The 121,896-nt window shown below is 40.1% G+C and overlaps 1 protein-coding gene and 1 pseudogene across 1 annotated transcript; both read left to right on the top strand.

The window, feature by feature from the left end:
- The first annotated feature begins 891 nt into the window (after positions 1-891).
- Positions 892-66,945, top strand: Iqub (IQ motif and ubiquitin domain containing). Its single transcript, XM_075953658.1, has 13 exons — positions 892-978; positions 5,886-6,292; positions 8,096-8,230; positions 11,739-11,900; positions 11,987-12,159; positions 12,811-12,966; positions 27,744-27,954; positions 41,122-41,297; positions 50,176-50,346; positions 55,501-55,677; positions 60,779-61,027; positions 61,553-61,738; positions 66,165-66,945. The coding sequence occupies exons 2-13, from the start codon at positions 5,890-5,892 to the stop codon at positions 66,345-66,347; spliced, it is 2,382 nt and encodes a 793-aa protein (XP_075809773.1). The 5' UTR covers positions 892-978; positions 5,886-5,889; the 3' UTR covers positions 66,348-66,945.
- LOC142838478 (RNA-binding protein EWS-like) lies at positions 56,775-60,361 on the top strand (annotated as a pseudogene).
- Positions 66,946-121,896: the final 54,951 nt, after the last annotated feature.

Raw genomic sequence — 121,896 nt, 5'->3', positions numbered from 1 at the left:
AACAACAACAACAACAACAACAAAAAACCAAAACAAACCAAAACAAAAAAGTGGGGTTGTAGCAACAAGGTATAAAGACATGAAGACAATGGCCAGTGTGACTGAGGGAAAGGACTGTATACAAAGTTTTTAGTTTTATTAATCTCTTTAGGTATCAAAGGATGTTAAACACAGTAGCACATAATAGGGACTTAAAGTCTGGGCTGCGTTTAATCCTGCCTCTCATTAAATCTTCGTGTGTTTTATTTTTCTCAATAGCACAATAGTGCCAATCGTGCCTCAATAGAGTCCTTGCCTTGACTCCTGGGCATACAGACACGGTGCTTAACGACAACACTTGCTAAACATTGGCTGCTGTGAGGAGATAACCACAGGAAGCTTCTGCGGGGAACATATTTGATCTTTTCTCCAAAACGGTGCTTTTAAAACTTTAAAGAACTTGAAGACAGAAAAACAAAAGCTCAGCTTCTCCTGACTCATAAAGAGTATTTAATAGTCCTCCTTTTCCTGTTCTCTCTGGCTGCCAGGAAGTACAGCAAGGGTCGAAATTGGACAAAAGAAAGTAGGCACTCGCCATTGTGAATCTGGGTTTTCTCATCATCCCTGTCTTTCAGTGTTCGTATATTTCATTTTAAAAAGAAAATCACCTGTGGGTTCAGATGGCTACGGACTGCCTTTTCAAACTGTAAGCGCTCCCGGAGGAGAAAGGTTAACTTCGGATCATCTTAAGGTCTAGGTTTCTGACAGCTAACAGTGTTTACTTTTGTCTTCTCCCTTTTTGCTCTTGCTGGCTTTGCTACTGCGTAGGGGTGGGAGGGGGGGTGGCCGTGGCGGGGGTGGGTGGGAAAGCGGTGCCCTGGCGGAGGAAGCTGCCCGTTGCTAGGATACGCCGCCAGCAACAGAACACCTAAGCAGGAAAGGCTGCTTCTGAGGACAGGAGAAGCCTCTTGGTCTGTAATAGCTGTGTTTCTTGAGCAGGTAAGGGGATACATTTGGCGTCCCTCTTCTAGATGACTGCTCGTTCTAAGTGGGGGTGACTCTGGTATATGGACCTTCCGGGGGTGCCAGTCTCCCTTGGGCACCAGGACTGTCTGGTCAGGAGATAACATTTCTCAACTGAAGAACAAAAACCTTACAAAGCATCACACTTCTTTTTGCCCCTTCTCTAGCTACTTCCTCTCTTCCCCTGCCCCCGATTTGATATCTTCAGTCAACAGGGACAAGATGGGAGGCGTACATCATCCTTCCTCCTGGTTCTGATCATGGTGACCATGGTCATGCTAGAGGAGAAGAAGATGCCTCAATGGCCTTCTAGGGAGGCCATTTCTGGTTTGCAAGGCATTCAGGGCCTTTAGACTTCCCTCACCAGGCACACTGCTTTCCTCACTCCTCTCACCTCGTCATCTCATCTCCCAATGAAAGTTCAGTAGGCCTATTGCATAGACGGTGAGACAGGACCTCGGCCTTACTAGCAGTCCAGATGCAGCAGGTTTAAATGGCAAGAACTGAAATCACTAGAGGTGAAAGAGGCGGAGTTTTTTTTTAAAATATGCTATCTTAATAACTATTGTGTATTTATTTATTTATGTGTATTTATTTATTTATTTTTGGTTTTTCAAGACAGGGATTCTCTGTAGCTTTGGAACCTGTCCTGGAACTAGCTCTTGTAGACCAGGCTGCCCTCGAACTCACAGACATCCGCCTGCCTCTGTCTCCCTGAGTGCTGCGATTAAAGGCGTGCGTCACCGCCATCCGGCTCTGTGTTTTATTTTTAACATCAGGCTAAAACCTTTTTGAGTAGATAATATACAAAAATCAGGAGACTTCTTCATTCTGGAGGGTGCGTGCCTCTTAGCACTGGAGAGATGAGGCAAGGGATGGCAAGTTTACGGCCAGCCATCATTACATAACGCTATGCTGTGTCAAGAGGTCTGCACCCCCACCAAGCAGTGTGACAGCCTGTGTTATTCACTGTTCTACTATTGGGAAGAGAGACCATGACCGTGACAATTCTTATAAAAAGAAAGCATTTAATTGGGGGCTTGCTTACAGTTTCACAGGTTAGTCCATTATCACCATGACAGGGAGCATGGTGGCATGCAGGCAGGTGCTGAAGCAGTAGCTGAGATCTACATCCTGATCGAGAGAGAGAGAGAGAGAGAGAGAGAGAGAGAGAGAGAGAGAGACAGACAGAGAGACAGAGACACACACACACAGAGAGAGAGAGAGAGAGAGAGAGAGAGAGAGAGAGAGAGAGAGAGAGGAGAGAGAGGTATGAGAGAGAGAGGGAGAAGAGAACGTGGCATGAACTTTTGACACCTCAAAGCCCACCTCCCGTGACACCCTTTCTCTAATAAGGCCACACCTTGCAATCCTTTTAATTCTATCAGAGTTTCACTCCCTGATGACTAAGTTTTCGAGTATGTGAGTCTATAGGGGCCATTCTTATTCAAGTCACCACATGATCTAACAATGAAAAATTGGATCACAAACATCTTTCACCTCCCTATTTCCCTCCTCTCCACCCATTCATATTCCAGATGTGTTCAAGGTATATGTGCCATGTAGGTGAAGCTGACATGAGAGCACACTGGTCTGTGCACACACAGTAGATCTCAGAACAGCTTCCCATAGGCACCTGAATGCACACTGGTCTGTGTAAACACAGTAGATCTAAGAACAGCTTCCCATAGGCACACGAGTGCACACTGGTCTGTGTAAACACAGCAGATCTCAGAACAGCTTCCCATAGGCACACGAGTGCACACTGGTCTGTGTAAACACAGCAGATCTCAGAACAGCTTCCCATAGGCACACGAGTGCACACTGGTCTGTGTAAACACAGTAGATCTCAGAACAGCTTCCCATAGGCACACGAGTGCACACTGGTCTGTGTAAATACAGCATATCTCAGGATAGCTTCCCATAGGTATTTCCCACTCTGAAATATGTTTCATACATTTGTGTGGATGCATATAGGTGTGATGCTTTGTGCGAGGTAGGGTTTCTAAGCACATCATGAAACTTGGTAACTCATAAACAAAAAGATTCACAAATTTCACTACCAAAGAATCCAAAACTTAAGTCTAGTAAAAGAAAGTATAACAACAGGGCGGTGGTGGCGCACGCCTTTAATCCCAGCACTTGGGAGGCAGAGGCAGGAGGATCTTTATGAGTTTGAGGCCAGCCTGGCCTACAAGAGCTAGTTTCAAGACAGGCTCCAAAGTTACAGAGAAACCCTGTGTGGAAAAAAAAAAAGATGGTATAACATCAAGTTCACAATTGGTAATACAATTATAACATACAACAAAGGGATATTTAAATACAAAGATGAAAAGAAATATCAGTGGGGCAGCAATATGATACTTAATTTTAAGAAAATCATTTGATGGAACTTAATGGAGATCCGTATGTATTTTGACATTTTCCCCCAATTGTGGGAACTTCTTTTATAGAGTGTTTAACTTGTAAATGAAGATGATGTACCTTTGTTACATCCCTACTTTTTACTTGTATGAAATTGGAGACAGTTGAAATGTTCTTCAGTAGAGCAAGAAATGGAATATAATGTGTTTTTCTTAGCTCTGCAGTGAAGTTACTACACAATTGTTGAGAAAAATGAGGTAGAAATTAACGTTAAAAAATGTTAAGTATAGGCTAGATTGCGCACCTTTAACCCCAGCACTCAGCAATCAGGAGCTCCAGCGTGTGGAGCACTTGGATCTCGTAGCTTTTGGTTCCTGTCCTGGAACTAGCTCTTGTAGACTCGAACTCACAGAGATCCGCCTGCCTCTGCCTCCCGAGTGCTGGGATTAAAGGAGTGCACCACCACTGCCCGGCAACTGTCAGGGTTGTTATACAGAGAAATTCTGTTTCAAAGAAACTAAAACCAAACAAACAAATAAATAAACAAACAAGCAAACACATAAATAAATATCTGTTAAAGATATATAGAGTGAAAAACAAATAAAATTGTATCAATGTTTAAAATATGCAAAAGTTTATATATTTAAAGATATATGCTTCTAATTATAAATTCACCCATGAACAATTTGTGAAACTAGGTTGCTTGACACTGAGAAATAAAATTAAAGTATTAACAATAAAAACTTTCTTTTACTGTTTATTTTATCCCTTTCTGTTCTAGTAGCTTTATTTTTTCTTTTAAGAGTATTATAATTTTAAAATTAAATTTACTTGATAATAATTTTGTAACATTAATTTAAAAACTTGTAATTAAAAACACCATAGGTCCAAATTAACCAGATCCAAAGTTTATACAACTCAATGAACTTTTATATAGCTAGAATAGGCAATTGAGATGAAAGATGTGGAATTTACATTCAATTTTACACTTTAAATATCAAATACATTTTACGGACTTGTTTACCACCAAACCCAAAATAGTCCGTGACAAAAATTAGAATTAGGAAGGAGTTATCTTTATATTCTCTTTCATAACTTGTGTTATGAAATTATAACAAAACTTAGAAAGTTTGAAAATTATTTTAAAATCTTTCCAAATTGGAGCTGGGATGCATAGGTACCTCCTCCGGCTGGAGCTTCAGAGCCCTTCCCAGCTCATCCTGTGACGTGCATGCTTGGTCCTTGACACGTTCTATGTGCTGCAGTGAGTGTTTAAACATGTGTATGTTTCTGTATTTATGTATGTTGACAGGCGTATGGGGACTGATAGGAGTGGATATTTAATTAGCAGCTTATCCTAGCTGAGCGAAGACGAATGTGTACTCTCTACCCCAGTCGAAATCGTTGCCACGTTTTGACTTGCAAATACAGGACAGTCTCTGTAAAATTACTATTTATCATCTAGCACACAGTGGGCCAGATCTTTCCCCAAACCTTAGCTGGTTCACATGAATGGCACCGGCAGTCCCACGACCTTTCCTGCTACCATGGTGCCATCTGACGGGAGGTGGTACAGACAGAGAGGTTCCCTCGCCAGATTTGGCATCATCTTGCTTAGACTTTCACGCTTCAGGACTGTGAGTGAAACAAACCACGTTTCATTCTGAAAACATTAATCTCAGGATTCTAGCATAACCACCTCAACACCTTCTGAAGGGAGACCCCGGTGTCCTGGAGACTAGGTTCCGTCATTTAAACAAACTTGCAACCCACTGCCCCCTGGAGTTTCAAGTTTAAGCTCTTGGTCACTGCATCTTTGACTCCAATTGCCTTGCAGCACATCCTACATTCGATATCTTTTTCAGAATCAGAGGTCATTGAGGCCTCTGCTTCTGTTTGTGAGAGTGGAGCTAATCCAGTGTGTTTTGTTAATCCAGGGTACATTATCTAAGCTCTTTGTTTGAAAATTTTAATCCTCTCAATTGCTAGAGGCACTAATGCCACACTAGTTTTATATTCTGAAAAAAAAAAAGCCCCAAACCAAAACCAACCAGGTCCTTTCTTAAAGAGGCATGTTTCATTGATAAGAAAGAAATAAGATTTTCCCCCAAATGTTCTGAGAATATCATATTCCAAATTCTATTTTAAGGTTCTCTGTTCTTTTTAAATTTCAGTAATTTTAAAATTAAAAGCCCATATGTGCTTTAAGCTGATCCCTCTCACTAGTAAGAAAATAAACCTTAAAATATAAGGATCAGAATTTCAGGCGTCTGAGAGCTTTGTCTGCGTCTAGGTATGTGCACCGCATGTGCGTCTGGTATTCGTGGATTCCAGAAGAAGGTATCAGATCCCCCGCAGCTGAAGTTTCAGACCCCTGAGAAAACCACCCTGTGGTGCTGGGGAGCCAAACCCAGGTCCTCTGCACGATCAGCAAGTGCCTTTAACCACAGAGCCATCTGTCCAGGTGCCGCGAGAAACTTTTCTATGTGTAGTAACTTTAACTATTTGTCTTAATTCAGGAAAATGTCTGATCTAGAGGAGCACGTCGAGCCTCGGAATGTGGCAGCCTCCACAGCCTCCACAGCCTCCACAGCCTCCACGGCAGAGAGTGAACCTACGGCCGAGGTCATCAGCATCCCTCGGCCTTCAGAAGAAGCCGAAGAGTCAGATATTTCTGTGGAGCAAGATTCTGAAACCGAGGAAACCACAGAGGCAAGGAGTGAGCTCACCATCTCTACTGCAAAATCGTCTGAGGCCAAAACCAGGGAAGAGGTCGTGTCCGCTGAAACCGTGCCACAATCTTGGGAAGAAGAACGGGAAGGTCCAGAGAGTCAGAGTCCAGAAGAGGAACCCCCGCTGTTTCTGAATGAAATAAAATCTATCAAGGAGACTCTGCAGGCAACAATAAGAGAATCTTTAGCAACAGGTAGTAGCTGTAGGAGACCAGCCATTTTATTACTTGATTTCAAAGGGTAATTTTTGTTTAGCTTCAAATGAAAGGTTTAAATGTTCAGTTTAAAATTCATGTGTGTGTGTGTGTGTGTGTGTGTGTGTGTGTGTGTCTGTATTTCAAATAGAATAAAGTATTCAATATATTTAGGAACCTCGAAAAATGGGAACAGGTTCTGAGTAAATTTATTGTATTTTTGTTTGGCTTGAAGATTTGGAGTTAATTGTTGCTCATAGCTAGCAAGGGATAGTATGAACGTGGAATTCAGATAGATCCTCATTTGCATGGGGTATTCCCTTACATATCACACTGCTTTTACATGTTTGTTTGTTTTTTGGCTGGTACAAACCGTATATACAGTCCAGGAAAAGACATTTCGACTTTTTTTGTAGGTCAGCTTTAATGGCATACGTAGAACAACGTGGACGTCAGGCCGGTGTTGTCAGTACTTGGTAACAGAGCTGGGGGCAGCAACATAATGATTACGTCACTGCTCACTGCTCTGCTTCCTCTTTACCAGTGCATTTGGAGAATTTCCTCCCATAGCGAAAAGAACATGGGATCTGATTTAACAGCAGCAACAGCAATGAGGGGCAGAGACAGCTCCTACCGTCTTCCTCAGTGTCCAAAGAGCTCCCGCAATCTTTTTTTTTTTTTTTTGGATTTTTCGAGACAGGGTTTCTCCGTAGCTTTTTGGTTCCTGTCCTGGAACTAGCTCTTGTAGACCAGGCTGGCCTCGAACTCCCAGAGATCTGCCTGCCTCTGCCTCCCGAGTGCTGGGATTAAAGGCGTGCGCCACCACCGCCGGGCTCCCGCAATCTTTTAAGGACCTCAATCAATTTAAGGCAAACCAGGATCCATAACTTCAACACAGAAGGAATTTCAGAACAAGCCAAGATGGTTCAGAGTTGGGGACTTTATTAAAGATATTTCCCTGACGGCTTTAAGCATGAAGGCCAGGGCAAAGAGAGGTGCTCGGGGGTAAAATTAGCTGTCTGCCAGCAAGGGCACAGACTCGGGAGCAGAATCCTTACTGTCTTACCGTTTGCCACATATACCATTTTTTGTGGCTTTCAAGTTGCACTTCAAAAGGCTGCCAAGGAACACTTATTTCCTCTTCTCTCTCTTTTTAAGTGAGATTATAGGATGGCTTCAGAGATATATTGGGTGGAATTATAGTCTGATAAAAAAAGAACCACGAGCCAGTAGGATTGTGTAAAGGGGTTCATTCAGTGTGTGACCTTTCTCTATATACGGGTTTTCTCGCGAGATTCCTAGGCTTGGAGCTGGGCGGGCAGGCAGAAAGGCTGTAAGCAGTTTGAATTGTACTGGAATCCTTGCTTCTCACCCAGCAAGAGGCAGACAGCTGAGAGGCAAGGGGCTCCTTTTCCCTCTCATGCCCCTGCACTTCCGCTGCCTTTGTAGCCTACCTGAACAGCAGCAGCTGACTTGGGTTAAATGCAGCTCTAGGGCTCAAAAGAGGCAGCTCAGATGCGGCTGCATGCTGTGCCTGCAAGGTCGAAAAGGCAAGGAGCCGGCTGAGACCATAAAGTGAGCAATTCTCACCAGACAGAACCCAGTAGCTCTCAAATTAGTTACTCCATGTGAATATTTTGGTGCCATTCTGGATATTTCAGTAATTCCTGATGTTGTAACTTATACCACATGTATAGTGATTAAAGCCAAACCAAACCGTGTCCTGCTTTCCCCGTCTCTAGAGACAGGTCGCTGATGCCTGCTGTTTGACGATGGTCATTCTTTTTCTCTTTTTGCTTACAGTAAAAATCGTACTTGTTTCTGCAGCCCAGGAGATCATAATGCCTTTTAGAGTTGATGTTCCATTTAGACTCCTCAAGGAGCACTTTGCACGTCTATTACGTATCCCACATTATGTACTGCAGATAACTCATGCAGGTAGGTGTGAAGGCTAATACATTTACCAAGACTCGGCTGGTTTTAACACGGAAATTACCGAAGACCTTTGATTTTAAAACTATCTTACATTTACACAATGGAGTACTACACAGCAGAAAAAAATAACGACAGTTTGAATTTTGCAGGAAAATGGATGGAGCTAGAAAACATTATTTTGAGTAAGGTAACCCAGACCCAGAAAGACAATTATCACATGTACTCACTTATAAGTGGTTTTTAAACATAAAGCAAAGAAAACCAGCCCACAAATCACAATCCCAGAGAACCTAGACAACCATGAGGACCCTAAGAGAGACATTCATTGGTCTAATCTACATGAGAAGTAGAAAAAGACAAGATCTCCTGAGTAAATTGGGAGCATGGAGACCTTGGGAGAGGGCTGAAGGGGAGGAGAGAGGCAGGGAGGGGAGCAGAGAAAAGTGTAGAGCTCAACAAAACCAAACCAAACCAAAACAACAAAAAATTATCCTAAGTATTTACTATTTCAGTATTACAATGTGATTATACATTAGTTCATTCAACGCATTTCTGGAAATGTTTTAGTCTACATCCTGTGGATAAAACTGTACATCCTCAGAATCATGAAGCACGGTTCATGCCCTCAAGTCATTTACAGACCGGCAGGGAAGGATTGCACAGGGGTGGTTACCGCATACCACGGAGATGTTCTCAGGGCCTTATTCACTCAGACTTGAATATTACAGAAGAAGGAACCTGGGTGGCTATAGGATGTTTCAGTCGATTGAGCAATGAGTTCCAAATGGATGGGGACACTTGGTGAGCTTTTGAGCTAGTGGAGGGGAAATGAGACTGGATGAAAATGGGCGGTGAAGAAGACAGCGCAAATATAGTTTCTGAGGTTTCTGTACATTAAGGGAATTTTCACAATTTAAAATTTACATACATTTTGTGGATGTTGTCGAGACTCTCTACTTAAGTTATTCAGCCTCACGTGGTAATTAGATAAATTCTTTGTGACTGGTTAGTCTACCAGGTTAGCATAGCTGATATGTTTATATTGGACACATATAAACAAATCCTGTTTTCACTAAAATGGTTTTTTTGTATTGACTTATAAAGATGTTACAACAAGTTTCTAGAGAATAAATTTAGTTCTAAATTAAAATTTAAAAGCCTAGAGTGATTACCAACAAAAATGATGATGACGATCACAATGCCCGAGTCCTTAGCATGTGTTAGTACTTCTATAAAGTATTCTGCTTATTTCGTCGTTTAATTTACACAGCAACTCTTTGAGGGAGCTATATATTACTACTAACTATTTGGAAAGTAAACTCAGTGAACTCCTATAAAGTCGGTGTGCTAATAAGTGGCTGAGTTTGAAACGTACGATACCAAAGAGGGAAGTTTAAACTGCAGAATATTAACTCAAATGCAAAACGGGTGCTTTCTTTCAGCACAAGAACTGTAGCTCAAGCCTGAAGGGTCTGCGCCCACTCTAGAAAAGAACATAGGAACAAAGATTGCTCAGGAAACCTGTGCTAGTTTTCCATGGCTGCTGTAATGATTAATCATATAATTTAGAGTTACAAAGTAAACTTCCTTTACAGTTCCAGAGGGTAAAGGTCCCATGTCATTTTCAGTGGGACGGAGTTAAGGAGTCTGTGGGGTGCTCTCTAGCTGGGCTATCAGGAGGGAAATCTACTTGCCTGGCGTTCCTGCTTCTAGAGGTGCAGAGTTGCAGGCCTGGCGTTCTGTGTCTCCTTGATCGTTCATTCATCCCCAAAGGCACACACATTTAGACAGATCTGACTTAGCTCCCATCACATCGCCTTTCCCCTGAGTCAAGTCTTTCTTTCCCATTCTCTAACAAGGGCATATGTGCTGCAGGGCACAGCCAGCCGCACAGTGAGGATTAGCTCTCCGTTTCAAGCCCTTGCTCAAGTCTGCAGTCATTGTGGCTCTGTAAGATTAGGTCCTAAGGATGAGGACATGGGCTCCTCTTGATGCCACTGTTCAACCTGGCACAAGTAGATTCACTCAACCAGGAGTCCGCTGATTTGACTAGACCAACTAGGGAGCAAGACCCAGAATCCTCCTCGCCACTGCCGGCTTACAGATGCGAGTGCATTTTGAGGACGTGAAGCCAAATCCTCAGGCTGTGCAGTAAGCACGTTACCAACTGGACCGTTCTCAGTCCTTTGTTGTATTTTTATATCCCACAAACCAGGAAATTATTAGCTGCTTACCTGAGTACACCAGGGTTAGTGCCGAGCAGGGAGGAATGAGGACGAGTTGAAGCAATCTTAACAGGAGTGATGTCTGGTGAAGCCTGACTCCATCTGACATCCATTGCGTATGACTCTGTTGGAAGAGGAAGGAAGTGAATGATTCCTTGGAATTCTGAGCCCATGCTTTTCTACACTGGAGGGTGGATTGGCTAGTGCGGGGATCTGCTTGCTTGCTATTCCAGTTCCTGGAGTCACAGACCATGCTGCGCCCATTTGGACATGGCCTGTGTAGTCTTTTCTGTAAACAGAAAATGGTACGTGATTCGGCTCATACTAGAGGATGCTTTTATTTTCAAGTGTTTATAGAGTTTCATGGTTATTATCTATTTAAATATTTATATTTTATGTTTATTTATTTTGAAGGATTGGCAAGTAGCTCTATTTATAATACTGCATTACTTCTTAATAAATCCACTAACTGTCCCTATTATGGAGTTTTGCTTCTTTGCATTTTATTTATACCTACCTATGGGACACAGGATGATTATGGGGTGCATCAACACTGCGCAGAGTTAATCACGCAATTCGCATCTCCATCTCCTAGCCAGAGTCTCACATTGCAGCCCAGCCTAGAAGTCACTCTTTAGCTTAGGTTGTACTTGAACTTTTAGGTTGGCGATTCCTCTGCCTCAGCCTCTCCCTCGCTAAGATTACAACCATGGGTCACCAGGACTGGATTCATTTCTCATTGACATATAATCACATGCATGTTTATGTCATATTGGCATGATGCTTCAACAAGATGTAAAATATGAACCACTTAGAGCAAGACAATCAAAATATCCATCTCTTTATTTCTTTTCTAGTTACCTATACAAAATATTAAATTGTTTTGAACTACAGTCACTGTTTTGTGGACTTTTCTGTACTAACATTATAGCATGAGGTCGGAATCACTAGTACTGCTTCTAGTAATTTGCTGACATGTCTTCCTACAAGCATCTTTGATATTTTCCATTTCCTTAAAGTAGGAGTGCCTGACTGATAGCTGTATATTACGGTGACTATAGTTATCAGCAGGTATTATGTACTTGAAAATTACTAGGACAGTAAAATATGTGTGTGAGGTATTGGATTTATTCACTAGATTTAACCATTTCATAGGCTGGGCACATGTTGATTGAAATATCATGTGGTACAACTTAAACATACACAATTGTCTCAATTTAAAGTAAGTAGGAACAGGAACGACCATTTCTTTGCCATAAACCATCTCAACACTTTCATTTTCTCAGGAATAGTTGTTGGGAATAATGAGAGTCTAATACAATACGGAATTAAACCACGAGATATTGTCCAGTTGGAGATATTTTCCACACATCCTGATCAATATCCAATCAGAAGAGTGGAAGGCTTGAGTGAGGGCTCCAAGATCATCACTGTCACCGTCCAGACTGGTGAGTCCTCTGGTGTCTTTGCAGACAGTATTTCAGAGCATCCTTAGGTTGAACTTTCCATTCAGTCTTGGTTTTCATCTCCTCAGGCATCGATCGCTACGAGGAGGCAGCTGTTGAGATAGCAAAATCTGACTTCCACAAACCATTTCTTGGTGGATTTAGACATAAAATAACAGGAGTAGAATACCACAATGCCGGAACACAAACTGTACCCAAAAAGATTCCTGAGAAACCCTCTCTCATTTGTAGGGACACCCAGGTAATTTTTTTTGTCCTGTTTGTGTGGGTGACATTATATAATCAACAACTGTATACTGTATGACTCCCTCCAAATTTTCTAATTGTGTCACAACCTGAACAACTTTGGGATTGACCTTATTGGAGTGACAGGTAATGAAGAAAAGACAGGAAAGTGGGGTTCTGGTGGTGTATCATACGCTCTGATGGAGATTCATCAGATGCCTGGAAACTTGTTCGTTTACTGTATACCATGGACCATGGAATCTACTGTGGAAGGAGGATGTTATTTATTATATACGGCTGAAGAAGGAGTCAGCTAGTCTGTAGGGGTCTCCTGGGAAGCAGTGTCAGGCTGGGAAGAGGAAGCTGTGGTTGATGTTTTATGCCCACGTTGTGCAAATCATTACTTTGACCAAGTCTGCCCTGGAGAAGGTTTTGTCATTTCCATGGGTCTGAGGCCTTGGGTCCTTGGCATGCTATGCTCATGTGCAATACATCCTCACTCAGAACTTTATCCACGCCTGCATCACTATTTGTATGACAAGTAATGTAACAAAGAAAGAGTAATGTAAACATGTAGAAACACCCTTTTCACTTACAGATGTTTGTAAGATTTTCTTTACAATTGGAGTTATGTAGTAGGTGCTTATTTTGAATGCTTTTATTTTAGACAGTTTTTCAGAGGCAAAAGATGCAGCAGACCACAAATACAACATCCACTCAGATGAATAAAATTGGGGTGTATGTATCAAACATGACCGATAAACTTCTCAAGCCGGGAAGATACTTTACAGCAGCAGAGTTACACGCTCGCCGGCTGAATGCGGTAAATATAGTGTTCACTGGGGTCGCACGCGGAAAATTAGACGGATAAGCCTGTTCTTCTCTGTCCCTTACTGGTTCCCCTTATGCCAGTACAGTCAAATGGGGGTTTCTATGACGAATTGAAGTCATGCATGACATGGCAGTTTGACTTCTCTGATACTTATGTAATCTCTCCAGTATTTTAGTGTTTGGATGATTTATCTTTTTTTTTATCATTTAACTTCCAGCCTAATTGATCTCTTATAGATAACTTAGAAAAGTATCTATTATCTATCATCATTTGGGTATGAGCAAAATATCTCTATCTATCTATCTATCTATCTATCTATCTATCTATCTATCTATCTATCTATCTATCTATCATCTTTCCAGTACAAGACATGGTCTGTCTCTTGTTGGGCAAGTCTTAAATCCAATTAGAAGGCTCTTGTTGCTACCAATTTATGTGTGCTGTTATTGCACTCCTGGGGCTGTCATAGCATGTTTCTCATTGCCGGGATTCATAGGCATATCTGGGTAGGATTGTTACTTATTTCTCTTCTTTGGAAGCTTGTATGATGCCTTTTGGTACCATAAAAAGTAGGCTTCAGGAAGAGAGCATTCAGGTCAGTCCCAGCTCAGGGGTCTTTGGTTCTCGTTTCTGAAGTGTATAGTGTCTTCAGCAATAGGGGCGTACTGTATACCTCCGGGTGGCAACCAAGGGCAATAACAACCTGAAAAGATCATATTGAGTTAGGTAATTCACATCCAGAAAGACAAACGCGTGTTCTCTTTCATTGGAAACTCCTAGCCTTCAGGTGTGAGTACATTGCCTGCAGCGACTACAGAGAGTAAATGGGGACTGTTTGCAGTGCAGTGGGAATGGAGAACAATAGAGAGGGGCATACCAGGGTACAGCTTTTCTGATCAGGGAAATGGGAAAGGGGGGATCCTCTGGAGGGGATGACAGGTAAATACTGAAAGAGGTAGGAGGAGGCTAAAGAGGAATATACAGATGCAAGTGATCTGATAAGGGAAGAAGGGAGAGAGGAGGCTCCCTGGGTGTGGGGAGGTAAGAAATGGCTAAAATAACAATATGAACGTCTGAAAAAGCCACAAGGGATTGTCTTATTAACCATTTGCCTTTAAAAATACTATAATGCATGCCATTCTCTGTATAAATATAAATATATAGTTTTTTTTTTTTTTTTTTTTGGTTTTTCGAGACAGGGTTTCTCTGTGGTTTTGGAGCCTGTCCTGGAACTAGCTCTTGTAGACCAGGCTGGTCTCGAATTCACAGAGATCCGCCTGCCTCTGCCTCCCGAGTGCTGGGATTAAAGGTGTGTGCCACCATCGCCCAGCAAGTATATAGCTTTCATGAATTTTTCTCATCTGGTCTGATGGCACTCCATCTAAGAGCCAAAGACCACTGAACAACCCCTACCCAGTATGAGACAGGAGAAGCCCTCTGTTGAGTTGTTGCTGGCCAAGGCTGTCCAAGAGATTCCCTACTGATGTTGCCTGTTTTTTTACGTAAGAAGGGGAAAGTTTTTATATTATTTTAAAAGCTTCTTTTGGAGCCTTCGTGAGTTTAACAAGTTCAAAAGCAGCCCTTACTAATATATATCCTACATATTTATTTTTAATTTCAAAATGTACTTTCTTTTAATGTTGACTCTTTTAGCCTGGCATCTTTCCCTTTACTCTGAAGATATTATGTCTAGCGTCATCTTATTGTTATTGTGTTTATGTTAGTGAAAAGGTTCAGAAACTCTAGTTTTGGAATCCAATGAAGGGCATGTTGCTGTGTTGGACCTATGTTCCTCACCAGCTCACGGGTGGCACCTAGGAATGCATGCTGGTGGAAATTTCCAGAAACTACAAATGCTGTTAGTCTGAGCACTACTCTGTTAACTGTTTTTACAAGTGATTCTCTACACAAAAGTACATTGTTTTTGTTGTTCCATGAGAGGCCTTCTAGCTTTTTTTTTGAGGGGGGGGTTTAAAAAATGGACAATTATTCTTTGGCGTATACTCAAAAAGAAATTTGGATGTGGCCAGATGGATTAAAACAGAGAATAAAAGAATATTTTTCTCCTTGCTCTCCAAGGTTAATTATTCCAGGGGACAATTAATTTCACAGTGTCCTTAGCTGTGGGGAATCACCTGTGCTCATGTTCAGGAAGGCCATGAAGGCTCCACTGGGTAGACATTATCTAGTGCAAGTCTACATGAAGGTCTACACAGTGAAAAATTCTCCTCTGTGCTTCCAGATACAATAATGGTCCTGCCCAGTGCTTTTCAACCTTCCTAATGATGTGACCTTTTAATACAACTCCTCATGTTGCGGTTACCCCCACCATAAAATTATTTCATTGCTACTTTATAACTGTAATTTTGCTACTGTTTTGAATAATAGTGTAAATGTCTGATACGTGACCCAAGGGGTTAAAACCCACAGGTTGAGAACCATTAGCTCTAATCTGTTTTTCATTATATACACATGTACTTCTTTGCTATATATTCAGAAAATAGAATTTTGTTGTGAATATATGTATGAACTGGTAGCCACTCTTTACGCTAGGGACAATTAGCTTTTTTCTTAAACGGCTGTAATGTGTATTGAAATAGTCTTTGGCTAAGCACTTCCTATACCTACTGCTATTGTATAAAGAATGGTTAATTGCTTAACGGCAGACAGCAAGGAAATAGCAGAAGGAAGATTTACAATTACTTTCTAGAGTCTGTGCTCCTTTTGAAATTCAATTATTTATTTTACATCCCGACTGCAGCCTTCTCTCCCTCCTCTCCTCCCTCTTCCTCCTCTACTGACCCTCTGCTCCCACCCCAATCCACAACCCTTCTTATTCTCTCAGGAAAGGGCAGGCCTCCCATGAGCATCAGCAAAGCGTGGCATATCAAGATGCTACAAGACCGAGCACCTCCCTTGTATTCACACTGGGCAAGGCAATTCAGCATGAGGAGCAGGTTCCCAAGAGCCAGCCAAAGTATCAAGACAGCCCTGCTCTTTTTGCTAGGAGTTCCACAAGTAGACCAAGTTACACAACTGCCACATACATAAAGGGGGCCATGACAGTCTCCCCGTTGTTGATCCAGATACTGTGAGCTTCCACACGAGAGGTTATCTATGTATAAGGGTTTTCCTTCTCTGTCCTGGTTCCTACAATCCCTTCTTACTCTCCTCAGCACGACTCTCTGAGCTCAGCCCGGGGATCATGGATCTCTTAATCTGCCTCCACCAGTCACTGGATGAAGGCTCTCCACTGACAATGAGGGTAGTCACCAATCTGATCCCAGGGGATAGCCAGTTCAGGCTATGTGTCCACTGCTGTCAGGAGTCCATCTTTGTAGATTTGTGGGAGTTTTTTCTTTGTAGATTTGTGGGAGTTTCCCTTACATCAGACTTCTACCCAACACCATAAACAAAGCCCACCTTTCCAGTCATCTTTCTCAGCACTCTCCCGTTTCACCCATCCTCAACCTGATCCCTCAGGATCCCATGCCTGCCTGCCCCCAATCCTGCGAGGAGATCTCCTCTATTTCCCTTTCCTTTGGAGATCCATGCATCCCCCAATGGGCCCTCCTTGTTAACTAGCCTCTCTGGTCTGTGGATTGTAGCATGAATGTCTTTTACTTTACAGCTAATATCCACTTGGAAGTGAGGGCATACCATATTTGTCTCTCTGGGTATGGGTTACCTCACTCAAGATGTTTTTCTTCTTTCTAATTCCATCCATTTGATTTCAAATATCCTGATATTATTGTGTTTAACAGCTAAGTAATACCCTATTTTACAAATGTACAAAATGTACCACATTTCCTTTATCCATTCCTCATTTGAGGGACATTTAGGCTGTTTCCAGGTTCGGACTATTAAAACCAAACTGCTCTAAACATAGTTGAGCAATTGACTTTGTGGTGTGATTGAGCATCCTTTGGGTATGTGTCCAGGAGTGGTATATCTGGGTTTTGAGGTAGACCAATTCCCAATTTTCTGAGAAACTGTCATATTGCTTTCCAAGGTGGCTGTACAATTTTGCACTTCCACCAGAAATGGATGAGTATTTCTCTTGCTCTGCATTTTCACCAGCAAGAACTGTCATCTGTTTTTTTTTTTTAAATCTTAGATATTCTGACAAGTAAGATTCAATCTCAGAGTCATTTTGATTTGCATTTCCCTATTGGCTAAGGATGATGAAAATTTCTTTAAGTGTTTCTCTGCCATTTGAGATTCTCCTGTTGAGAATTCTCTGCTTAGGTCAGTACCTCATTTTTAAAATTAGCTTATTTGGTTTGTTGATGTCTAGTTTCTTGAGTTCTTCATATATATTGGAGATCAGTCCTCTATTGAAAGTGGGGTTGGTGAAGATCTTTTTCTATCTGTAGGTTGCCATTTTGTCCCACGGACAGTGTCTTTTGCCTTAGAGAAGTGTTTCAGTTTTATGAGGTCCCATTTATTAATTCTCAATCTTAGTATCTGTGCTATTGGTGGAAGTTGTCTCCTGTCCCAATGTGTTCAAGGTTATTCCCTGCTTTCTCTTTGATCAAGTTCAGTGTAACTGGATTTATGTTGAGGTCTTTGGTCCATTTGGACTCTTGAGTTTTGTGCAGAATGATAAATATGAATCAATTTGCATTCCTCTACATGCCTACATTCAGTTATGCCACTACCATTTGTTGAAGATGCTCTCTCTCTTTTTTCCATTGGATAGTATTCTGGTTTGTTTTCTGTAAAAAATCAAGTGTCTATAGGAGTGTGGATTTATGCCTGAATCTTTGATTTGATTCCACTTACCAGCGTGTCTGTTTCCTGCTGTTATCCTGTGTTTTTATCACTATAGCTCCGTAGTAGTGCTTGAGATCAGGGATGGGGATACTTCCAGCAGTTCTTTTATTGTACAGGTTAGTTTTAGCTAGGCTGGATTTTTTTGTTTTTCCATATGAAGTTGAGTATTGTTCTTTCAAGCTCTGTAAAGAATTGTGTTGGAATTTAGAAAGGGATTGCTTTTGGTAAGATGGCCATTTTTACTATGCTAATTCTAGTGTTCCATGTGCACAGGGGATCTTTGCATCTTGTGATATTTTACCCAATTTCTTTCTTTGAAGACTTGAAGTTCTTGTCTAACAGGCCCTTCACTTGCTTGGTTAGAGTTACCCCCAAGATATTTTATATTGACTGTGGCTATTGGGAAGGATTTTGTTTCTCTGATTTTTTCCCCAGCCCTTTTATCATTTGTGTATTGAGTTAATCTTATATTCAGCCACACTAAAGGTGTTTAGGAGCTATAGGAGTTCCTTGGTAGAATTTTTGGGGTCACTTATACATACTATCATATCACAGGCAAATAGTGGAAATATGACTTCTTTTCTATTTGTATCCCCTTGATCTTCTTTTGTTGTCTTATTGCTCTAGCTAGAACTTCAAGTACTATATTGAATAGATAAAGAGAGAGTGGACAGCTTTGTCTTGTTCCTGATTTTAGTGGAATCGCTTTGAGTTTCTCTCCATTTAACTTGATGTTGGCTGTAATCTTGCTGTATATTGCTTTTATTGTATTTAAATATGTTCCTTGTATTCCTGATCTCTCCAAGACTTTTATCATGAAGAGATGTTGGATTTTGTCAAAGGCTTTTTCAGCATCTAAGGGGATGATCTTGTGTTTTCTTTCTTTCAGTTTGTTAATATGGTAGATTTCACTGACAGATTTTCATATGTTGAACCATCCCTGCATCTCTGGAATGAAGCCCACTTAATCATGGCAGATGATCTTTTTGATGTGTTCTTGCCTTTGGTTTGCCAGTGTTTCATTGAGTATTTTTGCATTAAAGTTCATGAGGGAAATTGGTCTACAATTCTCTATCTTTGTTGAGTCCTTGTGTGGTTTGGGTGTCAGGCCTCATAGAATGAATTTGTCAGTGTTCCTTCTGTTTCTATTTTGTGGAATAATTTGAGGAATAGACAAATTTGGGAATAATTTTAGATATTAGCTCTTTTTTTGAAAGTCTGGTAGAATTTTGCACTGAAATCATCTGGCCCTGGGTTAATTTTGGTTGGGAGACATTTAATGACTGCTTCTATTTCCCTAGAGGTTAGCGGTCTGTTTAAATTGTTCATCTGATCTTGGTTTAATTTTGTTCTGTGGTATCTATCAAGAAATTTGTCCATTTCTTTTAGATTTTCCAATTTTGTGGAGTAAAAGCTTTTGAAGTATGATCTAGTGATTATCTGAATTTCCTTAGTGTCTGCTATTATGTTCCCCCTTTCATTTCTGATTTTGTTAATTTGTATATTCTCTCTGTGTCTTTTAGTTAGTTTGGATAAGGGTTTGTCTATTCTTTGATTATTTGTATTGTTCTCTTTGTTTTTATTTTACTGATTTTTTTAACCCTCAGATTGATTATTTTCTGCCATCTACTACTCTTGGCTGTGTTTGTTTCTTTTCGTCCTAGAGCTTTTAGGTGTTCTGTTAGCTAACATGAAATTTTTCCTAATTTTTTATGAAGGCACTTGGTGCTATGAACTTTCCTTTTAGCACTGTTCTCATTGTGTCTAATTAGTTTGGGTATGTGTGTATTCATTTTCATTGAATTCTAGAAAGTCTTTAATTTCATTATTTCTTTTTTGACCCAGTGGTAATCCAGTTGAGTTGTTCAGTTTCCATGAGTTGGGAGGCTTTCTGTAGCTTGTGTTGTTGTTGAACTCCAACTTTAATCCTGGTGATCTGATAAGATATAGGGGTTATTCCATTTTTTGTTACCTGTTAAGACTTGCTTTGTGACAGAATATGTGGTCAATTCTGGAGAAAGTTCCACGAGGTTCTGAGAAGGTATATGGTTTGGTATTTGGGTGAAATGTCCTATAAATAACTGTTATGTCCATTTGAGTCATAACTGTTATCTCCTTTATTTCTCTTTAAATTTCTATCTAACAGACATGTCCATTGGTGTGAGTAGGGTATTGAAGTCTTCCACAATTAATGTGTGGGGCTTGATAGTGATTTTAGCTTTAGTTTTGTGGGTGCCCTTGTATTTGGTGTCTAGATGTTCAGAACTGAGATACCATCTTGGAAGATTTTTCCTTTGATGAATATCAAACATCCTTCTCCATTTATTTGATTAATTTTGTGTTGAAGTCTATATGTAAGACATTAGGATAGCCACACCATCTTGCTTCTTAGGTCTATTTGATTGGAAAATCTTTTTCAAACCCTTTATTCTTAGGTAATGTCTGTCTTTGAGGCTGAGGTGTGTTTCTTGTATACAGCAGAAGGATGGATCCCGTTTTCATGTCCATTCTGTTACTCTGTATCTTTTTATTGGCAGATTGAGTCCATTGATATTGAGAGATTTCTCTTTCTTTAATTTTCATTTTTCCTCTACATTTCTCTCTGCTCCCCTCCCTGCCTCTCTCCTCCTGCTTTGACCCTCCCGCAAGGTCCTCATGCTCCCAATTTACTCAGGAGATCTTGTCTTTTTCTACTTCCCATGTAGATTAGATCTATGTATGTCTCTCTTAGGGTCCTCATCTTTGTCTAAGTTCTCTGGGATTGTGGTTTGTAGGCTGGTTTTCTTTGCTTTATGTTTAAAAACCACCTATGAGTGAGTACATGTGATAATTGTCTTTCTGGGTCTGGGTTACCTCACTCAAAGTAATGTTTTCTAGCTCCATCCATTTTACTGCAAAATTCAAGATGTCGTTATTTTTTTCTGCTGTGTAGTACTCCATTGTGTAAATTACCACATTTTCCTTATCCATTCTTCGGTCAAAGGGGCATTTAGGTTGTTTCCAGGTTCTGGCTATGACAAACAAAGCTGCTATGAACATAGTTGAACACATGTCCTTGTGGCACGATTGAGCATCCTTTGGATATATACCCAAAAGTGATATTACTGGGTCTTGAGGAGGGTTGTTTTATAATTTTCTGAAAAAATCACCACACTGACGTCCAAAGGGGCTGTACCTGCTTGCATTCCTACCAGCAATGCAGAAGTGTTCTCTTTTCCCCACAACCTTTCCAGCATAAGTTGTCATCAGTGTTTTTGATCTCGGCCATTCTTACAAGTAAGATGGAATCTCAAGAGTTGTTTTGATTTGCATTTCTCTGATGACTAAGGATGTTGAACATTTCCTTAAGTGTCTTTCAGCCATTTGAGATTCCTCTGTTGAGAGTTCTCTGTTTAGGTCTGTACTCCATTTTTTTTATTAGATTATTTGTTCTTTTGATGACCAATTTCTTGAATTCTTTGTATATTTCGGAGATCAGACCTTTGTCTGATGTGGGGTTGGTGAAGATATTTTCCCATTCTGTAGGCTGTCATTTTGTCTTGTTGATCATGTCCTTTGTTTTACAGAAGCTTTTCAGTTTCAGGAGGTCCTATTTATTAATTGTTTCTCTCAGTGTCTGTGCTGCAGGGGTTATATTTAGGAAGTAGTCTCTTGTGCCAATGCGTTCAAGTGTACTTCCCATTTTCTCTTCTATAAGGTTTAGTATGGCTGGTCTTTAATCCATTTGGACTTGAGTTTTGTGCATGGTGATAGATATGGGTCTATTTTCATTCTTTTACATGTTGATATCCAGTTATTCAAGCATCATTTGTTAAATATGCTTTCTTTTTTTCCATTTGATATTTTTTGCTTCTTTGTCAAAAATCAGGTGTTCGAAGGTGTATAGATTAATATCCAGGTCTTCGATTTGGTTCCATTGGTCCTCCTGTCTGTTCTTATGCCAATACCAGACTGTTTTCAGTACTGTATCTGTGTAGCAGAGTTTGAAGTCAGGGATTGTGATGCCTCCAGAAGTTTTTTTTTGTTTGTTTTGTTTTGTTTATTGTACAGGAGTGTTTTGGCTATCCCGAACTTTTTTACTTTTCCATATGAAGTTGAGTACTGTTCTTTCAAGTTCTGTGAAGAATTTTGCTGGGATTTTTAATGGGCATTGCATTGAATCTGTAGATTGCTTTTGGCAAGATTGCCATTTTTTACTATGTTAATTATGCCTACCCAAGAGCATGGGAGATATTTCTACTTTCTGATGTCTTCTTCAAATTTTTTCTTCAAAGATTTAAAGTTCTTGTCATACAAGTCTTCCACTTGTTTGGTTAGAGTTACTCCAAGATATTTTATGCTATTTGAGGCTATTGTGAAGGGTGTTGTTTTTCTGATTTCTTCCCTAGCCCTTTTATCATCTGTGTACAGGAGGGCTACTGATTTTATGAGTTAATCTTGTATTCTGCTACATTCCTGAAAGTGGTTATGAGTCGCAGAAGTTCCTTGGTAAAATTTTTTGCGATCGCTTATGTAAATTATCATATCATCAGCAAACAGTGAGAATTTGATTTCTTTTTCAATTTGTATCCCCTTGATCTCCTTTTGGTGTCTTATTGCTCTAGCTAGGATCTCAAGAACTATATTGAATTGGTATGGGGAGAGTGGACAACTTTGTCTTGTTTCTGATTTCAGTGGAATCACTGGGAGTTTTTCTCTATTTAGTTTGATGTTGGCTGTTGGCTTGCTGTATATTGCCTTTATTATGCTTAGTTATGTTCCTAGTATCCCTGCTCTCTCCAAGATCTTTATCATGAAGGGATGTTGTATTTTGTCAAAAGCTTTTTTGCCATCTAATGAAATCATCATGTGGTTTTTATTTTTCAGTTTGTGTATACCTGGATTACATTGACAGATTTTTGTATGTTGAACCATCCCTGCATCTCTGGGATGAAGCTGACTTGATCATGGTGGATGATGGTTCTGATGTGTTTTCAGATTAGATTTGCAGTATTTTATTTAGTACTTTTGCATCAATGTTCATGAGTGAGATTGGTCTGTAATTCTCTTTCTTAGTATTGTCTTTCTGTGGTTTGGGTATCATGATAATTGTAGTCTTATAAAAAGAGTTTGCCAATGTTCCGTCCATTTCTATTGTGTGGAATAATTAGAGGAGTATTGGTATTAGTTCTCCTTTGAAAGTCTTGTAGAATTCTGAGCTGAAACCATTTGATCCTGGGCTTTTTTTCGTTGGGAAACTTTTGATGACTGTTTCTATTTCTTCAGTAGTTATAGGTCTGTTTAATTTGCTTATCTGATCTTGATTTAATTTTGGTAAGTGATATTTATCCAGAAAGTTGTCCATTTCCTTTAAGTTTTCCAATTTTGTGAAGTACAGGTTTTTGAAATATGACCTGATGATTCTCTGGATTTCCTCCATGTCTGCTGTTATGTCCCTCTTTTCATTTCTGATTCTTGTTAATTTGTTATTCTCTCTTTGCCTTTTTTTTTTGGATAAAGGTTTGTCTATTTTGTTGATTTTCTCGAAGAACCAACTCTTTGTCTCATTGATTCTTTGTATTGTTTTTTTTTTGTTTCTATTTTGCTAATTTTCAGCTCTCAATTTGAATATTTCCTGTCATCTAATTCTCTTAGGTGAGTTTTTTCTTTTTTTTGTTCTAAAGTTCTCAAATGTTTTGTTAACTCACTAGTGTGGAATTTTTCTTGCTTCTTTATGTAGGCATTTAGTGGTATGAGCTTTCCTCTTAACACTGCTTTCATTGTGTCCCATAAATTTGGGTACTTTGTGTGGTCATTTTCATTGAATTTTAGGAAGTCTTTAATTTCTCCCTTTATTTCTTTCTTGACCCATTAATGATTCATGTGAGCATTGTTTAATTTCTATGTGTCTGTGGGTTTGCTGGAATTAGTATTGCTGTTAACTTCTAGTTTTAAAGTATGGTAATCTGATAAGGTACATTAGGTTATTTCAATTTTCCTGTATTTGTTGAGGTTTGTTTTGTTACCGAGTATGTGGTCAATTTTTGAGAAGGTTCCATGAGGTGCTGTGAAGAAGGTATATTCTTTTCCATTTGGATGGAATATTCCATAGATGTCTATGTCTGTTAAGTCCATTTGAGTCATAACATCTGTTAGTTCTCTTATTTCTCTGTTCATTTTTTTTTGTCTGACTGACCTGTCCAGTGGTGAGAGAGGAGTGTTGAAGTCTCCCACTATTAGTGTGTGGGGTTTAATGCATGATTTAAGCTTTAGAAGTGTTTCTTTTACAGATGAGGGTGCCCTTGTATTTGGGGCATAGATGTTCAGTATTGAGATTCCTTTTTGATGGATTTTTCCTGTGACTAATATGAAATGACTTTCTTTGTCTCTTTTGATTGATTTTAGCTTGAAGTCTATTTTGTTAGATATTAGGATAGCTACACCCACTTGTTTTTTAGGTCCATTTGATTGGAATATTTTTCCCAACCCTTTACTCTGAGATGATGTCTGTCTTTGAGGTTGAGATGTATTTCTTGTATGCAGAAGAAGGATAGATCCTGTTTTCATATCCAGTCTGTTAGCTTTTGGCTTTTTATAGGTGAATTGAGTTCATGTACATTAAGGGATATTAATGACCAGCAATTGCTATCTCCTGTTAATTTAGTTTTCATTGTTGGTGTTGTTAATTTGTGCATTTCCCCCTTCTTTGGCATTTGCTACTATGAGACCATCAATTGTCTGTGTTTTTGTTGATGTAGCCAATTGGTTGTAGCCTTGGGTTGGAGTTCTCCTTCTAGTATTTTGTATAGGTCTGGGTTTGTGGCTAGGTGCTGGTGAGATCTAGTTTTGTCATGGAATATCTTGTTATGTCCTTCTGTGATGATTGAAAGTTTTGCTGGGTATAGTAGTCTGGGCTGGCGTTCATAGTCTCTTAATGTGTGCATAATGCTTGACCATGACCTTCTGGCTTTCATTGTCTCTAATTAGAAGTCAGGTGTAATTCTGATAGGTCTACCTTTATATGTTACTTGGCCTTTTTCCTTTGCAGCTCTTAATATTCTTTCTTTACTCTGTATATTTAGTGTTTTGATCATTATGTGCCGAGAGGAATTTTTTTTGGATCCAGTCTATTTGGTGTTCTGTAAGCTTCTTGTATCTTCATCGGCAAGGAAAGTTTTCTTCTATGATTTTGTTAAATATATTTTCTGTGCTTTTGAGTTGAACTTCTCCTTCTTCTATACCTACTATTCTAAGATTTGGCTTTTTCAGGGTGTCCCATATTTCCTGTATATTTTGTGTTAAGCTTTTCTTAGATTTAATGTTTTCTTTAACTGATGAGTCTATTTCCTCTATTATATCTTTAGCACTTGAGAGTCTCTCTTCCATCTCTTGTATTCTGCTGTTCATGCTTGAGTTTGTGGTTCTTGATCATTTTCTCATGATTTCTCTTTCTATAATTCCCTCTGCTTGTGTTTTCTTTATTGTCTCTATTTCAGTTTTCAAGTCTTGAATAGTTTCTTTCATATGTTTGATTGCTTTTTCTTGGTTTTTGCTAAAGGATTTGCTGATGTCGTCCAATTTTTTGTTTGTCTTTTCCTCCATTTCTTTGAGGGTATTTCTCATTTCACCTTTAAGAGTTTCAAACTTTCTCTTGAAGATATTTTTTAGGTCATTTTCTTCTGCTTCATCTATATTTGGTTGTTCAAGTCTTGCTGTTGTAGGGTCTTTAGGTTTTACTGGTATTGTGTTGCTCTCCGTGGTGTTGCGTGTGTTCTTACCTTTTTTACTCATCTTTTTCTCCTTGGGGCTGTTTGAGATTCTGCTGATTAATATTCTAGGTGCCCGTAAATCCAAAGCTCAGATGGTTATTCCTCGTAGTACAGTCGGTGTCACTGTTCTAGTTACCCCATTGGTTACTCGGTGTTCCTGGAGATAGCTCAGTGCTCCTGGGCTTTGCTCTGCTCCTTTCAAGTTTGTTGTCTAGGCCTACTTTGGCCTAGGTTATCAGCTTTGCCCTGTTTATGTAAATCCTGGTCTGGATTCCCCCCTGCAGAAGTCCCTGGCTTGGAGTTGGTCCTGCAAAGGTTTCTGGCTCTGGTCTACTGCCTTGGAGTTCCCAGACACAGGTGCTCCCAGAACCGCAAAGGATCTGGCTCAGGCTTACTCCCTCAGAGGTCCCAGACTCATGCTCAGACCTGCAGAGGTTCCAGGTTCCTGCCTATTCCCTTTGATGTCCCAATCCAATGCCTGGACCCACAGAGATCCTGGCTCAGGCCTAGCTCATGGGAGGTCCTAGACTCATGCTCAAACCCACAGGGGTTCTTGCTTAGGTCTATTCCCATGAAGGTCCCAGATTCATGTTCAGACCCTCAGCAGTCTCTGGCTCTGGCTCACTCACTCTGTGGTTACTCCCCTGTACCTGTTGTGGTGGAGTTTGCTATTTCTGGACCAGGTCTCTGACTCAATCCTTGTCTGCGAGTGTCCCTGGATTAGATTGGCTCCCAGCTTCCACTCCCATGGAGCTTGCTTCCTTAGGACCATTCCAGCCTAGGTAGCTGGTTTAGTCCTACTTCTGTGGAGCTTGTTGCCTCAATCTTGCTCTGGCTCAAGGTGGAATTAGTTGCCTCAGGCCTACTTTAGATTAGGTTACTCGCTTTGATCTGTTTCTGTAAATCCTGGTCTGGTTCCACTCCTGCAGAAGTCCCTGACTTGGAGTTGGTCCTGCAAAGGTTTCTGGCTCCTGTCTACTGCCTTGGAGTTTCCAGGCTCTGGTGTGCCCAGAACCACAGAGGACCTGGATCAGGCTTACTCCCTCAGAGGTCCCAGACTCACGCTCCGATACTGAGAGATTTTGATAACTGGTGATTGTTAATTCCTGTTACTGTTGTTGTTGTGCCTCTTTCTGTGTGTTTCATTCTTGTATGGAAATGCAGTTAACTTCTTGTGTGGAATGCAGTTAACTTCTTTGAGTTGGGGTTTTCCTTCTGGTACCTTCTATAGACTTAGTGTATGGATAAACATTAATTAAATTTGACTTTAGCATAAAATATCTTGTTTCCTACCTCTATGGTGATTGAAACTTTTGCTAGCATTCATGGTATCTTAAAGTTTGCAGAAGGTCTGTTCAGTCTCTTCTGGTTTTTAGAGTCTCCATTGAGAAGCCAGCTACAATTCTGATAGGTCTTCCTTTATATGTTACTTGGTCTTTTTCCTTTGCAGCTTTTAATATTCTTTCTTTGTTCTGTATGTTTAGTGTTTTAACTATTATGTGACAAGGGGTTTTTATTATTTTTATAATTTTTATTGTGCTATATATTTTTCTCCACTCTCCTCCCTTTCTCCACCCTCCCCTTCTAACTTTCACAGGATTTCTGCTCTCCAAATTTACTCAGGAGATTTTGTGTTTTTTCTATTCCCCATGTAGATTAGATCTATGTATGTCTCTTTTAGGATCCTCTTTGTTTTCGATGTTCTCTGGGATTGTGAATTGGAGGCTGGGTTTTCTTTGCTTTATGTCTAAAAGCCACTTAAGAGTGATTACATATTACGTTTGTTTTTCTCAGTCAGGCTTACCTCACTCAATATGATGTTTCCCAGATTCATCCATTTGCCTGCAAATTTCAAGATGTCATTGTTTTTTTTTTTTCTGCTGTGTATACTCCATTGTGTAAATGTCTCATCTTCTTTATCCATTGTTTGGTTGAGGAGCATTTAGCTTGTTTTCAGGTTCTGACTATGACAAATTGTGCTGCTCTGAACATAGTTGAGCACATGTCCTTGTGGCACGGTTGGGAATCCTTTGGGCACATACCCCAAAGCGGTACATATAAAAATAATGGCACATTATTAATAGATTTTACATTGTTTTGCCTAATAATGTCTCAGCGAGAATTAAAACCAGACTACCAGTATCGTTTTGTTGTAGAATTTGAATGGAAACAATAGTTGTTGCCTTTTTTCTATGTCTGGTTAACCAGCCAATGACACTTTATTTCCTTTTGTTCTAAACACAGGTGATAGTGATACAGACACGCTTCCGGCAATGGCATGCTAAGCGCATTGTGAACATCTTAAGACAACAAAAGAAAGAGAGGTTGGAGTGGGAAGCAGAGCAAGAGCTCAAGAAGATCAGAGAGAAGGAAGAGTGGCTGCGGAGGGACTACTACCGCAGGCACAACCCTAAGACGAATGAAGACTTTGAGCTTCTTTACAATGCTCTAGAGCGTAAGTCCCAGAAGAGCGTTACAGGACAGATAGGCTTGGTGAGGACAAAAGAAAGGCACTGTTGTTGTGGGGGTTGTCTTAGGAATCTAGGTTAGGAAATACATTTATCCCTGGGTGCCCTGCAACTCACTCTGTAGAGTAGACTGGCCTCTGAGATCCATCTGTCTCCCTGCTGGGATTAAACATATGCTCTCCTATACCCAGCAAATGTGATGTAGTTAAATAAAATTGCAAGTGTTTTAAATAACAACAAAAGGGTCTATGGCTGTGAGAACTATGGAGTTTTAGTGTATTGTGGCATGGATGCTTCAGCCACGTAAGTTAAAAACGACAGCTCATCTGATTGTGTGATGCTTTGGGCAACTTGTAAATTATTACGGCGGAAGGAAAATAAATAGAAGCTTCTGACATGAGACATTTATTTCACTTTTTATATTTAAAATTATGAATTGAAAAATGAGAATGATTTTAAAATTCTTTATTTTTGGAGGGGACGCTCTGTGTATAAGGTCAGTGTGTTTTGCCACGCCTCTATTTAATACTAGGTTTTCATTCCATCTTCCCAGCTGTGCCTTGTAATTGCTGCCCTCTTGTGGCTCAGAGGGACAAGTGTATGGCTTGAACTAAGATTCATAATCCAAAACTGCTTTTTTTTTTAAAAGGCATTCTTTCCTTAGTGATAAGACAGAGCGATTCTTATTTAAGAAGATAAACATTCCCGTCTAAGGTACATCAGGCAGGATTGTTTCCCGTTGTATACGTGATGCTGTGTCATTCTTTTCAGAGCAGAACGGTAGGGCTTCCACTTACCAGAATTTCCAGGCATGCCCTTAGCTGAAGAATGTTGGTTTGAGTACCTGTATTCTAAGGAGTAATTCTTTTTTTTTCTTTTTTTTTAAAATTTATTTATTTATTAAAGATTTCTGTCTCTTCCCCGCCACCGCCTCCCATTTCCCTCCCCCTCCCCCAATTAAGTCTCCCCCCAGCCCGAAAAGCAATCAGGGTTCCCTGTCCTGTGGGAAGTCCAGGGAACCCCCACCTCCATCCAGGTCTAGTAAGTTGAGCATCCAACCTTCCTAGGCTCCCACAAAGCCAGTGCGTGCAGTAGGATCAGAAACCCATTGCCATTGTTCTTGAGTTCTCAGTAGTCCTCATTGTCCGCTATGTTCAGAGAGTCCGGTTTTATCCCAGGCTTTTCCAGACCCAGGCCAGCTGGCCTTGGTGAGTTCCCAATAGAACATCCCCATTGTCTCAGTGTGTGGGTGCACCCCTCGCGGTCCTGAGTTCCATGCTCGTGCTCTCTCTCCTTCTGCTCCTGATTTGGACCTTGAGATTTCAGTCCTGTGCTCCAATTTGGGTCTCTGTCTCTGTCTCCTTTCATCGCTTGCTGAAGGTTAATATTCAGGAGGATGCCTATATGTTTTTCTTTGGGTTCTCCTTATTTAGCTTCTCTAGGATTACTAATTATAAGCTCAATGTCCTTGGTTTATGGCTAGAAACCAAATATGAGTGAGTACATCCCATGTTCCTCTTTTTGGGTCTGGCTTACCTCACTCAGGATAGTGTTTTCTATTTCCATCCATTTGTATGCAAAATTCATGAAGTCCTTGTTTTTTATTGCTGAGTAGTACTCTAATATGTATAAATTCCATACTTTCTTCATCCATTCTTCCATTGAAGGGCATCTAGGTTGTTTCCAGGTTCTGGCTATCACAAACAATGCTGCTATGAACATTGTAGAGCATATACTTTTGTTGTATGATAAGGCCTCTCTTGGGTATATTCCCAAGAGTGGTATTGCTGGGTCCAAGGGTAAGTTGATCCCGAATTTCCTGAGAAACCGCCATACTGCCTTCCAAAGTGGTTGCACAAGTTTGCATTCCCACCAGCAATGGATGAGTGTACCCCTTTCTCCACAACCTCTCCAACAAAAGCTATCATTGGTATTTTTGATTTTAGCCATTCTGACAGGTGTAAGATGGTATCTTAAAGTTGTCTTGATTTGCATTTCCCTGATCGCTAAGGAAGTTGTGCATGACTTTAAGTGTCTTTTGGCCATTTGAAGTTCTTCTGTTGAGAATTCTCTGTTCAGCTCAATGCCCCATTTTATAATTGGGTTGATTAGCCTTTTACGGTCTAGTTTCTTGAGTTCTTTATATATTTTGGAGATCAGACCTTTGTCAGTTGCGGGGTTGGTGAAGATCTTCTCCTAGTTGGTGGGTTGCCTTTGTGTCTTAGTGACAGTGTCCTTTGCTTTACAGAAGCTTCTCAGTCTCAGGAGGTCCCATTTATTCAATGAGGTCCTTAATGTCTGTGCTGCTGGGGTTATACGTAAGAAGTGGTCTCCTGTGCCCATGTGTTGTAGAGTACTTCCCATTTTCTCTTCTATCAGGTTCACTGTGTTCAAACTGATATTGAGGTCTTTAATCCATTTGGACTTGAGTTTTGTGCATGGTGATAGATATGGATCTATTTTCATTCTTCTACAGGTTGACATCCAGTTTTGCCAGCACAATTTGTTGAAGATGCTCTCTTTTTTCCATTGTATACTTTTAGCTCCTTTATCGAAAATCAGGTGTTCATAGGTTTGTGGGTTAATGTCAGGGTCTTCTATTCGATTCCATTGGTCGACTTCTCTGTTTTTATGCCAATACCAAGCTGTTTTCAATACTGTAGCTCTGTAGTAGAGTTTGAAGTCAGGGATGGTAATGCCTCCAGACGATCCTTTGTTGTATAAGATTGTTTTGGCTATCCTGGGTTTTTTGTTTTTCCATAAAAAGTTGATTATTGTCTTCTCCAGATCTGTGAAGAATTTTGATGGGATTTTGATGGGGATTGCATTGAATCTATAGATTGCTTTTGGTAGAATTGCCATTTTTACTATGTTGATCCTCCCAATCCAGGAGCAAGGAAGATCTTTCCATTTTCTGGTGTCCTCTTCAATTTCTTTCTTCAAAGACTTAAAGTTCTTGTCAAATAGATCTTTCACATCCTTGGTCAGAGTTACCCCAAGATATTTTATGCTATTTGTGGCTATCGTGAAAGGTGATGCTTCTCTAATTTCCCTCTCTGTTTCCTTATCCTTAGTGTATAGGAAGGCCACTGATTTTTTGGAGTTGATCTTGTATCCTGCCACATTACTAAAGGTGTTTATCAGCTGTAGGAGTTCTTTGGTAGAGTTTTTGGGGTCGCTTATGTATACTATCATATCATCTGCAAATAACGAGAGCTTAACTTCTTCTTTTCCGATACGAATCCCCTTGATCCCTAAGGAGTAATTCTTGTACTCCTTGTTTTCAATTTTTATGTAAGCGGACTTATTCATAATGGATTTCTTATGTCTGTCTTTTAAACTTCAGTTTCACCCTGTGAATTCTGTCTATGTTATCATATGTAGTTCAGCTTTTCAATCTCATTTCTGTAGACAATCCCATTGCAGAAAAGGATCACAATTATCTCATCCATTTTATTGTGGATTTGTACCTAGATTCTGTTTTTTTGAAATCTAAGGAGTTCCCTTTGTTGAAGAACCGAAGTGTGCATTTCTTTAGGGTGTCAGACTTAGGAATGCAGGTCCTAGTTCACAGGGTATGCATTTTCAGCTTTAGTGCACCGATGGGCAGCCATCCAGAGGTAAAACAAGTCTGTGCCTGTGGCGGAAAGTATAAACGCTAATCACTGCACCACCCTGTCTCTTCTCAGACACTTCTGTCGTCAGTTTGCTCTCACTGGAGGATGGGCAGCACTCTCTCTCTGAGTTTTGATATCAGAGTCAGTGTAAGATATTCTGTCCCCCTCACAAGGGCTTTATAGAAGAAATAAATTGAGAACTTGCATCGGCCCATGGGCCGCTCAGTAAGATCAGCTAGATAAAGCAGAAGGAAAGCTGTGAAGCAGCAAAAGTGTGTGCTGCACCCGCAGTTTAGACGTCTGTCAGGGCCAGCAGAGTTGGAGGAAGGGAGGTTCAGCTCAAGGACCCAGGAGAGGAGGCATGAGCCACCTGGCAGGCTGGAAGGAGAGGGACTCTCCTGAGCCACGTAAGGGCGTTCCTTCTCCCCCTTGGTGTCTTTGCCAGAGTGAATGACTTTGATACAATTCAACTTTGTACCCTTGATACAATTCAACGTATCAATTTGTTTTGATATAGATTATATACTTACTGTTATATCTAAAAGTTCTTCAAATGTAGGCTCATGTAGATTTTCTCCTGTATTTTCTTCTGAAATTTTCTAGTTCTATGATTTGCATTTAGATATATAATCCAACTTGAAAGAAATTATATGAGGTATAAAATGTAAGTTGAAGTTAATTTTTAAATGCTTTTGTTTCGAGCATCCAGTTATTCTGTCTCCATTGTTAAAGATCCAGCCTCATCTCCACTCAGTTGTCCTCATATCTTCATCAGTTCCTTATTCTTTAGAGGCTCCCAAACAAGGTACTGCAGGTTGCGTGCCTTATACATGATGCCCATTCAAGGGGGCAGTGCTCGCTTGGGCCTGTTTCGTAAGGGGTTAATCTTCTTACTGAGAGTTTCACTACCAGGACCCAGTCATTTCTCAGAAGCCCAAGCTAAGATAAGGTCTTGAGGATAACAGGTCACACGTGAACTTTGCAGCACACACATATTCAGACAACAGCAATAATCAATTACGTGACTGTGCCTGTATAGATCAGTTTCTTGGCTGACTCCTCTTCTCTCCCCCTAGCACTGCATTGTGTTGATTCTGGGTCTTTATAGTTGGTCTTGAAACTGAGTGATGCAAGTCTTCCCATTGCTCCTCTATTCTGTCTCCGGCCTTACACTCAGGTTTTACAATCAGTGTTATTCCATTCAAAAAACCTTTACTGAAAATGGAGAGATTGTCAGAGGTTAAGGGCATTGGCTATCCTTGCAGAAGACCTGGGTTCAATTCCCAGCAATCACATGGCATTACAGGCTTACACCTGCCTAAGTACTGCGACCTCCTCTGTCCTCCTAAGGCCCCAGGCACACAAGTGCTGCAGACAGACAAGCAGGCAAAACACATATACAAAAGCACACCTTTGGTTCCTTGCTCGTGCTCTCTTTCTATCTGCTCCTGATTTGGACCTTGAGATTTCAGCAAGGAACTCAGGACCACGAGGGGTGCACCCACACACTGAGACAATGGGGATGTTCTATCAGGAACTCACCAAGGCCAGCTGGCCTGGTCTGAAAAAGCATGGGATAAAACCGGACTCGCTGAACATAGCGGACAATGAGGACTACTGAGAACTCAAGAACAATGGCAGTGGGTTTTTGACCCTACTGCACGTACTGGCTTTGGGGGAGCCTAGGCTGTTTGGATGCTCACCTTACTAGACCTGGATGGAGGTGGGTGGTCCTTGGACTTCCCACAGGGCAAGGAACCCTGATTGCACTTTGGGCTGACGAGGGAGGGGAACTTGACCGGGGGAGGGGGGAGGGAAATGGGAGGCGGTAGCGGGGAGGAGGCAGAAATCTTTAATAAATAATTAATAAAAAAAGCACACCTTTAATCTCAGCACTCAGGAGGCAGAGGCAGGAGGATCTCTGTGAGTTCAAGGCCAGCACACTTAACAGAGTGTATTCAAGGACAGGCAAGGGAAACATAGTGAAAACCTGTCTTGAAAACAGCAACAGCAAAAACCTTTGTTGGGAGTTTGAGTGGAATTGTGTTTGATCTCCAGATAAACTGGGGTAACTGACATCTTAATCGTAGAGTCTATAGACACTGCATATCTTTCCATTTGTTCCAATCTTTATTTATCAGAGTTTTGTCTTTCAACATATATATCCTTCATGTTTTATTAATTTTTCCTCTATACCTAATGATTTTGATATTATTTAAACAAATTCCAGGAGTGAGGATGCAGTTTAGTGGTAGAGTGTTTTCCTGGGTTAAATTCCTAGCACTGGAAAAATAATTTTTAAATAAAATTCCAGGTGTTTGTTTTCGGTATATAGAAACACAATTGATCTATATACATTAATCTTATGTCCTCAGACTTTGCTAAGCTCATGTATTAATTAATTTTGGATTCTTTCTAATTCTTTATATGGACAACTGGGAACTGTGCTAACTGTGAAATAAAGGCAGTTTTTCCCCTAGGAAGTATGACTTTAAAAGTTTTCCTGGCTGAACTAGTTGGGGCTTCTGATAGGAATAGGAATGAGAAATGGACATTTTACTTTTTAATTGTATAAAATTGGTTTACCTGTTATATGTGTGGAAATCAGTTTGTTTTACCATAATTTGCTTTTAGTTATTTTATTTTATTTTTTACTGAATACCTTTTTCTCCATTGAATTACTTTTCCACCTTAACTATCTATTTGTGGGTCTATCTAGAAATATCTAGAGCTTTATCCTGTTCTAGTGACTTATTTGTGACATTGTACCAATATCCCACAGTCTCAAGGACTGCAGTTTCATGATTCTTGAAAAGATGGGCTGAGTATTTTGTTTGGCTCAGCTTTTTTTTTTCAAAGTAGGCTTGACTATTTTAAATCATTTGCTTTTTTGCCGGGAGGTGGTGGCTCACACCTTTAATACCAGCACTCAGGAGGCAGCTCTGTGAGTTCAAGGCCAGCCTGGTCTACAGAGTGAGTTCCAGGACAGCCAGGGCTACACAGAGAAACCCTGTCTTGAAAAAACAAAACAAAACAAAAATCATTTGCTTTTTAAAATAATGTTTAGTACACATTTGTAAACTTTTACAAAAGAGTCTGCCAGGAGTTTGAATTTAGTGGTGGCCTCATCTTTTCCACATTGAATGGGCCAATGTGATGATGTTAGGGAGAGTACACCCAGCTTTTCACAGGGGGGCATTATTTTACCATAGCTTAGGTGTTTAGCGATGTCTTTTGTTTGACTGAAGACAATTCCTCATTTTCCATACACGTCTGAGAAGCCTTTTCTCAGAGTCGGGGTAGGGATAAATGCTGCATTTTGCCTCCTGCTTTTTCAGTATTCCAAGAATTTTACAGCCTTCTTTGTAGTTCATGCCACAGAGATTTATATCAGTTGATTTTTTTTTTCATTTGTTAAACCTGCCTGGCATTCTTGTGATAAACTTCATTTATTTATGTTGTATTATCTCAGTGGTTTTCAACCTTCTTAATGCTATGACCCTTCAATACAGTTCCTCATGCTGTGGTGACCCCAAACCAAAGATTATTTATGTTGTAATTTTGATACTGTTATGAATTGTAATGTAAATATATGACATGTGGCCCCTGTGAAAGGATCATGCAACCCCTTACAGGGGTCACAACCCACAGGTCAAGAACCACTGTATTACCTTTTATATACTGTCAAAATTTGGTTAAGACTTTTGTATAGGTTCCTAAGGAACATTCTTCTGTAGATTCTATTTCTTTTTCCTTGTTATGTTATTGTTTAATTTTGATGTATAGATAATGTTGTATCCCTTTTTCTTCCCCTTTTTCAACTTTGTATAGAATTAAAATTTTGTTCTTAAAATGTTCCTAATTTATCAATAAGGTCACCAAGGCCTTGAATTTTCTTTGTAGGAAAGCTGGAGATTTTAAATGTGATGTCTTTGATAGATATATCTACTTACATATTTTCATATGGTGAAAGCAAAGATCATTGTTCTGTGATCTGGATTCAACTACTGCTACCTTGCTGCTTTCCAACTTTATGACATGTTGAGTTTGATTTTCTCTTTTCAAAATACTTTTTGAAATAATTACCTTTTGTTAAGAAACATTCTCTCCGCCGGCGCACAGAAATCCAATCAGGTCAAATCAAACTGAATTAAAGTGCTCATGTTTTAATAAATACAGCACTCTCGGGTGATCGAGTGTGTGGCAGGAGAGACAAAACAAAAAAAAAATAACAACAACAACAACAACAAAAAAAAAACCAAAAAAACCCGAGGAGCACTTGCAAAACCCTGGACCATATATGTGTTCTTCCTCTGGGTGCTCACTTAAATACTCTGTGGGAGTGGTCCTGACCCTCTCCCCGGAGTGGGGTCTGGATCTGGCATGCTGGGATTTGGATCCAGACCAATGCAACTCCCAGGTCAGGGGGCTGGGATGGATGCCAGGGGCTGGGGTGACGCTCCCAACTTAACATCACACCTTTATCATTTGTTCTCGACTGACAGATTATTTAGAAGTACGTTGTTTAAAGATTTTTTTCTTTGTAGATCTTTGCTACTGTTTACTCTTATGTGATTAAGTTTGATTACCTTTATCTACAACTTTTATCCCTTTTTCCTTCTCGCTTCTCATTTGGCAGTTTTGATAGGTGTATGTTGACTCTTTTCAGGTCATTCGGCTTTCAGTTTGTGATGTGAATTTTATAATATATGGATGCCCGTGGTGGGCCATGGAAGACAAACTGCGGTAGCTGCTGAGATTTCATGCGTAGAGATAACAAGTTCAAATAATATGTTTCAGAGTGAATATGGAATATAGATAGCAGCCCTAATTTGTCTAAGAATATAAGTTTAAGGGCTAGATTACCTTTACTATTTCCACTTAGCCAATTTCTTTGATATATTTTGCCTCAAAATTATTTGTAGCTACTGGCTTCTTTATTGGTTGAAATTGGGTTCCTTCAAAATTCTTATATTGACGTCTGAATTCTTTGTACCTCAAGTGTGGTTGTATTTGGTGATGTGTGTGTGTTTTTAAAGAGGCAATAAAAAAATAAATAGGTATATGAGCATGTGTTATCACAGTAAGGACTGGTGTCCTCTAGAAATATTTGGTTGGTGCATAGGTGAAGTATTGGCAGAGATCTAGGAGGAAATGGCCCCAGAAGAGAGGCCCTGGGAGCAAACGACCCAGAAAGTGTCTTAATCTTGGATTATGGCCTCTAGAACAGTCAGGAAAAGAGATTTTGTTCCTTAATGCATCAAGGGTTGTGTGTACTCTGTGACGGAAGCCCTAGGAAACCACACTGCATCTTAGTGCTCCTGACTGTTCTCTCTCTTGTCCCCAGGGAACACATGTCACCAAAAGGGGAAGCTTCCCTCCTGGTTTCCACACACCGTACCTCCTGAGAGTGGTTCAGATGTCTCTGCCCTGTGACTTCTACTCCTCTTTGGTGGCTGGGACATTATTTATCTTTATCTAATGGAGAGTTTTTTTTAAATTAAAATTAAGACTCACTGGGTTTTGTTTTTAGTTAGCCCTATAGGTTATGCTTTAAATGCCATAGTAATAAGCTAAAAGATGTGAAACTTCAGTCTACACGAACGTTTCTAGATTTCAGCAAGTCTTAAGTATTGATCTAGGAGAATAATCCATCCTCTTTGAAGTGTCCAGACCAGTTTGGATAATAACATCACAGTCTAAACTTACTTCAGGCTCTGGATGTTTCTGAGGTAAAGATGACAAATAAAATAGGCTCGCTAATGTCAGTCAGCTTTTATTTGCTTCTTGGGAGCAACTTTGTAATCCTGTGAGATAAATGTTCTTAGTTATTATTTCTAGAAGCAAACAATTCTCCTTTATTCATCACCTGCCTTTTGGTATTTGGGGTTTGTCATATTTCTTATTCTGATTGGTAAAGCTACTTTTAAATAACAAACTCATCCATCACAGATTTCCTGGATTTCCATAATATAATTTAGCTCTCTAATTTCACAATCTTTGATGAAGATAATTTAGGTTTTGCATTTCAAAATGCTCTTGCTGGATAGATCAAGCTGGGCGGTATTTGAATAATGCATCTATGTAAAGGACAGAGCAGGTTCTAGCAAAAAACAGAACTGGCAATCCTGGACCTGATTTGGGTGGTTTCAATTGGAACTATGAGAGGACAAAGAAATATCCTGATAAAATTGAAAAGCACAGTATTATAAAAGGTAGTGGCTACAAAGAGAAGCCAAGACCCACGCTCAGGCTCTAGATGTTTATAATTCCTAGTGATGATTAAAGTAAATCTGAAGTTTTAATAGAAAGCAAACACTTTCTAACTATGAAAGTTCATATAAGTGAAGTTCATTTTGAAATATTCCTGCAGCCCTGTAAGAAGGTAACCATACCTGTAACCAACAGTAGAGGAAGGAGTTTACATCTGCTCGAATCATGTCTGTAGAACAGGACATGGACTCTCATGTCAGGATGCATCAATTCAAACAAAGTCTCAAAACCCAGTGGTGGAAAATGCTGGGCATGGCATGCTGACAAATGGAAAGAGAAGCAGAAACTCTGTTTTTCACCACCATCTAATGGGAGAGAGGCTAGGAACAGTGTTAATTCCTTGAAGAAGGCAAGGCCGTCTCACTTTATGTGCCCTAGCGTCTTTAGAGCTCTTTTTATGTAACCATCAACACATTGGTGAGTGTTCTGAATGAGTGAAGATGTGGTAGGACCTTGGCAGGTATAACTGCCATTCAAGTGAAAGGGCTTCTTATAGTCCCGAGTAAAGATAGGTTTGATTGTGTGAGCAGAACAGGTTCCGGGAGCTTCCTTAGAAACATCCTCCCAACACTGTACTTACACCCTCTTTCCACGCAGAGGGAAGACTTAGATGACCACTGGATTAAGTGAAGCTTTGGTAGTGAGCCAACTGGTAACTCTCGTGTTCAAAAGAAAGGCTTTCGTGGTTTTGGCTTTAAAGGAAGTGTGTATCCCCCACACAGCAGGACTGCCTGAGCTTGGGTCACGACATCACCAGTCCCGAGCTGTGTGTGCTTGGGCAGGTCCCGCTTCACTAAGACACGAGATGACATCACTTGTTGCATTGACTTGTGGGAGGTTCAGCAGGCTTCTCTGTGTGGAATGCTTATGAACCATTTATACTCTGTCCTGCCACAGCTATGTTTGTGTGTGGACGATGGGACATGGCCACATGATTTCTGGCATAAGCATTCACAGTGATCAGGTCATGAAATGATCTCTCATGTCAGGTTCTGGGTTTGAGTTCTCCCATCCTGTTTCTTACAGGAATGACACAGATTCTGCTTTCATTTTGCTTATCTCGGCCAACTTTCCACGGCCAATTTGGTGTTACTTTGTTTCACATGCCTCTTGAGAATATCACGACATTGCGATCATCCAAAGTTCCTCTATTTTGGGTGTTTGAAACATGGCTCGGTGACGAAGGGTCCTTGCTGCTTTTTCCAGAGGACTCGCATTTGGCTCTCGTCTCTGTCGCCCTCTTGTGGCTGTTGTGGGCACGCGTGACATACACACACACAACACAGACACACACACTCATAAATAAAGATAACTATTAGAAATCTTCAAAGTTGCTGAGCAGTGGTGGCACATGCCTTTATTCTCAGCATCAGGGAGGCAGAGGCAAATGGATCTCTGTGAGTTTGAAGCCAGCCTGGTCTACAGAGTGAGTTTCAGGACAGTCAGAGCTACACAGAGAAGCACTGTTTCAAAAAAAAAAAAAAGAAAGAAAATAAATAAATAAAGAAAGAAAGAAATCTTCAGTTATTCTTTTAAACTGCAACAGATTATTATGTAAATTATCAATATGTAATATAATTGCACATTAATATGTAAATATAATCACCTCATATTTTAAACATAACCTACTACCCATTGCTTTATTCCTCTTTCTTTATACTTTGTTTCAAAAATTCCTTTTCTGTACAAACCAACATAGTTGCCACTGTTTTCAGCTGTGGTTTAAAATGTGAGACATTTCAGACTTTGTCAAGGCATGGTAGCTACCAGCCGGCTTCAACGTCCAATTGAGATTTACCACCTTTGCCTGTGAGACCCACTTTCTAGAGGATAGGTACTGTAGTAGTTTAGAAACAGTGTTTGCATATTTTGGGGAGGATTCATTTTTAATTTATTTCCCCAAATCCTCATTACGCTTCCTGAGAATTCTGCATGCTCTAGGCATATCACATGCTTTTCTTATTTCTGTTGCTGCTTTCTGTCTTTCTCCTCCTCCGTCCTTCATATTTTTGTCACCTCGGTCAGGAGAGTGTGTGGCAGGTTGTGCCCAAGCCTCTATTTTGACAGAATTTGACAGCATATTTTGAGCGGTATGTTAGGAGACAGACAAAGGTTGACCTGGATGTGAGAGGAAATTATGTCACATAATGTACAATTTAAAAATGGAAGTGTTTATGCCTTGAGAAGGGAAAAATGTAAGAGAGACACGAGGCGCTACCTTCAGCTGCCCAGAGGGATGGCATGTAGCTCAAGAAATTGGTTCTGTGGCAGTCAAATTATTCCTGTCCAAGCCACTGAGAGGAGGATGTTTGATCGAATGTAGGATCGAGCAATTTAATTTCTAAGGCCATGTCCTATCTGATGCTCCTGTCACAATAAGCTTGACAGTTTTGAAGTGTGAAGTGAAAAAGAATTTTCTTCACCAAACTTAGTTTGCATAAGAATTTGAATAGAACCTTTATTAAAAACAATATCTGAGTCTAGAAGCTTTGAATTAAGTTTGACACATCATATAGAAATTCATATGTGATGATGTAGGTCTATATTTAGATATAACGGGCTTACTAAATTATTTCTCTTTGAAGTTTTATTATATGGTCTTGGAATATATTTATGCAGTATCATCTTTATTTATACTGACCAGGGTTTTAAAACACTTTAAGGATTATTATAACATAATGCAGTTAATCTACAATTAATATGATGTGGCTTAGGATTCTGTCAGAAACAGCAAGTGATAGAATGGAGGTGATAACTAATGTAAACTGTTGTGTCTAAACCACATTTTGGGTCCTCGGGGAAGCAGACCCTAAGATGGAGTAAGAAGTAAAGGAGAAAAGGGAGAAGGACAGAGGAAATCAAAGAAAGTCTCCAGACCTGTAGAAACTGAAAAAGTAAATGAAAGAGGATTGGTTGTTGAGGACCCGGAACTGTTAAGAACACTGAGCTAAGAGTGTTACAAAATGATTTTATCTTGAGTGTTGGAGAGCTGGGCCCTGAGTGTGATTTCCAGCAATCACACCAAGTGGCTCACAATCACCTGCAGTTCCAGCTCCAGAGCGTTCTGAAACCTCTGACTTCCAAGATCATCCTACTCACGTTCACACACCCCCCACAGCCATTATTAAAAATTAATAATAATACAATTAGTTACATTAATATAACTAAAATAAAAACATATATTTCTAAAAAAGTTGTGTTGATTTTGACAACCCAGGAACCTTTCCTTATGTTATTTCCTATTTCATCTTGCCATTCCTCTAGTTTGGCGGCAAGAGGAAACCACACAAATTGATCAACATTTAACTCAAGCGGAGAGGAAAGCTGCCCTGTGCGAACTCCTGGAGAAGGAAACACAGATCATTGCTTCCATCGGGAGACACAGAAGTATCGCCCACATGGAGAGCCAGGAGGCAGCTATACAGAGTTTTCTGGATAAGGTAAGTGGAGTCATTTAAGCGTGATGGTGTCCCAAGTTGACCAGGGCAAAATAGTGATCTAAAGGAGAGACGGAAACTGTCAGAACTGCCGCAAAGTTTTAACCTTTTGGTATTTCTTTAAATCCTATATATTTACTCTTTTAACAGTGTTGGTACTCGAACTGTACCTTCAAAGAGACTGACAGAGAATATGAGATTCCTATGTGCCTGACTGAAGGAATCTGCTCATAAGAGAAAAGGGGGTGGTTCTTTGAATTGGGAGAGTTTCACCCTCTGATAGTATGTCAAGTAGTCAAGTCCCAGAATGTCTGGATCTGGGTACCCAGTGGTCACCAGCTTGGGAAGTTACTTGGAGACCTGTGTCCATGCTTGGCTCACCATAGCCCTCCTTGACTGGACATTTCTCATCAACAGGATACACACTTATTGAAAAGCAAGAAATCACGCAATTAAGGGGAAAACTAAAGTAATTACCTTTTTGTGGTCAAACTGCCTGTTTGATGTTGAAAGCCCGTTTCCATAGTAACAAATTTCGTTTTATAAACCTGACCTTTCCAGACAATTAAAAGCCAATCCATCCATACAGAAGAAGAAAGGGATACAGTTTTCTAAGTTACTTGTTTGTCGTGATTCTACTTCTGTGCTTCTTGTTATTTGAGAACTTTTTTTTCCTAAAATAATCCCATTTTTTTTATTACTTTAAATGCCCTCTTGTCGGCTCATTTGTGCACCCTTCTCCTTGACTTCAGATTATCGATGGCTTTAATTTTAGTTATGGTTCCAGACCAGACCCTTAGGAACTTCTAAACAATGTGTCCAATTGTCCAATCCCCACTGTCTTCTGCCTTTGGAGATCAGATCTGGAGCGAGTGAGTGGTTGACACACATACAGAGATAGGTTAGAGGAACTTGATGGAGGAAGGTCATTGGTTAAAATAAAAGAAGCTGCTTGGCTCTCATTGGTTAGGAGATAGGTGGGAGGAGTAAACAGAACAGAACGCTGGGAGGAAGAGGAAGTGAGGTCAGACTCGACAGCTCTCCTCTCCAGAGCAGACGCCTTCAGAGAGACGCCATGCTACCTGCTCCAGGGAAGACGCACGCTATGAAGCTCCGACCCAGGATGGACTTAGGCTAGAATCTTCCCGGTAAGCGCACCTAGGGGTGCTACACAGATGATTAGAAATGGGCTAAATTAATATGTGAGAATTAGCCTAGAAGAGGCTAGGTAGAAATGGGCCAAAGCAGTGTTTAAAAGAATACAGTGTCTGTGTAATTATTTCGGGGTAAAGCTAGCCGGGCAGGCGGCTTGGGGTGTTGGGGACGCAGCCCCGCCGCCGCCCCTTATTACTACAGGAACTCTACAGACAGGACTCAGATGGAGATGAGGGAGGCAAAGGACAGTGGGATGGTGGGACACAGGATTATCGTGTCACCCTGAGCAATGCTGTCGGGATCTCCAAAGGCAGAAGACAGTGGGGATTAAACAGGAAAATATGAGCAGAAAATAATGGCCTGAATTTCATATTCCAAATAAGGAACAAGTCATATAGACAGCACTACTGTTAAAGTTCTCAAATATCTTCATTCTAGGAAAGGCAGTTGCGGAAAACTGTAATATCCTTATTTGTGGTGGTTTGGATAAGAACGGGCTGTATAAACTCATGCATTTGAATGCTTAGTCACCAGGGACTAGAACTCTTTGAGATTAGAAGGAATATAAAGGGCGGCCTTGTTGGAGAACGTGTGTCACAGGGGAGGGGAGTGGGGATTGAGCTCTCAAAACGATCATGCTCGGCCCAGTCTCTGTGCTTCTCTGCCTGATGCTCAGAAGGGAGCGCTCAGCTACTTTTCCAACATCCTGTCTTCCATGCCTGCTATGATAATGCTAGACTAAATGGCTGACACTGTAAGCAAGCCCACAGTTAAATGCTTGCTTTTGTAAGAGTTGCCTGGTCATGGGGTCTCTTCACAGCAATAGAACAATGACCAGGACATTATTTCTCACAACCATATTTCAAACTAAATTCACTGGTTGAACAAGTTGCTTTCTCTCGAACCCACTTTCTGACTAGGAACTGTGGTTTCACACACCCTATAATCTTTACTAGAGGTGTTGGCAAGGACCTGGTGTAGCCTGAGTGTTTGCGAGAAATGGAGGCTTTTGGGTACTAATGGCAAGAAAGGCAGGTAGCACTCCTGCATCCTTATTTGAAACTTGTCTTCTTCAGGGCTTTCCCTTTGTGCTATTCTGACGTCTTTCTATGTCTTGTAAGGTAATTCTGCTAAATTCTGCCTCAAACTCTTATGCAATGCATCTTCTTGTTTATGTATTAAACACCTTGCTACCATAGCTTTGAGCCCCATTTCTAGGATTGACTCTAAGCAGGTTTTGAAATTATATGTGTGTGTGTGTGTATGTGTGTGTGTCAAAGCACAAATCTGAAATTGATTCTAGAGTTATTGTCATCTTTTCTCATGAACTATATGCAGTCTCCTACAAAGATTTTTATATGAATCTCATCTAAATAAAGGTAAAATGGAGAAATATTGTTCTAAATATTTCTATGGAGCAGATCTGGTTTTGATTTCTAAATATTTGGTAAAGGGTGGAATCCAAAGTCTTGAAGGACTCTGAACATAATAAGATCTGCCCTATGACAGGGGTTTGGTGGGGATGCCGAGGAGGTGGAGTTGGATTTTGAATGTTGCCCTGGAAATTAGACTCAAGAGACAGCTGGAAGGCAGTAAGGGTATTGATTATTTGACCTTATTATTAAGTAAATAAAACATTAAATCAAAGCATGTGTGCATGCGTGTGTGTGTGAAAAGTTCTAAGGGCAGAGAAAAGCAGAGTAACAACTGGCTTTGTGACCAGAACCAGTCAAGCTGATGACTGCTGTAATCCAATATCATCTAAGGTATGTTTTTGTATATGAAGCTGTACCAAATGCCAAATGTCTAGAAAAGAAGGCAAAATGATGCGGACTTTCATAGGAAATAGTTATTCTTCTCCATGTCTGTCTACTCCCTATAATCTCATGCCTGTTGTTATCTCTAACACTGAGGAGGAGTCAGTATTCATTTCACAATTGCTGAAGCAACTTAATATCAACACTTTGATTGCTGATAGAACAGTTGATAGTTACCCCAGAAGCCAGTCAAGGTCACAGTTATTTTAGACATTAAAAGTAACAAGCAAACAGAGTTACAATGCAATATTTATCATCAAAAGCAGTATAAGGTAGATATTTAAAGCAAAATTTTACTTTCTTATGATTTACAAATACCTTTAGAGGATAAACACTTATATTTGATTTCAGTTTAAATTCATCTAGTCCAATGACTGTGGGATTTATTAAAATAATATTTTATTGTTTGTCTTATTCTGCATATACTATTTCTCTGAATAATGACTGAGATGATTTCATTGACCTAATCAAGAAATTGAACTAAAGGTACTTATAGTTCTCATTCTTAATAAAAATTTCACTCGAAAGAATTTTAAAAACTTAATTTAATTTAATGTACATCGGTGGTTGCCTGCCCATGTATCTGTGTGGCAGTGTCTGAACTCCTGACCTTGCAGTTCCAGTGGTGACCCACCACATGGTTGCTGGGAACTGGTAGAACGGCCAGTGCTTTTAGAGCCATCTCATCTCTCCAGCCCCCACTCTGAAGATTTTTTTAAAATTTATTTATTTATTAAAGATTTTTGTCTCTTCCCCGCCACCGCCTCCCATTTCCCTCCCCCTCCCTCAATCACGTCCCCCTCCCTCCTCAGCCCGTAGAGCAATCAGGGTTCCCTGCCCTGTGGGAAGTCCAAGGACCACCCACCTCCATCCAGGTCTAGTAAGTTGAGCATCCAAACTGCCTAGGTTCCTACAAAGCCAGTGCGTGCAGTAGGATCAGAAACCCAATGCCATTGTTCTTGAGTTCTCAGTAGTCCTCATTGTCCGCTATGTTCAGCGAGTCCGGTTTTTTCCCAGGCTTTTTCAGACCCAGGCCAGCTGGCCTTGGTGAGTTCCCGATAGAACATCCCCATTGTCTCAGTGTGTGGGTGCACGCCTTGCGGTCCTGAGTTCCTTGCTCGTTCTCTCTCTCCTTCTGCTCCTGATTTGGACCTTGAGATTTCTGTCCGGTGCTCCAATGTGGGACTCTGTCTCTGTCTCCTTTCATCGCCTGATGAAGATTTTAAAAGCATCAATCAACGGGTAATTTACCACAGCAAACATTAACTTCTGCAGATTGTCGGACACTAAGACCTGACAGATTGACTGAGTCAGGGAATTCGCATTGTGACGGCTAAACGAAGGGGCGCCAGTTGGTTTCCAGCTTTAATGTTTTGGGTGTGTTTTTCCCAAACTATGTGATCATCTGCATTTCTGTAAGAGATTCTCTCTAGAGTCGAGGTCATTTATTTCCTTGATTTATACATCATTTCTCACAGTCACAAACCTAAAAATCTGCAATTTTTGTGACCCGTGCCATGTAAATGCTCAGGTGGCCTATGGCTAATAGGATAGAAAAATTCATCTACCTCTCTTTGAGCTGTGCATATAACAGGGGGGCACTGTGGGTGAATAGAACCCCTTTGCTGTATGAAAGAAAAGTTGATCACCACCCAGTGACTTTTGGGGGGCTTAACTTTATACTTAATTTGTACCCTTGGGGACCTGAGAATTAATTCTGGAGGAAGAAAAGGGCTACTCTCCCAGTGCAGCCGTTTCCTCTCCTCACGGGAGGGCCTGCTGCTCTGGAGGCCTTTGTGGTCTTCCCACCTCCCCTTCCATCCCTGCTGTTCTTCTGTTGCTCCATTCCCCAGCCTCAGCGGTCTCGTTTGTTGGCAGCTAAGTGGAATTTATTATGCTTCTATTTCTGAAGCAATTTAAGAACATGGTTGTTGTACATCTCTTATTAGAGCCAAAGCATTCAAAGAAAAAAGGAACTAGGAAAGAGAAATAAGTGAAGTTGACATTTTCCCTCATCAGAGTAAAAAAATAATAATCTTAAGGCCTGAAATCAAAGAAGCCTGTACTTGAAGACAAAGTTATCAGTGTTGGCAGAAGATAAAAACAGCTTTGCTGAACAGATTTCTATCTATCTATCTATCTTGTTTGTGCCAGCTCTTGGGTACTGGGACTTCATACATAGGATTATCTGATTATATCATTTGGTTCTCTTTAATCTGGGAAAGTCTTGTTTATTCTTTTGCTTTCCTTGTAGGATGATTTTCTTAGGAGTTAAGTGCTTTACAGACAGCCCATCCTTGTCTGTTTATCTGCAGCTCTCAACCATGTTCTTTCTCTAATTAGTTATTTTCTTACCTTTTTATCCCATGAGATCTGAAAGCTGTTGGAATCAGGAACACATTTTATTTACTCAGTGCCCAGTGCACTAACTAGTGCAGACACAATAAGCATTTGTTAAATGGATAGATGACCACCATGGACCCTGTGAAAGATGCAGAATTACCTGAGAAATTTACTTTTTAAAACCTCTTTGGAAAATTTTAAAATCATAAAATATTTATTGAACAATTGAGATCCAATTTCCTTTTGCCATGAGTTACTGAAATAGAGATCCTCTCTGTCTCTCTGTCTCTCTGTCTCTCTGTCTCTCTGTCTCTCTGTCTCTCTGTCTCTCTGTCTCTCTGTCTCTCTCTCTCTCTCTCTCTCTCTCTCTCTCTCTCTCTCTCTCTCTCTGTGTGTGTGTAACTGTAAAAGGATTTCAAATGTAAGTGATGCTATGGCTTCCAGCTGTAGAACTTGAGAACATTTCTTGGGAAATGTAAGGCTTGACTTTAGAGTTAAAAGATGAGGATTTGGATTTATATTTGCAAAAGCCCAAGACCTCGTTGTAGTATCTTGCATTCATTAGAGCCATAAAAAGCCAGTAATTGTGATCAACACTCATTTGCAAGTAGAATAAAATGGTGTAGCAACTGCCAACATACAATAGCTTATATAAAGTAGACACTTCAGAAACATGTTGTTAGAAGGATTATTACAAATGAAATAAGTCGCCAGCCTGCCAAGTAAAAGATATTGTCCTTCCTAATGGTAGAAAGGAAATTATATTTTATAGAGTCATGCTGAGGAAATTAGCATATGAAGATTAAGATATTAGTTAGACTTGAGGATATTACAGATGAAATTTAGCGTAATTATTACTTAAAACATTAAAAATGAGCTTGAAGAAGCATTATAATTGAGCACAATACTCAGCGTAAGGCTCTCTCAGTTGTAAAATTGCGTTGTTTTTACGTGACATCAATTAAAGTATCTTGCTATTACTCCATTTTACTTTTGTAGCTCTTCAGCCATCTCATCTTGAGCTCATCAGATGTCTAACTAATGTTACCTAGTATTCCATTTCTAATGTGACATTATAAACCAGTTATAGTGCCACAGCTTGCCATTCCCCAGATCACAACTTGAAGGGAGAATCTGATGTTTCTACTGGAGGTTACTAGCTCTGAGCAACTTTTATTTTGCCTATAGCTATAAGGACACTCTTGTTTTGAAGAAATATCAAATATAATTATAAGGGGTAACTTTGTATTTCCCAATCTAACATGCAGACAATGGAAGTAAATTGATACTGTTGAACTAATTGAACTAAAATTGAATTAAAACTTCATTGTAAACTGCAATTCGAAATGCAACCTAGTATCACTATGAATTTTCACTGATTTGCTCCAACACTTAGAGAACTCTACTTAAATTGACGATTAAACCACACTAAGATGTAAACGGTTACAATTATGTCATTCATCAGGATACAAGGTCTTCAAAGCAATGACTAGTCAGCTTACAAAAACATCCACTATCCAAAAAGCCAGCAATTGTGATCAATGCAGGCTTGCTTCTGAAGGACTATAATCAGGCAAAGAAACAGAACAGCCTTTTACGAATAGCAAGTGCTTCCCAAGGGATATCTAGCTGAATCCTCTGCTTTTAAACCCTTAGTAGGAGGAGACAGATCAGTCTCCTTTGGGGGCATCCTTAGAAGTCACTCCGGCTCTGCATTCAGTAGACAGTTCAGACCCCATGCTGTGTCTCTGATTTTGTAGTTTTGGAATCCTTAGTTGAATGTTAGGGCAAGGGAATCTGATCTCCCATCCCCCAGTTCAGGACACACCCTAGATGGGCTCCTCTATGTCATATCTGTCAATAGAAAGTGAGAATTTTTTGCAACACTTGCTTAGTAGTACTGCTAAGACAGGTGACCCTCTTGTGTGCAAAAGATTGGTTCCCAGAGTCAGTGGGTACCAAAATCCACAGTTGCTCCAGTCTTGTATGAAAGGACACTGCATTTGCTTATAATATATGTCCATCCCTCAGTAGTTTAAATAATCTCCAGATTTTTTTTGTTAAGTACTGGAGACTGAAATTAAGGCTATATGCTTGTCAGCTGAGCACTGAGCTCCACCCCCAGTTCCAGATGACTTCCAGCTTCTGATATAACGTAAATACTATGTAAATAATGTTTTGTTGTACTGACTTGTGTAGGAAGCAATGACAAGAAACAAATAGGTCTGTATATGTTCTGCATAGATCAATTTTTGAGGTTTTTAGTAAGTTCTCATGTAGCCGAGGTTGGTCTCCAACTCTCTGTTTAGAAGCTGGTCTTGAACTCTTGTTCTTCCTGCCTCCACCTCCCAAGTGCTGGAACTGTAGACAGATGGCATCATGCTCAGCTGGGTACAATTCTTTTCAAGTATTTCCTGATCTGTGGTTAGTTGAATTTGAGGGTGCAGAACACACAGATACACTTTAGAGTTGTCTCACTGTGGAATCCTGCTCTGTTATGCACTTTAAACTTGTTACAGACTTATTCTACATGAGATACTTTTTTTTTTTGTTTTCACATTCTACATGAGATACTAAGACATAACTCACACAGCCCCTTTCTGAGACATCTGGAGATCTTCAAATAGTGAGGATCACCACCACAACTGCTCAGTGAACTTTGTCTTCAATTGATAAGGCGTTTGACCAAGACACATAAACACATAGTCAACATAGAGCTAGACAGATAATAAAAATTACACATGCTAACTGTATGCTGTTCTCCCTGTGGAGTCAATGAACAGTTCCTAATATAGACATAGCCACTCATCATGCCAAGTAATGTAAACCAGCTCCAAACTCTCAATCTTGGAGATGTGTTTTCCCTTCTGCCGACTGAACAAATGTCTACCCTCCCCAAATGTCTTTCTAAGACTGACAGGTGGCCTCTGTGCTGAGGAGGTACTTTAAATGTTTTTAAAAGATTTGATTTTTCAATGTGTTATTGTGCACCATGTGTGAGCAGGAGCCTGTGGAGGTAAGAAGATTTGAATCCTCTAAGATTGGAATTACCATTGATTGAGAGAGGGTGCTGGGTCCTTATTTGAACCTGGGATCTCTGTAATAGCCCTAAGTGTGCCTAATCAGGAGGCCATCTTTCCAGGATTCACCAGACTCGGATTCATCATCCCCAGGGAGTTTTCAGACTTGCTTACATGATATGCTCATTGGTGTCCAGCACTGTCTTGATCTGTCTTTTTTTCTCCCCCCTGGCACGGGTCCTCTATAAGATAGCACACACTCTCTCCAGCCCATAGTTGGAGTTCCATGTTTTAATCCAGAGCTCTGGAAGTTTAGGCCTCAGTCCTAGAGCCCTTACTTAGCATATAAGAAACCATAAGTTCAAGCTACAGCTTATAAAAGATAAATATTTTACTTTTCCATGGTCTACACATTCTTCAATCGTCTTTCTTAGATTTTAGTAATGCTTTTAGTAATGACTTAAGACAGATTTCTAGTGGATGGGACAAAATTCTTATTTTCAGTCTTCAATTAACTGTAATTGCAACAATAATATTCTTTTCAAGTGTTCAGCTCCAAAGAACTGGAGAAGACCTGATGGCCAAACCATTGAAATGGACACACAGTTCACTATAAGAGCCAGAGAGTTGCAAAGCATCTACAAGTGTATCAGACTGAAAGACCTTTCTCAGGATGAGAGGCTAGACATTCTCCTGACACTGAAGCACACAGTGAAGGTATGTCCACTGTCACACAGTGAAGGTATGTCCACTGTCACACAGTGAAGGTATGTCCACTGTCACACGGTGAAGGTGTGTCCACTGTCACACGGGGAAAGTGAAGGTGCCTCTTGGGCTTCAAGTCAAGGTCAACATCAATAAAAAGGTCAGCAGGATACTGGAATCAACAAGTTCTTTCCCTTATGAAATTATAAAGTTATTAACAAATGCTTGCATATGTGAAATTGTATAAACTGCTAAATTATTTTGGTAAATTTGGGGATGGATACGGCTTATGAATTAACCCTTAACAAAAACGCAAAATCTGTGCACAAAGTTGTGGGTCGATTTTGCAGCTTTGCAAAAATTATATATGTATTTGATGACATAATAATAAAATCTAAGCATTGCATATTCAAATGCAAATTCACCTTTATATAGCCACTTGGGTGTATGGTTTAGAAAATAATAGAAGCCAGGCAAGCTGTGATTTTAAAACTGGAATGCAAAAGCAGCAATTATGGTTTACATTTTGGGCAGTTTTCAATAAAAGGCTGTCTCCAGTCACTACACATTTTATTTTATCTGTTGTATTGTGTGCATGTGTTTGCGCATGTGCGTCACAGTGCGCACACAGAGGTTACAGGATAATTTTTAGGATTGGTTTTCTCCTTCCTCCATCTGAGTTGGATAGATGCTCGCATTCCTTACCCACTGAGCCATGGAGTAAGTATGTTTGCTTCCCCCTCCCCACATTATTAATTTTCTGATTTTAAATAAAAATTAGATAGTGGATCTCATGGATCAGGTTTCCTTCAGACATAGACTCGGAGAAGGGTTTGAATTTAGAATTTTCCCGGGCATACAGAAAGTAGACAGGAATAATGTTCGTGTTCAGAAGAGGAAAGCTTGGATCGATCATTGGGACCCTAAGAGCCGGCGCAATCGCGTCAGCCTCACCAGCACCTTGAAACTGAGCCTGCTGTGAGGGTTTGCCCGCTGTCAGAGCAAGGGGCAAGACTGTTCATTTATCTCACTGAATTAAGGGTGCGAGTTTGCCCTGGCAAACCAAGTCTCTGGAAGCAGCACTCACAAATGACTGAGTCGAGGTTGTCTTCCCACGACTCACCAGGAGGGGGCGAGTGAGAGCTACAGGACAGTGGCAGCTGCGGCTTGAATTCCTTGCTTGGCGATCAGTTCCTACGATGTGGATAGAGTTTTTTCCTGAATAAAAATATAGTAGAGAGGTTAATGAGCAAAGTATATAGCCTGTTGTACTTATAGACATCAAGGCCACAACATATTCTCCGGTTGTCCCTCTGCTACTCATTTTAATGTTTCCTCGCCCTGGATTAACACTGATGGTTTCATAACCTTGCAGTCAGTGGGGCTTAAGAACTCTGGACAACAGGACGATCGATACGTTCTTCTCTCAAAACTGTGGAGGTGTTTACCAGGAGATGCCCAGACCTGAGCGCCAAGTACACGATTCCTTGTGCCCAAGCGGGTTGTAACACCTCCAACGTCTTTAGGAAATCGGAGTCAGTTCCCTCTACAAGGACGTGGACACTGTCCTCTTCAGAACTCCCGACCTGAGGAGAGTTAGAGCTCAAAGGAGCAGTGTATCCTCTACCGGAAGCAGTTTTTTAATGTAGGAATTAGGACCTCTAAATTTGAATTGCCCAAAGTTCAAGGCACAGGAGGTAAAATATCTCCAAGAAGCAAGTGCGACTGTCCTTCCCCCTCACCCCCAGGATACTTTCAGAGGCTTCCACGTGGTCTTCCGGGTTACACTACCTCATAGCTCAAGGTAATAAGAGTAAAGGAGGCCGTGCCAACTGCAGCATATTCCATTCCAAGTACATAACCACAGAACATATTAACAAACTTTGACTCTTTGTCTGAACCTGCTGTATCTCTTTTTTGAGGTCGACCTAGGCCAGAAATCCATCTACTTTTCATTTGCATTTACTCCCGATTCACCTGGAAATCCTCAGGCTTTTCCCTCCCTAATTGATGAATTATTTCATGTAGCGTATTCCCGAGGTGACACCTGATACCATGGCTTTGGGCACGGTTGGTGTTTGGGCTAATATAGTAGTTATCTTCAGCCAAGATAGCCAGGTTTCAGAAGTGGGCAATCCGACGTGGAGGGGTGGAGCGCATTAGTGAAGAATTGTTATCTGCCGCATGCCATAGCTAGCACTGCTCCTGACACGTGAGGGTCTGGGAAGCACACTCCATTTTCTGCAAGGTATATGCTTCCCATATTCCTAAAAGGGGGCATCCCAGTATCCCTAGGACCAACAGGATTCTTGCATTTGACGGCTCAGAATGAAAGTAATCTTGGGTATGTATCATTGGAGTAGATGGGAAATTAAATGAGAGAATTAGCTACAATACCTGGTTTCTAAGTTGTGTTTTGAGTTCTTGAAGATAAGTTCTTGGCAGCTTCCCCCTTTGTGACTTAATTGTGACATCAATTGTTTATGAGTGATCATCTTTATGAATTAACGTTTGGACACAAGTAACGATTGAATAACTAACTGTGCGGTCAGTCAGTTGTGTCGTTAATGTGACCCACAGTTTCAAGCAAGTACATATAGACACCTCAATAAAAACCAGTGTTTCACTAAACATAACAACTGGAAAAATACTGGCTATATTTAACCCAACCAAACCGCTGATGACAAGCTTGAGAATTTTACAACGTCACTTGTAGATGCCCCATTTGGGTTCTTTGCCCCTTAACTACAAAGAACTCTTCTGTTGAGTAAAATCAGAACCCCATCACACAATGATCTTCAGACACTAAGAATTAGGTAATTGGCTCATAGGTTTTGCGTTCTCTGCCTGTTTGGAGATCACAGGTGATGCTGTCTTTTCTCTGCGCTACCTTTGCAAAGATGTTGGGGCTGCGAACAGCCTTGGCAGAACCCTCCTTAGATAGCAAGAGAGAAGGAAAGGTGAGAGGCGAGAAATAAGGATCTTTCTAGAGGGTCATGTAAAGACCAGGTTGGAAAAGAGAGAGCGCATGTAGGAAATCCTCCTATCTGATAATTAGAATCAGTCCCTAGTCAACCAAAGAGACCAGGGATTCTCTTGGTCTGAATTCATTTAACCTAAACTATTTGGATGAAATTTATTTAACTATATTTTGAAGAAAGATAAAGCTGTAAACATAACTAACTCTGACTCTATCGACGCAAGACACCCTTAAATAAGCTACTTCAACATGTGTAGTTATATTTGTCCACTCAACGATACACTAAATATATAAAGAACAAAGAATTTTAGACCTGAGTATACTTTAGAGTCACCTAGAGTTTCAGAGACAAACAGACAGACAGATAGACAGACACACACACACAGAAGGAGAAGGGGAGTGAGGGAATGGGGCAGAGAAAGAGAGAGAGAGACACAAACAGACAGGGATACACACACAGATGGGGAAGGGAGGGAGGGAGACAGAGACAGACACACACAGAGGGGAGAGTGAGACAGAGAGACAGACAGAGACAAAGAGAGACAGACAGCTTAATTGTGAGTATGTGACTATATGTAAAAATAAGGTCTAGATACCATTTTAGAGACCCAGAATTAGATCCTTAGGCATGAAAGCAGTATTAACAAAAATCTATTCGGATTTCCCCAAGGCCCATCTAAAATGCTCTTAGGGTGAGGCACCACTGTTTTCGACTTTTAAATTTATTAATATCGCCAAGTATCTAGAATAAGTATGAAAGAGATTGTTCTACAACCACTCTCTTTACCTTTTGTCTCCCGCAGATAGTGTTCCATCCGTTTTCCCCCAGATAGTGGAACGGACTTAACTCTGCTTCACTGCTTATGAGTACAGTCCTCAGCCCTTAACTCTTACCTGAAGTTTCTGTTCAAACTACTCAGTTGCAGTACTTTACCAAAAAAATGTTGAATGATAAAATAGGTGTGTGGAAAATAAATAAATGATTTAGCCACGTTGAACAGAGCATTGCAAAATTGCTAAGCTATGTGTTTTGTGTCCCTCTCTGCCCTTTTGCCTCTCTCTGTACCCGTCTGCACCCCCTGTGCCCGTCTGCACCCCTCTGTGCCCGTCTGCACCCCCTGTACCCGTCTGCACCCCCTGTACCCGTCTGCACCCCCTGTGCCCGTCTGCACCCCTGTCCCTGTCTGCACCCCCAGTACCCGTCTGCACCCCCTGTACCCGTCTGTACCCCTCTGTGCCCGTCTGCACCCCCTGTGCCCGTCTGCACCCCCTGTACCGGTCTGCACCCCTCTGTGCCCGTCTGCACCCCCCTGTGTTTGTCTGCACCCCCTGTGCCCGTCTGCACCCCCTGTGCCCGTCTGCACCCCCTGTGCCCGTCTGCACCCCCTGTGCCCGTCTGCACCCCCTGTACCCGTCTGCACCCCCTGTGCCCGTCTGCACCCCTGTACCCGTCTGCACCCCCCTGTGTTTGTCTGCACCCCCTGTGCCTGTCTGCACCCCCTGTGCCCGTCTGCACTCCCTGTGCCCGTCTGCACCCCCTGTGCCCGTCTGTACCCCCTGTGCCCGTCTGCACCCCCTGTGCCGGTCTGCACCCCTTTCTTTCCTCATCTTAGACTTTCTTTGGTGTCCTCGAAGTAATCACCAATGGACAGTCACTTTCATGGGTGTTTTTTCCTTTATTTTTCTTAATGATTTTGCTTTCTCTGTCTAGCCTGTAAATAATTTGGTTTAGTGTTTTTACTTTTTACCTTTAGTGAAATTACACTGAGTGAAACAGTTTGTATCCAGTTCACTTTGCTGACTTCATAAGGTTTAAGCATTAAGATTTACAGTTATCGTACAGTTTACTCATTTCCATAAAGCCCATTATATTGGTAAACTATGATATATTTATATATTCAATTTGCTTATGAATATTTAGGTATTTCTAACCTTTGGCTACCGTGAACAATAGCTTTTTAGATGCCTTTCTCTAAAGCACCTACGTAAAGAATCGCTGCATTATAAGTTCTGCATTATCAAGCCACCTATCATTTAATGTTAATTCGGTCCCCAGTTGGTTGTACCATATTTTACTCCCGTCACCTTTAAAAATGTTTTGGAATGTGGATTCCAGTTTGTTTGGGTGGTGATTTCAAAAATAGTGATTTAAATAATTATACTGAGCACTTCTGTGTTTTGTATAGGAACATGAATGTAAACTGACCCAAGAAATCCTAGAACTGATTGACAGAGAAGTTGACCTAATGATGAGAGGAGTCAAGCCTCATAATCTTGAAGGACTCAGAAAAAGGATTACGACGCTCTTTTTCCACTACATCAAAACCCCCCTGTTCAATCCTGAAGTGGCAAGATACCTGAAGGTACTCCTCTTCCTGCACTCGTTTTCAAACCCCACGGTGTCGCACTGCTATTTGAAAGACATTCAAGGTTCGCTTCTATGCTTTATCACAAATCTAACTAAGACCGTCCACTCGGTGAGACCTTTGGGTTGAGTGATGCCGATCAACTAAACTTTCCCATTAACCTCTTCTGCACAGGAATTTTCAGCCTTGAATTCTTTTCTAAGAATCAAATTGATTTTCCAGTTGCTGCACAGGATTGAAGATGCTGTGATCTCTCACGGCCCAGTTTTTGATTCCATCTGTCCTGCTGTGCTCGGTGTGCTCCAGCCAACTCCTGTTCGCTTTCAGAAACTGAATTTCTCTCTGTCTCACTGTCTCTGTCTCTCTGTCTCTCTCTTTGTCTCTCTCTCTGTCTCTGTCTCTCTGTCTCTGTCTCTCTGTCTCTGTCTCTGTCTCTGTCTCTGTCTCTCTCTCTCTCTCTCTCTCTCTCTCTCTCTCTCTCTCTCTCTCTCTCACACACACACACGAGACCTCAGAGAGAGCTGCCCTTTCCACCTCTCCAATTCTCCCATCGTGTCTTGTCTGTCTTCCTCTAGCACTTAGCATGAAAGTACAAGTATCAGTGCCTAGATGCCTGAAGACGTGCAGAGATTGTTGGACTGTTTACCTATCTGACCAGCACCAGGAACACTTCCTGTAACAGAGATCGACAGCTGTTTGGTAGCCTCACCAATGCCTGGTGTTAGCAGTTTTTCGTTCAGGGAATTCTCACCAAATGTGTAGTGGTATCTCATAGTTTAGTGTATGTTTTCCTAATAAATGATAATTCTACAACTCCTTTCATATACTCATTTGACATGAACATGTTTTTGATGAAACTCCTGCGTTTCTCTCTTTTACCACTCATTTGTTTTGAACGGATTATAAATTTTCTGTGTTAAATTTTGAGAATTTGTAAGATATTCTTTGCATAAGTTTTCAGAAATGTGCATTGAAAATATTTCCTTTTATGGCCTGTTTTCATTCTAATTATGTCTAACATGATGAAAGTTTTGATTTTGATGAAACTCCATTTAGCCTTTTTCAAAATGGATCAGGAGGAGGAACGAGAGAAAATGGCACCCACAGCTTACAGTTCCTATAACCGAGCAGCAGCCCAGCAGGGCTACAGTGCTTACACCGCCCAGCCAACTCAAGGATGTGCACAGACCGCCCAGGCATATAGGCAACAAAACTACGGAACCTATGGGCACCCAGCCTATTGATGTCAGCTATACCCAGGCTCATACTACTGCCACGTATGGGCAGACTGCCTATGCGACTTCTTAATGGACGACCTCCTACTTTATGCCTCTCCCACTACCCACCAGGCACACAGCCAGCCTGTCTAAGGACATGGCACTGTTGCTCATGACACAACCCAGGCTGCTTATGCAGCTCAGTCTGCATCTGGCACCCAGCCTGCCTACCCAGCCTATGGCCAGTATCCGGCAGCCACCACACCTACAAGACCACAGGCTGGTCACAAGCCTGCTGAGGCTAGTCAGCTTCAAGCTAGCACAGGGAGTTATAACCAGACCCGTCTAGGATATGGATAGAGTAACTGCAGTTATTCTCAGGTACCTGGGAACTATCCCACGCAGCCAGTTACCACACCATCATCCTATCCGTCTACCAGCTACTCCTCTTCACTGCCGACGAGTTACGATCAGAGCAGTTACTCTCAGCAGAAAGCTAATGGGCAACTTGGAAGCTATGTACGGCAGAGTAGCTATGGTCAACAAGACAGCTATGGTCAGCAGCTTCCCACTACTTACGCCCCTCCCCCATCAGACTGGATTCTACATCCAGGCTCCAAGTCAATAGAACCAACAGAGCATCAGCAACCGGCAGCTGGGTTCATTTCTACAGGACCATCTCAGGAGCATGGGCGCTTATGGACAGGAGTCTGGGGGGGTTAACGCCACATGAGTGCCCTGATCACTGGGGCAGGGGAAGTATGAGGAGAGGTGGGTGGGCAGGAATGGAGTGGGCTGCCGAACGGACAGTGCCGGAGAGCGAGGTGGCTTCCATAAGCCTGGCAGATCCATAGATGAAGGGCCAGATCTTGATCTAGGCCTTCCTATAGACCCTGATGAAGACTCTGACAACAGTGTTAAAAGGACAACGCAACTCTGGATCACCTGGCAGACTTCTTTAAGCAGTGTGGGGTTGTCAAGATGAACAAGAGAACTGGGTAACCCACGCCCACATCTACCTGGATAAGGAGAGAAGAAAGCCTAACGATGATGCCACAGTGCTTTATCTGCATGTATGCCTTTATGCCGGAAGGAGGCATCAGATCCCCCTAGAGTTGGTTGTAAGCCACCATGTGTTTGCTGGGAATTTATCTCAGGACCTCTTAACCGCTGAGCTGTCTCTCTAGCCTGGGAAAGATTTTTTTAAAATTTTTTTTAGCAAACTTAAAGATTGCCTTGCTAAAAATAAGTCTCCAGTGAACAACATGTAGGGTGAGATACCACCTTGTGAGGGCAGAGGGTGCCACACTACTTCGTGGAGGTCCTGCTGGTTCAAGAGGTCCTGGAGCTGCATGGGAGGCCATGGAGGAGACAGAGGCTGCTTCCCCTCTAGTGGACCCTGGGCTTCTCTGGAAGAGGAAATGTCCAGCACCAAGCTGGAGACTGGCAGTATCCCAGTCTGTGCTGTGGAAGCCAGAACTTTACCTGGAGAAGACAATGCAGCCAGTGTAAGGCCCGTAAGTCCAAGGGCTCCCTCCCACCACCTCTTGGTGGTGACTGAGGTCCAGGTGGCACTTGTGGCATGCAGGAAGGAAGAGGTGGACTTATGGATCTTGGTTGTCCTGAAGGAATGTTCAGAGGTGGCCCAGGTGGAGACAGAGCTAGCTTCAGAAGTGCCTTTGATATGGGCCCAGGTGACTTTGGTGGAGGAAGGTGAGGTGGTCCTGGGGGGCCTCCTGGATCTTTGATGGAGCAGGTGGGAGGAAGAAGAGACTAGCATGGAGGACCTGGGAAAATGAATAAAGACTAGTACCATCAGGATCATAGAGACTTACCAGGCTGCACTGGTGGCCAGATTTATTTATTTATTTATTTATTTATTTGGCGGACAATGAGGGCTGCTGAGAAGCCAAGGACAATGGCACTGGGTTTTGATCCTACTTCATGTTCTGGCTTTGTGGGAGCCTAGCCAGTTTGGATGTTCACCTTCCTAGACCAGGATGGAGGGGGGAGGACTTTGGACTTTCCAGATTTATTTTTTAAAGCAAAAATATTTAAATTTGTAATTCCATATTTATAATATTGACTACAACATTATGACTGTTCCTTGTCTGTACTTCAGTATTTTCACCATCTCTGAAGAAACATTAAAACAAGAAAAATGGTAAAAAAAAATAAAAAATGAAAAAGGATCATATAATATATATATATATTTGGTACTTAACAAATCAGCCTAACGTAAGGGAGCAAGAGCTGCCTTCTGTTTTACCCTAGAATTTTGCCACTCCAAGTTGTATAACTGGGACTTTGAAACATTTTGTTATTTCTCTTGCCCTACAAAGGGTAGTCACAGCCATTTTCTTGTGTAGTTTTGTCAACTGTTTTCGTATTTTGTTTTTATAAAAAAGCCAAATCTTGACTGAATTGTCGTGACGCCTATGTCACATATGACTTCACTATTGTGTGTTTCTGGCAAACACTGGCTAGCTCAGAGTGAAGACAGGTAAACAGTGCTTTTTAAGACACTGGACATAAGGCGATGAAAGATTGTGATTTCCGGCACCATTGGCCCCGAAAGAGTGGCTGAGATACAGCACAAGGGAAGAGAACGGGTGGTGGCGTCCCCAAGGGCACTGGGGCAGTAGCAGGGAAAGATTACTCCCAAACGGAGAGTTGCTTTATTCGTTCTTAAAAAACCACAAACTTAAAACCGAGACACTAATGGATCAAACTGTTATAAGTACGTTAACTGTGCCTTCGAAAAATTACAAGGTTGTTGATAAGAAATAGTCACGATTAAAGTAAAATTCATGTCTAGCATCCAAAAACTTATAAACATACATACAAAATGTGACAAATAAAAAGGTATCTAAATCATTATTCAGAGCTGGCCTAATACTGACATGTGTTGGAATTAGCTGAAAAAGACATTTGATCAGTTGTTAAGTATTTTTCAGATGTTCAAAAATTAAGTGAAGATACTGAAGATACAGTGTAAAATTTCTGAAAACGACACCTACCACACTTAAGCTGAAAAAATTATACAATGTTAAATCAAGTAGAGATTGGTGATATTGATAAAGAAAAAAATCACTTAGCTAGAAGACAATAAAACCCATGGCAAATATGGAGATAGAATGAAAACCAGGATTAGCGTCACCGAACTGTGGGCAAAGCTCGGGTACCTTAGTATGTGTCGGAATCTCAAACTAGAGGAGTCAAAATCATGGTCAGCGTTATTTTGAATAGGAATGAAAAGTAAGCCTGTAGACAAGCCAGGGAAGCATGAAGTACAAGGAGCAAAGGAAGCAACACCACCCACACCAATGGCCAGGGAGAAAGAGCAGCTCCTACACAGCAGGACAAAAGCAAGGTCGGCGACAGATTCCCCACTGGAAAGATGGCAGACGGAAAGACAGCCGGACGGCCTTTGCCACGCTCCCAGGTCAACAGCAGCGAGATAAACCTTACATTCAGCCTCCTCCACGTCGGTCGATTTAGTTTCCTTCCTCACCACTCAGGAAACAACTTTCAGTATAATATTGAATGAGCTCACTGAGTGCAGAGAGCCATCCCTTGTTCCCAGGAATAGACAAAATAAAATATTTAAAAAAATGTAATAAGAGTCGATAACTTGATTTTCTAATTACCCTGCCATCATCTCTTCAGGGGTTATAGAGGAACACGGAGTTTTAATACTTTGGTCAGGAAGATGAATCTTGCTTGAAATTTAAATCTTATACAGAATAGGCAGTTAAAAGGAAATCGGGACTTTTTAAAGTCACCGATTTTAGAGTTAATTCTAAGCAGTCCTCAGTGTTTCTGTTTAGTATGTGGTTTGGAGTTTCATCATCATCGTCTTTTTTTTTTTTTCTATTTAGGTCCCTCAAGACCCACTGAAGTTTTATGATAAGATTTACTTTTGCCACAGCTGCCAGCTGTATTTGCCGTCGGTGGAATTTTCTGTGTCGCCCACCTCACATCGTGTGTACCGCTGCCGTCACTGTGTGAACCTTGAGAACGAGATTCAAAAGCGGGAATCGTTTTTGAAGTACAAGTGCCTGCTTCAGCGGCTCTACTTCTCAGAAGCTGACTATGGGGATAACTCTCAGATTGCTTTCCTCATGCAGGTATGATCGATGAATGGTGCCAGTCATGACGCTCGCTGGTCAGAGAGGCTTAGGTCTAAGGGGCTGTACTGACGTGAAGTTTGATCCATTTGAATATAGATCTGTCTGGGGAACATTACATAGGATTTCCCAAAGCAGACAGCTACTGCAGTCCTGGGTGTCACGCAGAGATGTGCCCTTGGTGTTTAAGTTCTATACTATGCTCTGAAAATTCACTGGTACATCAGATGTCACATCTTAGAAAGGAAGGCAGATGCTTAAGAAGAGTGACAGAAAGGATGATGGAGTATGCTTGCTTTAGGAGACTGTCAGTCACAGTCAGAGAATGAGATGTCCCATTGCAGATTTCATGTGGGAGATGTTGAAAGACAACAAGTTTTGGGCTGTGGTACGAGAAAGGAAAGTCTTTTGAGTACCATTCCCCTTTAAAAATTCATTCAACAAGACTTAGTTATTTTTTTCCAATTCATATGATGATATTTAGAAGAAAATAAAATTACTGTTCAAACTTATTTTGGCGTGTAGCTCCAAGATATTAAGTACTTGACCGAGAAAATCTGGTCATCCCAGTCCATCCTCAGCACCTGGGATGATCTCAACGACCTGGTCATGGTCAGGTGGGACAAGAACGTGGAGTGGTCTCCCTGGAATTGCATTCTTCTCACCAAGGATGAAGGGGTCGCTCATCTCAAGCTAGAGAATATTGAGCAGGTAAGATGCTGCCCTCTGAAAACTTAAGTCAGCCAATAGGGTTATAGCCGGCATTTTGAGTGCTTTTTAATATACCCATGACAGTCTAAAGAGTTTCTGTTGAATCAAGAGACTCATATATGGGGTGACAATAGCAAAACATGTGGATGGTGTGTTTGTTTCTCAGGTGTGAAAATTAGAAGGATGATAAGTATATGGTGTGTAAAGATGAGAGATTTAAACATGTAAGTATCTAACATCGTATTGCTTTCGCCTAACAAGTTTAAGCATATCCATTTCACAGCAAGTTCTGTGAAGAACTTGGTTTCTTTTATGTGTGTCTATACATTTAGTACCTATATTAATGACTGTAGAAGACCAGAAGATTGATAAATATTTGTCAAATAATATTTATTTGTGTGTGTGTGTGTGTGTGTGTGTGTATGTGTGTGTAGCACAGCTGGTGGAATGTTATCTGGTGCATCCACTATGGAAATCAGTATGGAATTCCTCTACATCCTAGTAATGGAACTACCATACGATGCAGCTATGATACTTCTGAGTATATGCCTAATGGAATCCAAGACTGAATACCACAGAGAGACCTGTGCACAAGTTTTCTGTGGCACTGTTCACCACAGACAAAATATGGAATTAACCTAGGTCCAACCAACTGATGAATGGACATACATATGCTTGTGTTGTGAGTTAGAGTTTTATTCAGATCATAGTGTTAAAGTAAGTCAGACATGAAAAGACAAATAGCATCTGCTTTCTTCTACATATGAAAGCTAAAATTTGAAAATAAAAACCACATAAAAGTAGAAGAGGGACTATTTGGGGAGAGGAGGATTCAGCAGTGTCTGGAGAAGAAGAGAAGAAAAGAGGTGGGATGAGCAGCAGCCAAGTGTAAGACATTCTTGTCTGAAGATGCCAGGATGAAACTTACTGGTTTGTACATTAACTTAAAAACATAAGTGTATTGATATTTCATTTGTATTTTAATAAATAAAGCTTGCCAGAGAGTGAAATAGCTCCACCGGTCAGCCTTACTGACCAGGCAGTGTTGACACACACCTTTATTTAATCCCAGTAGCCACACTAGTTGCCATAGAAAATGGGCAGTGCACACCTTTAATCCCAGCCTAGAGAGGAATATAAAATGGGAGGAGACAGCTCTCAGACACAGTCTCGTTCTGAGATTCTTGGAGGCAGGATCACCAATTCAGACTGGGGTAGAGGTAAGAGCCAGTGGCTGGATGTTTCATTTTTCTGACCTTCAGGTTGAATCCCAGTATCTGAGTTTTTAGCAATCATACTATACAAAAGCCCCCAAATAAGTAAGTATCTGTATAATGAATAATGTTTATTATCAATATATAAATATTATGGAACCTAGAGTTTGTTCTTTGATTTATCAGTAGGAGTCTGCCTAAAAAAGTATTCAGTTGTCAAATAAATTCTATTCAGACTTTGTGATCTAAATAGCAGCCATACTGATGAGTTTCCATCCTCCATTTGCTTCCATCGAACTAAGAGTGGAAAACACACTGCAAAACTTAACTGCTACTTAATTTCAGCAACTTACAAGATGAAATCTGTAACACATTCTGATGAACAAACTTTAGGGGCCCTGGAAGCATTCCTGGAGGGCTCCACGGACGCTCAGCAAGTGCAATTCCAAGAGCTGGCCCAGTTCTCTCTCGATTTATTGTTGTATCTTTAACGCCACACACAAGATGCTGCTAAAGGAGAATAAAGCGATGATATCAAATGCAGCCATTCTGAACAGTGCTGTCCCAAGACGCTCACTGCTGTTTGTTTGTCTGTTTTTTAAAGGAAAGTTGAGGAAATTACATAAAGAGAGGAAATTCCTTTTAATTTTTGGCTTTTCCAATAATTTTTGGGTTCTAAGAAGCCAGGCTGTGAAAAAAAAATTCACTCTAGGGATGGAAAAAAGGGCAGAAAGAAATTGAAGCTGTGTTAAATGTTATATTTAGTAAACTAAGCTGCTTCATAAATATTTAATCACTAGAAGCACAGCCAACACTAGCAATATCATTTCATCTAGGGCCCCGCAATGAAACTGAAATTCATTCCCAAAGCTGATATTTCGGTTCTTCTTCAATTAATCCACACAGCTCCTTTGTGTACCTAATCAAATCACCAAAGTCTCAAATTAAATGTTCCATTCAGGAGTGTTTCTAATCTCAGGATGCTAGTCATTCTGAATTCTGCAAGTGGAGCAGAGGCTCTCACGCTCGTGTCAAGCCTTTGCCTCTCTCAACAGCCTCCAGGCCGTGCCGTCCTGTCCTGTCCATTTTGTTTTGAATAGTTAGCGTTCTTGCAGCAAATCAAAGCATTTCCAGAATCCTTTTTATAAGATATATCTCTATCTATCTATCTATCTATCTATCTATCTATCTATCTATCTATCTATCTATCTATCTATCTATCTGTTTCCCCCAAAGCAACAACAGAGCAAAGAAACGAACAAAGGCAACCACAAAACAGCAACAGCAATCCCCACCATAAGAAATGCTCCCCAACCCCTCACCCCCGAGTACAAGGTGATCTCCATTCCTTGCAGTGAGAGAGAAGGACTTCTGAGTGAGGAACTCTCTCATAGCTGGCAAACTGGATGAAGTTAGGCCAGTGACTCCCTAAAAGCCACCTACCAGGTCCCAGATTCTTTCCTCCGTCACTTCACTGTCAAGCCATGCACGTGAAGACTTACTCTCTCTGCACTGTGAAATTTTAAAAATGTGGAGTTAGCAAAAAGAATAAAAGTTACACTGACCTCATGAAGTAGGATTGGACATATTTGTTAATGCTTTAATGCTTTCATTTTCTTATCTATAGCAAGGAGATGATGCTGTCTCACTGTAGTGAAGTTTTTTTTTTTTTTTTTTTAAAATGAATATACCACTAAGTGATCTCCACTTAGTGTCTGGCATTGGCTATGTTGGGTAATAACTCTGTCTCTGAAAGTACTGTGAGCCAGGCAATTCTCACTGCACACTTTCTTGTTCTCAGAGTTTTCTTTGACTTTCCTGGTTGGCCTTATAAAGGTTCTGCAGTGCAGAATGCCTTACTCTCAGAAAATAAAATTTAAAGGAGACACAGGTAGCATTGTGAGTGCGTGAACAGACATCTGATTGAGAGCATTGAAAAGAAGAGCTGATGCTTATTAATTTAGGCAGAACTTACTTTGGATTGCTTTGGTGGCATTTCATTTGTATTTTAGTAAATAAATCTTGCCTGAAGATCAGAAAAGTAAAACAGCCACACTGGCCAGCCTTACAGACCAGGCAGCAATGACACACACCTTTAATCCCAGTAGCCACATTAGTTTGCCATAGAAACCAGGAGGTAGTGGTACATGTCCTTAATCCCAGAACTAGAGAGGATTAAAAATGGGAGGAGACAGCTCTCAGTTTCAGTCTCATTCTGAGGTTTCCTGGAGGCAGGATCACCATTTTCAGACTGAAGTCAAGGTAAGAGCCAGTGGCTGACTGCTTTGCTTTTCTGCTCTTCAGATTGAACCCCAATATCTTTCTCTGAGTTTATTACTCATGCTACCGTGTGTCAAATATCGTGTAAAGTACTAAGTAGAAAAAGAAAGACAAAGAAATGGAATGAGCATAAGTTTTCATTGTTTCAGTTGCATTTAGGTTCAACTATAATAAGACAGTGAGAAAATATATCATGGTATAATCAAATCAGAATTTGTCTTACATAACGAGGCCAGGAGTGGCAGTTCTCAGCTAGGGTGGCGCCTCCAAAATGTTTTCAAAAACTCAGCCTCCAGCCTTTCCCTCAGTGCCCTCTGCCCTCTGGCTTTCTCCCTCATGCATATGGGGTCACAGTGAACGACGGTAGCTTCATCAGTGCCATAGCTGCCTGCCCAGGCATGGCAAAAGCATCGGGTGGCTTGATACATGAGTCCTTCTAAGAAATCACCTTAACATGCTTTTTTAAAAATCAGATTTGTCCAAATGTATGCATGTGTAAACATATATAAATTTGTCACTTGTTACATGTCACTGGACTAAAACATAGACACCTGAAAAAATCCTACCCTACATCAGGTAACTACTATACATACAGATGGAAGGGGGGAAGGGGGAAAGAGTATAGAATTAATAACAGTATTAATTGGGCCTAAGGCGGGAGGGAGGGAGAAAGAGAGAGAGAGAGAGAGAGAGAGAGAGAGAGTTCCCTGGTAGACTTTACACTGAATCATCACAAGAACTAATCTCTGAAAGAAAAGAGACATAGTGAGAAGAAAAGGTATTCTAGATTGAATAAACTGATAAATGTAGCTGTACTAAAATAGTAAGTAAGTAAATAAATAAATAAAGCCATTCTAAGACATGGCCATGATTCATCTGGCAAAATATAGATGTATGGCTTTCCATAGAATTTTATTTTCTTTTATTTGCAGGAATATGGACCCTTTTTTATCCACAAGATCAAGCACAAACACATCTTGGCTAAAAACTATTTCTCACAGATTCCAGTGTTGGCTTCACTTATGGTTGAAGATAGTGAAGTAGAAGATATCAGAAGTAAATACCGCACAGATAAGCCACCTAAAGTTATAGAAGCCCGAGGAACTGTACTTTAGGGGGTTTCGGGAATACCAATGGTAATGAGCATTTTGTTCTCTCTTAAGAGAGTAATACAGAGGTCATGTAATATGGAAACCACTTTTATGATTCCATTAGTATTTGTTTTGTTCTGTGCACATGAACCTTTGTTGAATGGTTTTATTAAATTAATCTGTAATTTATTTCAGATTAATAGTTAAAGAGAATATTTTAATCTATTTTCATGTTAAATCAAAAAAAGCCTAAATGCTTTATAGTCAAAATACAACAGCCAAACAAAACCTTGGCTTAACTTTCAATGAAAATAATTTATTTAACATATACTTTATGAGTGTAATTATTCTCTGTACATACATGTATTTTGCTATAAGTATTTGAATTATTTTTACTTTTATTGTCTACTCTTGCCTTTTAATTGCATAATCCAAGAAAACACTGTAAACAAACCCAAATCTGCATTGCATGCCATGAAGCAAGGAAAACAGTGGACATGTTAGTTATGGAGGAGACTTCTTGTGGGATATGTTGGGATTCTGTAAGAAGTATCAACTTGATGGACTTGGTCACATCAACTGTCAGCCCGCTTCTCAATAAACTCAATAATCACTTTGACTCATATCTGTCTGGAGTATGCGAAGAATAGCAATGCATCCAGAGACAGCACACTCCAAATAGCATGATTCAAGAAGGGTTTATTTACAAAAGGACCTGTTCTAAGACATGCATGCTGCAGAGAAACAGAAGGAACAGCATAGAGGTCCAGGGCTAGAGCCACACACACCGCATTCATCCCACAGCCTTCCATGTGCTTGGAGGGGGAGAGAAGCTAGGGAGCCTGGACAGAGTGGAAAGGAGATAAGTCGATCACTGAGAGGACTGAAATCATTCCAAGATGACTTCAAGAGCCAGAAAAGAAACCCTCAGTTTCACACTTCCGCTTTGCTCCAGTTGCCTTCTTCAATGGGAAAATCTCGAAAGAAGCAAAGAACCAAAGTTTACGTGGCTTTAGAGTAAAGAACAGGATAGATAATGGTGAAACAGATATGGGGGACTAAATAGAAAACATTGGGGAAGAAAACAACTGAAAATGGGGATAAAAATAATTTTTTATTCTTATATCACAGAATTATAGAAAAACATGTATTTCATTCTAATCTTTTCTAAATGATGTTGTCCTTTCAAGTATGGAGATTAATAAATTCATTATAAATATTTGTTCCATATAAACATTTGCTATTTTAGCAACAGATATCTATCATATCTACAACTTTTCCTTACACAGCAAGAGCATGACACCTGTCAATTGCCGTTAAGGAAACAAACACTTAGAAGAAAATTCTGTAGTACTTTTTTTTTGATTAATAGTCCAGACAACCTGAAAATATTTTTAAACAAAAAATTCCAGTTGAGACTAGACTAGAACAAGGCTAATCATTAATATAATGGGAACAACAATCACGGACACAGGCAGGTTTACACAGAAATATGAATAACCAGATTTTTTCAACATAGCTCAGGAGAATTTGTCTTCTCTGAGGAGAACTGAGAAGGTGGGGAGGCTGAACTAGCCAGGTAGGGTCAAGTGAAGGAATTTTATGAGCATTCTTGACTCCCGGGTGAAGCCATTGGCTAGAACATTGGCTCCTAGGAATGGAAGACAAGGAGTAAACAGAGAAGGAAGTAAATGCCCAGAGCCTGGTAACTAAAGGTTTGGATATTCATTTCCCCAGATCAGCTTGTTGCTTTCTGTAAAGTTTATATAGCAGTATGATGATTAAATGTGAAGGCATGTTAGAGCTGATACTAAGGTAAGGGTCTTGTAGGAAAATCAAGGTGCAACCTGTTATGAATCAGCCTGTACACTGGAGGAGTTGTGGATCATGTCCTTTTTTTTATCAGTATGATAAGAGCATGCATAAGAGTACATTTTATAAGAATTATATAACTGTAAAATATGAAGTGAAAGATAAGTCAAGCTCAATTTACGTTCTTGCCTTGGATACAGGATTTAATGTGTTGTATTGACGCTATGAATATTACCAGATGTACTTAACTGAACCCTATACTAAATATGGCCTCTACCAATAATGGTTGGAATGGAGTGGATCTGTATGTGTGTCTTAGGGTTCCTATTGCTGTGAATAGACACCACGACCACAGAAGCTCATAAAGGAAAACGTTTCATTGGAGTAACTTACAATTTTGGAGGTTTATCAGTCCATCCTCATCACAGTGCGAAGCAAAGCAGCTGTGGCTATGGAGGCCTGCAGGCAGACATGGTGCTGGAGCTGAGAGTCCTACATCTTGACCCGACAACAACAGAAAGTAAACTGAGACACAGGGTGTGGCTTGAGCATATCTGAGACCTCAACGTCCACCCCCCCCCCCCTCCACTGATACATTTCCTCTACCAAGGTCATACCAACTCTAACAAAACCACACCTCCTAATAATGCCACTCCCTGTGAGCATATGGTGGCTAATTACATAGGTTGTTGTTGGATGTTTGTATACTGAGTGAAAATGTACTGCTGTGATTGGTGTAACAAAAACCGGAACAACCAATAGCTAGGCAGGGGTTATAGGCAGTACTTCTGTGCAGAGAATAAAAAACTCTGGGGAAAAGAAGATAGAGTCACCAGCTGACATGATGGAGGCAACAGAAGCAATATGGCAATAAGAGGTAACAAACCACATGACAGAACATAGATTAAAGTAAATAGATTAATAAGTTATAAGAGCTAGCCGGACAAGCCTAAGCTAAGGTCAAGTTTTCTTATTTAATAATAAGTCTCTGTCTGTGTCATTATTTGGAAGCTGGTTGGTAGGATAAAGGCTCATTACATATGGCATTCAATGTAGATGCTCGAATACCAAAAATAGGGTTAGAGAAAGCTAAGGAAAGTTCTGGACAAGAGGATGTGGATTTCTCGTCCTATGGTCTCTCTGCCAGGGTAGTGCTTGGTGATGTACAGAGATATGACCCACCAGTGCCATGTGCCAGTGCCATATGCTAAGCTGAGCAGCATAGCAGCAGACATGGCAGTTTAAGATTTGTCTCATGTGGTCAGAGGATACTTTAGGTAAATAATAAAGTCAGGCCCAGATACAAAACACCTCTAAATAGGTACAATATGTGTTTAAAAATGTGCTTAGACACCAAAGAATGGAAAGAAAATGGATACAAATGGTTATAGAAAAAATGACTTAAAATGATAAAATGAAGTCTTTAAAGAAAGTATAAAGTAATTTTAAAAAATGAAAATAAACCTCATAAGGATGGGAAACAAACATGGCACCTGGATCCTGTATGGTACTTTGCTGACTTTAAATTTTTTAAATGGTAATGCATAAAAAATAATAGCTGTTCAGAGGCATTGGATTATGGAAGTTGCTAAATTAAATCAACCTATATATTTTTAAAAATGTCTTAATTTTGAAATGGAAGTCAGATAATATCTTGCATTGGGGGAGAGGTTATGCCTTTGTTTCCATAGGATTTAAAAGTTATGGTCCTCTTCAAAATTAATGAAAATCACATTTGATTGGGGGTAGATCTCATGAAAATCTTGGCTACAGACATAAAAAAGAAACCAAAAAACATTATAAGACAGGTGGCATGTATACTGTTCCTTCTATATAGGAACAGCCTTGAGACTGTCATCCAGTCTCATCGACATGATAAATCTTGTTGGGTACAGAGTCCTCATGACTTATTCTTACACGCCATCCTTTCACATGCCATGGATAAAGGTTTTGTTATACAGTCCAAATGGACTTATAAAGTCGACAGATGCATTTTATCTGTTCAAACAGAAAACAGGAAATCTTTAGCTAACTTTTGTACACTGCACAATCTATACTTGTATCAATGAAGACAGCCACTGGGCAAGAAGTTGTCATTGCCTCAACTGTTGACAGTATGCTGCCCAAATTGGACAAGTAGGACACAAAATGTGACTGCTGAACTTTGCCAAGACAAGGTAGGACAGCACTTCAAAATTTCCTGCTTTACAGAAAAATCTCCCAGGAAATCTAGGTCCGTAGGCTGAAGATGGATACTCCTACATTACAGAGGACACTTGGGTGACTGTCCAGGTAGTCAAATGTTTTGTCATTTCTACAGTTTTGGGAGCTTCTTGCTTTGCACCTTCTGTTTACTCAGGTAATATTATATTCTTTTTGGGTCTTTGATGGGGAATGAAGACTAGATAGTATGATTTTCCTTGTTAGCAAATTCAGAAAAAAAATATAATAAGACATGTAGAAATAAAAAGCTTACATTATTTATCTAAGAAGATGTTTTCAGTCTAAAAAGATACTTTTTTAGGATGATAATACATGTTATGATAAAAATGATTTAGGAGTAAAACTTTGGACTCACTAACATAGGAAAGTTGATACAGTCCTTTCTCTGAAGTTGCCCAATACATATGAACTAAACATTGTGAATGTAATTCTTACTTGATAATCGTTCCTATTGTATGCAGTTTTACTATGTTAGAGTTAAAACCTTTTCTTTTTATTTAGACAAGAAGAGGGAAATGTGGAATATTTGTACACTGTGTGAAAATGTATTGCTGTGACTGGTGTAATAAAAAGCTGAACAGTCAATAGCTAGGCAGCAGGTATAGGCAGGACTTCTGGGCATATAGAGTACTCTGGGAAGAAGAAGACGAAGTTACCAGCCAAATGCTGAAGAAGCAGAATTTGAGTAATTCAGAGAGATAGGGCAATGAGCCATGTGATGGAATATAGATTAAAATAAATAGGGTTAATTTAACTTATAGGAGATTGTGGGACAGCTTAAGCTAAGGCCAAGCTTTCACATTAATAATAAGTCTCCATGTCATTATCTTACAGCTGGCTGGAAGGACAGAGAAAGACTCATTACAACCTAGGCTTTACACAGATGTAAATGCTACTCAGGTCTCAAGGGAAAGTTAGAGTATCATAGGGGCAATCAGGCTACGGTGCCAACTACAAAACTGCAGTTACAAGTCAACAATATCTCCACTATTTGCCATATACCTTCCAACAGTGAATGTTTTCAATTTTCAATAGGAAAAAATGTATCATAAACATTTAGCCTTAATGAGGCAGAAATATAGCTAGTTTTTATTACATTACCTTGGGTTTCTTTCAACTCCACCATTTCTTCTGTTAAACCAAAGAGACTTTGATTGCCTTCATATCCCGCAAATATCATGCTGATCCATTATATTACATGCTATATTGGCTTTAGTAATCCTGAAACAGCAAAGAACCTTCAAGTCTTAGTAAAATGTAGGATGCCAAAGTGTGGGAGATAACCATGGGAGTTCAGTAGCTCAGCACACAGGCTGGAGTGATTAAAATCAATTTCTAGGTAGAAATTACGTATCTGTTTCAGAGTGAGGTATGATGAGCAGAGTAATATTTCTCGTCCCAAGGCAAAAGTAAGTTGAAAATTGCAGTTGCCAAATAAAGCAAGATCATTGGGAACCCAATTCTTCAGAAATGAAGATCTTTTTATTTCTACTATCAGGTAAAGAATTCTGACTGTTGTGGATGGCTGGGGGGCAAAGAAAATAAGGAACAATCTAAGGAAAGAAGACATTATAGATATCAGTTAGGCATGCTCTATCATACTCAGCTAAGGCCAGCATTTGAGCAAAGAAAAGGCATTGCAGCTATGCAATCTTTCTTACTACTTGGGACACCTGGCAGAACAGAGGAAATAGTATTAGCTGTGTCTGTATAGAAGAGAAAGGGGCTATGTGAAGCTTCTGACAAATTCTATTCAGGACAATAGGATTCAAGTGTATAGGAGTCACCCCTTGCTTTCTGCTGCCAAAAACCATTCTCATTACTCTGGTCTACTACATTACTCATCATGAACATAAGACACTGTTTTCAGGTTATCTAATCATCATGCTGAGTATACTTAGTATACCATTCTGTACCATCTGTAAATTGTTTATTGGCAGGTATATCGTAGATAGATAGATGATGCATTAGATGGTATAAAATAGATATAGATTTACTGATGCCCTGTTAGTTCAGAAAGATAGATAAATTGTATAAAGAAAGTAATTCAGAATCTCTTGGCATACTATACTTTTTCTGTCGTTTTCATTTATTTCTCAACTAATAGTTATGCCTTCCTATAGCCCTTTGGCGACATTTTGAAAATGAGCTGTTTTTACAGAATATCTGTATACCCTGTATGTATACTTCAAGAGAAGGTCTGCTTTAGGGTTGGGTCTTCACACCTGCTAGCTAATATCTTTTTCCACATATATGGTGACCACAAAAAGACAGAGATAAAGACTTAAGGAGAATTTTCTCATGAGACAGAATGCCAGTCTCTAATCTGGCTCCTATATTTTTCTGGGATGGAAATTGTTTGTTGTTATAAATCTATAAGGATCTATGATAGTTACTGACAGTGAACCAACTGGCTACAATTGTAGAAAGAATACCAGAAAATTGGGGGTAAGGAGTTCAGGAACAGGGAATAGCCCTGTCCTATGTAAATATATTTCAGAGACCATTTATTCCAAAGGAAGCTGTGTTGAGATTATAAAGCAGTGGTTGTTGTTCAGTATTCCTTCAGGTGTTTGTTCTCTGGGTCCATTTGCAAATTTGATCTGCAGGCATAGATGGAGCTTGTTCATGGGCTTAACAGAGAATTTGAGTTTTCTTCAAAAAGATTGATTTTACACTAATCATGTGTTATCTGCTCATAACACAGGGCAGTACTAACCCACATGATACCATTTCCCAGGGAAAGTAGCATATGATCTGGTGTCTGATTTTATTGAATCTTTTCCATTTTACCTTGAGTAGAAATTTGCACTCATGAAACATTTAACATGCACTGACTTATCTTGTCGACTTAAAGTATCTCTGTTCACCCAATAACCTTCAGAAAGCCTTGATCGCTATGATTGTGCCTCATGTTGCATTGCCTTTAACAAAGGCCTCACACAGAGAAGGAAGTGTGACATTGGGTTTCTTACACAGAATTACTGATTTTACTCTCAGAAGTGTCTTGACAAATGACGCAAAATAGTCCGATAAAAACCCAATTATGGCACTACCTAGTTGTCAACATTCCAACAATGGAGTTCTGTCTTACATTGGAGGTTGTGTATGGCTGCAACCATGGGTCAGTACATAGTGCACAATGGGCAAAGCTTCTCCACTTCATGTTTTCTAGCCTGTCTTCAGAATACACAGATCTGTGCTTTGTTTACTTTGTCTATTGCTGCAATAAAAAAGGAAACCCTGACAAAAGTAAGATAAGGTGTCTTAGTTAGGGTTTCTATTGCCATTAAGAGACACCATGATCGCAGTAGCTCTTATAAAGGAAAACAATTGAGGGGCTGGAGAGACTGGCTCGGATAGAGTATTGAAGCTGCCTCTCTTCCAAGGTCCTGAGTTCAATTCCCAGCAACCACACTGGTGGCTCACACCTCCGATGTAATGAGGTCTGCGCTGCACGTTGCTACGCATACCGCAAGCATATTTCATACAATATTATAATAAATACAATAATTAAATAATAATAAATATTTTTTAAAAAACAATTGATTAGTGGCTCCCTTACAGTTTAGAGGTTCAGTTCATTATTGTCATGGTGGGACATGGCAATGTGCAGGCAGACATGGTGCTGGAGGAGGAACTGAGAGTTAATACATCTTGACTTGCAGGCAACAGGAAGTGTTCTGACTCACTGGGCGTGGCTTGAGCATATGTGAGACCTCAAAGCCTACCTGCACAGAGACACACTTCCTCGCAAAACATCACATCTACCTCAACAAGACCACATCTCCCATTAGTGCTGCTCCCTTTGGGGGCTGCTATTTTCTTTCAAATCACCACATAAGGGAAAGGGATTTGTTTTCAGCTCAGTTGGAACTTCTGTCCCATGACTGTTGGGAAGCCAAAGCAGCAAGAGCTTAAGGCCATTGGTCACTTTGTGTCCTCTGTCAAGAGGCAGATAAATGCCTGTAGCTCATTTTCAATCTCTCTCTCTCTCTCTCTCTCTCTCTCTCTCTCTCTCTCTCTCTCTCTCTCTCTCTCTCTCTCTCCTTATCTCTCAGTCCAGTATCTCAGCCCAGGGAATGGTGCCACCCAAAATGTAGGCCTTCCCATTTCAACTCAATCAAAATAACCCTTATCAGGCAAGCCCAGAAACTCATCTCCTGACAGATTAACCAGTATGACTTGGAGTTAGACTCAAGCTGAGATTGGCCTCTTTCTATATTATGCCACATATCCCATGTGAAAAATTACCATTGCCCAACCCATCAACCTTGGAATTAGCTACTCTGGAAAGTATTAATGTCCAGGGCAGAACTTCCTTTAAACACACACACACACACACAACAATATTCTCATTGAATTAGAATTTGAGACCCCAACATAATTCTTCAGAGACCTGGTTATGTAACTTAACTATTTTCTAAGAGTAGGTGATAATTTTCATTTTCCACAGGTTGACACTTTCTAATATCTGGTTGAAAAAAGAACATGTTTTCATTTTTTTGCTGCAGCTTATTTTATTCTCATCATTTTATAAATCAGAGTTCATGGGAAAGCAAAATGGTATCTCACATGGTGTGCTATGGGCAACAGAGTATGTTGCTTCCCTGGTTCCAAGAGCAGCGTTCAGGGGAAATAAAGCAGCAGTATATCACAGGCATGTTAAACCATCATTTTAGACTTCAAAATATTATAGTTTGCAGAACAGTAACATATATTCAAATATGTTACTTTTGCAGAAGGAGATGTTAAAAAAAGAGTTCAACCAAGGAAATAGTATATGGAATGATCTTGGCTTAGAGAAAGTTTTGACAATATTTTTTTTTACCAACTAAATATAATTCACTGAAGATACAAAAAGTAATTTATTATGCTATGTGCATATAAGTAAGACACTAAAATATTATCAGTTAATGACAGCATTATATGTGGATACTCAAGTTTTAGTCTTAATGAATTAGAAGGAAAATTTTTGTAAGCACTATGCATTTTTGTAATCAGGAAAGGAAAACACAAATGCAACTGTGAGCCAAGTCTTTCAGATAGGAAGAGTTCACTACAGTGACAGGATCAGCCTCTTCCATGGCATGGGAATGACTGTTCTAGGATATTTATGAAACAAAGGTTGAATGTGAGTTTCCTCACTCCCATGTACAGAGCAGAAGTACGATACAATCCCAGCATGCACATGGTAACATTGATTGCTCTAAGATTCTGGAGAGCGGACATGCCTATACCGTATCAAAACCAATTAACAGTGTATCAAAACTGAATTCAGAAATGTTTAGTCATTGGTGGCTTGACTGAGTGAACCAGAGTATGAGGGATGCAGAAACACCAGACAAGCGCGGCTGGAAAGTCTCATGCTCAGTAGTTTCTATTTTCCAGGCTCTGCATGAAACAGTTTGCTGGAATTTCGTATTGCATGTCAGTGTTTGACTGTGAATTGATTTACACACAATCCCACCTAATGGGAGGAGATTGGTGTTGGAGGTTCCTGCTAATAGCATTGCTATCAGAGGCATTCTGGGATTGCCTTGTGTTGTTGTTGTTTTATTATTTATTTATATTTTAAACATCTTTTCTTTTCTAATACACTACATCCTGACCACAGCCTCCTCTCTCTTTCCCTATCCTACCTCCCCTCCTGCCACTGCCCTACTTCCCCTTTTCCCCAGATCCACTCATTTTCTGTTTCCCCTTAACAAAGAGCAAACCTCCCAGGAACATCACAGCATAACGCAGCATAACAAGATGCAATAAGATGAATCCAGCGTTCTGGGATATATGTTCTTTTGCTTCTGCTCATTCTAGTCCTATAGGTTTGTCAAGGATAGACCAACTACAGTGTGCATACATTATATATGTGTAGTATGGAATAGTAATTATACCTTGGCTGTGAGGTCTAGTAATCTATTATCCATATGATAAAGAAAACGACACAGACTGTAGCACATAAAATATTGCATTCTTTCCATACTTTCTTATCTGTGATATGAGGTTGGTTATACTTTAGCAGCAGGATTGTTAAAACGTTAGAGAACATACACACACATTACATATATGCACGCATACATGTGTATATGTACACAGACACATGTGGAAAGGAGGGGGGAGGGGGGAAGAGAGAGGAGTGGGGGAGGGGGAGAGGAGTTGGGGGGAGGGAGAGGGAAATGGGAGGCGGGGAGGAGGCGGAAATTTTTTTCAATAAAATATATATATATATATATATATATAAAGAAATCCCACACTAGCTCAGAATTGAGAAATAGATGTTTATTTATTAAGGGGTAAACTCACAAATCAGAATTCTCTGCTTGAATGGAGAACAGAGACCGAATCCAGCAATCTGAAAGAGCAGCCGGGGAAGAAAGGGCAGACGCAGGCTCTGCATCAGCATATATAGTATAAGAGGCCATGCCCCAGTAGGCGGGTAACCACAAGCTGTAAGATTTTCTACAGCAGACACACACATAATTTATATGGGCCATGGGCCATATATGTGTGTTAAATGAATGAGCATATGCTTGTCATATGAATTCTCATTGTTTTGTTTTCTTGTTTTTTTGTTTTTGTTTGCTTTGAGACAGGATTTCTTTGTGCAACTGTTCTGGAACACACCCCGTAGGCAAGGCTGGCCTCAAACTCTCAAGAGATCTGCCTGTCTCTGCCTCCTGAGTGGATTAAAGGCACACATATCCACCACCAGACATTATTTTCATTGTTTAATATACAGCAGGTGGGTTACAGACTCAAGTGAAATGTTTGGTTCATTCTTCCAGTGGTTTGTGACCTAGTTAGGGGTGTGTGTGGTTGCCTGCAGCAGACTAACACCATGGCATTGTGGAACTTTCCTCCCAAGCCCCTGTGTCCTACTCCACCCAAGTGTCTTCCCTTGTCCTTACTATCTCCTTGTACTGCTGAAAAGAGACGGTACGATGTTCTGTAGAAGTGAAGTTTGCAGGTGAACAGCTACCTAGGAGAAGCTGCCCATCTTCTGCAGCTAGGATAGTTACACACACTAACATGGTTTTTTTTTGTTTTTTTTACGAACTCTCTATGCCATTTCCCCAGTCAGAACTTCCTCAGCTTCTTCAGAACTTTATCTCCAAATGGATTGTTGGGTCTCTCCTCCCCCTCAGCACGACTCCCCGCTAATGCTTCCGTTTGGCGGTCCCCAAGGGTCTTCCTAACCTGCATTTATTGTTTCCTAATTATAGGCAGCTGGGTAATTTTAGGAGACAACTCACTAATCACTCTTAGCTCATTTGCGAAGCCAGTGATTCTTTCAAACTTCAGGGGACTGATTTCTTTCCAAAACAAAGAGCTATAGTCTTAAACTTTCTTACTCTTTACTATTTCACAAATATTCTGTAGCAAGGTATAGGTTCTAAAAATATCAGTGATCAAAATAAACATTATATACAGTTCCATTTTTATGTGACTGTTTCTAAGATGAACAGATTTCGTCCATCAGAGCTTTCTCATTATTGTATGAAACTCTTTATTTTTTTTTATCTTTTTTTGTTTTCTTTTCTTATTTTGCTTTGTTTTGTTTTCGAGACAGGGTTTCTCTGTGTAGACTTGGCTGTCCTGGAACTCACTCTGTAGACTGGGCTGGCCTTGAACTTAGAGATCCACTTGCCTCTGTCTCCTGAATGCTGGGATTAATGGCATGAGCCACCACCACCTGACTAAAACTGTTTACTTTCTATTATGCACAAATAAATACCGAGGAATGGATTTGTAAGTTGAGAAACACCTGTTATAGTTTGCCTTGAATAAAGAATATAGAATTCCTGTTTGCTAAAGAAAATTTTATCCGTTTTATATTAACAATACAGTGTTGCAGTTATCTTTTTTTAAGCCACTTTTTTTAAAATTTATTTATTTATTAAAGATTTCTGTCTCTTCCCCGCCACTGCCTCCCATTTCTCTCCCCCTCCCTCAATTAAGTCCCCCCCCGCCTCAGCCCGAAAAGCAATCAGGGTTCCCTGTCCTGTGGGAAGTCCAAGGAACCCCCACCTCCATCCAGGTCTAGTAAGTTGAGCATTCAAACTGCCTAGGCTCCCACAAAGCCAGTGCGTGCAGTAGGATCAGAAACCCATTGCCATTGTTCTTGAGTTCTCAGTAGTCCTCATTGTCCGCTATGTTCAGAGAGTCCGGTTTTATCCCAGGCTTTTTCAGACCCAGGCCAGCTGGTCTTGGTGAGTTCCCAGTAGAACATCCCCATTGTCTCAGTGTGTGGGTGCACCCCTCACGGTCCTGAGTTCCTTGCTCGTGCTCTCTCTCCTTCTGCTCCTGATTTGGACCTTGAGATTTCAGTCCTGTGCTCCAATGTGGGTCTCTGTCTCTGTCTCCTTTCATTGCTTGCTGAAGGTTAATATTCAGGAGGATGCCTATATGTTTTTCTTTGGGTTCTCCTTATTTAGCTTCTCTAGGATCACTAATTATAGGCTCAATGTCCTTGGTTTATGGCTAGAAACCAAATATGAGTGAGTACATCCCATGTTCCTCTTTTTGGGTCTGGCTTACTTCACTCAGGATAGTGTTTTCTATTTCCATCCATTTGCATGCAAAATTCAAGAAGTCCTTGTTTTTTTATTGCTGAGTAGTACTCTAATATGTATATATTCCATACTTTCTTCATCCATTCTTCCATTGAAGGGCATCTAGGTTGTTTCCAGGTTCTGGCTATCACAAACAATGCTGCTATGAACATCGTAGAGCATATACTTTTGTTGTATGATAGGGCCTCTCTTGGGTATATTCCCAAGAGTGGTATTGTTGCAGTTATCTTTAATGGAGAGAATTCTAGAGATACTAACAATCTCTCCAATAAGTCTAATGTCTGTTATCTTTTTCGTCTTTTCGGCTACATCATTTCGCCCATTTCCTCTAGATTTGCTTTTGTAGGGGTGCACGTGTGTAAGCACCAGCTCACCTGGTACTTGTAGATGAGCACATGGTTGCATATGCCAGGTGCTTGCACGAGGAGGCTAGAGCAGGATCCCATTTTCTAAGTGTTGCCTTGAGACTCAGGTCCTCCTAAACCTGAAGCTGTCCAGCAAGCTCTTGGGATCTGACCACCTCCACCCTGTAATGCTGCCTTAGAGACACCATCAGCTTGATGGGATTTTTCATTTTGTTTCTTTTTTGCTTTTTGTCCCCCCTGTGGGTGATGAGGATTGAAAAGCAAGCACTGGTTATTGCAGAGCAAGACTCTTACCCACTGAGTCACCTTCCGAATCCCTTTGGTTCGCCTTCCTAACCATCCTTCGTATTTTAGTCCTAAGTGATTATTAGGAAAAACATTCATTAAGTAAGCTAAAATGCCAGGCTGGCAAACTTTCTTCAGCAGGTACCTGAGGATGGAGAAAGAGAAAGCAGCTTAAAGTGTATGACACATTATAAAAACACTTGCTTTAAACAATACTAACATAGTATATAAACTATGAATAATAAATGTGAAGTTATGTCAACTTGAAGGAAAAGGATGCAGATCAGAGAGCTTTATGTTAAGTGAAATAAAGCAGACTTGATGTGTGTCTTTCTGTGTGAGCATATGTGTGAATGTATATGTGAGTATAGATGTGTGTGTATTTCTGTGTATATATGTGTGTAAGCATGTATATGTCTTTGTGTGAGTATGTGTGTAAATATATGTGTATTTCTGTGTATATGTGTGTATGTATGTGTGTTCATGTGTGTAAATATATATGTGTTTTTCAGTGTATATGTGTGTGTATGTATGTGTGTGTGTTCATGTGTGTATTTGTGTATGTGTGAGAATGTGTGTGTCCGAGTATGTGTGAATATTTTTGTGTCTGAGTATGTTTTAGTGTGTGTGAGACTATCCTCTTGTGAGTGTGTGTATGTGTATGAGTATGTGTATTTGTGTATGTGTGAGAATGTGTATGTATGTGTGTGTATCTGAATATGAGTGTGAGTATATTTTTCTGTGTGCATGTATGTTTTAGTGTGTGACTACGTGTGTGTGAGACTGTCTTTATGTGAGTATATATGTATGTATGTGTGTGTGCATGTGTGTATGTGAATGTGTGTCATGAGTGTGTTTATTTGTGTGTATGCCTGTATAAGTGTATATTTTAGTGTGTGCAGGTGAGCGGGTGCATTAATCTGTGAGAGGGAGGAGTTCTTAAAGGAAAGAGAAAGAAGTTATGCTGTATGGGACTTATATGTGACTGGGCAGGTGTGGCGATTCTGGTAGGAAAGAGGAAGCAGGCTAGCAAGAGGTGATGGCAGAGGGAACTAGGAAAAAAGAATAAAGTGTAATGGCATAAATATGTGAAATTTCCAGGGTGAATGGTACAGCAACTCAAAAATAAAAAAATGATTAATTACTCATATTTAATTGTTTGAGTTGAGTCCTTAGATTTGCTCTGTGCACATTATGGTCCTCAGATTCAAATATGAATTAAAGGCATATTTCTGGAAAGGAAAATTTGAGGCATATTTTTATTCATATGCAATTATATGTGTAATGCATAATTTAATTTTTGGCATAAAATGACTTCCTCTGAAATAATTTATGAGTATCATTGACTGAATTTATTAGATTTTAAAACTACTCAAATAAAAATGTTAACTCAAAGTAGATTTATTTTAGAAGTTTAATCAACTATAAATCTATTTGAGGAATGTTTCAAAATCATATCAGTATGTTCCAGACCATTGTCATTTCCCTTTTCACTTCCTGTTCTCTCTTGTTCTCTGCTTGTTCTTATATTGCATTGTGGGAGAGGCTAAACACGCCTCAATAAAGTTCAGACCTATTGGAAAGATAAGTTCTCTCCATGAGAAGGCAATTCCAGCCAGAAACAAAGTTATAAATTGTGAGAGGTCTGGATTTCTACTTTCTAGTATTCCTCGGGAAAGTAAATGCAGCCCCATCTCAGTCACGCCGAGAAGGGGCACTGGTTAGCATGTTTGATGTTAATCTTTCTATCTACCCATGCCAGTGTGAACTCTTGGAGATTTATTATTTGCAAATACTTGTTTTAACTATGGCTTCTGCTTGACATTCTCTCTCTCCCCTCTTCCGTACAGTTATAATTATATGGGGAGATATGTTTTGATTTTATTTCTCTGGAAAAACCTTGATTAATACAGAGTTTGGTACCAAGAGTGGGAAATCTATTGTGAGAAATAAAGGTGTGGAAGTGGCTTTGGAACAGGCTGATGTGTAAAAGCTGGGAGGATTTTGAGATATATGGGCATGAAGGGGCCATCAGTAGGAACAGAAACACTAAGCACAGACCCCACTATCTCAGAGGGTTAGGAAAATCAGTCTTGAACCAGTGTCATCATTACTTGGAAGGCTGAACAGGCTTCAATCATAGGTTTGTTGTAGAAAAGTATAATGATGGTCTTGGTTGTCAGCTTGACAACATCTGGAATTCACTAAAACCCCCAATGGAGGGCACATCTGTGAGGGATTTTTGATTAATTTGAAGTAGGAATATCCACTTCTAATTTGAATCTTTGAGATAGGAAGACATGCCTTTGATGCAGATCATTTGACCTGGGAAAAGCCACCTCTAATCTGGGACACACCTTCTAACTAGACGCCTATATACAGACATGGAAGAATGAAGCTTTTGTTCTTTGCCTGCCTAGTCTTGCCTTGCTAGCAAATCCAATCCTCATTGACATTTAGCCTACTTCTTTGGGATGCAAGTGTATACTGCAGGCCAGCTGAGACATTCAGCCTTGTGAGCTGAGCAACTACTGGACTCTTGGACTTACTGTCCATAGCCAGGCATTGTTGGATTAGATACACCACAGTCTGTAAGTTATTCTAATAAATCCTGTATATGTATATACATATATATGGAGTGAGAGAGAGGGAGAACAAGATTCATTCTATCAGTTCTGTTATTCTGTAGAATCCTGACTAACACAGGAAGTTTGCCTGAGCAAGTCTGTCCAGGTTCTTAGTCTCAACAATAATGGAATTTATGGACTGGCCCAGCTGGACAACAAATGTTTTACTTAGAAGAGGAAGCAAATGTATACACACTCGAGAGCAATGACAGTGACCTTGAGTGACAGATGACAGAAGGATGGGTCAGTACTGTGGAAAGAAGAGGTGAACATTTTATGAGTTAGGAAGGTCCATTGAGTAGTATTCTCCTGGTAGAGTTATTTGACTATCTCTTTCTTTGATATAAATTAGCTATTAAGATTGTTTCAAGATTCCATTAACCAAAATCATGGGCACTGGTGACTGACATCTGAAGTCAAGTCTGCTGAGATAAAATTTTTCTTGAAATGTGATGCCCTTGATGATCAAACGTCACCCATGGGAAGCCACACATTTGTCATCTGGTGGGAATCTGAGAAACTGCACATACTTAGTGATTCTGTGGCTGGTGGTGATTTCAAAGATTCAAGGGAATGAAAACTTTCCTTTTTGTTTAGACAGGAAAAACAACCGCTCTCAGAACAAGTCAAGGAGAGGATAGCTTCATTGGGGTTGGTAGTCAGTGCCTCGTTCTTTTTCTTCTTGTCTACTAACCTAGTAACCCTGGGGTTTTGGACTTCCCTGTGACCTTCTACTTATCACTTCTCTCCTGTTTACCTCATTTGGAACAGGAAATGTAGCTCTCACGATTTATCAAGGAAACTTGTTTTTGCGACAGATGGGGACCATTACAGAAAACCGCAGCCAATGAAAATACAGAGAATACATGATTGTACAGCACTCAGTCCTGACAGATAGATCCACAGCACAATTGATGCAGAGATGACTCAAGGAACATCTCAGTAGAGGATGTGGAGAGACTCTAAGAGCCAGAGGAAGAGGAAATCTACTATGAGGCTGTGCCCCCTAGAATTGCCTGGGAAGTTATGGCCACAAGTTCTCAAAAACTGTGTCTTCCTAAACAATATCCAGACAAAGACACCAACAATGGATGTTTTATTTACATGTTGTAATGAGTAAAATGTTACATAAATGTGTTGTACAATGTTATTTTCACCATTTAAAACTGTAGATTATAGATTTAACTTAGTTTACAACAGTTACGGAGCATACCTCAAGGGGATAGTAGTGGAATATTCCAGTCACCTGCCACAGGGTGAGATTAGTAACGCTGGCCCCAAACAATATATATGAAGTGCTCTAGCCAAAATGTCTTCACTGCTCAGCACTGCTTGAGACCGCTTATTCAGGATCTTTCTCCTGTCCTTTCACACATGTCAAAATCATGTTGTGGTGTCCTGGTGTGATACCTGGTGTGATATCTGGCTGATACCACCTGATCCTTCCTCATCAGTCTGCACAGGAGGTTCTCCCCCAATTCAGTCTCTTATATGTCTAGTCTTGTTACACATTCATTGGAGAACCCTAACTAACACAATTTTTTGCATATTCTCACTGTGTAGTATTATCTTTAAGATTATTTTTAATTTCTTAGTTTTTGAGATTATAATATACAATTTTCCCCTACCCTTCCCTCCATCTAAACCTTCCTACATAGCCCCTCCTTTATGTCCTTCAAATCCATGTCCTCTTTTTTTTTCATTAGTTGTGCTTAAATGCATGTTTGTATAATATGAATTTTAGAAGTCAGTCCTCATATTCAACTTATTCAAATTGGAGTTTATTTCTGTCAGAAAAGTGTAGCTCACCATTTTACATCAAATTATTAATATGACTTTTAGAAAATAATAATATCTAAAATAAACTATGTGCTATACTTTCTAAGACAATATAAAAACAGCAAATACAATTTATATGATATAAGAACTAATGGAAAATAATTCTACTGTCACCTTTCATAATTCATGTTTTGAGGAGACTTATGAAAAGAACACTGATAAATATATAGGTTACTATTCATTATTTAACTTTCAATAATGTATTCAATAATGTATAAGTAATTAAAATAATCATTTATTTACAGTGCAAAGATCATGATAAAAGGCATCCTCGCTCTCTCAACTAAGTCAGTGCATTTGCATATATCAGGGTGATGTTCAGCTTTAGGGAATAATTAAAAAGAATTATGTATGAAAAATCAGAAAGAACTGCATTAACTTCAAAAGATGTTATAATTAACTTCTCTGCATATTCAAAAGTGTAAAACTATGCATTCTAAAATGTTCATTCAGCAGCTAGTAGTATTTTTATGTATTGTTACTAGCATATGGTCAGGAATAAATACTTCATGAGATGAAATAAGAATGACTATATTTGGGACAATGAGTTTTATACATAAATAGTATATATGTGATGCTGATATAGATTTTATTATAGAGTTTTTATTTTCTTTTTTAAGAATAAATTGATATTTTGTTGTGTTTAATTTTACACATGGATATGTAAATTATGAGACGGTAATATAGATAAAAAAGAAGTCAGGATACAATTGCATTTCTGATACTGACATGTTTATTATAACAAACATCCTTTGTTTACAGGGGCTGTAAGAAAAGTACTGTTCCCAGGTCAGGGGGTTGTTTAAAATAGAATGGTTTTTTTTTTTTTTGATAACGCAGAGCATATAGGTCCACAGGTTCTGTATATTTTTATAAGGTGTAGAACTATATATCTTATTTATTTCTTTTTAAAAAGAAAACAAACTATCTTTTTTCATTATACAAACCAATCCAAGTTCCCACTCCCTCTCCTCCTCCCATTCCCTCCACATACCCTCCCACCCCACCCATATCCACTCCTCAGAGAGGATAAGGCACATTGTTTGGGGAAGGGCCAAGGCCCTCCCTATTATATCTAGGCTGAGCAAGGTATCCAACCAAAGAGCATGGCTTCCCAGAAAGCCACTACATGCAGTAGGGATAAATCCTGGTGCCCCTGCCAGTAGCCTCTCAGTCTACCCCAGTCTTGCAACTGTGAACATCATTCAGAGGGACTAGTTTGGTCCTATGCTTGTTCCTTCTCAGTCCGGTTGGAGTTTGTGAGCTCCCATTAGCTCAGGTAAACTGTTTCAGTGGGTGTCCCTATCACGGTTTTGACCTCTTTGCTCACATTCTCATTCCTCCCACTCTTCAACTGGACTTTGGGAGCTCAGTCCAGTGCTCTGATGCGGGTCTCTGCCTCTGATTCTATCAGTTGCTGGATGAAGGTTCTATGATGATATTTAAGATATCCGACTACAGAGCAAGTCAAGATCAGGCCCCCTCTACTCTACTGCTTAGAGTCTTAGCTGGAGTCATCCTTGTGGATTTCTGGAAATTTCCCTAGAGCCAGGTTTCTGCTAACCCTATAATGGCTCCCTCAATCAAGATATCTCTTTCCTTGTTCTCATCTCTGTCCTTCCTCCGTCTCGACTACCCCATTCCCTCAAGTTCTCCTCACCCCTCCCCTTCTCTCCTCCTCTTCTTTGTCTTCCTTCCTTTCTCTTCCCATCCCAATGCTCCCAATTTTGTCAGGCGATCTTGTCTATTTTTATTTTCCAGGTGGATTTATATATGTTTTTCTTAGGGTTCATCTTATTACTTAGCTTCTCTAGGATCATGAACTATAGGCCCAATATCTTTTGTTTATAGGTAGTATCCACTTATGAGTAAGTACATACCATATTCATCTTTTTGGGTCTGGGTTACTTCACTCAGGATAGTGTTTTCTAATTTCATCCATTTGCATGCAAAATTCAAAATGTCATTGTTTTTACTGCTGATAGCTACTAATGTGCTATTGTGCACATTTTCTTTATCCATTCCTCAGTTGAGAGGCATCTAGGTTGTTTCCAGGATCTGGCTATTACAAATAATGCTGCTATGAACATGGTTGAACAAATGATTTTGTAGTGTTATTTGGCATCTATTGGGTATATTCCCAAGAGTGGTATTGCTGGATCCTGAGGTAGGTTGATTCCCAATTTCCTGAGAAACGACCGTACTGATTTCCAAAGTGGTTGTACAAGTTTGCATTCCTACCAGCAATGGATGAGTATTCCCCTTACTTTACTTCCTCTCCAGCATAATCTATCTTTGGTATTTTTGCTCCTAGTCATTCTGACAGGTGTAAGATGGTATCTCAGAGTTGTTTTAACTTGCCTTTTCCTGATGGCTAAGGATGTTGAACATTTCCATAAGTATCTTTTGGCCATTTGAGATTCTTCTGTTGAGAATTCTCTGTTTAGTTCTGTACCCAATTTTTAAATTGGATTATTTAAAATTTTGTTGTCTAATTTCATGAGTTCTTTACATATTTTGGAGATCAGTTTTTTTTCTGCTATGGGGTTGGTGAAGATCTTTTCTCACTCAGTAGGCTGCCTTTTTGTTTTATTGACTGTGTCTTTGGCTTTACAGAAGCTTCTCAGTTTTAGGAGGTTCCATTTATTTATTGTTGCTTTTAGTGTCTATGCTACTGGGGTTATATTTAGGAAGTAGTCTCCTGTGCCCATGCATTGAAGACTACTTCCCACTTTATCTTCTATCATGTTCAGTGTGATTGGATTTATATTGAGGTATTTAATTCATTTGGACTTGAGTTTTGTATATGGTGATAGATATGGATCTATTTTCATTCTTCTACATGTTGACACCCAGTTATGTGAGCATCATTTGTTGAAGATGCTTTCTTTTTTCCATTGTATCATTTTAGCTTCTTTGTCAAAATCAGGTGTTCATAAGTGTGTGGATTAATATCCAGGTCTTCAATTTGATTCCATTGTTCAATCTGTCTGTTTTTATGCCAGTACCAAGTTGTTTTCATTACTGTAGCTCTGTAACAGAGCTTGATGTCAGGGATGGTGATGCCTCCAGAAGTTTCTTTTATTATACAGGATTGTTTTGGGCTATCCTGTTTTGTTTTGTTTGTTTTTCCATATGAAGTTAATTATTGTTCTTTCAAGGTCTGTGAAGAATTGTCTTTCGATTTTGATGGGGATTGCATTGAATCTATAGATTGCTTTTGGTAGGATTGGCATTTTTACTATATTGATTCTACCTATCCAACAACATGGGATATCTTTCCATTTTCTAGTATCTTCTTCAATTTCTTTCTTTAAAGACTTAAAGTTCTTGTCAAATAGGCCTTTCACTTATTTGGTTAGTGTTACCTCAAGATATTTTGTTATTTTTGGCTATTGTGAAAGATGATATTTCTCTGATTTTCCTCTCAAATTCTTTATCATTTGTATATAGGAGGGCTACTGATTTTTTTGAGTTGATCTTGCCACATCACTGAAGGTATTTATCAGCTGTAGGAGTTCTCTGGTAGAGTTTTTGGCATCACTTATGTACACTATCATATCATCTGCAAATGACGAAAGTTTGATTTTTTTCTTTCCAATTTGAATCCCCTTGGTCTCTCTTTGTTGTCTTATTGCTATAGCCAAAATTTCAAGAACTATGTTGAAGAGATATGTAGAGAGTGGACAGCCTTATCTTGTTCCTGATTTTAATGGAATCATTTTGAGTTTCTCTCCATGTAGTTTGATGTTGGCTGTCGGCTTGTTGTACATTGCTTTTATTATATTTAACTTTGTTCCTTGTATCCCTGTCTCCAAGACCTTTATTATGAAGGGCTGTTGGATTTTGTTGAATGCTTTTTTAGCATCTAATGAAATGATCACATGTTTTTTCTTTTAGTTTATTTATATGATGGGTTACATTGGTAGATTTTCATATGTTGAACCAGCTTTGCATCTCTGGGATGAAAGTGACTTAATCATGGTGGATAATTTTTTGATGTGTTTTTGGATTCAATTTGCCAGTATTTTATTGAGTATTTTTGCATCCATTATCATGAGTGATTGGTCTGTAATTTTTTTCTTGGTTGAGTCTTTGTGTGGTTTTGGTATCTCATAAAAATAGTTTTGCAATATTCTTTTTGTTTCTATTATGTGAAACACATTAAGGAGTATAGGTATTAGCTCTTGTTGGAAGTTCTGGTAGAATTCTGCACTAAAACCATCTGGCCCTGAGGTTTTTTTTTTGGTTGGGAGGTTTTTGATGACAGCTTTTATTTCCTTGCAGTTTAAATTGCTCACCTGGTCTTGATTTAATTTTGGTATATATTATCTAACTAGAAAATTGTCTATTTCTTTTATGTTTTTCAATTTTGTGGAATACAGGTTTTTATAATATGACCTAAAGATTCTCTGAATTTTCTTGGTGTCTGTTGTTATGTCCTCCTTTTCATTTCTGATTTTGTTAATTTGGATGTTCTCTCTCTGCTTTTTGGTTAGTTTGGATAAAGTTTTGTTTATCTTGTTGATTTTCTCAAAGAACCTATTCTTTGTTTCATTAAATCTTGGTATTGTTTTTTTTGTTTTTATTATATTGATTTTAGCCCTCCTCTTAGATTGTTTCCTGTCTTCTACTCCTCCTAAGTCTGTCTGCTTCTTTTTGTTCTAAAGCTTTCAGGTGTGCTGTTAAGTCACTAATGTGAGCTTTCTCCATTTTTTTAATGTAGGTACTTAATGCTATGAACTTTCCTCTTAGCAATGCTTTCATAGTGTCCCATAGGTTTGGGTACATTATGCCTTCATTTTCACTGAATTCTAGGAAGTCTTTAATTTCTTTCTTTATTTCTCCCTTGACTCAGGGGTGGTTCAATAGTTCACTGTTCAATTTCCATGAGTTTGTAGGCTTTCTGAGAGTAGTATTGTTGTTAAATTCAAACTTTAACCTATGGTGATCCTATAAGACATAGGATTACTCCATTTTTTTTGTGTCTGTGGAGGTTTGCTTTGTTACTGAGTATGTGATAAGTTTTAGAGAAGGTTCCATGAGGTGCTGAGAAGAAGGTATATTCTTTTGTGTTTGGGTGGAATGGTGTACAGATGTCTGTTAAGTCCATTTGAGTCATGACATTTGTTAGTTCTCTTATTTCTCTGTTAAGTTTCTGTCTGGTTGACCTGTCCATTGGTGAGAATGGAGTGTGGAAGTCTCTTACTTTTAGTGGTGTGGGGGTTGATGTGTGATTTAAGTTTTAGTAATATATCTTTTACATATGTGGGAGCTCTTGTATTAGGGGCATAGTTGTTCAGGATTGGGACTATATCTTGATGAATTGTTCCTGTTATGAGTGTAAAGTATCCTTCTCCATCTCTTCTGATTGATTTTAATTCGAAATAAATTTTGTTAGATATAGGATAACTATGCCCACTTGTTTCTTAGGTTCATTTGATTGGAATACCTTTTCCCAAGCCTTTACTGTGAGGTAGTGTGTGTCTTTGAGGTTGAGATGTGTTTCCTGTATATAGCAGAAAGTTGGATCCCATTTTTCTATCCATTCATTTAGCATGTGTCTTTTTATAGGTGCACTGAGTCCACTGATATTAAGAAATATTAACGGCTAGTGGTTGTTAATTCCTGTTATTTTTTAGTAGTCATATTTGTGTGTTTCCCTTCTTTGGGTTTTGCTGGTGGGGGGCGTTATTTGTTGCCCGTGTTTTTGTGGGTACAGTTATCTTCCTTGGTTTGGGGTTTTCCTTCTAGTATTTTCTGTAGGGCTGAGTTTGTGGATATGCATTGTTTAAATCTGGTTTTGTCATAGAATATCTTTTTTACCCATCAATGGTGATTGAAAGCTTTGCTGTATATAGCAGTCTGGCCTTGCATCTATGGTCTCTTAGTGTCTGCAGCACATCTGCTGGGACTTTCTGGCTTTCATGAATTCCATAGAGAAGTCAGGTGTAATTCTGATAGGTTTACCTTTATATGTTACATGACCCTTTTCCTCTACAGCTTTTCATATTCCTTCTTTATTCTATATGTTTTGTGTTTTGATTATTATATGGCAAGGGGATTTTTTTTTTTTGATCCAGTCTATTTGGTGTTCTGTAAGCTTCTTGTACCTTCATAGGGATATCCTTCTTTAGGTTGGGAAAGTTTTTTTCTATGATTTTGTTGAATATATTTTCTGTGCCTTTGAGCTGGAATTCTTCTCCTTCTTCTACGTCTATTATTCTTATATTTGGTCTTTTCATGGTGTCCCAGATTTCCTGGATATTTTGTGCTAAGAATTTGTTAAATCTAATTTTTCTTTGACTAATGAATCTATTTCCTCTACACTATCTTTAACACCTGAGATTCTTTCTTCTATTTCTTATATTCTGTTGGTCATACTTGTCTCTCTAGTTGTGTTCATTTACCCAGATTTTCTATATCCAGAATTTCCAGGGTTTATGTTTACTTTATTACCTCTATTTCAGTCTTCAAGTCTTGAACTGTTTGCTTCACCTGTTTGAGTATTTTTGTCTTGGGTTTCTTTGGGGGATTTATTAATTTCTTCCAATTTTTTGTTTGTCTTTCCCTCCATTTCTTTAAGGGAGTTTTTCATTCCCTCTTTAAAGGTCTCCATCCTCTTCATAAAGTTACATCTAAAGTAGTTTTCCTCTGCTTCTTCTGCGTTGGGATGATTAAGTCTTCCTGTTGTGTGACCATTGGGTTCTGGTGTTATCATGTTACTTTTAGGTTGTTGGAGGAATTCTTGCATTGATATCTACCCATCTCTTCCTTCAGATGAGCCCAGCAGTGTCTTTGTGGCTTGATCTAATCCTTGCAGTTACTGTATGAAGGTTTGTGAATTTTTCTTAGTCTTCTCTGTGTTGTCAATATCCATGTCTTGGGAGCCTCGGAGGTCTCTCTAAGCCTGCTCTCTTGGTCCTCTCTTGATCCCCTCAGTATTATTGTATCAAGCTGTGTTTCAGAGTTCCACTGAGGTTGCAAGTTTGGGGGTAGGGTGGGCCTAGTAGCTTGGAGGGTTAAGTGGGTGGGGTTAGGTATTGAGGGAGCCTACCTTCAGGAAACTCTTCTGCTGGCTGACTAGAAAAGCCGATATAGAGTTTATTCTAATAAGAAGTTGATTGTATTAATGTGTTTTTATTTTTATCACATTTATGTTTTCATATTACATTTATGCCTGCAGTCCTTTGGTGTGGTTATGATGATGGACCTGCATTTCTCTTCTTCACTCTTTAGAGGTTCTCCCCATTCTCGCTAACCTGCTTTCTGAAGATGAATACTGAGAAAAAAGAAGAGAAATAGATTACATCTAAAAGTTCAATTTTTAACTGATCAGTTTATTTATTTTTCTTCCTGACCATAGTTTCTCCTTCTTCCTTTCCTCCCAGGTATTCCTATCTACTTCCCTCCATCATCCATTCTTCTTCTGTTTCTGTTCAGAAAAGTGCAGGTCTCAACAAAGATTATCAACACACAGCACGGTATATCAAGTTGCAGTAATACTAAGCAACCTTCCCTTGTATGAAGACTGGGCAAGGTGACTCAGTAAGAGGAGTAGAGTCCCATATACCAATAAAAGAATCAAAGATAGCCTCTGATCTCACTGTTAGGAGAACAAGAAGACCAATCCACACAACTGTCACATATAGGCAGAGGGCCTAGTTCAGTCCCATGCAGGCTCCCTGGTTGTTGGTCCAGTCTCTTTGAACTCCTATAAGCCCAAGTTAGTTGATTCTGTGGGTTTTCTCATAATTTTCTTGACCCCTCTGACTCCTACAATCCTTCCTCTATCTCTTCAGCAGGATTCCCTGAGCTCTTCCTAGTGCTTGGCTGTGGCTTTCTACATCTATTTTCATAATTTGCTGGATAAAGCCTCTCTGATGACAACTAGGTGAGGCACTTGTCCAATTAGCAGATGTTCTTCAACATAAAAATGGATATTATTCAGCTGTTAAAAGCAATTGTATCTTGAAATTTGCTGGCAAATGGAAATAGAAAATCATCCTGAGTGAGTTAACCTAGACCTGGAAAGACAAACTTGGTATGTATTCACTTGTAAGTGAATGGATATTTGCTGCAAAGTAAAAGATAGCCATGTTGTAATCCACAGACTCAGGGAGGCTAGGTAACAAGGAAAGCTCAAGAGGGGAAGCAAGAATCACCCTGGAAAAAGAAACTAGTAGAGATTTTGTGGGTGAAGTGGGATCAGGTAGGGAAGGGATGGCGGAGGAGAGTACTGAAAAAGGTAAGCAGAAAGGGGAACATTTTGAGGTGAGACACAAACGGGGTGCAAGGGAACCTTCCAGAAATCTACAGAATGACCCCAGCTAACGTTCCTAATAATAGCAGATACATAGCCTGAACTGGCCTTTTCCTGTGACCAGGCAAAGCTTCCAGTGGAGGTATTGGGACCCCAACCCAGCCACATAACCTTTGACCTGAAATCTGTCCTGCCTGTGGAATGTGTAGGGTAAAGGTGGCGAAGAGATTGTGGGAGTGGCCAACCAATGATTGGTCCAGTCTCAGACCCGTGCCATGAGAGGGTTACCACCTTTGACGTTGCCTGGGGTGCCAGTACTCAGAGACTGATGTCCCAGAGACCTAGGATGGAATCAGATATGACTGGAGAAGAAAAAGTCAATGTAATGATGTCCCCCAAAACATCAATGTAATGAGGCCCCAAAGTTTATATTTTAGCATGTATATACATATATATGTATGTGTGTATATATATACATATCTATAATTTGTTTGCTTTGTTTCTACTTCCCTGAATAATTATTTGTTTATAAATAGTCTAAGAGTACTGGGATTAAACTATGAAGATAAAAGCAATAATCTACAATATACATAGTGTTAGATCACCATAATAAGCTCCAGAAATACCCACTTTTGACATTCTCGGTAAGATAAAGGAAAACAGTGTTATTTACAGTGACATGAAACTGCTTTTATTACTCTTCAGAGGGGCCTTCTTTAACAATGTTTCTAACTTACCTTTAGACAGTTTTAGAAAACATTAATTATCTGTTCTTTTAAATGTGGAAGTTGTTACTCTTGGAGAAATGTCCTACAGTAAGATTCCTAATGGCTAAGGGTATTATAGAAATGTTACAAGAAGAGAAATAAATAGATTCACTTTATGCTAGGAAAACAATGCTGGAGTACTTCAGGAGTGTCGGAAGTTGATTCACTTAAACCACTGAATCCTTGCATCTCTTGAAAGTCTCTCTGTGTGCCCCTTCCCCTCATCTCTGGGCCATGCATTCCAGGGCACAAGATTTCTTATTGCCCTTTCCCATATTGCTGCTGGTCCTTTGTCACTCTTGTGCAAAGAAGAAATTCAAACCTGTAAATCCAAAATGCAGTCAGAGTAGGCATGGGAAAAAGAAATAGACAGAAAAAACAAAAGGATAATGATACAGATATCAGTTTACTTATTGAAAGAGAAAACAATTCCCAGAATAGACACATATAATAAAAAAGGATGACAACAAGCCAGCAATAAGAAAATGTACCCAGTTTTTAAAATGCTTCGTTGAGATAGCTTTTTACTTCGATGTGAATATTATGATGAATTATAACTTTCTCTTTAGCATTTCCATTGGTCTAGCTGTTCCCGAGCAAGGTGTCCATTGGAATAATCAAAGGGACTTTAAAAACTATAGAGCCTGACCTTGTTTTTAACCCTGCTGATTCCCTGTGTGATTAGGAGTAGAATCCTGGAACATTTGAACTTAAAAAAAAAAAAAAACAACCCCCACTATGATGTATATGTAACTTTGACATCCAGAAAACTGTAAATCCAGTGTGGAGACTGTCAGGGAAAGGAGGAATCTAGAAATTTCTAGGAATTGGCAAATGAATAAATAACGATAGATTAGCTTTTCCTAAGCACTTTTAAGAAAAGAACTAAGAGGAGACCCATGAGCTTGCCAATTCGCTTCTATCTGTGAGTTTTGAAGGATAGAAATGAAGAACTCAAAGGAAAAAAGGAAAGAAGGAAGGAAGAAAAGGAAGGAAGAAAGATAAATAAATAAATAAGGGGCTCTTAAACAGGTGTGGCAGAGGGCTCAGGGTCAAACTGACCAGCAAATTAGTCCCGGGATGGAAGTGGGGCAAGGAGGCTGGCAAAGAGGTTTAGGACCTCAGTGAGAAGGCAATACTCCTCTCAAAGTTGAAAGAAAGGAGACTGGAAGCTATATTGTGTTGCCGGTACACATGTCCCCTCCTAAACATTCTAGAGCTACACCTTCCCGTATGTTCTGTCTCTCCTGTCTCCCAACTTTGATCCAGGACGAGCAGGGTACTTGGGTCCATCCCTGCCCTCCGCCCATCCAAGCAGCCCTTCCCAGGGTCTTTCTCTCTTCTGCCCACTGCTCCTGATGGCACAGCTCTCTCCTCATTATTCACTGTTATCCTCTTCCTATGGTGCCTTCCCTCATTTCCATAGGTGAGATCATGATTCATTTTGAACCTTCTTGACATTGGGTAGGGTGTACACAGCACAGGATTCTTGTCCCCAACCCTCAGTTCAGCTTTTTCACCTTAAAGATACCACAAGGCCGTGGCCCCTCTCAAAAGGCAAAACAGGCTGCTGAGACATTTACTGCCTTTTGCCTCCTGTTCTTCTGGGTGTATCGAGTCAGAGTGGGTAAATCTCGGTAAATCTTCTCCGAGGCTGATTGTTCAGGAAGAATATCTAACGTGACATGAGGCAAAGTCTTTCCAGCACAAGTAATTTCTCAAACCTCCATTACACTATTCTTCATTCCAGCTATTAGAATTCAGAGCAGCGACTCGGTGGACACTGCATCTATGTGGGCCGGAGGTAAATTTAGGCCTTAATGGAGTATGTCACTCACAAGGCAAGATAATTTAAGGATGGTCTCTTTGCATTTGAATTTTAAAACTCTGCAGCAGGAAGAAAGAAATGCTGCAGTGTAAATTTATGTACCAGGATGGCTTTTGAGAAATATCTTTAGAATCAACATATGGATCACACAGCACCTATAATAAGCTTGGATAATGGAAGATTTGCTTATTTTTGTTTCCGTTTATTTGTGAAGACGAAATTATAAATTTTAATTGCCCAAGGAGGCAAAATTGTATTTCCATGGAAGGAGAGTATGTGTGCTAAAACAAGGCTAGAAGCCAATTTCTTTTTCTTTTTGCTACTAAGCTTGAAACTTAAAGTTACAGGACAAGCTCATTTGACCTTTTGGGAAAACAGTATTTAACAAATAAATTCTGAACAATGGCTACAATCTGGAAAATAATTGTTTTGCTCTGTGTGTTGTCCCCTAGGTAGGGTGACGATAATAATACAGAGTTAATCTCGGCACATACCGGCACAGAAATAGCTTAGTAAGTGTGGAAAATGTTAAGATTATCTCCAAGTGATGTAGCCAAAACTTATTTTTCTCCCTTTCTTTATATAGTTAAGATTCTTTGGCATCATACCCCTCTCCCTTAGGAGCAGGCTGTAGGCTGCACCCAAGGAATTTTCAACAACTTGCCATTGAAAGATAATATTATATTATTCAGATTTGACTTGAAACACAGTTGGAATAACAGTTATAGTTAGATTCGGCTACAATTAAACAAAAACCTAAATAAAATGAAATATAATGTCTTAAATAAGAGATATACATCTTTTTCATCTAAAGGCTTAGAAATAGTAGTGGATGAAAATAGAAGATTAGCTGTGAGACATTGTGGTGGTTTGAAAGAAAATGGCTCCCACAGGCTCAGAGGAAGTAGCACTGTTTGGAGGTGTGGTCTTGTTGGAGTAGTGGGGTTGTGGAAGGAAATGTGTTACTTGAGCATGGGTTTTGAGGTCTCAGATGTTCAAGCTAGACCTACTTTATCTCACTTGCTCTTTCTACTGCCTGTGAATCCAGATGTAGAATGTTCAGTTACCCCTCCAGTACCATATCTGCCTGCAGGCACTTCTTGCCAGGGCAACAACGGACTAAACAGCAGAACTGCAAGCCAGCTGCAAAGAAATGTTTTCCTTTATAAGAGTTGCTGTGGTCATGGTGTCTCTTCACAGCAATAGAAACCCTAACAGACATCCTTTGGAACACAGGTTCTGCACACTGTGACTCTTGTCCAAGAGGGCAGGTAGATAGGCAACAGCTTTATTGCATCAAAGACATAGCTGTGGTGATAAAGAGAGAGATGAAGAAGGTATAGCTACCACCTTGTAAGTGAGATGCTGTTTATGTCATTAGACATCACTTCTATTTTCTCTCTTGGACTAGAGCTTAGCAACATGGAGAAGCCCAGATTCAGTGTCACGCAAAGTATAAACTTCATCCGGAAGGATGGATATGCCACTAAAGTTGTCAGTTCTCTACCATAAGAGAGGGGACAAATGACATCAGGAGGGAATTTGGGTGATAGTGACGGTTCAGTCTCAGAGGAATGGAACAGCGGCATTCCATAGATAGCAGTGTAAAAATTCACACAGCTTTATTACCAAAACGGGATTTACTGTGTGTTAGTAGAAAACTAACCAAGACATGAAGGGGGCTCAACGCGAGTGGTAGATTGACATGCCAGAACTTATAACTGTAACTGTTTAATAATAGGGTAAAAATTAGATTTCATAAACCATGTTAAGCAGAACAAAGTTCTCAACATTCCTTTAGGTGATATTTGAGCGTAAAACATCTGAAATCACTTCATTTAAAGGGTTTGTTGCAAAAGTCTCTGCCTCTCCAATTCCATGATTTCTTTATTCAGTTGCGAATTTTTTTCCTCAGTTTTTTGAGACAGGGTTTCTCTTTGTAACAGTCCTAACAATCCTGGAACTCGCTTTGTAGACCAGGATGGCCTCAAACTCACAGAGATCCTCCTATCTATCTCTGCCTCTCGAGTGCTGGGATTAAAGGCGTGCACCACCACCACCCAGTTCAGTTGCATTTTTATTTGTGTGGCTTGGAGTTGCAGGTGGAGATTGTTTTCTGGTAAGAACAGTTCTAAAGCAGCATTGGGGACTGCAGCATTGCACCAGGCAGATGAAGTAGAAGAAGAGTAACTGAGCACAAGCATTGACCAATGTGACCAACCAAACTCCCTCAAGGTGCCAGGGAACAGAGGCCCTACCATGAAACTCAGGAGGCATCTGCTACTGATAATTTGGTAGTGATGGAGCAAACTTCTGATTTGTCCAGGATAGCCAAAATAGCATATATTCAGTTACATTTTTTTCAGGTTTAAATGTTGGAAGACAATCCCCTTTAAAATACTATGCATGCCAAGCAAATCTCACGTGTTTGTGTTTGATTCTGTCATTTTTCTTATTTACATTATTTCCATTATAAATTCTCTTTTTAAATTAAAATTCTTTTCTATAAATATATTTTGATCATATGCTTTTCTCTTAACTCCTCCCAAGTCCTTCCCACCTCCTTGACCATCCAACTTCATTTTCTCTATCTCTCAACAAAAAACGAAAATGAAAATAAAAAAGAATTTAACCAGCCAACAACAGCACAACACATATACACGCAAAACAAAACAAAAACAAAACAGACAATTCTCTCCCCGAAAACTATAGCAAAACATAGGGTTTATTTTGAGCTCAGCAGCTACTCCTGGGCATGAGGCCTACCTTGGAGTGTGACTGATAGACGCAGTGACATGTATGCCACGGGAGAAAGTTGATTTTCCCTTTTCTATCAGGTATCAGTTGCAAATAGCATTTTGGCTAGGGGTTAGACTTAGTGTAAACTTTCCCTTGTCAGTGATGGGACCTTTTGTGGTTTGAACCTGTGAAGGTCTTACGTGTACTGGCACAATCTCTGTGAGTTCATTTGTGCTTCAGTCCTGTGGTATGTGTGGGAAACGTTATTTCTTTGGAGTTACCTAATCTCTGGCTCTCACAGTCTTTCTGCCTCCTCTTTTACATAGATCCGTGAGTGAGTACTGAGGGGGGCTGTGATAAAGACATCCCATTTAGGGCTGGGTGCTGCAGAGTCTCTCACTCTAGGCATGGTGTCCAGCTGTGATCTCTGTGCTAAACACTGTCCACTGAAAGAAGAGCTTCTCTGATGAAGTTTGGACAGTGCACTGTCCCGAGTCCCAGGCTAGCGTAGACACTGGGGGTCACTGGTAAGGAGTGGTTCTGCTGGTAGAACCACAGAAATCACAAGTAATGGAGATGGACTAGAAGGAAAGGCTGAAATGGTGGCAGCAAAGAACACTCAGGTCCTCACGGAGAGGTTGAGTCCCTAGGGGATGAAGGGATGCAGGAAGGAAGGCTGCTATCAATTTTCTTTACTGGTGCCTTCTCAGGTAACCAATGAAGAATTGAGATATAGATATTTTTGTTGTTTGTGTAATATTTACACATGAAAGTCATTCTTTAAGTTAAAAATAGCAAAGCAAAACAAAACCAGTGAAATATGATTGTATTTTAATTGCAAATAATCTAATAATTTCATGTGTTGATGTAAAAAAATCACCATCTTTGATTTTATTTTAATTTACTTTATTCTTCTCTCAAATATTCCATCCCACAAGAACAACAAGCTACTCAGCCATAACATACATGCAGAGGACTTAGGTTAGATCCCTACAGTCTCCTCTCTCTGAGAACCCCCACGAATCACTGTCCATTGGTTCCGTGGACCATGTTCTCCTGATGTCGCTGACCCTCTGGTTCCTCAGATCATTCCCACCCCTCCTCCCCAGGACTCCCAAACTCCACCTCACTGTGGCTTTAGACTCTGCACTCTGCTCTCATCAGTTGTGGGGTGAAGTCTCTCTGATGACTGATGGAGGAAGGTCATTGGTTAATTAATAAAGAAACTGCTTGGCCCTGACAGGTTAGAACATAGGTGGGTGGAGTAAACAGAACAGAATGCTGGGAGGAAGAGGAAGTGAGCTCATATGTCTTAGCTCTGCTCCCTGGGGCAGATGCGATGAAGCTCTGACCCAAGATGGACGTAGGCTAGAATCTTCCATGTAAGCACACCTTGGGGTGCTACACACATTAATAGAAATGGGTAATCAAGATGTGAGAATTAGCCAGTAAGAAGCTAGAGCTACTGGGCCAAGCAGTGTTTAAAAGAATACAGTTTGTGTGTTGTTATTTCGGGGCATAAGCTAGCTGGTGGCCAGGAGCTGGGCAGCAGGAACGCAGCCCACAGCTCCTTCAACAGATGACTCTGCTAGGCTCTGGTCCCAGAACACTCAGCAGGAAGGACAAGCCATAGGTCTGAGGTTTTGTGGCTGGATTGGCGTTCCAACCTCTTCTCTAGAGGCCTTGCCTGGTTACAGAAGATGGCCGGTCCAGGCTTTTTGACCCCCATTATTAGGAATCTTTGCCAGGGTTACTCTTTTAGATTCCATGAAGTTTCCACTGCAATTGGTTTCTTCCTCACCCACGAAATGCTCCCCACTTCCAGATGTTTCTCCCAGTGTTTTCCTCCATCCCTCTCCCCCACACTTTATCCCTTCCATTCTCAACCGCACCTGCCCCCACTCCACCCACGAAACCTATTTTCCCTTCCTAAAGATTTTCCCATTCCTCCTTAAGCATTCCTTGTTATTTAGCCTTTCTGGGTCTGTGGATTATAACATGGTTATCCTTTACAGCTAATATCCACTTACAAATGAATACACACCACGTTTGTATTTCTGGGTCTGGCTTACCTCACTCAGAGTGATTTTCTTCTAATTCCATCTATTTGCCTGAAAATTTCACAATGTCATTGTTTATAACAACCGAATTATACTCTCTTGTGTGAATTCACCATATTTTCTTTATTCATTCTTTGAGGAACATCTAGGTTGTCTCCAGTTTCCTGCTATTATGAATAAAGCTGCTATGAAGAACAAGTGTCCTTGTGGTAAGATGAAGCATCCTTTTGATATATGCCCAGGAGTGGTACAGCTGGGAATTAAAGCAGATTGATTTCCCATTTTCTGAGAAATCGTCATAGTGATTTCCAATATGGCTGAACAAGTTTACATTCCCACCAGCAACAGATAAGTGTTCCCTTTGCTCCACATCCTCTCCAGCATGAGCTGTCACTTGTGTTTTTGATTTTAGCCATTCTGACAGGTGTAAGATGGAATTTCAAAGTCACTTTGATTTGCATTTCCCTGATGATTAAGGATGTTGAACATCTCTTTAAAGTGATTCTCAGCCATTTGAGATTCCTTTGTTGAGAATTCTGTTTAGTTCAGTACCCCATTTTTAAACTGGATTATTTGGTTTGTTGATGTCTAGTTTCTTGAGTTCTTTATTTTGGATATATTAGCTCTCTGTCAGATGTGGAGTTGGTGAAAATCTTTTTTTAATTCCATGAGCTGCTGTTTTGTCCTTATTTGTTGTGTCCTATTTCTTAAAGAAGCTTCTTAATTTCATGAGTTTCCATTTATAAATTGTCAATCTTAGTGCCTGTTCTGTTCAGGAAGTTGTCTCCTATGCTAACCCAATACAGATTCAGTGTATCTGTTTTTTTTTTTTTTTTTTTTTTTTTTTTTTTTTTTTTTTTTTTTTTTGCTTGTGTGTTTGGCTTGGTTTTTCTCTGTACATTTTAGAGACTGTCCTGGAAATCACTCTGTAGACCAGGCTGGCCTCAAACTCCCAGAAATCTCCCGAATGCTAGGGTTAAAGGTGTGTGCCACCATTGCCTGGCTTCAGTGCCTTTGGTTTTATGTTGAAGTCTTTGCTTCAGTTGTACTTGAGTTTTGTACAAGGAGATAGATATGGATTAATTGACATTCAGTTAAGACTAACATCATTCAGGATGATTTCTTTTTTCATTGAATAATTTTGGTTTCTTGGTAAAAAAAAATCAAGTGTCCATAGGTTTGTGGATTTACTTCTGGGTCTTAGATTGGATTCCATTGATCAGCAGTTCTTCTATGGTATCTTCAGTGCCTGAGATGTTCTTTTACATCATTGTACACTGTTAGTGATGCCTATTCTATTGTTCCTGTTTGAGGACCTAGATTTTCCATTTCCAGAATAGTCTTATTTTGTGTTTTCTTTATTGCTTCTATTTCCATTTTCAGGTCTTAAAGAAAACTGTTCACCTGCTCATTTCCTTGGCTTTCTTGGTATGCTTTAAGGGATTTACTGATCTCTTCCAATTTTTTGTTTGTCTTTTCCTCGATTTTTTAAAGGGAGTTTTTCACTTCCTCGTTAGGGATCTCTATGATCTTTATAAAGTTGGCTATGAGGTTCTTTTCTTGTGCTTCAGTTGTGTTGGAATATTTGGTCTTGTTGTACTAGGATAGTTCGGTTCTGGTGGTAACATATTGTCCTGCTTTTGCCAATTGTGTTCTTAGAATGGCATTTAGTCTTCCGGGTTTGGGATGATTATAGATATAGATGCTCATTTCCGAGTTTGTCTTTGTTGGATAGGTTTATATTCCTTAGTTTTTGTTTCTTATTTCATTTTCTTGTCTTTGTGGCCTGGATTTCTGGGGGCCAGAGTGAGCTCTGATCAAGTAGTCCCTGTCCAAGTGTCCATGGGTTCTGGACTTCTGGCAGTGAGCTTGGCCTTTGGTGAAGCTCTACATCTCTGCCCAGGTTGGGGCTTGGTACAGTGATGAAGAGGGCAATGGGAATTGGAAACACTGAGCGAGTTGATGAGGGTCACTGGTGAGCCTCCTGTCTGAGGCTCTGGTGCTGATGTAGTCTCTGGTCCTGCAGGGAATCTCGGCTTGAGTTGCCTATTTATTTTTCTGGCTTGCTTGGTTTGGACAAGTTCTTCCTACTGGTGTGGTCTACTCTTGGGTAGGTGTTCTGACTGCTGTGGCCTGCACTTGTTCTTCTGTCTGGTGTGGCATGCTCCTGGACAGCAGAATTCCAACTGAGTTGGGATTAGAGGCACAAGCAGGATGGGAGAGCACTGGGCAGGTGGATAGGGAGCAGTGGATTGGATCTTTTGGGACTGAGTCTAGCGAGTGGGGTGGTTCCACCAGCAGGAGGACTGGCCACTCACCTGTTTGTCTGACCAGTGTGTCCTGCACCTGAGCAGTGGATGACCATCTTTTAAATAATAGTAACATTTTCTATATGGAAAACACCATTATTTTGTATATTAAATAAAAGCAATTATTTAATTACCAAAATAGTTATACAGCTAGATGAAGCCAAGAAACAGGCTTTAAAAGGTTGTATTATTTACTAAGCTTATGAAGTTATTGTTCTTTGAAGTTATGTTCCTCCCCGTGACATTAAATACAAGCATATATAGGACAGAATTGTGTACACACACACACACACACTCACATAATGCACAGTTATATTTACATATTTATATGTTGTATTTATTGTTTATTAAACCTGGTAACTGCTCCACAGAGCCTGAAGCATCTGATGTATTTGGCCATGGGTAGAGAATCGAAGAGAGCTTTTGCTAGACTTGAACCAGAAAGACTCTTCGGATTATTTAGATTATTATGTTCTCACACACTTCCCACGTGCTTTTCATTCTGAAAAGCTTCAGATAGATAGAGCATAGCAGAACAAAGACCAGGAGGTACATGGTGAAATTCATTAATGAGGTTTTAATTTGGCTGTTGTCTGTGCTTCTCCCCATTAGTAATTCATGATGCTATTGTGATTGCGGCGAGACAAGCTGCTTGTGTTACGCTCCCACGGACTGGTGAAGCTTTGCTAGAGCACTGACGGAAGGTGTACCGCTTCCTGATCTGGTGGCCTCAGTTAACTGTATTGTATTTTAATACGTTGAGGACATCTGTAGGCTGATCATGCCAAGTAATCGTTCAGGAGAGCCAACTGCTCAGGTGGGCTCATTGTCAAGGAGGATGTAGCATTTATGTGCTCTATTGCCTTTATGTGGCATGTGCATCTTTGCTGGCAAGGTGCCAAGGAAAGCAAGCCCAGGTCAGGAAAGCAAGCCCAGGTCAACGATGCAGTGTGAGGGCCTGGAGGAGCCTGGGTCTATGGGTGGGAGGGATAGTGCAGGGATCTTAGAAAGCCACAGGAGCCAACGAAAGTTATCTGGAAAGGGAAAGGGCTGCGCCTGCCTTCTCCAATCTCTTCACCAAGCCCAGGAACAGCTGCCGCTGCCGCTGCTGGTTATGCCCACTTAGACTCCCAGCTCTTTCCTCTTTCTGATGTTAATTTTACTTGCCACGTCATCATTCTTCTTTTTATCTCCCTCACCACCTTTGACCCCCTCTGCTGGGAACTGACACCCCTGTTCACTGCACAGGTCTCCAGGAGATTTCCCTGCAGTTTCTGTGGGTGACGGTGACTGGAAAGGGAAACTGGCTAGAGGATTTCACAAGTCACTCATTCAGCCAGAGTTCTGCGATATAGTTATCTTTGGCATAATTTATTCTGACCATGGTATTTAGGAGAAAGTGTCTCCCTCCCTTTTTTTTTTTTTTCGTTTTAGTTCAAATTTGATTGATCCTATGTCAAATTTCCTCCTTGCAAATCTCATGGGAATATCGAAAGTGTTTCTTATTGAATATAAAACAAAGTCATTTGCCAGAAGGCTAGTTCCAGGCAAAATTCATGAACTTGTTAGTGTTCATCTTCTGTGCTGGAATTTCTTTCATTTCAGACACCAGAGCCTGATGTGCTAATAGTACTGTCTCTTTTCCTACAAGGATTTCTGATGTAGTTTGTATCTTCCTATTTCCCACCTAAACAAGACCACCATCCTATCTGGGCCTCTGGCCACCTCCATTCTAGTTTGTAAGAAGCATTACTGAACAGCATCTTTTACAATACTGAACACCTTCCTCTATTGGCCCATTTACTTGTTCATTCAGCCACTCATTAGTCCGTTTTCAAGTACTCATTGAACTAGCATACCGAGTGTGAAATAGCCCACGTGCAATAAAGTCGAGGAAGTCTTGTTCTGATGCCCGGAAGCTTCCCCGTTTCCCAGCATGGCTGCTGCTCTGACAGATTAGCACCAGGATGTCTAGGATGAGGCCGCGAGGACTGCTCCTCCTCAGCGTCAGTGGGGAATCTAGGCCCCTAGCTCTGCCAGCAGTGGTGGCAAGTCTCTGTTCATCCGGGATCTTTTCTTTATCAGTCTCTACAGCACATTCATTGCCAACCCCCAGACTGATTTGCTTTCTTAGTAATATCTAGAGTAGTTTATAGTTTCTCCATTTCTTAGTGACTGATGGGGCAGGGAGTAGATCATGTTTTTGGACTGACAAACCTTTACTAAAATCCAGTTGGAAGTCACATTCTCCTACCTTCTGTTTCTAAGTTATACATTATGTGTCCTGTCATTCCACTTAAAACAACATCCTGTTGATTGCAGAGTGGCGAGATATAAGTTGTAAGCAGGTTAAACAGTAACCAGACTAGTAAGGTAACTGCATGACCTGAAGTGTGTCCTCACAGCTTACATAAACAACAACAACAACATCCAAAGGGCCTAACAAATACGGGAGCTAATTGTGACTGTTTTTGCTTCAGAGCTATCTGGTATCTGGGGATGGAATGAAATGCTGTGTGAGTTTTCCTTTTCTCCTTCATGGAGATGTTGGACATCAGTGGAAAAGGGAGTGCTTAACTAGCTTCATGGCCCCAGAGTCTTACTGAGCCATTACTTCTTCAGTGAGTACAGTTCTGATGACAGAATTGTTTGTAGATGAGTAGCTAGCGGGTCAGTGATCAAAGGTGGGGATCAAAGTGTGAAGAGGTGTGGTTCCAATTCCGTGGTGAGGCGCAAACGTTTATTACCTCATTACTGTGAAGTGGTGACTCAGGAATGAGCGACGCTAGCACACTCCAGGCTAACACTGGATATGCAGCTGAGAGGGGTTTAAATACATTAATCCTTGATTCTTCCTACTTGGTATTTTTCTTTCTTTTTCTCTTTTCCTTTCTCCTTTCTTTTTACAATAAATAATCCAAATTTGTAGTGTGTCTCTACCAGGAAGATACATAACAGAAGTTGAGGAATGTGATGTAAATATAAAAAGTCTATTCACAGGCCTCCTCAAATGGAAACTCCTTTAGAAGTAGTTGGGGAGAAGAATTATAAAATTCTGCCAGTATTTTAGGTCAAGAGAAATAAGTTTCTACATTCAATTTCCTTTGCTTCTCTCTCTCTGTATCTCTCTGTCTCTGTCTGTCTGTCTATCTGTTGCTGTTCATGTGTGTGTGTTTTGTGCAGTTTGCAAATGAAAAACATCAGCTAAGATGGTAACTGCTCTTATAACTTCAGCTAGAGCCGACTTCACAGACACTTGAAGAAACAGAAAGGACTGCAAGCTCAGAATGGGGTTACCAGAGTACTAAAAGGAGGTCTTAGAATGAAAAAAGGAAAAGAAAGTCAAGTCAAGCCAGGTGCCTGCATTTATTAGATGAAGGAGGACGTACAGGGCAGCAAAGGTGTAGGGAGGAGGAGTCAGGGAGTTCTAAATGCCTGCTGCTCCAGGAGTTTCTAATGAATTTTAGCAATTCTCTTCTCTAATAATGGAAAAACCCGCTCCTGAATCGTTTAGCTATGATTTCCTGTGCCATATGCAAGGCCATTCATCTTGACTCCCTCTCAGGAGCCCGCTGCACAGAGTTTCAAGGAGGCTTCTCACCTGCAAAAGCTCAAAACAAGCACAATAGGCTTCATGAAATTCAGGAAGGCATAATAAAGACGACTTACTTCAAAAACATCTCGAAGTCTGTAGTAGACATGCCAAGGGATTTTCTCCTACTGTGGGGATTGTCTATAACTGCTAATTCCCAGGTTTAGCAATTCTAATGCTCACTAATTACAGTTCTAAGTAGGGAGAAGGCAGGAGGCTCGCATTAGAATGGAAAATTTGCTTGTCAGATGAGGGTATTATGAATAATGATGGGAAGGGCATGGAAACATTTAAGCGTGAATCTTTTTGAGGTTTGTGTGGAAAAATATTCAAAATACCAGCAAGCAAACCAGTGTCTGCTTTTTGTATCTTTCTGAGCGTTACATTCTGCTATTGTGGATCTGTGGGAAAGGGTGACTCATTTCTTTCACTTTTTTTTTTTTTTGCCTAGTTCTAAAGATTGAGATCATGGCAGGATTTTATTTGAATTCCTTATCCCCTGCAAGCTCCTTCAGGACACAAGCCAAAAACCGTCTCTAACGTGTCTGAATTAATTTGAGGCTTTGTTTAAATCACAGAAAAGTGATTGTTAAAACTCAAGATTTACTGACTAGTGCAGTAATACAGTCTTATAATTCTGTAAGTGGGGAGGATGAGGCAGAAAGGTCTCAAGTTCAAAACCAACCAATAGTACACAGTTTATCTCAAAACAACGTAACAGGCAAAAAGACATAATTTACTTTGAGCAGTACAGAATTTACAACATATCAACAACAATGTTTCTTAGCTTTAACTGTGAACTTGATTCAACCTAGAATCATCTGAGAGGAGACTACCATGTCAGGAAGGAATTGTCGTGTTAGTTCACACGGTACGGTCCAGTCCACAGTGGTCAGCATCATCCCTACCAGCTAGCTGATCCTGAGCAGCATCAGAGAGGTTGCTGAGTTCAAGCCAGAACCAGACGCAATTAGCACAGGGACTAAGACGAACAATTAATAAATTGGACATCATGAAGAACTTCTGCACAGCAAAGGATATAGTCGTTCAGACAAAGCAGCAGCCTACAGAACAGGAAAAAGAGTTTTACTAACTACACATCTGATGATAGAGGCCTACTATCCAAATATGTGAAGAACTCGAAAAACTGCACATCAAGAAAACAAAAATCCCAACGGGAAAAAAAAATGGGGTACAGATCTAACCAGAGAAGTCTCAAAAGAAGAAATTCAGATGGCTGAGAAATGTACAACATCCTTAGTCATCAGGGAAATGCAAATCAAATCTACTTTGAGATTTCATCTTACACCTGTCAGAATGGCTAAGATCAATAAAACAAGTAACAGCTCATGCTAGCAAGGATGTGGAGTAAGTGGAACACTCATCTGTTGGCTGGTAGGAGTGCAAACTTGGATAAACTACTAGGCTTCAGAGTTGCTCACTGGCAACAGCTTAAGAATTATATAATCAAACTGTTATAAAGATGTCGTGATAGCTGATAAATTTTAATGTATTTTATTTGCTTGACTAATTTGCTTATCAAGCCAGTTGTTAGTGAAACCTGGAAACAGATAGAGATTTGTACAATAGATATACATTGGACACCAGAGTTGCTGCATTTGCATCTTACCATGGTATAATGTAAATGACAGATTCAATATTATAGATATAGTACTAGTGCGTTAAATTGTTCTTCATGCTTAGGCATATGACCTATTTCCCTTTATCATGGTAGAGTGTCAACAATGGATTCAGGTTTTTTTTGTTTTGTTTTGTAATTCAGTTGTATGTTTACTAAAACTCAACTTGCTTTGATTTCAGGTAACGTCCTACCGAGGTACAAGAGTTCATATCTGCTGAGCTGTAGCAGGCATACCATCTCAATTTATTTATCTGTAGATACTACTTAGTTCTTTGCAGATATTTTAAACATGTCTTGGATTCAGTCTGCTTATCCTTTTTCCTATTTTTTGTAAGTTTTTCCTTTCATTTTTTTTACGTGTGTGTGTGTGTATTGCACATGTAGAAGGCATCTGTATGAAAGTCAGAAACAACTGTCGTAGTTGCTTCTGGGAATTGAACTTAGATCATCAGATTGGTGGCAAACACCCTCCCCAGATGAGCCATTCCCCCAATCCTTTATTTCTTTCTGATGTAAGACTTTTATAACCTTGTAAATAAGCTACAAATAAATTCCAGGGTCAATGCGAGCCTGTCTATAGTTCAAATACCTCTAAAACTGCTTAAACCATAATGAAATTGTTTTTCATTGTGAGGTTTTTGTTTTATGTAGGCAGATTTTCTTTCAGCCTGTACTTTCACTGAAGTGCTCTTCTGAGGAGTCTGGACTCTTTCCCTTCTTCTCACTTTGAAGAAATCCAAGGCCCAAATCACTGGCTCAGACACAGAGCAATGTTAAAACCTCAAACTCTAGGTTCCTAATAAATTCTCATTTGACTGAATTTAGACATTAGTGGCCTAAAGTGAAATGCTTCTCTTCATAGAAAAATGACTTTTTACATGCCATGAACTGGAGGAATAGCCAGTGAAGAGTGCTGTAAGCTGATTTTCAACAAGAGAAATTGTGGTGTCACACAAAAGCAGACGCCAGTCACAAGTCACCAGCAACTGCTGCTCGGAGGCGCTGGCCTCACACAAAAGAAGACCCCAGTTACAAGACCAGCAACTGATGCTCGGAGGCGCTGGCCTCACACAAAAGAAGACCCCAGTTACAAGACCAGCAACTGATGCTCGGAGGAGCTGGCCTCACACAAAAGAAGACCCCAGTTACAAGACCAGCAACTGATCCTCAGGTGTGCTGGCTGTGAACCCCAGGAGGAAGTTCCTTTGTGTCAGTCTTCTGCAAGACACCACTTCCTGGACCCTTTTATTGCCCTTGCTTGGCTATTGCTGTTATCTATAGAAGATGTTGACTTCTGACATACCATATCTACCCGGGGCTTTGTTCAAACCTTCCAATCATGAGACTTCCTGGTTCTTTGTCTGTTTCATTAAACCAAAACATACAAGGATAGATTGACCTAAGTACCATAAGAAATTGCTCATTTCAGAACAGTCTGAAGCCTCTAGATTTGTAGGGTTTTAGATTTCCTTTGATTTTCATTTTCTCCTGGGTGAGGCTTTGAGGTAAAACACTATTTGGTGGATACTGTGAGTTGATTTGAACTAGAGGGCAATTGAGGCTGCTGTTATTGCTTCCTCTTCCTCTTCTTCTCCTCCTCCTTCTTGGTTATTTGGTCTTCCCTACTAGAGAGAAGAAGATGGCTTAATTTTGAGCTACATTGAGCCTTGTCCTTATTTCATAAAATAAAGCAACGAAGAAGTATATCCTATAAATATGATAGCTATTTGAAAATGTCCTAGCACTAATATCATCTCTATTACTAGAAAATCTGTGTCTGGACAACTATGCCAAAGAACATTCAAGGACAAAAGTTTTGGCCTTTATCCAAGATAATAGTTATGCAGGCATATTTTGGAAGGAGAAAAAAGAATAAGGTTTTACAGGAGATGCTATTAATCACCGACCACTCTGGGATGCTGTGCATCTTCTGGGCTTCCTGCCCTGCCATTTATGATCCTATTATACTGACAATGTTGAGTGGAGAAAGGTACATGCCAGATTAGAAGAGAGTTGATTAATAAAGACAATCATTCCTTCAGATGATAAATCTGTATCTCATAAAGACAAGTCCATCCAGCCCTCCTTCCATGGTGCCTTTACAACACCGTAGGCCCCGTGTTTTGAAATAGAAATTATTCACATGAAAAGTCTGATGACAGCCATGGTGGTGTCCGGGTAGGGATGCGGGGATGTGCTCAGTGATGAGTGCTTTGTTTGTGCTGTGCTGTTCTCTTTTATGTTTAAACACAGATATGGCAGCAGTTGGAGAGAGTCTCCGTCAAGAGTTTTGTGTTTCCTCTGTTTTGCAAACTTCCTTGCTCCTCTGACTCCATCCCAGGGGAACTCTGGGTTAGCTGATGAGAACTGATCTTGGCTCTGTTCTTTTTTCTCTCCGCCAATGATATTCTGCTGCTCGCTGCTCTACCCATATGTCTCAGCAAATGTTGCAAAAGGATTGATGGGCGATGTGTGTGTGAGAGCTTGCCGAAAACGAAAGTCTAAAATACATCGTGAGAAAAGCAACAGAAACCACATTTTGGGCATAAGCAAAGGTGACAGATGTTAGGAGGGGGACTATATTTTTCATGCCTACAGAGCACCTTTCTCTGGGGCCAACATTATGTTCCTTCCTAACACACCATGTGTCAATGACTCCAAATTCCCTTTCTGTGACACAGTAACCAAAGCACTGATCCTCGAGGCTGTGACTGCCCTGGCTGTAACTGCTCCTGTTATATACACTGTGCTCCATTTGGAGCGCTTGCCTTCCTGGTTGGTCTGCACTTCCATGGTCACGTAAAGGCTCTGCTCTGTGCTGTTTCCAGGGTCTTCTGCCAAGTTGCTCTACCATTCTGAGATGGTTGGATCAAGAAAGATCTGTGAGATGCTGGTACTGGGTTGGTCCCAAAGAAACACTATATATCAAGTCAATACCCAGCTCAAATACAATGCTCTTCAGATTGAGTCAATGTAATTATTGCTGTCTTTCTTTAAGGAAGAGAAGATATGCTATTTTTTTTTTAACTCTCACTGATTTTCTTGAAAGTATTTTAAATTCCTTCTGATATTTTTTCTATTTATTTCCTCATATATTTTTATTTTAATGAAATCTGACCTATATTGGTTTTAGAAGCTTGGTCTGGTAACACTCATCAGATTTCTCTTTGAAATGTATTCTGGCAAGGTCTGCTGCCTTTAAAATCTCCTTCTTTTCCTTCTGGCAGAGCAGAAGCTGGGCTAACTAAGGGGGGAGGGAGTGTCCCCAGGTCCTGCAGAGAAACACAATCAATTGTGTTCACAGAATTTGCATAATAGAATCTTTTAGTCACCTGCCCCTCAGTGCCTTTAACCCCCTCCAGCCCTCTGCTAGTCTGCTAGTGCAGATCTTGTAGTGTGTTCTCTTACTAGGAGCTAACACTTTCCCATGTTCCTACAGGACTCCCCAGAGTCTCGCCAGGTTATGTGGTCTGTTTCACAGGAACATGACTCTGTGGTGATACCTTGCCTCATGCCGTTATGCATTCTGCAACCTGCTCCAAGACTCTGGCTCACTTCCGGGTACCAGAAATTTATCCTTGACTTTTATTCCATATATCGTGGCTGGTATCACTTCATAGAAAAATCTATTTGGGGAAGACAGTAGAGAAGAGAGAAGCTGTGGTAGAATGTGGTTTTAGCACCATCGAAGGCCAGCGTGATGCAATGAGAACGAGAGTTGCTCCATAGACACTGCCTGATCCTGAGAAGAAGAGGGGGCTCTGGACTCCATCCAATTAATGACCGGCCATTGCTAGTGAGGCAACTAGGGTAGAAAAGCTGCAGCCATCAATATCCATGATATACTTCTAGGATGTTAATCAATACAGTAGAAGCTTCTAGAACACATCAACAAAACATAAGAGATGGAGGGGCAGAGGTCAGGGCAAGCCGAAAACATTGTCTGTCACATCATTTGTCTAGTGTTTCTACTGCTAGGCTAAAGATCAATCAAAAGCACAGTTCCTGGGCTGTCACGAAGATTTCAATCAGAATGCGTAATTCATTCCATGTTTTCAAGATGCCACTTATACCCCTATTTAAAACGGATTTCCAATTTTAGAGTTCTAGCTGTCTCTTATACCTCTATCTTATACTAAACTCTCTGGTAGCAGTCAGTCATTCTCTATAGGACCTTGCAGAGGGAAACATGTATTTTTGAATCGTTTTTAAAAGGTGTTTGGTGACAGGCAATATAATTGATGGAACGCATCCTATAGCAATCCTTTTAGTTTTTATAAAGAACAATCTATCTTTTAAACACATCTGAACTCTATGTGTCATATCTGCCGAGTGACTGTTTGTCAGCAGAGGACTTCGACACAAGATGGGTATGTATGTGCAACCTCAGCAAACCTGAAGTTGTGCTGTGATCCCGAGAGAGAGCCAATGACCATATCTTTAGTAAAACCTGTGGTCAAGTTCTCAATGAAATCCTTAAAGAAAAATTAATCACACTGATATAAAGGTCAAGTTCATTTAGGTAAAAAAAAAAAATCTGTAGATGCCAGGAGAGAAACTGAATGTTCCTAGTGAATTGTCCACTCTGGAATTGAAGAAAAGAAACATCTGCTCCCCGATAAAAGAAGGACGAGAGAAAACAAACGAGAAACAATGCTTTTGCAATAAAAATATCAAAAATCCTGGAAGAAGTCTTTTTAGTCATTAAGAGACAGATGGGGTAAGAAGTGAATTAAAATATTGACAATGATATAAATCTTTTTTAACAAGGAAAGAAACACTTTTACTAGTTAACGTTCATGATTCGTTCCTTTTTCAACTTAAGTTAAAATCATTATTCACACAGTTTTTCTAGAGTTTTCTTGTTCAGCTGGTCACCTCTCAGACAAATACACTGAGGACCATGGTTAGTGGGTAGCTCACCAAAGAATTGGAAGAGTGGTTCTAGCTACTTTTACACCTGATACAGAGGAGCCCATTCTTTGACAGCTCTTATAGACTCCCTTGTCGCCAATAAGACTCAATAACCTGCCACAATTCTCTAATCATGTCTGAGTCTTGAGAATATTTGGTTTGAAATAAATCTTAACCTCTATTTTCAAAGAAAAGCTAAAGGGAGTGTGTAAGTGTACTATCTTCTGGGCCAAACCTGTGTCCTTACTAGGCATGCCAGAAACAACCTCTGGGTGGAGAAATGAAAATGCTTTTAGATGATGGTAACCTTATACATAACTGTATTGATAAATACTTTCTACTACTGTGTGTTGTGTATCCTTGTTCCCGAGGAGACATGAAACTATATCTACTCACTCTCGATGAGGAACCGATGACAGACCAAAGTCAAGATACTACAAAAGTCCAACTTAGTCATCCAGTAAGTTTATTAGGGTTACTCAGAGAAATGTGGATGAGGGCTTACTTACAGGAGCAGAAATAATTTAAAGACAGCCATGACACCAAGAATCCCACTCCAACACAGGAGAACTCATTCATGAAAACTGAAAAACTTTAGCTCACTGCACTGTATGTAGCAGGTTAGAGAGTGTCTCTTCTAGGCTTCTCAGTTCGTTTGAGCCTCTCTCCTATAACTCAGCGGGTCTCTGCCTCCCCAGGTGGCTTGGATGGCTTTAGCCTGTTATAAGCAGCTTGTCTCGTCTGAGAGTATCTCATAGCAGTTATTGTTGTTTAGATTAAGTGTGATAGTATGAATGAAAATGGCCCCCATGGACTTGGGGAATGCCACTATTATGAGGTGTGTTCTTGTTGGAGTAGGTGTGGCCTTGATGGAAGAAGTGTATCACTGGAAGTGGGCTTTGAGGTTTCAAGTGCTCAAATCCGGCCCAGTGTATCTCATTCTCTTCCTGCTGCCTAATGATCCAGATATAGAACTCTTGGTTACTTTTCCAGAACTGCAGCTATTTCTACTATGCCTGCCTTTGTGCCACCGTGCTTCCTGTCACAACGATAATGGACTAAACCTCTGAAAGTGTAAGCCAGCCCAATTAAATGTTCTCCTTTATAAGAGTTGCCATGGTCATGGTGTCTCTTCACTGCAATTAAACCCAAACTAATGTATTAAGCTAGGGAGGCGGGGAGCCTAGTAAATCTAATCAGTTTTAGAGATGTCCAGAAACTTCTGAGTTGTTTGCTTCCTGACTGTTAATGAGCTTCCATTCAGGGTGGGATGTTTCTCCTCTCTTTAGACCACCTTGCTTATTAAACAGATTTTCAAGAGGAAGGTCTTAACACAGAGGAAATTTTACTCAATGAAATATTATTTCAAATATTCTCTTCCTCATTCTCATCTTCCTCCTTGTTCTCCCCTTCCTTCTCCTTTATAAATTTTGAGATAGCCTCTCACTAAGTTGCCTAGGCTAATCTAGAATTCATATGCAAACAGAAACGCCTGGCAACCTTTCTGCATCAGTCTCCTGTATGCTTTGGTTACAGGCACATGCCACACAGCATGAATTTCTAATTTAAATTACTTAAAATAAACAAATATTAGGACATGGAGATCATTACATTTTGGAATAGATGATTAAAAATATACATTTATTTAACTGAACATACTTGAAAAGGTCTTTAAAACTCATGAATAATTTTTCAATGAAAACTAAATTAGGGCTACCAGCTAATAAGTATTAGACAAACAAAAAAAAAACAAAATTTGTTGCCAACATTCATAGTTTCTCATCCTTTGATTGAGGATAGCTATATTCAAATCTGCTGTCGATCTTTCAAAGCTCCTTGATATCATCTCGATAGTGTGGAAAATACTGCACTTTCCCACTTCCCCAGATGATCTATTCTGAATCACAGGACTCTAACAAGCTTACATGTGTTGTGAGTAGCTATAGGAAACAAATCATATGTAAGTGAGGCAAATTTCCCACATGTCTCTTTTGTTGGCATAGGATTAAATAGCAGCAAGCTCATTTTAATATCACTCTATCCTTACCTTAATTTATAAGACAGCATTGTCTTCCAGCTTCTGCTTGAAGTTATCTATGGGTTAGCAATTATTACCCTGTTAATGTAAAGTGCATCAGTATAAAGCTAAAACAAAAAAACCAACAATAACAAAAACGAAACCTAAAACAAATGACATTAGCTGAATAGGCCGGGGAGACAGATAAGCTAACTGAAGACCTTCAAAACTCCTCCCCTTCCTCCAAAGCCAATTCCCCAATCTCATCCTTAGCTTTGCAACAGAAGACCTGCTGCAGTCTTCCTTCTTTCCTTCCCAACCACATCTCCTGTACATCCCCAGACCTTCTCCTCCTAAGTTGCTTTATCCCAGCTTTCCGATTCCAGCCCCCTTGCTAACATACAGGACACTTTCCAGGGAAGCAGGTAGGCTGACTGAAGGTCTTCTCCTCTTTCTCTGTTCCTGTTCCTCCAGGTCCAATCCCTCCACCTTATTACCAGCGTTAAAGCAAACCTTTGGAAGTGACCCCTCTTCACCATCTACTCCCACCCAAGGAGACTAAATAAGCAGATCCTGGTGGAATGCACTGCCCTCCTCCCTCCTGTGATCCTCTTCAGACTCCAAGTCCATCCGAATGCCTGTGTTGTTTCCAATATTCAGAAATATATTTATTTGGAATCCCCAGTGTCCACACCTATAAGGTCCACAAGAAATTTCCTCCCAGGCAATATACAGCCAACAAATTCTCTGAAAATCCCGAGAGGAAACAAGAACTAAGGAACAAAACACGTACCCACAAAGGTAAAACCTGGTATCAGCACTTTGACCTATAATCATCCTAATCTCAGATGCCTAGAGGCCACTGTAAAAACAAAATCAGTTAACAGCTGGAACAATATATCTCTACTGGAGCTCAGCAACACCATCACAGCAGGCCCTGAATATTCCAACATTGCTGAAGCACAAGAAAAAGGCCTTGCAGTAGCATCTATGAAGATGATAGAGATCCTTAAAGAAGTAATGAATAAATCCCTTTAATAAATCCAGGAAAATACAAACAGTGTAAGGAAATGAATAAAACTATTCAAGACCCCAAAATGGAAATAGAATCAATAAGGAAAGCCTAAAGTAAGGAAATTCTGAAAATGAAAAAATTAGGAATTCTAGCTCAGAGGCAAGCTTCACCAATGGAATGCGCGATATGAAAGAAAGGATCTCAGGCATTGAAGGTACAATAGAAGAAAAAACATATATCAGTCAAAGAGAATGTTAAAGCTAAAAAACTGATACAAAACATCCAGAAAATCTAGGACACCATGAAAAGACAAACTCAAAGTATAATAGCACTAGAAGGAGAAGAAATCCAGGGCAAAGAACCAAAATTTTTTTAACAAAATCTTAGAAGAAAAATTTATCTAACCTAAAGAAGAAGATGCCTATAATGGTAAAAGAGGTATGCAGGTCATCAAATAGAAAAGAAAGTCCCTTCAACACAAATAATCAAAATGCTAGATGTACAGAACAAAGAAAGAAAAAAGTGTCAAGAAAGAAAGACCAAGTAACATATAAGGACAGACTTATTAGAATTACACCTGAATTCTCAATATAGACTCTATGAAACAGAAGGGCCTTCATGGATGTACTGCAGACTCTAAGAGACCACAGATTGCAGCCAAGACTACTATATTCAGCAATACCTTCAGTCACAATAGATGGTGAAAATAAGAGATTCCAAATTTAAACAATATCTAGTTACAAATCCAGCCCTACAAAAAGAGCTAGAAGGAAAACAGACCAGCAAAATCAAAAGAAGGGAAGCACACACATACACAGCAGCACCACCACCACCAATATCAAGAATCAACAATCATTGATATCTTTCAATATCAATGACCTCAATTCTCCAATTAAAAGGCACAAATTAACAATGAATGTGAAAACAGAATACCTCCTTCTGCATCCAAGAAAGACACCTCAGCATCAAAGACATATTCATATTTATCACCCTGCACAAAACTCAACTCCAAATGGATCAAAGACCTCAATGTAGAAACAGATATGGAGAAGACTTTTACCAGCATCACATCTAATACAGGGCTAATATAAAAAATAAGGAACCCACAAACTAAATATCAAAAAATCCAATTAAAAATATGGTACAGATATGAATAGAGAATTCTCAATAGAGGCAACTCAAATAGATGAAAAAACACTTTAAGGTTGTTCAACACCGTTAGTCAGCACGGAAATGCAAATCAAAACTACTTTGAGAGTTTATCTTACATCTGTCAGAATAGCTAGGATCAGTCATACAAGTGACAGCTCATGCTGGTGAGGTTGCATTTGAATTGATGTCTTTGTGAATTTATGTCTGGAGTACACTCATCCATTGCTGGTAGGAGTGCAAATTTATGCAGCCACAATGGAAATCGGTTTGGTGTTCCTTAGAAAGACCGGAATTGTTTACCTCAGTTACCAGCTACATCACTCTTAGGCATATACCCAAAGGATGCTTCATCCTGCCACAAGGATATTCACTCAATTTTGTTCATTGTGGTCTTATTCATGATAGCCAGAAATTGAAAGCAACCTAGATGTCCCTCAATAGAATAATGGATAAAAGATGGGGCTGGAGAGATGGCTCAGTGGTTAAGAGCACTTACTGTTTTTTCCTGAATCAGCTTCCAGCAACCATATGGCAGTTCACATTTGTCTGTGACTCCTGTTCCAGGGGACCCAACACCCTCACACAGATATACATGTATGCAAAACACCAATGATCATAAAAATTAATAAATAAGAAGAATGGATAAAGAAAATGGTACATTAACAGAACGGAGTAATACTTAGCTATTAAAAATAATGACATCATGAAATTTACAGACAAATAGAAGAAACTAGAAAAATTATCCAGAGTAAGGTAACCCAGACCCAGAAAAATAAATCAGGTATGCATTCACTTATATGCAGATATTAACCATTAAATAAGTGATAGCCCAACTACAAACAGTAGGGCCAGAGAGGTTAGATACAGTTGAAGGTACTAGCTAGGACACATGAATCTCCCTGTGAAGGGAAATAGAATAGATTTTATGAGTGGACTGGGCACAGGAGGGTCAGGTGGAGAGGTGTGGGGTCTCCTTTTTCTTCACAGTTCATTGGCCACCAGACCATGAGGTAAAAAGCAGCAGAGGCAGGTAGCAGGGTTTTGTACAGCCTGTGAGCACAGCAGAAATAGCGTTCCAGGACACAGTTTCGGTGTTACAACTCAGCATTAGTCCAGATTAAGGGAGATATATAGGATGGGAACAGCATCACCTAATTTGTGTTTGGCAGCACACTTCTATTGTGAAGTACCTAGCAGAATGTATAATTACCATACGTGGCAACAGAGGGCAAGCATTTGCAGGAATTGGGACAAAGGTCAGACCTAAGGTAAGACAGGCATCCAGGCTCTGGGTCAGTCTCTAAATAAGGTCGGACAGAGAGCAGGAAGCTCCTGTCCTCTATATTGTGCTAAGCATGGAGAGAGCTATCTGGACATGGTGACTAAAATCTTTACCCAGCAAGGACTCCCAACAGAGAGGGGTCAAAGAGATGGGGTTCATGGAGAGAATGCAGGGAGAGACAGCTAAAATTGAGGAGAATTTGAGGGATGTTGTGGAAACCTAGTACAGTGGAAACTTCATAATTATATGAAGGCAATCCTAATGAAGCCTCCAAATAATGAGGGAAACAGAGTCCCAACTAGCCATTTCTTGTCATCACATGAAGCATCCAGTACCAGGAGTGGGTTACATCCAATTGAATATTGGCCAAAGGGGTCCAGTGAAAATTTCCAAACTATCTAGGCTGTTGATAAGGCAATACATAGCTCTCTACAAGTTCCCATTGCTGAATACAACACCCATAAAACTCATTAAACATGGTAAGGTTGACCTGTTCCCTACATAGAACCTTTATCGCTACATTCTAGTTTCCTTGGAATGGGAACATACTCTTCAGGCTACTGAAAGAGAAAGTAATCACCAACCCAACTCAAAACTTATGATAATCTCCTGATGGTAAAGTATGTTAGGGCAATGGTCGCACAAAGTTTATGGGAATAACCAACTAATGTCTCATTTGGCTTAAGGTCCACAGCATGAGACAGAACCCAAACCAGACACTGCTTGGGTGACCAAGAACCTGAGACTAGATAGCACAGAGATATAGGGTAAAACCAAATACTATTGGTCTACAAATCCAGAGAAAGCAACAACGAATAGCTCCTAATGATATTCTGCTATACTTATAAGTCAGTACCATTGCTTTATTCAGCCATCATCAGAGAAACATCCTCCTGCGCAGATGGGAACAATGCAGAGACCCACAGTCAGACAATATGCAGAGAGAGGGAGAGGGAGAGTCCTTAGAACACACAGCTCTAAATGCGATGTCTCCATCAAATTCCTTCCCTCAGGAATCAGGGAACCCTGAAGAAAAGGAGACAGAAAGAATGTAAGAGCCAGAGGGGAAGGAGGACACCAGAAGAGTAAGACCCTCTGAATCAACTGAGCTAGGTTCATATGAACCTACAGAGATGGAAACAGTAAACACAAGACCTACAGTGCTGTATACCAGGTCCTCTGCATATATAGTGTAGTCTTCAGGTTAATATTTTTATGGGACTCCTCCTTGCTTGAATGAGTGGACTCTGATTCTTGTGCCTTCTCTTGTCTTTTTCTGCTGTTTATTTCCCTTGTCAAACCATTGGGATTATTTTTGTTTTATCTTATACTTTATTTTATTATATTTCATTGTTATCCCTGAGACGTTTGTTCTTTAACAAGAGACAGAAAGAGAATGGATCCAGATTTGAGAGGAGTTACAGAGAAACTTGGAGGAGAGAGAGGAGAAACTGGAATCACTATATATTGTATGATATATATTGTATGATATAATCATCTATTTTTATTTTTTTAATATTTATTATTATTATTATTAAAAATTTCCACCTCCTCCCATTTCCCTCCCCCATCCCTTCATTTCCCCTCCCCCTCCCTCTCCAGTCCAAAGAGCAGTTAGGGTTCCCTGCCCTGTGTGAAGTTCAAGGTCCTCCCCGCTCCATCCTGGTCTAGGAAGGTGAGCATCCGAACAGACTAGGCTCCCACAAAGCCAGTACATGCAATAGGATCAAAACCCAGTGCCATTGTCCTTGGCTTCTCAGTCAGCACTCATTGTCTGCCACGTTCAGAGAGTCCGGTTTGATCACATGCTCCATCAGTCACAGTTCAGCTGGCCTTGGTGAGCTCCTATTAGATCAGCCCCAACGTCTCAGTGGATGGGTACACCCCACGTGGTCCTGACTTCCTTGCTCATGTTCTCCCTCCTTCTGCTCCTCATTGGGACCTTGGGAGTTCAGTCCAGTGCTCCAATGTGGGTCTCTGTCTCTATCTCCATCCATCACCAGATGAAGGTTCTATGGTGATATGCAAGATATTCATCAGTATGGCAATAGGATAGGGCCATCTCAGGCTCCCTCTTGTCAGCTGCCTAAGGAACTAGCTGGGGACATCTCCTGGGACACCTGGGAACCCCTCTAGAGTCAAGTCTCTTGCCAACCCTAAAATGGCTCCCTTAATTAAGATATATACTTTCCTGCTCCATATCTACCCTTTCTTCATCTCAACCCTCCCAAGCTCTCCCATCCTCCCCTTCTCACTTTTCTCTCCTCATCTCCCCTTACCCCCACCCCCAAGTTCCCAATTTTAGCCTGACAAGTTTGTCTACTTCCAATATCCAGGAGGATAACTATTTGTTTTTCTTTGGGTTCACCTTCTTATTTAGCTTCCCTAGGATCACAAATTATAGGATCAATGTCCTTTATTTATGGCTAGAATCCACTTATGAGTGAGTACATACGATATTCATCTTTTTGGGTCTGGGTTACCTCACTCAGGATAGTATTTTCTATTTCCATCCATTTGCATGCAAAATTCAAGATATTGTTTTTTACCGCTGAGTAGTAGTCTAATGCGTATATATTCCGTATTTTCTTCATCCATTCTTCCATTGAGAGGCATCTAGGCTGTTTCCAGGTTCTGGCTATTACAAACAATGCTGCTATGAACATAGTTGAACAAATGCTTTTGTAGTATGCTAGAGCATCTCTTGGGTAAATTCCCAAGAGTGGTATTGCTGGATCCTGGGGTAGGTTGATCCCGAATTTCCTGAGAAACCACCACACTGATTTCCAAAGTGGTTGCACAAGTTTGCATTCTCACCAGCAATGGATGAGGGTACCCCTTCCTCCACAACCTCTCCAGCAAAGGCTATCATTGGTGTTTTCAATTTTAGCCATTCTGACAGGTGTAAGATGGTATCTCAAAGTTGTTTTGATTTGCATTTCCCTGATCGCTAAGGAGGTTGAGCATGCCCTTAAGTGTCTTTTGGCCATTTGAACTTCTTCTGTTGAGAATTCTCTGTTCAGTTCAGTGACCCATTTTTTAATTGAGTTAATTAGAATTTTAAAGTCTAGTTTCTTGAGTTCTTTATATACTTTGGAGATCAGACCTTTGTCCATTGCGGGGTTGGTGAAGATCTTCTCCCAGTCAGTAGGTTGCCTTTTTGTCTTAATGACAGTGGTCTTTGCTTTACAGAAGCTTCTCAGTTTCAGGAGGTCCCATTTATTCAGTGTTGCCCTAATTGTCTGTGCTACTGGGGTTATATATAGGAAGTGGTCCCCTGTGTCCATGTGTTGTAGACTACTTCCCACAATCATCTATTTTTAATAAAAGGGGATAGATAAAACTACAATCTTCTCAACATCTCAGCAAATGGAATATTAGAACCTCATTTTATAAATAGAAAAAAAATGGGATTTTTATAAGTTTACAACTGTATTTTCAGCACTGTGTGCATTGACGCACAGTTGATAAGCTTAGGAACTTTGGACATTTCCTCCTTCTACCTGTAGGTGTCAGAAGGACACTCTTTAGCTCTTCTTCAGCTCCTGGGAGAAGATTCTTCATGTGGCTTGAGCTAGTGTGGAATTTCTTTTAAGCATCCATCTTCATCTGGCACCCATGTGGATCCAGACTCCACATCTACCAGGTGGACCAGGTTTACCTAAATGGTTTTTTGTTGTTGTTGTTTTGATTAATTAATTAATTAATTAATTTTTGTATAACCCCTGCCACACTACAAGCTCATTTACATCCTTTTCCCCACTGCCACATTCCCTGACACATGGCGACTTGCTCAGCTTCCAGTTTGTGATGCCTGGGCTTCTTGCTCTATGTATGGAATTGATTTAATTGCTTTTCATTTGTCAAGCAAAGCTTATTTCTCAGTATTTAACCAGCACCAAGGCAAAAAAAGCAAAGCTGCTCAGGACTGTTCGTGGCACCAGGTTGCTCCGCTAGTCGTGACTCTGCAACCACGACACCTGCTGGACATTAAAGATTATTACATCTAAAACAATTTACTGAACCTCATAACAGGTAATTAATAAATCAACATATAATAACAGACAATATTACCATGGAAAATTTTAGTAACTTTTTGCTAATACTATGGATTGTATTCTGCAAGGCTTATATGGTTATTGCGATAATCCATTTATTGGATATTGAAACTCAGTTTTTTCTTCATATTATATCTTTAAGAAAATAGTTTTTTTAAAATTTTTTTATTGATAAGAGAATAAAGAAAAGAAAAAAAAAACAAATTTCCAC

The sequence above is a fragment of the Microtus pennsylvanicus genome, chromosome 19 (genome assembly GCF_037038515.1).
Source record: "Microtus pennsylvanicus isolate mMicPen1 chromosome 19, mMicPen1.hap1, whole genome shotgun sequence".
Taxonomy (NCBI): domain Eukaryota; kingdom Metazoa; phylum Chordata; class Mammalia; order Rodentia; family Cricetidae; genus Microtus; species Microtus pennsylvanicus.
Note: the sequence above shows the minus strand (reverse complement) of the source record. Positions and strands in the feature narration are given on the sequence as shown.

Excerpts from the sequence above, each read along its gene's own strand:
- Iqub (XM_075953658.1), top strand. The coding sequence starts at position 5,890 with ATGTCTGATCTAGAGGAGCACGTCGAGCCTCGGAATGTGGCAGCCTCC. Across the intron at positions 12,160-12,810 it reads TCATTTGTAGGGACACCCAG|ACAGTTTTTCAGAGGCAAAA; the intron begins GTAATTTTTTTT and ends CTTTTATTTTAG. Across the intron at positions 27,955-41,121 it reads TCTTTACAATGCTCTAGAGC|TTTGGCGGCAAGAGGAAACC; the intron begins GTAAGTCCCAGA and ends CCATTCCTCTAG.